Below are 124,393 nucleotides of genomic sequence, written 5' to 3'. Positions count from 1 at the left end.
TATATTACAATATTGTTATATTGTATTGGTGTATTGCTATCGAGAAGTTTTTGATACTTCGAACAGTTTTGTATTCAACGTCAAAAAATCATTTTAACATCGTAATATTAAGTGCATATTTAACGTAAAGGTTAATTTGTTAAATCGTTTGCAATTCAATTTCTCAAACACACGCAATATTATTGTTTGTTTAAATTTCATGTTTAATAGGTATTATAAAAAACATACAAAATAATAATAATAATGGTAATTCTTTAATTGCACTTTATGGCGTGATTAAACTTTGTTTGTAGAAAACGATTTGATAATCAGATAATAACAAGAGCAAAATTAGTAGGTAATGATCATAATAGTGTATGTACTATGTATATAATTGTGGGTTTTCCGAAGTTATTTCGACCCTGCAAAGGTCACTATAATATTATATGTTGCGTATTAAAATATAAATAATAATATTAGGTATAATCTCCGAACACAATAAGGTGCTTATTTGGTCTTTTACACGCCACATAATCACTGTAAATAATATTTTGTCCGTATTATTATTTTTATTAAAACCAAGTAGTAAGGATGTTTAATCTTTTTTTAAAAAGGGTGTTGGGTACCGCTTTGTTATATAGTAGGTATCGAGTGGGTCACTGTGATGAGTGTGTTAAATTTAAATTTAATGATTTATCACTAATCATTATACCTATTATACAAACAATGATTGTAAGCTGACATGATCTATTAGCTATTAGATTACTAATTATTTGTCATAATATAGGTAAGAAAGAATTTCGATATTAAAGTAATTTAATTTACTATTAGGTAGTACCTAATACAGTAGGTTGAATTAATATTTTCTGAAAACATTGCATTTAAAAATATAATTGTGCGTAGGTATAAAATATAATAATATACTTATGTAAAAGATTTTTTTTTTATCTGAACATATCACTGATATCAGTATACCTATCACATCAACTCTCATAGGTTGTTTTATTATAACAAAATATAGTTCATAATATTATATAGTTTCATATCATATGATACATTCATATATATATTTTAATCCACCATATCAGTCAAGACAATATATTATGTTAGGTTAGTTATTTTAGAGTTAAGACAATAATTATTATAAAAAAAATAAAAATTGTATTACTGAAGAATCTCGTAAATTGTTTTTGCAGTTAAGATACTATAATAACTGAGAATTTTTGCAACTTATCAAGTATCTATTAGCAAAAAAAAATCCCAAGTTAACTTAAGTTAAACATATTTTAAGATATAAACTTGAACAATTTTTTGTTTATCTATGATTTAGATAGCACTACATCATTGCTATTATAGCAGCCGTAGTTGTCTTGTAATCATACCAGCACCAAACTACCTATGTATTATTCCCATAATTATAGCTTTAACCTATGGTTTATATTTGTTATTGCTAAATTACAGAATCTCTAAAGCAGTGATTTCCAAACTTTCTATCTTTATTGCCCACTTGTAAAAATAAAAAAAGACAGATGCCCGCTACCATAAAAAAAAATGTATTGGTACATAAGTAAGCAATAACAAATTAATTAAGCTTGTAACTTTCATCACCCCTCTGGATAGCCCTATTGCCCCCAAGGGGGCGATATTGTCCACTTTGGGAAACGTTGCTCTAAAGGTTTTTGAATGTCAGTGAACATATCAATAAAATAAAATAAAAAATATATTTTGCTAAGGAGAATCATAACACTTACACGTGATTAAATTACCGCCGAGTTCAGAGGAGAATAAGGGCATAAGGCCATTTAATGTTATCAAAAATTAAATTTAAGGGACTAAAATTCTTTTGAAAAATAAGTGTTTATTCTTACTCCCATATTATCTTATTTTTATACAAAACTATTTAGTCATAATTAATATATTTTTTGTATTGGGTACCTATACGATGTATACTTTTTTAATGATAATGCGTAAATTTTAATGATTGATACCTATACGATTTATTAATGATAAATTCTACAATATTACGTGTTTAAAAATAATGTATTATATAATATTGTGCACGATGATAACATCGTTTTAAATTGTATATTTTGTTTTTGAAATGAATACTGATATTATCATAATAATGTGTTAGTACATAACTATTGAAATAATTTTATTGATATAATATAATATACGAATACGTATTTACATTATTTATTAAACGGATAAACAAATTTAAGAAATATTGGTGAGTAGGCACATTTATAAGTTATAACATTAAATTACATTTTCATAATTGTACCTATATAGGTTACGCAGTTATAGCGAGTAATATTAAATTATCCACCATATTATTGTCATTCGTGGCTTAATTTTCGAATTTTTACGGCCATGTGCATGTAATTATATTGTATTTATTATATGCATGATATAGTGATCATATTAGATATTCTAAAAGCTATACACAGTAGCTAACAGCTAATAATGACGAAAAATAGTTTTACAGGTAGCAGGGGCGTGCCTAGACATTTTTTTCGGGAAGGGGGGGGTTTAACACCCTAACCCCCCTAGGCACGCCCTTGACAGGTAGGTATACCTACGTTATACACTTATACACAACGAATTTATAATTTGGTCTGCAATATTATATGCGCGACAAATAAAAATAAAATATGTAAAAGTCATAAACATCCTAACCCCATCCATAAAGCTATATTAGGTGAGGTATGAATAAAATAATTAACTTGCTTAACTAATGATATTTCTATGTAGCTATATGTCATATTATATATTATAATAGTCATATCCATAAAGATAGTTCAGATTTGATTATTAATTAATATATATATTTCTATAAGCAATTATAAATATATTACACATGTACTCACTGTACTCCTATATTTATAAAAAGCATACCACAATACCAGTATGTGTTTTGAAGGGGGTGGGGGATTTTATATTTGTTAGCCCTTCTCTCTCTAGCTACAAAACTGTTATTGACGATATAAATATATTTATAGTTTCAATAAATCATAATAATATATGTTGTAAACGTATAGTTTATCTTAAGTAATGTATAACATAATATTACATATTATATTATAAGTAGTTTCATAACGGACATGCAGTACCTGTTGTACTCTAAGTACAATAACAATACATTATTATGTGGTTTATGGTAATAAATAATCACTCACAATTTATAAAATATTAAGCACTATATTACTGTGATATGTATGTACAAGAATGAAATATAACAAACAAATACCAATTACGCGTACAATATTACTGCGAACTGAACAACACGGTAAGTCGCGATACGTAGTCACTGACGGAATGAAAATTGAGCATCTGATCAGCTGGTATTTATAGGCTCCGCTTTGTTCTAGAACATCCCCGAGTATACTCTAGCGAGACCATCGTGGAATATTCTAGAACATGGGTTTTTCCTATTGTACGCTGTCGACATCGTAAATAATTTGGGCGGCTCGTTGTGTATTGTTCACGTCGCCACATCACCCCCCTACCAGTGATGGAGTCAGCAGGAACTTATTTGAAGACGTTCGGGGAAATGGACTCTTCTACCGGAACGCGTTTTCCTGTCTTTTGTTTCTGGTGTCGGTTCTTCTGTTTTTGGTTCCTTATTTGCGATAGATTCGGGTGTGGCATGTTTCATGTTTCTGGAGCTAACCTCCTCGTGTATGTCATCAGCAATTATGTAGGCTGGTTTCAGTCTATCAATAGTCACTGTTATCTTTTTCCCTTTCACGTCAATGCAGAAGGTTTTCCGATTGCGACTTACAACTGGGTATGGGCCGTCGTACGGCATTTGTAGACAGTTTTTCGGTCCATCATGACGAATAAACACTTGTTTGGTGGTGGCGAGGTCCTTAAATATGAAATTTTTCTTTTCTCCGTGGCAGGTTCCATTTACCGGTTGTATCTGGCGAATCTGGTGTCGAAGATCCTTGATGAACTCTGCTGCGTTCTCAAACTTAGCGTCATCTGATCTTGTTGAGAGAAATTCACCAGGTAGACGAAGTGGTTCTCCGAATACAAGTTCTGCGGATGTGGACTTCAGATCCTCGCGCCAAGCTGCTCGTATGCCTAATAAGACTGTTGGGAGTATTTCAGTCCACCGTTTGTTCTGGTGACATTTGATAGCGGCCTTAAGCTGTCGATGGCTTCGTTCTACCATACCGTTTGCTGAAGGGTGGTAGGCCGTAGTCCTAAGGTGATTTGTACCAGTCAAATATCCTAGATACTTGAAAAGGTTTGATTCGAATTGTCTCCCTTGATCAGTCGTTATAATAAGAGGTGTACCAAATCTTGAAATCCAATGTGTATAAAATGCTCGGGCGACAGTCTCTGCTTCTTGGTTCTCCAAAGGTATCACTTCCGGCCATCGAGTAAATCTATCGATACACGTAAGGCAGTAGCGGAATCCTTCTGAATATGGCATAATGATGAGGTCTAAATGTACATGTTCGAATCTTTGTGATGGTTGAGGAAATGAACCAAGTGGTGCTGAAACATGACGTGTTATTTTAGCTCGTTGACACTCGATGCATGCTCGGGCCCATTGTTTACAGTCCTTGTTGATAGAAGGCCATACAAACCGTTGTGTTACCAATTTGGTAGTGGCTTTTATGCCTGGATGTGAAAGACGATGGACAGTATTAAAAGCAGCACGTCGAAAAGTTTTTGTAATGAAAGGTCGGGCGGTTGGTGTCATAGTGTCGCAAAACACAGGAACATCCATGCCGGGCATTTGAATTTGCTTAAGCTGTAGTCCAGTGTCACTCCGTAAATACGTTTTTAATTCGTCGTCTTCTTGTTGAGATTTAGCCAGGGCAGTATAATCCAGTGTATCCGAAAGAACTTCCACTCGAGAGAGAGCGTCGGCCACGATGTTCTGTTTACCTGGCACATATCTTATGTCTGTAGTAAACTGTGAGATATAATCTAGGTGACGAAATTGGCGTGGTGAGCACTTTTCAAGTTTCTGCTGAAAGGCGAAAGTGATGGGTTTGTGGTCAGTGAAAATGGTAAAATTGCGAGTTTCTACCATGTGTCGAAAATGTTTGACAGCAAGATAGATAGCAAGGAGTTCACGATCGTAGGCTCCGTATTTAGATTCAGTTACTGAAAGTTTTTTTGAAAAGAATGCGAGAGGCTGCCATCCCTTGTTGACGAATTGTTGGAGAGTCGCGCCCACTGCGGTGTCAGAAGCATCACTTACAATGGCCAATGGTGCATTGTCGCGAGGATGAGCAAGTAACGTGGCTGAGGCAAGTTTTTCTTTACAATTTTCGAAAGCAGCAGTAGCTTCAGGTGTCCAGTTGATAGGAGTTTTGCCTTTGAGATTGGGAACCAGTAAGACGTTCAATGGTGCTTGTGCTTCTGAAGCTCCGGGTATAAAACGTCGATAGAAGTTTATCATACCCAGGAACTGTCGTAACCCTTTTGCTGATGTCGGTTTCTTGTATTTCAAGATGTCGTCGATTCTGTCAGGTAAAGGACGTGTGCCATCTGTGGAAATAAGGTAACCTAGGAATTTGACTTCTTTTTGTCCGAAAACGCACTTGGAAGGGTTGATTACTAGAGAGTATTCACGTAACCGATTGAAAATGATCTGTAAGTGCTTGATATGTTCTTCTTCAGAAGTAGAAGCTACCAGTATATCATCGATATAACTGAAACAAAACTCAACAAGTCCACGGAGTACTTCGTCAATAAAACGTTGGAACGTCTGAGCTGCGTTTCTGAGTCCGAAAGACATAAAGGAAACTCGAAAAGTCCAAATGGTGTTATTATGGCCGTTTTATTGATATCTTCCTCTGCTACAGGAATTTGATTATAGGCTCTTACCAGATCGATTGTTGAGAAAATGTTTTTTCCGTGAAGGAAGTGTGTGAAATCCTGGATGTGACGAACTGGGTAGCGGTCTGGGATAGTTCGAGTATTAAGTGCACGATAATCTCCACAGAGTCGCCATGCGTCCGTAGTGTTCTTTGAAACCAGGTGGAGTGGTGAAGACCAAGGGCTTTTAGAAGGTCGAGCTATACCCAAATTTAGCATAGTCTCAAACTCCTTTTTGGCTCCCTTGAGTTTGTCAGGGGCTAGACGCCTTGGTTTACACGCGACGGGAGATCCTGGTGTCGTCTGGATGTAATGTTTGGTGTTGTGTTTGATGTCCTTGATTACTCCAACAGGTCGGGTTATCTCAGGATACTCCTGTAATAAGTCATGGTACCTTGTTGTTCCGACAACTGTTTTGATGGATTGTATGTCGCATTTCGCAGCTTGACCCTGTACAGTGAGTTGCGTGAGACCGTCCAAGAGACGTTGATTACGTATATCTACCAAAAGATTATAATGGTTTAAAAAATCCACACCAATGATAGGCTTGGATACATCCGCGACCACAAATCTCCAAGTGAAAACTCGACGAAGTCCGAAATCAAGAGCAAGTGTAATAGTTCCGTACGTAGCAATGGTCGTCCCGTTGGCTGCTGATAGGGAGTAGTCCGATTTATCTCGTTGACCTTGAACCACACTGCGTGGGTATACACATAAATCGGCTCCAGTGTCAATAAGAAATTGTATTCGTGAGACACGATCGGTTAGAAATAGGCGGCGTGGAAATGGCATTGGCTCACTGGCCGCCATCAGTGATTGCCTTTCTAGTTTTCCGACTTATATGTACATGGCTTTACACATTTCTGGGAGTTGGATCCAAAACGCCAGTGATACCAACAGATTCCATTGACACCGTGTGAATTACGACTTCGTGATCGAGATCTTGAACGATGGGCACTAGGATCGGGGCTTCGCCCACGTGCAGGACGGGTGTTGATCTCAGCGATTTCTTTTCTCAGCGCCGTGATTTCCTGATTAATCCCTAGCGCTAGCTGTGAAAGCTTAAGATTTAACGTAGCTTCCAGAGTATTACTCACAGTTGATTCCGCGATCTGAGGTAGCATAGGACCAGACGCGTCTGCAATATTATCTGCGTGTGCTGCGAGGTCCTCGAGTTTGCAGTCCTTGACGATCGCCAGCGCTACCTGAATACTTTTCGGTAGTCGGCCCATCCACAGCGTTTTAACAGTGTTTCAGGAATGGAGGTGTCAGCTAGGCTTTGAAGATGGCGTAAAAATTGCGATGGTTTTCTATCACCCATTTCGACCCGTTCCAATAGTTGGCGAGTTTTTTCTTCTTGGGATGCGCTGAGACGTTTGACCAATTCTTGTTTAATTTTTACGTACCTGTTTTCCGATGGTGGTGCCATTATGATATCTTTCACTTCAACCGCATATTTGGGTGGTAATGCGCCGACAACATACCCAAATTTCGTACTGTCGATCTTGATACCTGCGCTGGCAAAACTTCCCTCGACCATGGCGAACCAAAGTTCGGGATCCGACGAAATGAACTCGGGAATTTTCACCGCGACTCTTGCTACTGACGATTCATTGTTTTCCATCACGTCGAGGTCACCAATTTGTGGTTTATGGTAATAAATAATCACTCACAATTTATAAAATATTAAGCACTATATTACTGTGATATGTATGTACAAGAATGAAATATAACAAACAAATACCAATTACGCGTACAATATTACTGCGAACTGAACAACACGGTAAGTCGCGATACGTAGTCACTGACGGAATGAAAATTGAGCATCTGATCAGCTGGTATTTATAGGCTCCGCTTTGTTCTAGAACATCCCCGAGTATACTCTAGCGAGACCATCGTGGAATATTCTAGAACATGGGTTTTTCCTATTGTACGCTGTCGACATCGTAAATAATTTGGGCGGCTCGTTGTGTATTGTTCACGTCGCCACAATTATATTATATTTAAATATAAAATACTGAAATTTTATGATTTTCATGATTGTCGTAGGTCGAAACCTTAATTTGAATTACCTATATATAGCAATAAAATAGTATGTATTTGGAAAATAGAAAATTCTATGTGTACCTAAATGGTTTTAGAGAATAGTATTATTACATTATAAAACTGTTGAATTGTTTGCCAAAATAGTAGACTAATATAGTTTCACGAATCTGTCACTAGATAATAATTATATTGATTATTATTTTTACATTGTTTTGGAATTATTAAAATGTGAACAAGTTACCTTCGAGTTTAATACATTAAGTTATAATATTTACCGATTTACCTACAATTGTTCATACTTAAAACAGTTAAAACGTAAACTATTATATAATATATGCACAACACAATAATATAATGACGCGTTATTGTTTATGAATGAACGGATATTATCATGTAAAAGCTCGTAGTTAGGTATACGGTATTACCGCGTGATGTCATTCTATACCTATATTGTTATAAACTTTTAAATGATCGTTTTAAACAATAATATTCATACACTTAAACAATGCCAAAATAATCTTTTCAAAGATATAAAAGAAAAAAGCCAAGGTACCTACTTGAAATGTATGATAACATAATATTATTCGCAATGTTTTAAGTTATATCATTTATACCAATGAACTTTAAAAGTAGGTAGTTAATTTCCAATGTCGGTGTTATGACTGTTAGTAAATAACTACTACTGTCTACTGAATATTGCATACATGATTAAATGTACGAATAAAAATACTTATTATAATAATATTTTAAAAGTATTTTCGCTAGAAAAATATAGTACCTACGCGGCGTAGAGTTCAACGCGTTACTGCAGGCAATAACATCGTCGTCTAGATGTCGTCGCGTGTACTATTTTTCTCTTGCTCCTGCAGGAAATCTAAATCAGACAGTTCATCAACCAAATCTATCATCAGTGTTTAGACTTTTCTAGAAAAAAAATGTCTACTCATCGATTTTAGATAAAGACATTTACTGTAGGTAATTTATATTGTTATTTTTTTACGCACACTTTTTAATAGCTTAATTGTAAACTTTGTGTTCTCTAAATTCCCTAGTCGATTATCCAAAATTCGTGATTTTCCGTTTTTTTAGCGCGTGCAATCGTGTTTCTTACACTCAGTGGTGGTAAACGTTTGTTTTGGCCACGTGCCAAAATGTTGTTATCACTCTACAAAAAAATTGATGTACCTACCTACCCACGGATATTATACGATCATAGGACATAAGTAGAACAATACCTATAGATAAACATTTTTTTCTGAATGATCGGGATTTTTATAATACGCATAAAACATTTTTAAAATTCAGGTGTTTAAATACAAACAGTACCTATACCAGCTTCGTCCATTATTGAATTATTCTTCTGTTTTGACACGATTAATATTTAACTATGGAAATTGGAAAACAAACTTTCACAACAGTACGCGTTGCGAATATTGAGTGTGTATGATATGAACCACTTTTTACAAAGTAGATACAAAAGGCATGCCCTGGAAGTGAATTCCAAATTTTCAACGTTTTATACTTATTTAGAAATAACAGAAATTGGTTATTTTTCTTTTTAATTTAATGTAATATTTATCAACGAAATAAAAATTATTTTTGTGTTGAAATTGGACCAACGCGTCAGCTTTAAATATGCGTGTTGTGGTTTGGTCATCTCTGCTAATATAAGTACTTCTGATAATACTATATTCGTTAAAACAAATTATTCCAAACTAATATTGTATAAGCCTATCGCCATTTATTTACTATTGTACCTATATGGCTACATGTATTATGTGCTTACATAAAACTATAGGTATTAAGTTAATATTCTTATTTTAAAAATAATAATAATACGTGGGTAGGTACTAATGTAAATACATTTAAATAATTTAAAAAATGTTTAAAATTGTAGTTATACTTTTGTATATTGCTATTACAAATCTTTTTGAGGTTCAAATTTACGACAAAGATATTTATATTTTATGTTTAATTTTAATGTATAGCTAGGTTATACATCGTAATAGGTACGTATATTATTGTGATGATGTTGTAGGTATGTGGATTATGTTTTGTTATCGTTATACCGTTTGAATAGTAATAAGTACAAGTCGAGGTATACATTATAATATATATAGTTATAGGCGTGCTTTCAAACCGAAAAGCGATGAATTCTCTTAGGTTAATCTTCATAGCTTTCGATGTCATCGTCATCTTCCAATAATGGTTTTTCGGCGGTGATTTTTGAGTCTGTCTTTACGGTCGTCGGTTTAGAAATTTTGCTAATATCATCATCACTGAAGCTCCCGCTGCCATTTTCTTGGGTAACCACTTTCGTCTTGCTATAACTGATTTTACGGTTATTGCGGACCTTTATTCTGTTGTCGCTATTGGCGCTTCTGTTCTCGAACCAATCGTCGGCCTTGGAATTGGGTACTGTTTTTGGTAACAAATTCGACGTAGTTTCACTACTGTCAAACCACGGGTCTGCTTTGGATGTAGTTTTTTTCGGTGACGAATTTAACGAGGGTTTGGTATCACTAAACCAAGTGTCATCGTTATTCATCAGCTTTTTCGTAAGCGGTTTTGATATAGTTCCGCTTACACTGCTGTATTTTTTCTTATTATTAACCATCGGCGGGGGCACAGACTTGTTATTTTCAATATTGTCTTCTTCCTCTCCTTCACCGCCCGTAAAGAAATCAGTCAGTGAACCTACAATAGAAGTAGTTGGTTTATCTGAATCCTTAGTGGCCGCCTCCGGATTGTCACTGGAAAAAAATTTTATAAAAAAAACTATTATAATATTATGAACAACAACTTTTTCTTCGTAATTTTTCCGTGTGTTCATGCTTAAAATTCAAAACATCACATTTAGGCCAAAGAAGTTTATTTAGTGTACAAAACGTATAGTGTTTATCGTCTGAATGTCTATGCATATAGTGTATATTTATGCATATGCATCAGCTGTGTATCAAAATAATTCAATTAAGTGATTTTTACTACAAGTTTAATTTTAAAATTTAAAATTTAAGGTTTTTAATTAAAGTACTTAATTGATTTGGTTATAATTTGTAGGTTAGTAATTTAATTTTATAATAGTAGATAATTCATAGCTCACATAACAAAAATGTTATAAATCAGGTTCGAAATAATATTTTTTCTTTGTCTGTAAATTATAAACAAACATTTCGAAGGAATTATTCTAGACTTTTTTTACCATTATTTTTTATAACATTAGAATTTTTACTTTCAATCTCTCAAAGTGAAAAAAAAAACATTTTACTGCTCCAAAAGGTTTTGATAGATACAAAAAAAATTTTCATATATATAATTCCATAAATAAGTTTGATTCAACCGTCAGATTCTATTTTTGTATTTAAAACATGTATAAGTGTAAAAAGTATTAGGGGACGTATGCAATATCTCGCACACAACGTTTCCAAAAAATTTCAATTTCAATAAATTTTATTTGACCTTATACAAAACTCGATGGAATCAATAAACATACGTATATGAGTATACGAGGTACTCAGTAAGAACTTTTCTGGTGAAGTAAATAGTCGATGAGTAGGTACCTATACAAAATTGGCGGAATCGCTTTGATACATTTCTTTTGAGTGTGATTAGCAAACGTTCGCGTTATGGAGCAATCGACGTAGATTAACCTAACCTAAGCTACATGCTAACACGTACCTCAATATCGTTCCAAACGATTGATGTATAACTTATTTGTATCTCTCATTTTTTGTTTACTTGCAATTTTATTGGTGTATACATTGTTTAGTTTTAAATACTCCCGCTGACATTAAATAAATCGGGCCCACGCCCACGTGCGTATATCACGTTTAAAATAAAATACTTTAATTAGTAGTTTTACAATCAAGTTAGGCAAAACTGGAGAATAAGATGGTGGTTAAAACGATATGTACCTTTTGAACATGGATATCATGCCTAAAGCCGATTCCAAAAACGCTTTCGTGTCTGGCCCTGTGGTCAAATCTGACACAAGTCCTGCAATAGTTTGCAACATCATTTGTCCGTTACTGCCTACGAATATATCGAACACCATCCGCACGTCTTTAGGCGACAACGGCAACTGGTCCAGCAAGCATGACGTGGAAGGACTGGAGTCCAAAAAGGTGAGAACCAGACGCACCATGGCTTTGGTCACTTTAGGGTTGCTCATAAACTTATCCATTAGCATAGATATCGATTTAGTGATTTCGTCGTTTTTGGAAACAAAAGTCGATACTATACCCACGTCTTTGATAAACTGTTGTGCACTGCCTTTGGTTCCTTGTCCAACCTTGGCCCCTTTTTCGAAAAAAAAACAACACGAAATTCTGTTTCATACGCTTATCTGATTTATATAATATGAAAATTAAGATCATTTAAATATTATAATTTTATACATAATATATTAAAATATATAAACAAAACTAACTATTGAAACTAAATGATGTAGATACAAGTTTACTACGTGCATTAAATCAACACATTTACTTTGAAAACACATACCTAGGTACTTTTTTGTTTTGTAGGGTTAGACAATTATAATTAATTACAACTGTATATGTGTTGGTTAGGTATATTATATATTCATAATAATTATTAATATATTATAAGATACATGCGTTAGGACTAGGGTATTATAATGGTCCTGAATTTGCCAAAAATATACATACAATTTTAAATATAAAATAAAAACTAATGAATCAAATTATATTAATTAAGGTAGGTATTGTCTAAGTCAGTGGTTCTCAACCTTTTTTAGTTCACGGCACACTATTACACGCATCACAAGTTTTCACGGCACACTCACGCACTTGACAACCACTGTTTTCAATATTTAATAACATTTCCCGCGGCACACCTAGACAATCTCGCGGCACACCGGTTGAGAACCACTGGTCTAAGTGGTAATTAGCTTTAAATTTAAATACCAAGAGTAGGAGAGGTAATCAAAAATTAAAATGGAACAAAAAAATCTAAATGAATAATGTTCTCATGAGAAAAAATAAGATCGTTAATTTTATCCGCTCATCTATTATGTATTTACATTTAATCATATTTAGAATAGGAATTTTGATTTTTAAATTGTATGCATAGTATTCGTTTCAAACAAAAAAAAGGCGATAAAGTCAACAAAATGTCAACACAAATAAATTAAGCAGTGTAGTCAAAACTAAATATTATAATTACAAAAAAGACAAAAAATATTATATTCATATTTCAAGAAACTTCACTCTTATGATTGATATATTTGAACATCGTTTTTTCAATAATTGTGAGATTTTATATTCGGTTTTTATTATCAATTCTTAATTTTTTTTTAATTTATATAGGTGGTTTCAAGACCAAATTAATAAAAATTATAAAATTGTAAATATGTTATTCAAAATATTTTTAAATTTGAGATTAAGACTGTTATCTTAATAACGATACGCACTTATACCAAGATACCAGAAAACTAAGTAAGAATATTGAAATTTGAGCATATGCACACCATCAAAAGTAGTTATCATTTGTAAATCTAACAATTTACGTTAACAGTGTTTGCACACGTGTAACGCGTGTTATGTGTTAATTTGATAGGTACCAACACTAAAGCGTATAACATAGTGTATAGCTTTTATTATTGCGCATTGTATATTATAACTCACAAGTCTATATACACGATTAAAATATAATTATAGTCCTGTGACAAATTTAAATTTAAAAACATTTGATAAGTAGTAAGTACCTTAAATATATACCTATTTGTGTACTTTGTAGTGAGTATTTGGTGATTTGAAGCTACCGTCTGTTGTCGTAGGCGTTTACAAATAATCCAGAAACATACATTTTAAATCAATGATGATCTACTCATTATCATTGTGAATAAATATAATTAAATATACTGATCATGAAAAATAAACAATTGTGAAGTAGATTGAGCGCCACTCGTCGGGAACAAAAACAAATCAATATTAAAATTACCTTCGCTCCTCCGCTGCAGGTCAAAATAGACATGTTTTGGTAATACAATTTAGAGTATAATCGGGTGGAAAAAATGCATATTGGATCGCTTCACATATAATAGCATGGGGACGGTAAATATAATTAATTTTAATGTATGCATGTTTTCAAATAAAAGATTTATCAAAAAATATAAGTATGACACAATTTTTAATTATTAATCTGTCGTTTTAATTATAGAAAATATTTTAAATTTTGAGTCGCACGATTTTATTCTTATTTGATATTATGTTGATGAGTGTTATTTGTTTTACATTTTTATTTTATGAGAAGGGGGTAAAAAATAAAATTTTTAAGTATTTTGGAGAATAATTGAGAAAATTCAAAAATTAATAACTGTAAGGACTTGAAATGTTCATCGAATATTCATATTGGCATTTACCAGAAAAGAAATAGTTTGGATATGTTTGTGCTATTTATAGGTGTTTTAGGCCATATGGAAATTTTTTTTTTTTTTTTAAAGACTAGGCGCTTTGCAAAGGGTAACCCGTTTGCAAACTACTTATTGTTTTTTCAAACAGCCTACTGTTTTTCAGGTTCATTGCATGCAGATTAATAACAGTTAGGCTTTTTAAGAACTACAATCATTTTATGGTAATCATTGGTAAAGTTGTAGATAAAAAAAAAATGTACCTACCTATAATAATATATTATAATTTATAATAGTTCAGTTTATATGTCACATATTAAAAAAACCTTTGTGCAAAATAAATAGATGCGCTTGCCGGAAAAATAATGTACTGCATTATTATAAATAGCCCTTAAAATAAAATAATTAAAATAGTTATAACCATAAAAATTATTGTAGTTCTTAAAAGGCCTAATGGCTGTTAGTCTGTATGCAATGAGCCTGAAAAATAGCAGGAAAAATAATAAGTAGTTCGCAAATTGGCTATTCCATTAGAAAGAGCCTAGTCTTTCTTAAAAAAAAACTAATTTTCCATAAAATCTACGATGTAAGTATTTTAAATTTTAAACTTTTTTTTTCTTTATATAATATATTATGATAAAAATGTTGTTCTTGGCAAAAACTCCTGAAAATTAAATAAACCGTATAGGTAACTATCATTCATTACATGGATTAAAAATGTTTATCAATACGTATAGGTTAATCAATATTTTTTAAACTAAAGAAGATAAACAGAGATATTTTTAAAATAATTTGAGTAATTTTAAGTTATTTATACCAAGCATATTATATTCTTCTCGTTGGTATGAATATTAAAACTTATCATTGATTATAACACGGCTCCAGCACCTGCGTTCTCTGCTCGTCCTTAAATCTTATAAAACAATATTATAGTCTTATTATATTAATTTATAATAATGTATAAATAAATGTATAATAAATAATAATATTTATTTTTATGTGGTCTTTAGTATTTATATTTGTGTGAATGAATAAATGAACTAAACATAATATAATATTATCTATACTGATAGACTGCCACCGTCTCCGCCTAAAATCGTTTTTCGTATACAATATTATGAATCATAATTATGACGTATCATCGAATTCAAATTTAACACATACATTACAGTGATCCATTCGAACCCACCATACAGCAGAATGGTACTCGCTCTGCTGTTTTTAATCTTATTAATTCTTCACGAAAATATCGTAGCTACACCAATATAGTAGCTTATTACATTTTAACGCGGAAAAGTATTCAAACTACATACTCGTTGTATGCTTTGTGTATACATTTTAGGTTTAAATTAAAATATCGTTTTTCCACGAGGGAAAGCGATGGCAATATTATATAGAATACCGCGGAAACAGTCCGTAAAGATTAAGGACCTCTGCCCCGATACTACGCGGGCTACTCTGAAGTTCAGCCTGTTATACACAACTTTAACCACGACGATATATTATTATAATATGAGCTTCGATGTCATATTATTATCGTTATTGGTGTTCGACATCATATATTATTATTATTATACGTACCGATGAATTTGATGATCAGATTAAACATCTCCTGGTTGCCGTTCTTGCCGTCCAGCGTGGCCATGAGCTTGTGCGTGCCTATGTTGCCCAACAACAAGCTCAGGTCGGTGACGTGGCTGATGCCCGTCAGCCCCGTTTTGAGCATTTTGGACACCGACTTGATGAAGCCGGTCGGTTTTTTCACCTCGGCCTGTCGCTTGACCGGTTTCCGGTCGTCGACGTCACCGCTCTCGTTCGACTTGCTGGACGACTGCTGCGACGAGCTGCCGCCGGAAGCACTCGAATTGCCACCGATCCGTTTCCGGGCCACGTGTAACACCTTAGTTGACACCCCCTGGAACGCGTCCATGCCGCGCTGCACAACCCTGACGCCGGTCCGCATGAGACTCTTAAAGATTTTGTTCGGTTTGCCGAACAAGAAGTCGCGAAGCCGGCCGGTGTTCGCGTCCGGTGTCGCTTTGACGCCGTCGGTGACCGTGTCAACGTCGTCGAGCACGTCTATTTCAGCGTCGGCGTCGGTGTCCGACGATCCATCTTCGCCGACTGCAGTCGCGGCACCAGCAACCACGGTTACCGCGGGCATGCCGGACGTCAGGTTTTTGGTCCTCTGCACTTTCGTCGATCCACTCCTCGTCCGCACATGGTCGTGATGTAGGGTGGCCGCCTGTGTACAAATACGAAAACGATGATGTCGATGACGATCGTCGTTTGCAAATATTTTTTTAGATTTTTTTTATGGGGGAGGGAAAGGGTCGAGTAAAGAAATTTCGATTGTTTGACTCTAACCGATTTCGGGTAACGCGAAATATCACTGCTTACCATGATAATAATATGTCACTTGACCTATTGTTACTTAACATAGTTAATGTATTATTATAATAATAAAACTTCATGACATACAACGATAAATTGTATTTTTGTTTTGAGTTCTAACCTATATATTATGACCATCTACAAAATAATACAAAATAATGGTGAAACCCCAAAAACATACATATGATACTTTTTTTTTCATTTCCATGTGCCATACGGTACACTCAGTAAAACGATGACAAATCCTACTTCATCAACCTACTGTGTTAGTGTCTATTTTATAGTCAAGTAGTGATTAGCTTCGGTAGCTGAAGGTGTGTCCGGAAACTTATCATAGTAGGCAAACATAATTATTAGTCAGCACCGCGAGCACTTACTACTTATATAGAGACTAGACGTAAGCTGAAAAGAACTCATACTCGTTTAGCCGATAATTTACATACTATTGAGACGACACGTAATCTTGTCATGGCCCCCCTCTGAAGTGCATTGCCCGTAAAGTTAATCTGATTCGAAGACAAAAATAATAATTGTCCCGGTGAAGTTATTTTACAGAACTAATTGAGACTAATAAATTTAGACGTTCTATAGATGGACACACGGATCGTATATTCAATCGTTTTACAGACCCCCCTAGTAATACGTTTTCCAAAACTTTTACGTCTATCTCTTCTTCGTCCTATATAATTCTAACCTAAAAATCTATTCACTGAACACGATAAACCTCTCCGAGTATCGGTTGCAGTGTAGAACCAGTGGGCTGTACCATACGGCGACCGGTCAAAACGTCTTTGAACAAAATATCTTTTATACTTTTTTTTTATAAGCTCATTGTTATAGTTATCATTGTATCTGCGATGTATTTTAAATTTTATATTTTCTAATATTTAAAAATAGTTAAGTCGCTAGGCTACTAATTGCTGGGTACTTACTACGTGCACATAATATTGTGCCATTAAGATAAAAGTAATTGTAGAGACCTTATCGGTTTATATTTGGTGGGATTTTCGTGACTTGACTGTACCTATCTGGGCGTTTTAGCAGGTTTATAATATCATTTAGTCACAGCCTTTGGCTTTTGTGGAGATGTTACTTTGTACCTAATTTCAATACATTTAAGCCCTTCCGACGTCTGCGATAACATGTATAACAATTTATTAAATTAATTATAAGAATTAAGATTTAAAGAATTTAAAAGATATTTTTATCAAAGACATTTTCGTCATAAGACATTATTATGACACGGAATCGCATCACACCCCATCGTTCTGTATTCTAACGTACGTATTATACTTTTTACACTCACTTGGTCATAGTAACAGCACACCAACCACAGCGCAACAATCATTGCGCGTTCGGCGGTCGCTAACATAATTATTCCGGCGACCGCAAACGGACGACGATGACAGGCCTATAGAGTCGGTGGCTATATAAATAATATATATATATACAACAATAATAATAATTGTTATCGACTTTTAGTAAGATATAATAATAATAACAATAATAATATGGTATATAATGTATAATATTATAATATTATTGGGACGTATAATATTAAAAATCGTAAGCCCGCGAAATCCGTCGTCGGGCGGCGTGTGCAGTCTTGTCCGACACGGGTCGTCGTATAATAATATAACGTATTTATTAGCACTCGCGATGAAGTAAAAAAAAAAAAAAAAATTATCGCTCGTCGGCTCCGTCTGTCCGCGACTGCAACGGAAAATATGGATGCGTATAATGTGGCGCGCTTTTCGATCGAGGCGACGTCCGACCGGGCGCGTGTCAATATTGGCACGGAAAAGCGCGTGACGAGTGTAAAACATCATGTTTTAAAACACCAATCAAACTATTATAATATTCTGCCACGATCGTCATCATCGTCACCATCATCGCCGCCGCCGTCGTCGTCGTTATCATTTTATTGTATAATTATTATTGTAAACGCTCGGCAATGTATACGCAAGTGTTTTCGCGGTCTAACCTCGGCGTAATATTAATTATTATTATTGCGTACTCAAACATCGCTACGATTGTTTATTTTTTGTTAATTATTTTTTTATATGATGTTTTATGCGCGTCCTATATCATAGGTATGTAGACGTACAGAGTTGTGACAGGATGAGTTGTGTGTGTGTGTGTGTGTGTGGTACCTACGTCCTGTATGATATTACAATGTCGCATAATATATTATTATCCTTATTGATAATTATTATAATATTAAATTGTAATTATATATTTATATGGTATAATAATATGTGGAGACGTATTTAAGGATTTCTCCAGGCGTATTATTTGGGGGGGGGGGGGGGGTAACTCGATCTATAAGAATCGGATTACGGCGGACAAACGGTATACTCATTATTAGCTATAGGTATTTAATTTTTGAGGGGCAGAGAATAATGGGCGAATATATTTGCTGGGGGTACTACCCTTGCAGAAGTACCACTCATCTATTGCTTTAAATAGTTATGAGTTTATGATCGATATATTAAACTACTCTTCCAAAATTAGATTTTTATTAATCGATGTCATACTCCGAGAATATCCTGTTTTAGAATATGGAATTAAAAATACGTCATTACAAAAAGTAAAATTTAAAAATATTAAGTTTTCTTATTGCAACTGAAAATATCAAAATAAATGCTATAATGCAAATATTACGAATATTATTATTGCTTGGCATCATCCTTAGATTTTGCGGAAGCGATCGCTGAATGTTTGTAAATCGTATGTTTTACTTTAATGATTTATACATTATAATATAATGTAATAATTGGTTGAAGAACGTTAATCCTTTCCCCAACACGGCAACACCATCATTCACCGATTTGCACCATCAGTGAGTGACTTTTTCGGGACTTACCCTATGATCTTGCAGGAAGTACAGATTTTGATCAATAAAATAAAATACCGCATCACAGGTAGCTTTTGACTACTGTTTAGACAGAAAAAAACATTGCTGCAGGTAAGTATAATTAAAATTATTGTGTAGTCGTCGTATGGATTGTAATAATATGTGAAGGACAGCGGTGTAATCGCCTCGACTTTGGGATCCCTCGGCGATACAACGGCAGTGTCGCTATTGCTGGTTGTATTATACAAACTACCTACGTATATTAATTGATTGATTCAATAATTATGTAATAATTTTAATGAAACGTAAAATTATCTACTCATTTTTTAATAAATTGTATATAAAAATGTATACTGCAATAGGTAGGCATTGGGAAGTACATAATAATTAACCTTCCACTTATTGGTTCGCAAAACATAAAATTTTCTCATACTGCAGTCTTATACTACTTTAAATCAACCATAAAAGTATTCGAGTACAGCATTTTAATACCTTTGAAAAACAATATTCTAAAAGTATTTCCAGTACAATATTCAGAATACTACTATAAAGTCTGGCCAGCTTATTAGTATTAAACATAGGTAGGTCTAACGAATCGGTATGTGTTATTACAATCGATATTTAAAAAATACATAGGTGGAGAATATTTCGTTGGTACGAGTCGAGTACCATAAAAGTGGAACTCAGCAGATTCTCACTAAATCCTTATAATCGCGAAATAATCTGAAACCGACAGCTGCAGGCTGCACCACTGTACGTTTTGAGACCGTCGTCGGTTCGTCGGTGCGACCGCCTGGCAAGCAGTTACAGTTACTCAAGCGTTATTCGACATTCGAAAATCCACAATAATCGTTATAATAACATCACTATAAATTGAAATTATACCTTTTATATTTCTATACCCATTGATGCATTGTATGGTACCGTTCTACAGTGCACGGCTTACGACGTCCATTCATTCTTTGGTTATACCTACCTGGAATCTACCTTATTTTATATGTCGTGATCATACGATATAAGACCTATAGCTGCTCGCTAGTGTGCAAATGCCATATTTCTTCGCGATTGTATCGAAAACATGCTACAGGTCGATCTCGTATACACGCGGAATCCTTTGTCACGCCTTGAAATTCCAGCGATCCCCGCACATGTGCACGACGTTTTTTTTTCATATAGTCATAACTAAAATAAAAACCAGCCATTTAGTATGCACCGTATACAGGCATCACGCGTGGTCTTTTTCCATGTATACGATTTCTGTATCTAACTAAATACATGTTTTTTGAATAGAAGATTTCCGTCCAAATTATATTTGAGTACCGTGTACAAACGTATAACAATCACGTTCATACATTTTAGAATACAAAAAAATTCTGATCATTAAACGATCGTATAAAATGTTATTGAAAGTAATAATAATTAATAATATACTTAAATAAAATAATAATTATAAAAAAAATACCATAAAATTATAGGTCTTATTCTAAAATAAATCTTTTTTTTTTTTTTAAATACCCATTTTAAAATATCGCACGCAGTTCATTATAATGATATTATTTCGATCTTTACGTAGTTCGCTTGTACCTCAATCGAAAAATATTTAAAAGCCATAATATATCTTTTATAAGAATTTGAAAATTTTTGTACGAAATTATTAAAAATAACTACATTTTTTCAGATTACTTTATAGTTGAACAAGTTTAAAATATTTTTAGTTTTAACACTTATAGTATTTGAACATTTAAAACAAAATTCCCAGTAGGTTTTTAATTTTCAAACTATAAACAGAGTATTAAATACAAATAACCTAATACTATACCTATTAATAGTATTACAGAACACTATTATTTCTGTTATGTTTTTTAATAGTATATAGATAGGAACAAAATACTGTTTGTATGATCCGTATATTAATTAAATATTAAGTAGATGAAGTAACTTCTTTTAAACTCAGCTAAATTATTTTTTTTTCGTATTAACTCTAAATGTAAGTTAAATATATTAGATAAATATTAATTTCTAGATTAACGATATTGTGTTTAACTTAACCTAACACTAGTTAATTATTTTAATTAATTCATCCACTTTTGTTTATGATAATATATATAATATGACAAAATATCTTTAGAAATACAGGCTGACAGATCGACTTTTATCATAACCGTTTTTCGTATGTAACTTTTATGTATTATTAAACTCAAATCTAACACACAATTTACAGCGACTTATACTCAATGACAGTCGACATCTTCTATAGGTACATACGTAGAATTAATTTCCTTGTAGTTTTTTTCTATGATTTGTTCCAAGTGCAAGTAATTATAGATACATCTTAATATTTTATTAATTAATTAATTTATATTATTCGTACGCTTCAAAAACTTGAATTTTTTTTTAAATTATAGCGTATCTGAAATTTTGGCTCACTATGTATACAGTGAAACTTCCACATAACGAAGTCTCGGGGGGAATAAAAAAAAAATCGTTTTATAGAGGAACTCGTTAAATAAAATTATCGTATAATTATCGTATAGTTATATATAATTATCGTATAATTAACAATGAAAGAGTCACGGCTTACAAAAATAATTCGTTAAACGGAAAATTTCATTAAATGGAAGTTCGTTTTATGGAAGTAGTAGAGTAGGTAGTATAATATACATTATATTGATTATTGATGTAAATTGTAAACAAATATGGTATGATAGCTGTGTTTTTAGTATTATACAAAAATAAAAAAATAAGTACTTATAGTATTTTTTTTAAAAATATGCTTAAGTAGAAGTATATTATTAATTATCAAGTAACATTTTTAACATACATTTTACGCCAGACTGCATTTAGCACATACTAGGTGTATTCGAATAATGATTTTTAATATACGCGTGATTAAAGCAATAATGTGTATTTAAGTAGTTGATTTTTTTATAAATGGCACATAACAATGAACGCGTAGAACAATCGACAGTAAAAACAATTATTAAATAAACTTATGAAAAAATCTTAAATGTATTAAGTAGGTGTATTTTTTTTATGATAACCAAAATTTAGGGTTTAAGTATATTCAAGAGAATAAATAAATAAAAAATAAACAAAAAAATCAATTAAATGATGATTCGTAGAATCTGATACAAGACAAATATTATAATATTTCAAATAAAACAATAATAAATTTAAAAAAAAATAATATAATGTCTGTTAACAATCGTAGTTATTGAGATCACAACCTGTCGTTGAAACAATCCAATAAAAATGAACCTATTGTTTGATACACGTGATTGCGAACGCTTGATAAACCGTGCGATTCGTCTGGATAAGTCTGAAAAAAAACATTTGTGCATATTAGTATTTTAAATTCATTTAGATAATAATTTATTTTAAATTGTATATGATTATAATATTATTATACTAAATTAATTTATAATGTATGTGTTTAAAACGTTAATTGCACAAACAAAATGTTGTGTTTGGCTACATATATATTTATATATATTAGTAATTTATAATATTCGTATGGCTAAATTACCTATAATTATACATAGGTATTTCACCAATTTATTTATGTACGAGTATATCCAATTCAAATAATATTCATATACACAACAAAGCAAATTTTAACATTTAAAACAATAAAATTATTTTATGCTAAGAACACTTTTACAGAAGACTGTAAAGTTAAGATAACGAAATCAAAGACACTTTTGAAATAGTTTCCAGACGTCTTGCTTTAAATTTACGGCTAAGTACATTGTTTTGATATTGTTATATTATACAATTTATACTTATTATGTGTATAACTGGGAATGGCATATTTATGTTTGTTGTATTCAAGTATAAAATAGTCTAAGTAAAAATAAGATTTAATAAGCGAACTAAGAATGAAAGTAGGTCAGACCATTGAAGTGAATGTGCTGAGAAAATTCACATTCGTAAGCCACTGCCAAGACAAAATGCTCTAGTCCGGAGAAAATAATTGTATTAATTTATATTTATTTTTAAAATCCAGTACATAGTATTTTTGACCGAATTCTATTTCACTATTTTGGAACGTTACTGTTTTTTCCTCGATAGAGTAAGATTTCTATCATAATATTATTAATCTTTGATCATTATTTAACTAGGAATCCTACGACTTTTTGTTTTTACATTTAACAATAGCAAAAGTTACTTTTGTACATTTTTTTTTTTAAATAGACAAATCATTATAGATTTTGATTGAATGGATGATTGTACTAGTGTTTCTTTTTGTCTGTCATCGCTATTTGAAGCAGTAAATACTCGTATTATGCTACAAACTTCAACATAATAGCATTATTAACATGTAAAAATATATAATATACTTAATAGAATAGGTTGGCGATCTTTGCTTAAAATCGTTTTTCGTGTGCAACTATTTATTACAATTAATTTAAATTAATTATTCATCCATTATAGTGCCTACATATTATATAAATATTCAATGGTGAGGTGCATTCTCACATACTGTACAGCAGAGTACTTATGTACTTACTTGCTGTCTGAAAAGTATTACTCTTCGTTCCAGTTCATAGGAAAGCATCATGGATTGTTGATAATGAACGTTATCGTCGTACGTGCCATGTATGACCATATATTTTTTGTCGCGAAGTTTCTCGGCGTTTTTCAATAGACTGGCGTTTTTGTAACCACTAACGTTTTCTGTAAGCAGTCCCATGTACCGTTCCGTATACATTGAGTCTGAAAACGTATTAATTCGTTTAGGCACACAAATTGGAAAGAAATATTTAGGCAAACGTAGAATGTAAAAACACTGCAAGAACAAATAAAAATTAAATATTCATGTTATTATTATATATACCGTAGTATATCCAGTCGGTAACAGGAGCTACGGATAATCCACATTTGAACACATTTTTGTCGTCTTTAGTTAAGGCCATAGCAGCCGAATAACCACCATAACTCCAACCCCAAATTGCCGTTTTTGATTTGTCAATAAAGGAAAATCGATCCTGGAGATAACTGTAAACAAAAATTGTATAAGTCAACTGTTATAAATATTATAGTTTACAAGAACACAGTTAACGTGGATTATAATAAATTATAATCATAATACTGATCGATCAAATAAAAATTAACATTTATGCAAATCGTGTAGTTATTTAAAAAAACTAAATAACTTTTCTGAAATTGTAGATGCAATAAAAATGTAAAGATTTTATTTTAAGCGCTTTTTGTGATCAAACCTAATTTTGGCTTATAAATAAAACATTTTATTTAATCAATAAAAATATATCTTGAAAAGGTCTTGAGGGTCTAGCCCTCCCCAATCTAACCCCTTACTAAAAATAAACTACCTATTCAATCAAAAAAAAAATATTAATAAACTTAATAAAATTCAACAGTGGTTCACATATATTTTCTTTTTTTTAAAAAAACAATTATTTTATTTTTATTTGTAGTAATAGGTATACATAGGTTTTAAGTACAATTTTATGATATCAAAGAATTAAAGAGACTTAAAAAGAACTTATTTACTTCAGTCATAGTTTTAATTACACCATATCATAATAAAAATCGAGTAAGTGACAACGATTCAAATCAAAACGATTACTGGAAATTAAATTCTTTCTATGCTATCACGCACTAAATTATTTGCAGCATGAGTTTAAGGTTTTTAGAAAAAATAATATTTACTTATTTAAACTTCAGCTGCTAGGTTAATACAATTAAGAACATTATCTTAATGATTTCAATTAAATTCTTATAGAATGGACTTCATAAAATGGTTATATAATAATTCAATTACAATTTATTATTGCAACATGTTTTAAAATAAATGTTACAAATATAAGAGTTAAAATAATAACATTGCTACGTATTTAAACCAGTTGTATAATATTTAATAAACCAAAATGTAGAGTAACAACTATATTTGATACCTAAATATCTACATGAAAATATGCACCTTAATTATTGCTTTTACAAAAAAAGTATGATGTTTAGATTTTATTGTAAAAATATAAGTATAGGCTTTCGAGGAAATTCATGGTTTATTAACCTTTGTTTAAAAGTATTATTTAATGTATTGTTGTAATGTTCGATGGATTTAATAAATATTATAATTTAATTACATTTTACAATATGAAAAACGATTGTTTACCTCGTGACGAATACTTGGTCTTCGATTTCGTAGGTTCCCAATTTCCGGTAGTTAGCGAACAAATTTCTATCACCCCTTCTTCCTGAACCGCGGCCATCGATTTGAGCGATGATCACATTTTTGTTAGAACTAAAATACTTATTCCATTCTATCGAATACGTGTTGAGAGCCAAATTCGATCCGGGACCGGCATAACTATACATATAGGTATACAAGATACAGAATATCGGTTGTAATACATCAGTTTTGCGATAGGTAAACAGATATATTTTGATGTGTAGGGTATTTTTTTTTTAAAATAAAAATCTTATAAGACTTGTCACTTACGTGTTGACCAACAGTGGAAATTTGATGTCCGCACTTTCGTCGACGGCTGGCGGTAGTATAAGTCGAACGCGAGCCTTAAATTCGTTACCGATTGGCACGTCGATGAACGATACTCGAGGCAGAGTAATGGTAGATAATACATCTTTAAGGTGTTCATTCGTTTCCCAATCTAATACCTTTTCACCAGTCTAAAATAAAAATATTCATTGAACCTCATTAATTTGGCAATAACATTATATTAAAATAATACAATTTTTACTGTACGTATTTAATTTAGGAATAATAATATTATTTTTATCAATACGAATCATCTTTAATTTGAATGTATAATGTAGGTAAATTATATTGGTTTTACTTAAGTATATTTTTTTTTTATATTTGAAAAAAAATTTTAAAGTAGGTACGAAAAATGCAATCATTAACATTGCAGAGAGTGATTTCCGGTGGAAAATAGGATCTATACCATATAGCTATACCTACTATAACTAAACATTGGGGGGGTAGATAAATAGTAAAAATTTACACTACTTTTAAAATTAATTGGTATAAAAAAAAAATAAAACTGAGAATTTGTACGCAAAACTAGTTTTTGATAAAATCTATTTTCTTTTTTTGCTTTTATTCAAATATGTGTTAAATATTATAATTTTTTAGATTTTATACAAATTTCAAAAAATGTTTATTCTTTTAATGAAATCTTGGTCAAAATGTACAATGGACAAAATATCCAGGGTTTAAGTGGCCAATGGATAAGCACAATGTATAAATTAAAAAAAAAAATTGAAACTATACATAGATTCCAGAGTAACTAATAACATTAACATAACACGGAACGAGGAAAGGTATGTAAATTATGTAAAATTTTATTTTAATTCATATGTCATAATTGTTTTGATAAATAAATTGATTAAGTAATAAAATTACTACATATCTCTCCTGATTAGTCCAATTTTGTTTAATATGTTCACATCAATAGTCTGTTATTGTCATTATCAGTTTTGATGATAAAATTTTTTCATATATTATATAATTTACAATTATATAATCTTTTATATTAACAGCTTTTGTAATTTATCATAATAGATATTTTTAATGTATGTATTTATATTAATTGTTGATTTATTTTACTAGTACAGCTTATATATTTTATAAAACCCTAAAATGTAAGTCCTAATAATTATGTTGATTATAATGGTATTAGTTATTAATTATTACTATGTGAACACCTAATTGGATTATTCCTATCCATCTTATAAGATATAATATTATACTATATTTAATATACCTAACTATGAAAAAATATTATCTTAGTGCTTATACCGTTTTAAATATTTTGACTTCTGGCACGTTTGGACCCTGGCATGTTAGCGTATAATATTCGTTTTCCACGCTCATCATCGCTAAGTTATATTTACATTCCGTCTTGCACGACATACATTCTGGTGAACTTTGTTCTTTAACTAACACCCGGTAGAGATACTGTTCTTCGGGATTTTCTTCTGTGTTAGCCAAATAGTAACTAAATAAGGATTAAAAAAAACAACACATTATTATAATGTATTATAAAAAAATCATTATTGATATTTGATAAATGCTATAACTAAGGTACCTAGTACATCTATAATAAATCTAAGGTGTTTAAGATTCAAATTTAAGTTGATAATAATCAACACAATCTGCATAAAACAAAATATTAGTATATGTTATTTAAAGTATTAAAATTTAATTGACCCTGTGCGTGCAACATATTTTTATTTTTTATTAGAGATGGTTCAATATAAATTGATTTATAGCCCAGCGTAGATAATAATTTAAAATGTAATATTTATGTTTTCATCACTATGCTTTTAAAAGAAAATTGGTTAAATGAAAAAATTATTTATAAAACCTATAGGTATAAATACATAACCAGTAACATTAACAATGATTTTATGTGTCAATTCGATTATGGAATTTTGAAAATTTAAAATATACGCTAATTACCAAAGCATATAATACTATAGTTGTATTTGAAAAAATCCCTTTACTAAATAATAATATATTCTGGACCTATCTTAAAAATCGCAGTTTATTTACATGTAATTTGACTGGACGTCCCACTTCAAAAGAACGAGTACTTCAAATTTTCCACTCGTTATTGGAGTCAGTTTGCCATTGGCTTCCACCACGACTATATGCTTGAAATTATCTCCGTTCGATTGTTTCACGGGATATAATATTGCCAGGCGTTGCTCGTTGTCCATCAATGGTAATTGTGATAAATCACACCATCCCCCGGATTGACTGAATGTCACTACCTGTAAAAAAAAAACAAGTACGTGTTTAAAAAACAAGTGGTAAAGTAAATATTATTATAATCATTTTTTGAAATACAAAACAATAAATAATAATAGCGACTAATATATACAACGTATTATGTTTATTCAAAACACTTATTTGTTTACTCTGACTACTTCAATTAATAAGTAATTTTATAATTTTTTTAAAATCAATTTTAGATATTTTAAGTTATGGCTTTGGTTTATATGTATTTAATTTTATTAATATCGATTTTTTTTATAAATTATTTTTAATTATTATTTTACAAAATTTTTTTAAAACTATTTGTCTAATCTTAAGCAATAATTTTAACAAAAATCAAAATTATAGCTTATGTTAAAATATATTGTACTTGTATAATTTACTGCATTAATTTATGTTATACAACATAACAAAAAAAAATGAAATTTGTAAATAGGTACTATAAAAGTACTTGAAATACGACATTAAATACTTTTGGAAAACAGTAAGTAGGTACACTAATAAATTATAACAATAATATTATAATTATTATTTATTATTATATACCTAAGGTTATACATATAAAATGTGACTTTTCAAAAATGTGTACAATCAACCATATTTAATAGGAAAAAAATATTATTCATTATCTTTAGAAATAGATTCTAAAACGCCATCTCCGCTCAGAATACTTTTTATTTTGTAATGATTTTAATATCAAAAATTATTGAGTTTGAATTTAAATTTAATACATTCTAATAAATGTGATGAATACCTATGTAAATATGTAATCTGTAACCTACCAATAACGAAGAAACTTAAACTAAACAACATAATGACATTTCCTTTTTTTTTAATGTGATCCTTATATCTATTTTTTATTTCAATAAAATTATACCGTTTAATAATATGTAAAAATTATAATTCCACTACCTATGTTACTACATTTTTAATTAAACTATACTGTTCATTAACATAGATTTATTACTGTTATTAGGTATTATCAGATTCGTCTATATGAATTCTTTATATATATTTGTAAATTGATTATTACGAGTGGTTATAAACTCTTCCGTTGGTGAATTCTACTGAATTGTGTAATATCTGTTTGCCGTTTGTACATTATGATGTAATTTTTATGCGATAATATGGACGTACAAATTTAAAAATAGTAAAATTATATAAATTATCGTAAATAATAAAACAATAATACTAGAAATTAATTTCTCTAAGTGTAAAATATAAACAAGATTTTAAATATATTTGGATATATTAAATGTTTATATATATATTAAAAAATATTATATATATATTTAAATTAAATTTTTATAAAGTATAAACATAAAAATTAAATTTAAAAAAAAAATATAATATTCGTTATTCGTTGGATAATCTCTATTAATTTTGAATAATTGTTTTTCGATTGTTCAGAAAATAAAAAAATAATTTTTCAAACTAATTTTTTTAGGAAGTTTTAAAATTTTGAAAAATCCATATAAAAAAAAATATCAGGGTATTTTAATAAATTATAACCAATAATTTTCATTTTCCGGGCTTTCAATTTTTTAGAGATATCAATTCTTATTAATTAGAAATAATAGATTATTATTAATAATAACGATAATAATAACATTTTATATTTTAACGTAAAAATAACGTTATGTATCTATATGTACCTATATTTAAAAAAAATTTGGACCCCCCCCCCCCTCCTGAAATTTTTTTCCAGTTGTGTCCTTGCTGGTTATATTATACAATTATGTTGTTTTTCAGCATTTCGCATCAAATAATTTTAATTTCTTAGATGGTATAACCACTGAGGCTTAACCGCCATGTGTGATCAATTTAAATATATTAAATATAATTTTCATTTTATTTTATTAAACTTACGTTAATACTCTCTGCAGAATCGACCACCGAATAATGAACTAAATATGTTTTATTTTGTACTCGGTTCATCCAAAATGTAAATAGATTTGTATCGTCTGACCACTGGACCGTATATAGAATAATATCTTTAGTGACTGAACTGAAATTCAAACATAAAAATGAAATAAATTTTGTGATTTATTTTATATTTCATTTATTTACTTCTAAACAAAAACTATACCTAAATTGTAAAAAATCAATAACAACATCATTATATCTAACATCAATTTCTATATTACAGGTAAAACGTTGCACGAGAAAAGAACATTTGCAGAGACACACAATATTTATAAAAATAATATCAATTGGTTTATTTCAGTTGAAATTAATGGTTTTTTTCCCTGATAAATTAATAAAATAATATTTTAAAGTTTGAGATTTTTGTAAATTTAAAAATTAACAATGCATAAAATAAAAGGTGTATAATAATATGACATAGGTAATATTGCACATGAATAATAAAATATGGCATAGTAGTTCTGCAGTATAATAATTGTCAGCTGTTTCCAAGTTGACAATACATTTTATCATATCTACTAATTATGTACCTGCGGTATAACGCGGTTTTTTGGTTATATACAACCACTTAAGACGTTGTCGGAAACCGAATCAAGCAATAACGAACGACGAATTATTCCTCCATAATATTATACCAAAACTAGATATTTCACATTAATGTTTCGCTTAAACCCTATTTCTTATCAATGCTACGTATTTGTTATTATTTCAAATGCGAACATTACAATTAATGTAAATTCACTCGTTCATAAAACCATCGGACGCAATCAAGTTCTGTTTTCATTTAGACTTCTTCTCCGTGCGTGTTCACTCGCTGCTATACTATTATGTACTTTTACATGCACATACCTATGTATAATATTATATACAGCAGGTATACTTAATAGGTGTACGATTGTTTGTCCGATTACAGCCCGTATTCATTTACATACCTATACGCACGCATTTAAATGTCTATTTTGGGTAACTAAATTCGGTCGTTCGTGCACTAATTTACCACTTCGTATACGCAAATAATTATAGCCATATAATCACGAGTACAGAAGATAACTGCTAAGACGCTAAAAAAAATGCGAGTTCCCTAACGATACTATATATTTTAAGTGTCCTCAACTAAAATGTCGTTTTGTCCTAAAAAATACACTCAACAGTAATAATAGTTCTGTCCCGTATAATCAACAATTTATTTATTTAATTAATAGAGGAAAATATTCTATAATCCGCATTTAACTCCGTTTTTTAGTATTTTAGTATTACCTATATCAAACCTTACAATAATGTGTAAAAAAGACAATTTTAAAATTTGCTTACATATTATTTTATACCTACTTGAATTATACAAAAATGTTAATAAAACTCAACACATCTTATCGACTATTTTAATATTTTATAACCCGTTAACTATTATTTTGACATTATTATTTATCATAAATTACTTATGTGAATGTTGTGTATTGATTTTATGCTTGCAGTAATAATAATTTTTCAGTAATTTTAGTATCTTCAACTTTGGATAAAAGAGAAAATATATCACACTAATGTACTACTAATATATAGATAGGAGATACTAATAAATTATAAACTATAATATAACTTGTTTAATTCATACATATGAATTCTTATACACTTCTAATTTATTTTATTCTGATATTGTATTATTGTGCATTATATTATAATATTTCTATTATATAATAACGTATCAACATCATATATTTTGTAATGAAAATTTTTTGTTGAAATTAAAACAACTATATTTTTAGATAATATGTTTATATAATGAATTAATTACCGCTTGTAGCACAAGGTGGTTTTTGCAAAGTTATGTTTAAGAAACTCTTGAAAAAATAGTACACAGAGCAATTAAATACTAGATCACTTGCTATCTATACATAATAATATATCATATTGTGTATCACCCCTAAAGTTGCTTCAATTTATCTACATAATACACGGGTTATAATATTATATTCTTTGACTTAATACTTACGTCAATTCTTTTGGTGGCTCGACGAGTATGGGTTCTGGTTTTTCACCAATCACATCCAGACGTTGTACGAACAATTCTACCGTTGGGTTGTTTACACCAACCTTTTCGAATAAGAAAAAAATAACATACGATGTAATTATAAAAAAAATTACTATTATCATAAATGAAAAACAAACATAATGAATGGTATGACAATAATATGTAAAAAAAAAAATAAAACCACGCTCTCACCTTTGGGTAATGAACACTGACAATATTCGGGTACTGGTAAGCCAAGTTGCCCGGAGTACCATACACGGGCATTTGCATCGTGGGCACCAATGAGTCGTTGTACGACGCGTACGCCAGCCGGGTCCCTTGCTTCGAAAACCACATGGCGCTGTTCGAACTAATTATCTCCTCTGTGAACGAAATAATAAGAAACTCGATTACTCTTACCTTTATATGATTTAGGCTGAAAACTTGACCATAATAATAATAATAATAATAATAATAGTACGTAATAAAATATTTTTGTACTATGGGTTTCAAAAAATGTGTCAAAAATAATCTAGAGACGTTAGGTTATTGTTGTGATCTCATATCAATGGAGGAAAGTTTTCATTCGAAAATGTGTGAAAATAAATACTTGATAACCAACAGTATTGATTGCACCTGCTTCAATTTTATAAGTTTAATAATATTGTATTATTAAAAATATATTTTTATAACCAGGACATTCATTATGGAACACTCTGTATTTTATTTATATGTCGGAGAGCATAGTACGTACCCCATCAATAATAGTAAACACATTTATACCTTTTTATACCTAGTTTATAGTAATACAATTTATTTAGTTATAACTTGGTATAGGTATCTATAAGACCATATTATATTACGCAAATTACAGCACACTATAAACTATGCCCCTAACCGTGTAATATATTATACGTACAAAAAATCTGTAAGATATTATGTTACTGAAATATTATCGCACATCACTATTGTGGTTAACATTAGGGTTGAAATTAGCTGTAGGAAATTGCAGCTGTAGTTGAATAATACGTGCACTGAGTATCTATATTGTCTGCGTGCATGACGAGATTCCGGTTTGAAAATATATAGGTATACGATATATATATATCGTATATTATTTTTTATGTATAACTGCAATATTCCGTGGAAACTTATACTTTAGAATCTACTCAGCTATATTAATTTATTGATTTTGAAAGATATGAGTTTTTGTTTTTATACTTGTGTCTGAAGATACTTTTAGAGTAGATAAAATGCTTTGATCTTCGACTTAAATATTTTTTCTTATAAGTTTGTGATTTTGGCTGATATTTAGGAAGACAAAAGTAAAATTTTCGAATAATTTTATTAAGTGAAAAAATGGAAATTTTTACAACCAACGATTTTGTCAACACTGTTATAATTTGAAAACGAATAACCACAGATAGGTAATACAAGATTTCATACAAGTTGTTCTTATAATAATTCAAAAATTTCTTAAAGACAAAGAAACTTGAAAATAAATGGTTAAGTTAGGATAGTCAAGAAATAGTTTTTACTGAATTCCCTTTAAGCTAAAAATATATAAGTACAATTTTTGTTATAATTTTGACAAAATTAGGTATTTAAACAAAAGCAATGATTTTAATTATTTTATAGTAATTCAAAAATATTTATTAAAATATGGAATGTTTACATACATTATTATAGCTTCTATACACAATGACATTTTCAAAATATTTAAATTAATTTTAAGGTATTATTTATCTATACCGTATAATGTCTTCCCGATGACAAAATAAATTACTGTAATAACAATTATAAATTTGTACTTTGGTAATAAAATATATTTTATACTTATATCTCAACTCAGAATCACTTTTTACATACAATAATTTATCATTAAATTTAAATTTAAAACATATATTACATTGGTCTATACTCTATACTCAGTGTCGTAACCAGTGCAGTGTTTTGGGTATTAAAATTATCACTTCAGTCGTTTTTTTTAAAAAAATATACTTACTACATCATTAGTATTATACTGTGTATTTATACATACAAAGTTTAAAAAATGAATATATAGTCTTAGTTTTTGGAAGAGGGAGCACATTGCTATAAGTTTCCTGTGGAGCTATGTATCATACCTAAATACTGTCTTATTTATGCTTCAGATTTCACAAAATATGTTGTCATATAATTATTATATTTAATATTTGATGACTAAAATAGAAATTATGTAAAATTAAAAAATCACTAAAAATTGTTTGTCTATTATGCACTGATCCTACTCGTTAAGGTATAATTAGTATACAACATGAAGCAGAGTGAATAAAGAGTGATTAAGTAATTGTCCGCTGCTTGCGACTTTTCGAACGTATCTTACGCAGTTACGTATCAATATTTAATAGTATAATCTTAAAAGTAGGTTTATAAAAGGAATAGCTACTGTCTTTATTAAGAACCATAGTTGGTAATGTTACAATATTGTACACATATATATTTTGTATATTTTATATTGTATACCACAATATAATAACACAGATTAATTGTTTTTAAATATGTTAAAGTATAAAACAACCAATTATAAAAAACAGGGAGTTTTGATATTTAAAGAATTTATAAAATATGAGCTTATTATATAATATTGTTTACTAGTTTTATAAAAAAAATTATTTTACTCCTTCATTGCGACAAATTATTTGGAAAATTATTTTATGGAAAATTCTTAATTTATTTTATCTCGATTTTGTTAGTAAGCACATCATACATTAAATAGTAAGTAGTAACTAAGTATTTATTTTTTTTTATTGAAAATATAAATTCACAGATCATTTGATATATTGTGAAAGTACAATTAAATATATTTATATGTAATATGTATTTCAATACACGCTTTAATTATTGATTATTCATCGTTCGTAAACTTCATACTTTGTTGTTTTATGATAACAAAAATAACCATAACCACTAGCTGAATCAATATTTTATAAACGCATTTATTTTTTAAATACTTAAAAAAATTTAGAGGCGATTAACAGATTTAATGATAAAAAAAGAAATTATATTTCTTCACGTTTTCTTGGAATATCATATTATCGCTACCAAACAGATTATAGCTGCATGCCTCAAAAATAATGGATCAATAAAGGTACTATAATAAAAATATATAAACGAAATGTATTAAAAGAGCAAAATTCCACAAAGAATAAGTTGCTTTAGATTGAATGTATGAAATTTAAAAATTGGTATACGTTTCACATTTCAACATGTTATTAAATGAGTTATGATTTATTGTCTATGAATTTAAAAAATCAGCGTGACGTCTAGGACCAATATTACACATCTAACGGCCATCTTACATGATTATTTTTTTTTAAATATTTAAAATCCTTAACGAGTAATTTAACAAGCAACTGTAGCGTCTATAACCGTAAAAGTCCATCATCTTAAATTGTTTGTATAATATATTTTATGATGGACATGGGATTTTAAGTTTAGTTTTTTAGGTGTCCTTATAGCCATTATAGGAAAGACTAGTTACCTTTTAATTTTTCTAAGGTGGTTCTAGCTAAATAATCGGTGTTTCTTAATCGCTGACAAAGTAATATATTATAACATGCGAGTTATTTAGTCGAGAGACATAAAGTTCCAATCATTATTTTTTATATATCGGTTGCGGATATTTGACAATTTGTGAATTGTACTGCCGTGCGAAATTTAAAGCGAGCAAAACAACTGTTAAAAGGAGGCATTTATCGACAGCCAAATGTTGAGTTATACAAATGGTGAAATTAATAAATTTATACAATATTTCGAAAAAAAAATGTTCACAAAATTGTTGATGACAATACATTAAAAAAAAAATAGAAGAGCAATTGCTTTTTAGAAAACATAAATAACCCCCCCTCCCTCGTTCAACTAATTTTTTTCGGTAGTTTTTCCACATTGTTACTCACATGGTAACTTGATGTCGGTAATTAGTATTTTGATAACGAAACCCGTATTCGAAGTATTGTTACATCATATAATATTAGACTGAACAATTCATCCGCAATTTATTAGTGTATAACCTAAGTAATGTGAAATACCTATATGAAATAAAAACTAACAATGTACTTACCCTCATATACCCAATCAGGAATGCCATTATACAATTCTGAGCCACCCGTAAATGACAACTGTATGGTGCTCGTCAGATTAGTAATGTCTGGTATGTAATATACGTTGTTATGATTCACGATCGCTAAACTGTGACCAACGGGCGACCACTTGACCAATTGTAAATCCCAAGGGTTAGCAGAGTCCTGGTTTTGTAACGTGAATTGTTCTCTAGACAAATAAATAATCACAATCATATTATAACATCATAATATGTATGAAGTATATTTGAAAAAAAAATCAATCAATAGATTATAAAATATTTTTTAGACGTGCCCAATGCCCGTTTAATATTATCTTGTTAATAATAAACTTGACAGTTTATTTACTTATGAATCCATTCTTACTGATTTATTCTCTTTGATCTCTACCACATAAACACACACACATATATATATAACTAATTAATTCAATCGAATAATATATTAATATAATATTTAATATAAATATAAGATTAAAATACATGATAATAATATTGTACATGGTCATTAATTTATAGATAAACATTTCAAAAAAAAATGTTAAACAAATGAAAAGAATTTATACTTTTTACTTTTTGTATGGCTATAATTTAACTATACTTATTTTTTCAAACAGTAGCATACAATATGTATAGTTTAATTTTTGTAAGTAAAATATTTTTATGATGATTATAATACTTTTGAAAAAATTAATTAAATAAACAGTTGATTATAATTGTTTTTAACTAAATAATAAATTATAAATAGGTATTCAAAATTTAGATAAACGTAGTAATGGACTAAAATGTCGCGAAGTACCGCTCTACTCCACTCATATAAACTCAAATTACTTATAACTAATTAATTAAGTACTCGTTCGAAATTCAATTTTAGATTCTAAATGGAGAGACGAATGAAGTGGTTTTACAACGAAGTGATTTAATTATTTTTATTTTTTATGTCGAATGAAACTTTCTTTAGCAGAACAATGTTTCAATCTTCAATTTTAAGTATTATCGATTAAAATACCTAATCATATTATACCTACACCAAATTGTTGATTAAATGTGTTATTTTCAAGCAGTATTTGTTGCTTTATCAATAGTTAATACAACGTAAAAAAAACGATTCTATAAATAAGGTATCTGAAAAATATACTTTAAGCTAACCGTGTAACCGGAGTTAATTATAATGATATATAATAATACCATGAACAACTAACAATTATTAATTCTATACGATAGAGTCGTAGACGCCAATAATAATATATTATTATTTTCGACAAAAATTAATTTAAAGATTTTAGCGTCCAAGCAGTCGTTGGTTTATTTGATGAAAAGTTTAAATCATCACCACATTAGTTTACCTAACTTCAATTCATGCTACATGGAATAAAATATAATGTGGAATTTCCATTAGTCTTTGCTCTTTTACTTAATAAATCAAAAGAACGTTAAACTTGAATTGGTTGAAAACTTTTGATTTTGAAAAAAATTTAAGCCTCATTAGTGTAATGACTGATTCTGAATAAGGTCTGTGATGCGTTTACTAATATTTTTACCAAATGCACTACAAATGAGAGACTGTTTTTTTTTTACTTTTTTGTCAATATTTATAGCAAAAAATACAAAACCTTAAAAAGTTTTAATGCTTTAGCTAATTTATTTTATGATACACGTAGTTGACAAATTCGACAAATTAATGTCCCTAAAATAAATAGTTAATTATTAGGTACTCCATAGAATTAATTATTTTAAACATACGTGGATTGGAAGAATAAGAGAAATAATCAGCATCCTCCAATATTCGATTTAAAATTATGGAACCGATAAGTACGTTATTACTTATTATACTTAATATGGCAAACTTGCCAAAAACAAACAATAATCATTTTGAATGAAATTGTCGTCTTTGTTAGCTGTATCTTATTCTAACATATTATGAATTATTGAGGTTCTTAAGAACAACATTAAACTAAAATAAAAATTAATAAGCTTATCGTAGGACAAATACCTCCAGAAAAAAAAATAAAAAATTACAACATTAAAATGTTTTATGATGATTTTAATTTTTTAAATTCATTATATTATACTTATATTAACGTGTTACACGCCTAGATTTTTTTTTTTATTCATACAAGCAAAATAAATCTCAATATAGTGTATTGGATGGGTAATTTCGTACAGGGAAACGTATTGAATGGAGAAATGGTAGGGGAGAGAGTGACTTGATACCGTATTAGACTATTTTTTACTTATTCATAATTATTAATTATTTTATTTAATTATCATATATTTTTATTTTACTCACTAATTGCATAAAATATATTAATGTATTTTACAATCAAAGACGAATTAATATACATACGATTATGTATTTTAAAGTCAATTCAAAACTGATTTTAAATTTTTGTCATAATTTCATTGTGTATTTTAATTGGCCATTGGTAATGAGCCAAATCGAAGAATTTTTTGTATGTATCTTATTTTATTATTTGTTAATTATTATTATATTATATTAATATGTATTATTATTATATTTGTATTTTGTATTTGTTTTATTATTTGTATCTGTTGTGCCTACAATCTACATGTATTCGTATATCGAGACTAGCTTGTTTTATAATCTAATTATAGATTAAGGAGATAATTGACCATAAGTTTAATATGTACGAAAATTGTATATCAGTGCTATAGTCAGAAATTTATTTTTCGGCAACAGTTAGCACTTAATTAATTTTGCATTACTAGAATACCTACGTAACACCTATTACTTCATGACCCCTTTTTTCATTAACTGTTTATTATATACCTGGTTTTTTCTTATGACTGTAAAATTATGTTAATAACTACTGTATACATTTAACATAAGTCATAATAATGTATTAACATTATTGTAAACCATATAGATTAATGTATGACCTAATTAATATTATAAAAGTGTATTAATATGTGTTTTTAACATGAATTTGCATTTTAAATTAAAATATTATTACTAACAAAAATACAATACTATAACTTTTAACTTTTACAAACACAAAATAACAAGCCCATGAAAAAGGGAAAAGAATAAAATTAAAAATAAAATATCAGATAAAAAATAATAAAAATTATTATGAAGCAATTAATCAAATTTCAATGATTGAAAACTTAATAAATCACAGTTTGTACACGATCAACAATTAACTGTGTGATGGCATGGGTATAGTATTCGTACGACATTACAACGTACTTACATATTAAATGTAAGTAAAACAAAAAAAAATAAACAGTATAGTCTCCAACTAATAAATTTTAAATTACAACATTATGTTTTAGGAATTATGGCTATATTCATCATCTATAATCTATAGATATGTATATTTTACATAGTTTTCTGTAATTAGGTACAATGTGTGGCAGGCACTTCGTATTTATATAAATAAATATTTAAGATAACGATGAAATTAAAATGGATCATTTATTTTAACATTATACATAATACTTATCATTCCTATTTGACATTTATAAATACAAATTACGAATAACTTATTTTAGATTTACTTTCGATGATTTAACCTTAATAAGGAATTTCTGTACACTACACTACACTACAGCTAACAAAAAAAAAAGTAAGAAATATTTCGGGGGAGGGGTACGTGCTTCCAGTGTTCTATCTGACACGGCACTGTTGTACATAAATTACATTATATATACAGTATACACGCATAAGTCATAGGCAGTATAAAATAATTATCAATATTAATAAACATAAAGAACGATCAGTATCGAATATTTGAAATTATAGAAAATAGTTTTAGACGTCTAATATTATAACATATTATTACATATAAAATAATTTAATGGAATATTAGGTAGGTAATCAAGTATGAACTAACTCACCCTGTTTTAATGTTGATTATATCATAAAAAGCCGTAAACGAGTGCCTGAAAACCTGTAAAATGATAAGACACATAATAATGTTAAACATTTTGCATTGAATTGGTTAGTTTAGGTTAAATTGCAGTGATAATTTACAGTGTCGTACTTTTTTGTAGCGATAAGCCAAAAGCAGGAATTGTTTGTCGGCAGAAAGATCGTATTGAAAACTGTTTCTAACATTCTAAAAAATAAAGTAAATAAAATAATTTTGAATGATTCATAGTATTAAAGATTATACACGATGTTATATAATAAATTTGTTCTAATTATAATATAAAATAATATTTGAAAATACAAACTTTTGTATCATATTTTGCTATAACTGTCGTGTTTAAATGCTTTACATTAAACAGTACAATATCTCCTTTGTCGTCTTTCATCAATATTTCATCACCTAAATTCAGAAATATCAGTCATATGTAATCAAGAGTTGCATTTTAATTTTAATATTTATTTATTCATTTTTTTATTTTAATAAGCGCATAATGTATTACAAAATTATAAATTACCATTAGCAAAACTGATGAATTAAGGTTAGACTATTAAAGAAGTCAGAAGTTTTGTGAAAAAAAAACCGTATATTTATAAGCGGAACTTCATAGTAACAAATTAAACGAAAAAAAATAAAGGAAGTATAAAATGTTAGTTACAGAAATGTGTTTTAAAGTTTGATATTTTTTTGGGGGAGTTGGTGCGTTTATTGACAAAACATCACACCACTCTATAAAACAATATTTTGTTAAGTAGTATTTATAATATGATGGTTTATAAAATTATAACTATTCACCTTGGACCCATGTCCCGTTGAATAAATTAGGTTCGTAGGTGCCACTAAGAAGTTGATGAAACTCTAAGGGTTCGTATTTTACTGCTTGAGCCTTATGGAATATGTCTGTGGTGAAGTAAATCAATGCTCCTATTACTGAGAGGACCAATAGTAAAATAAACAGAAATATCAAAGGCCTGTTCTTTACGTTCCACACACATTTCTCCTGAAAAAAAAATATAATGTTCATTTATAAAAAGTACAGATATAATATATTATATAACAATATTAATGAAAAACTTTTCATCAAATTTCCAAAATAAAGGTCAATTTGTGGTACTTGTTTTCTCAAACAATGAATGGAGGAAATCAAATCAAAATTTTTAATCAACTGAAATTTATTGGAATCGTAATAAAATAAATATTTATTTCATTATTTAATTATTTGTAAAAAATAAAAATAAATCATTATTAATGGTCAAAATTTTACCGGAACACTTAATATACCTATAATATGTATTATGTATAGTACATTTAATTTTGAAATCTTTAGCTTTTACAATCAAAATTATTAAACATATAAAATCCAGGTAGTTGATAGAACAAGACGTACTCAGAATACATTATTGATACTTGATAGTGACTGTAATCAATAAGGTTTGTTCATTGTTGTGTAGATACTTGCATTTTCGGGAATTTTATTTTCTATAAAAAGAATTATTAATTATAAATAATTTTTATTGACTTATTTGACTTTATAGTGATACTGTGGAAACGTTTTCTTTATTTTTTAAAATATTTATTTAGTATTTTTCCGAACAGGAACCCTTAAATTGTAACTAACTGAAACTGACCACGTTCTGGTGCATATTAATCTATTTTAAGCATTAAGCATTATCATTTTTATTTTGATACTACCTTGATGAATTCTGTTATTAGACGTGAAATGTTATCCCATCATTGGATAACTTTTAAAATTAAAAATAAACATATTTTAAGTATAATTAGTTACATATGACAAAATATGAAAACTTAAATAATTAACAGCATAAAATAATATATACCTACATATAACAGTATATAATCTAACCTAACCTTAAAACTTAAATAATTTTTTAGTTTTACTAATAAGGAATAAATGCACATATGATGGCGAATATAAAAAATTAAAAACATAAATGAAACCATAAATATACACTGTCTGAATGAATTATTGTTCATCCGCTTAAAATTAAATAAACAAATCCCTATTCTAGAGTAAATGGTCACCTACACTATAATATGTCTATAATAGTAAGCAGTTATTTTATAAAATAAAATCCAACAACGTTCGCGTCCGATCGCACATGTTTAATTTTTCGCATACGACCAATTAATTAAAACAAATTAAATTAGACACGTAAATTTGACAGGGTCATGGGTGGAACCTACCAATTATCGTTAAGTCAACAGTTTTAATGTTTACACCAATTCACCGTCACATTTACAGTTTTTGCTTACAGCGCAAAATGTGTTGCAATTTTTTTTATACTATTAAGGTATTTGATAAATGTTTCATACATAGCCATATCCACCAGTTATAATATTCGATTATTTTTATTATTTTGAAAGTAAACTGCCAGCAAAATCAAAGATAACCAAAATTATGAGGTATAATTATGGATAACATAAGCAAAACGATTGCCAAAAGTTTAAGAACACCAAATTTCAATTCTCAGTATGAATTAGGGTTGGGGGAGGGGGTAAAAAGGTTGCTTGCAAATTTTGAAAAATAGGGAACCTTCATACCTGTATTGCATTTATTTATTATGCGATTTAGACGTGATTTAATTGTTATGTCATAATCGATCATGTCCATACGATATTTAATATTTTGTTTTTTATCCTTTTTCTACCCCATTAAAATATATAAAATTAATTAAAATGAGCAATGACTATTTCTGGGCGATGAACAATTTCTCGTAAATCGTTGTTATTTGTTAAAAAAAAATATGTCTTTCCTGCAATTATTCATCAACAAAATGCACGGTGGTCTAATGAACAAATAATACGGAATGTTCCACAAAAAATGTCCAACTCTTAAAACGATATATTTAATGTAATAAAGTGTAGTATGTACAATGTACATAGTTATAATGTATGGTCTTCTCTATTCAATGATATATTGAACAGATGTATTACTTATATTATTTTAAACTGTCTATTGAATATTTATATAATAATAAAAACAAAAAATTAATTTAAATCAAGTTAACTTCTGACAAAGAAGGTCCACCGGGATATCGGTAAGTTCTTGGTGGCCTGATATATTGGAATTTGTCATTAGCTTGACAGGTGTATCACATTAGTTTTTTTTAATAATTAGATGGTTTTTAATTTAAACTAAAATAAATTTGCATTAATATGTCTAATATATATTTCCGGTCTAAATTTTTATCTCAGACCGTCCCTGACTTCTGGTTTCCTATAAACGCTAAATATTTAACTGAGTTAAAAAAAATTAATTAACCGGTAACGATTAACTTTAAACAATTTATATAAATAAAACATTTTTTTTCTATTATTAACTTTTCTTGCCTGGTATGTATGCATGTATGTATTTACAAATTTATCCAATATGCATATATAGATAATGTATATGTATATATTTCCTGTAAAGAATGACGAAATTTGATTTACAAGCATTATATTTTATAAAAGAAGAATTTAATACCTGATGGTAGGGCAGAGAATAAAGTGTTTCCAAGACATTCGAATATGTACATAATATATAATACGTGTGTTTACTAATCTTGCTGCTCCTTCTCGAGTCCTCGCTCGAGTTAAATTGTATTATTTATTTATTTATTTATTATGTAATTTTTTTTTTTTTTTGATCGCAAAATGAGACTCAGCTACCCCGAAACACATCCGTCTCCCCGAATACGTGTATATAACGCTGCCGTTTTTTCTCGGCGAGTACACACCACGTGACGTGTTTAAGAAGAAAAAATTCGCTAATTACCTGCGTCACTTGGGAGTAGTACAGCGCAATGAACGTTCACGCAATTCAATTTTTTTCTTTTTAATTATATGTTATCATCAATGTGCGATCCGACTGAATTCAGTTCTCGTGACGATAGTATTAATTATGCGTTACACTTTTTTTTGCTGTATTGTTTTTTTCTCACTATCATTAATTTGTCAAGTGGATACATATTTCGCGGCTTCATTTGCGAGTTAGATCCTATAATAATTATAATTCTAACTTGAATTGTGTACGGATTGGGTTTACAATTTACGCATTCGAATTTCTAAATAAAAGAATTAATGAAATTAATGCCACGAATACGTTAAATCTGATTGTTATAGGTACATTTCAACTTAATTATTAATATTTTATAAAAAACAAACGTCACTATTCAAACAGACAAAAATCGATTGTAAATCACAAAACTCAAATTAAATTTTAAATAATCAAATTTAAGAAAATATACGCAAAAAAGGAAAAAGCATATTGTTTAATTATACCTATAAACTATCTAAAAATCGACAAAAAATTTTATAATTAATAACTTTTTTATACTTGGTAAAAACCAAAATATATATAAATATTTATTTATTTTTATTTTTAAAACAATTTAATAGATTAAATAATATTTTATCAATACTAATATATATATATTATTTTTTAATAATCGGTTTAAGTGTATTATTTTTACTCAATGCAGTTGTTTCCGATATTTATCTGATTATTTTTATTATATTGATAATTGATATGGCTACTTTAGAATTAAATCTTAGTGATTTTTTTTTACTCCTACAGTACTCAGTATGCCATTGACTACAATAATTGTATGATAAGTTTCAGATAGTTCTAAGTCTGTTAAAATGGGAAGAAAGGGTTTTTTCTTAGACGCAACTATTGTAATATGATACTTAACATGGAACCTAACCCAATTATATAGCTTTTAAACCAGGCCCCTCCAATTAGTATAATACGTACAATTTCATATTATATTAACCACTATTAAATCATCAAATAATAATTTGAGATAATTTTTTTTTATGTTATACGACTACACTAGGCATTTGTAATTCGCGATGAAAAACGTTCTCTGTGATATTTTACAGTATGATGAAATTAAAAATGTATGGCTCACGATTCACGAAGTGTACAATTGTTATGTGTAATATTAATCTTTTTGACAGTGATTTGAAATAAATAATAATTTGTGATTTAAATAAAACTAGGTATATAAGTTTTCGTATTACAAAAAATGAGTTAGGAAAAATTATTCTGAGAGCAAACTAAGATCCAGGTTTCTAAACATATTTTAATAAACTATAATTTTATATATTTTCAATTTAAAAACAATTTGATGCCTATTTTTTAGTATTTGCTATTAATGCCACAATTTAATTTAAAACTTAAAAGTTTTTTTCACTTTTTTGTTAAATTAAAATATTTTCTGATGGTTGTAGAATAAATATGTTTAATTTCTTATTGCCTTTTCAATAATGTTCAAGTGCAAACTTGCAAATATCTCGAACGCTTTAAAATCAAATTTCATAAAAACTCCAACTAAATATTATTATCATTTAAAATTAAACGTGTTAATGAAACAACAAAATGTTTTATGAGATTTGTTTTTTTATAATATTTAAATTAAATTTATATTCAAACCAACTGGGAAAATTTTTTGTAAAAAAAACACGTGAACTAAATCTAATTCATATTCATAATTTCAATGACATAATTGAATTATGATAATACTATAATACTATACTACGATACACTTAAACACTTAATAAACTATAAATACTAATATACCATATACTTATAATATGCATTTAATACACTTTAATAATTAATTAATTTCCTTTATACCTACATTGTATTTTTTTTTGTATTTTAATGTACTTATTCCAAATCGATATCGATATCTAAAAATAACACTCAAATCAATAAATTAAAATATATCGTAGAAGAACACTATTGAATATTATATAAATGCGAATACAGAACCAAATAGCGTAAGATTTTCGTATCTACACAACGTTTCCCTAAACCCGAAAATCAATGAAACGTCAGGTATCCATCGAACATATTAAAATAGCATTTGCCATATGTTACGATTTTCGTTTTTTTTTTGTTATAGTTTAGTTATTTAAATTTTTTTTTTTTTGTTCATTATTATGTATGGCTTGCACCTACTGCTACTACGCAACAATATCTATACAAAAATCTTTATACACGTGCGACCGCTATAATTCCCGAATTTGTAACATAAGGTATCGTTTGGACGAGATCGGCCCACGCGACAGGTTTTTGATATAAATCTAAGTATTACACTACTACTAGCAGCATTCGCGTACAATGATGTTTAAAAAAATAAACACTCAATCACCGAGAACGAACACATCTGAACAATAGCTATATATACGATCACGACCTATGTTCATATACAAGTTATCTATCTATTACACGTGTATTTAGGACAACGGAACGAATGAATGTTGGCTGCATGTATAACGGGATACAATAATGAGTATCTATACCTATACTATGAATACAAACGGTACAATATTATAATAATAGTTATTTCGAATCTTGAATAATGCGATCATATGGATTTCATACCGACGACGAACTACTAAAACAAACGTTTAATCGTACCCAAATAAATAAATAAATAAATAAAAAATACATTTTGACTAGTGGATTCATTTAAATCAAGTCACAAGTAGAATTAAAACTAAGTAGTTCATATTAGTTACAAAATAAACGTAAGCTTGAAATTGAAAGCTAAAAATTTTGTATTGTTCTAATTTTATTGTAATATTGTATAGGTAATAAATAATAAAAAATTCATAATATTATAGTACCTACTAATACTTATTAATGAAATTAACATTTAAACATTTATATTATTAAATTTTAAAGTAATTGTTAAACTTAATTCTATACATTCAATTTGAAAAATACTTTAAACCACAAACTCTGTATTTTTTTGTTTTTCATTTGAAAAAAAAACGATTAATAATTTTTTTTGGATCTTCAAAAATATCCCTATGTATGTGCACTAAATTATGCTAGGCCAGTTAATCGGTCTTCTCCAGTTGCATTCAAATATGCACGAGACTACGGGAGTGTACGAAGTAAAATTATTTGTCCGAGTATCTAGCTATAATGTTTATAATTATTTCAATTACGATATAAAAACATAAGAATATTATATTACTTTATTTAACGCAAACGTACAATATTTATTGATTATTCTGGACTGTAATAGTTATTTTACTACGACATAATATAACACTAACAAATTTGGGGGGGGGGGATTGTGAATTCTAAAGTACGGCTTTGTTTACTATACAATAAGACAGGTATCATTAACTATTTATTATTATTTTCGATATGTTATCTGTTATATTTTACTTAATTTGATGTTAAAAAATAGATTTATTTTGCACTGCACTCCTAGCACTAAGTTTAGATAGTTCAGTCAAATTAAAATTTTGGTAATAATAGTATTATAATTAAATTACTATTATTCATGACATATAGGTAGTTTAAAAGTAATAATATATTATTATCATTGATTATACTATATAGTAATAATGATATTAAAGTATGTATCGCATGAAAAACAACAATAATGAAAAAATAACAGTCATATTATTTGCTAAACGAGAAAAACGGCAACGTGGAATGATTTCAATACAGTCAATAATATTTTACTGTTTTTTATTTTTTTCGTGTACAAAAACACTGTACACCGACATTATTATTAGAGCGCAAAAATACTAAAAAAATATTTATTATGCATGTTAACAAACTCAATTTAAATTCGTATTTTTGATCATTTTGAGTTTAGCACGTCGCACATAGGTATATTACATATCGTACTCTGTGCCTTTTACTTTTTATCTTACAATTGGATTTTCATTAAATATACATCAGAGAACCTCACATATACGCATACACACTTGTAGAATATTTGTAAGAGATTATAATGATTTATTGTTAGCTAAAAACACACTTTGTGAATTCGTTTAGTATATTATGTTAAAACTTGTTCAACTTATATGATCTAGTTCCACTCATTTTCAACAATTGAATATATAAAAAGTATATTATATACTTACTATTATTTATTAATGATATTCATATTATGCGTAAAAAATGACATACACTTAACTTAATTTGTAATGACATAGAAGATTATTTACATAACTGTCCAACATTTTTAAAACAAATAATACACTCAAAATCCAATTTTCATAGGATAAGAAAATACAATTTAATATTTTACTCGTCTATAAATTAAATTTTTGAGAAGAAAGTTGGTAAATTTTTTATTTCAAACTATTAATGTTTTTTTCTGTATATCAAACACTTAAAAAATTAGTTTATATTTGTTAGTTGTATTTTTGAGAAGTTGGAATATTATAGTTATATATGTATTATTGCTAACTTAATTGTTTTTAAAATTATCGTTATTTAATAACAGTGTGTAATTAATTATATTATACTCATGTCAAAAACACTGCTATAGACCACCTTAAATATATGAATAGGACATATTTTAGATTGTCTAACGGTGCAGAACGATAGTTTTATACCACCAGGCACCAGATAGCTAGTAAGATGGTGCATGACGCATGTGCCATACTGAACAGGCTAATTTAAACAACTGTGCATAAAGATAAGTTTTAATTTAAACATAAAATCAGTAACTATATATAAATAAGTTTATGGCTATGGAAATAGAAGGTAAAAATTAGCTGGCTCCTGGTAATTACCGATTGCAAACAGTGTATACATTTTGCTGTTATCTCTTATGATTGTTGAAGATGATTGTTTAAAAAGTAAGACGTATTATAATATATAATAATATAATAAAATGCTTAATTTCTTTTAAATTAAATATTTCTTCAAGTAATATTGGATTAAAATGAGGTTTATGGACCTTATAAGTCATAGGTAATATTGTAATAATGAAATACGTATATTTTTGACGATTTTATATTAATTATAGTCATTTTTTTCAAAAAGCAGCACGCATTTTTTTTTGTACTATTATTAAATAGACTAAACGTTTTAAGTTATTTTGATAATTTAATCATAGTTTCAAAATCAAAAAATATGTTGACTTACAACTAGTTAAATTTCGGTTAGTAAATACTTGAAATTGCATGATGACATTTTGAAAAATCGTGAAATGATGATCGTTAACAAATTTAATAATTTATAGAAATTTAAATTGAAACTTTAATTTGTTATCAATTTTGGTTTCCAAACCATAGTTAAAAGATTAAGATGACTTAAAATTTAGATCTGCTGTTGAATATGTTGAGTGATAAGTTTTATAAGTAAGTCTAAGTGTTGGTATTTAAAAATAAAATGCTAGTTATATTCTACCTACACTCAATAAGAGGTCTAAAAAAAATAAAAATCATCAAAAAATATGTATTTCATTACTTTTTAAATCCAGTTGAAACTCCATTTCAATCTAAAGTTACTGAGTAGTAATTTTTCAACACATTAACATACTGTATAATTACACTCATAGTTATCGCACCTACAATGAATAATTTCTTTTCATTATCTAATTTCTAACAAAAAAATAATACAACTAAAAATGTCCATTCAACATCCTTTCGAACATTAAATTTAAATTTTACCAATTTGGACAAGATTGGGTAAGTTTTTTTTTCTTTTCTTTTACTATTTTAAATTAAGTTAGTTAAAAGTTTTTTCTCAAAATACACCAACTCCGGTAGAAAGTTTATATAAGTATCCTTATTCATTGTACCGAATTTTTGTAACTTGGTAAACAATATTACATACGACCTATTTATTAACATATATTTGTATTAATTATTATTTATATTCAATTAGTGTTGAGTATGGTTACAAATTATAATTAGGTATACGATAATTCGGTAAGGTATTGTTATTAAAATAATCTACACATTATAGTATAATTTAGATGGGTTACAGTGTTACACTCACAGAATAACACTCGTATACGCGTTATACTCCCCATTTCAATTCAATAACTATGGTGAAAAATCATATTATTGACATTTACCAATATGTCGTATTGAAAATAAAATATTACATAGGTAGGTAAGCGGAGTAAAAATTTGACCATCGAATTACTGATAAATTAATGTGAAAAAAACTTTCTATACTCGACTTTTAACTTTTTATGCCCGATATAATAGACAATGCGGTCTGTGTTGCATGACCATAACCATTTTATACTCGAAATTTATGATAGTAACTGTAATCAACTACATTTAATAATTATTATTAATTGTGTGCATGTGATAATATTATTTATTATATTTATAGTATGACCCATATTATAATATAATATGGTATCCTATATAACGTAAGACACTAAATATTTCAATAATTAATAATCTATTAACGTTTTTAAAAATATTTATTTTTAGGTAATCTCTGTTGGTTAAAAAAACAACATTTTTCTAAGGAAATTATGTTTTATTATCATTAAAATTTAAAATATCATTCTTTTGTGCAAGTTATTATTATAAGACCACTGGGTGTGAATATACGTATTATTACAATTTGAGTCGTAATACAAATGAGATATCGTGATTTAATCGATTGAATGAATGTATGTATTATATAGTTAATATTTCATCAGTATATACATGTTATGAATAGTGTAGCCGGTTCTACCCATATTTTTATTAGAATTAAAGGAGAAAAAGTAATAATTTAACAATATTCCTAAGAGGGCTATTTTTCGAGTATAATTTGATAAGCAAAAATCAAAATTTGGATAAGTAATTTATTAGTTATTAGATAAATATTTAAAGTTCAGATGTAGTAAAGTGACTATTGATGGGGTACTCCTACGGTACTGCACTTCATTTTGAATAATATATACTTATAACTCATAATATACTCTTACAAAATTTGATTTTTACATAACAAAGTAAGTATTTTAAAAAATATTCTGCTTTGGAATAAGTAATTAATAGTATGTTGCCGTTATAAAAAAGTAAAAAACTTAATAACAATTTATAGAAAATAGTACCTATATATGTATAAATGTCAATACATTTATTTTTTTTTAATTTTATTATGTAAATTGCTTATTAAAATTATGTAAAAAAAAATAATTAACAAAATCTTTGATCATTTGTTGAACGTCTTCAACAACATAATCACCTGATATATATAAATAAAATATTATATTAAACAAATAATAAGACATATACTTACGCATACCTATATTATAGGTTACACATACTAACCTAGGTACATTTATTAACTTATAACCAAGAGCATTGATGATTCACTATACTGTATATTATATATATATATTTTTTTTTTATAACAATAATTATTATATAAAAAGTATCCTTGAAAAATGTTCTCATGGTGTGAGTCAAAACGTATCAAAAGTTGGTAAAAAAGTAACAATGCATGCTGCAATAATTAATGTACGCATCGTTACAATATTACTGTTAAAATATTTATTATTTTTACAAAATAATTTCCTAAAAGAGTATAATGAAAATAAAAAAGACGTATACAATATACATATTAATTATTATTTATAATAACTGCCAGTGTTAATATTTTATAGGAATAATATTTGTGTACCACGCAATGCCCACGCTGGTAGAATTTCAAATATTGATATCGGTATTTATTCTGTTTACAACTGGTATCAACGGTATTACTTTTAATACGGTATTTTCACTGAATCTAGAAAAATCTTTTCAACCTAGGATTAAATTATCCATTAAATTTATTTTTGTAATTATTGTTTGGCACTAATTTTTAGTATTTTTAGTAAATTTGTAGCATGATATTTTTGATTGTAATGATAATTTAATTACATACCATATTAACTAAAATGGTGATAAGCATTTAGTACAAAATGATGCAGGAGATGATAGAATATTTCGGGTACCTACCCAAAACGTTGGTGACTTGTACATTAGGATTTTAGGAATACTATTTAAGAGCTTCCTATAGGTTCAACTAAAACAATGAGATGTAAAAGTTTATTTAGAATTTTCTTTTATGATTTGGATAGTTAAACTATAACGCTAAATATATAGGAAATTTAGAACAATTTTACTACTATATATTATATAGCTAACTGATATAGGTTAAATCAAATTCCAATTATTTTCTAGTAAATAATGAACTAATTATTATAGTATGAACAGTGTCATGGAAAGTTTTTTGTCCAAAGGTAGCTGTTAAGTTTGATACTGAATTTCTCATTCACAGATAATCTATTAATAATTAATGTATTATCAACATCTTATGGCATGCTTAATCTTAATGCATTCTTTGTTTGATCTATTTAGAAAATTCTTCGATATTATATTATTATAAATAATTAATTAATTATGGATTCTTTTAAATCTATGTTATATTGTATATAACATTATTAAGTGCTACAATTTGTTTTTGTTTTTGACTAACCTCAATTGGTTTTCGATTTTTTTCATCTCTTAATGTAGCAAATGTTATATCATCATCATTGTCGTTCAAATTGAACAGAATTGAAAAACTATTTTTGTTTACATCACTAAGTGGCGAGTATAAAATTCTACTTTTTTGCATATCTTTATTGAAAATCAAGAAAGAAAAATTTCGGATCACAGATGACCATTGATCAATCCCCTTTCTGGGGTTTATCTGGGATTTTTTTATGATGTGTAGGCACAAAACGAGGTATGACGGGTAACGACTGTACGCGATGGTTTTTGTTATCCAACTGTGTTAATTTTAACTGCTTAAATGTGTTTCAAATATTAGTATATTTGCCTGTACGAGGTTATTATATGTTTGTATGTGTGTATAATTTATATAATGCTACGAAGTCACATATTGTTTTAGTATGTCATATATTATAATATTACTATTTATTGTCATTTAGTTGTTTAAACTTTGAGTATTGTATACCTACATAATCTATTATTATGAATAAAGTCTGCACCTATATGACAATATTTGCGTTCGTCGGAACCTAACTAAAACGAAAATGTTTTAAATATTAAATCGTATATTGTATAATGTATAATGTATAATGTATATATACCAAATACCTTCAGTGAAAATGTATTATCTGAACTTTAAAGAATATAATAAGTATAATTCAATATATTGCAGGAATACATAAAATCTGACTAACAATAGAAGTATCTAATTTGATCATGTAGGTAGAGTTATCTTGAAGTTTATTTATTCCGCTATATTTAAATTATTATGTAATTATTCGACTAATTAATTTAAGTTTGATAAATCTGAGTATTATTGCTAGATACTCTCTTCGAGCTTCAATGGTCTGCAATAGCGTAATAGGGGGGGGGGGGAGTTTAGCATTGGGTATTAGCATCATCCAATTTTAAAATTAGCACACTCCAATAATTTTCGTGTTTACTTATCAAAACCTCTGTCCAAAAACCTTTTCCAAAATTTCTTTGAAGAATTTAATCTAAAAAAATATTAATAGTAGCTTAAAACTTGGAATGTAATTATAAGTTGCTGTAATATTGTAACTAATTCATCGAGAATCTTACTCTACTTTGGTCAGTAGTCTTTTAGATATTCTGACGATGTATGAATTAATGGATTTTCATGTACACCTATAAATTCAACATAACTGAAAAGTTTTCACAGTTAAGAACGCTGTTTATAAAAATCATATTTTGATTGCATACATGATAGTCGTAATACAATATGATTTCATAATACTTATCAAACGTTAAAAAAAAAAAATAGAAAGTTTATAAAACTATTATTGTTTATACTTCATATTTATTATTATTATAATTATAGCTAATAATCTATCAATGAGTGCCATTTGGTAAGACGTAGATAAATTAAGATTTTCAAACATAAATAATAATATTCTAATACTAATAACAATAGGTACAATATAGTATAAAGTCACCTCGCGTTATAAACGTTTTTTTTTAATAGGTACATTGAACTAAGGGCCACGTAACATCGTAATAACTAAATAATATAACATGATGTAGGTATGATATATACTGAAGCCATCGATGTACAATAATTCGTAATCGTCTAGTTAGTAATGTAAAAACCAGCACATATATAATAATTACATTATTCTTATGGATTTCATACTTGGTACGGGACCGGTCCGATAGTTTTTGAATATCATTACAATATTAATGAGTTGACAATAAATTGCGTTTATATTATGAATGACCTATCCGGATTAATGCGGATTCTGTTTGCGAAAAAATTACTTTCGTTCACTTCAAACCGGTCGAAAACAGTATTACTCAATACAGTATTATAATATTTCCTATGTACTCTTGTAGTCATAGCGCTTTGGAATAAGAAAAAAATGGATTTTGAATATTTTAATTAAAAAAAAAAAATTGTGCGATAGTGGATTTTAATAGGTGCCTAGTTTTACCTAGCCCGGGTTAATTTATAATGTAGGTAATATCAGTTAGTATTAGTATTTTCTAACAGGAAAAAAACATAAAAATAATAAAGTATATATTTTATAAACAGATATTTTGCAAAACAGTTACATGTCAGTATGTCAACCACATTATTACTTAGGTACACCCAATAAAATAAAGTGATTTTTAACATTGGATACTTTGAAATAAATTGGGATCGTGTAAAACAGGAAAAAATTTTAAAACGCACCTAATTGGTAGAGCAGAGAAGAAGCAGTAATATAATAACGTCCATCCAACAACTATTGTAAATATCACAAAGAACACATTTTCTTCTTTACTCTTTCTCAACTAAGGGGAATGATACCAAGCTTATGCATAAATTGATAATAGTTGTATAAATAATCAATATTTAGGACAATGAACGCGAAATGAAAAAATCCCCATTAGACACGATCATAAATATTTTCATTATTAATAATTTTAAAACTTTTTGTTTATTTTGATGCCATTGTAATCACTTTTCAATTGTACCTAGTATCTGTTTACCGTAAGTAAAAGATAAAAGAAAAATGTATTTATGTACATAAAAATACAGAGTCCAATTTAATCAAAAATTACACTCTGTATAATAATTAATAACTTTCTCGGATTTGTTCAATATGATATTTCTGTGAAAAACGTTTATACAATTTTTATTAATTATTTTACACTATTTATAACAAAAAACAAAGCTAATTGTTACTACTTCAAAAATTGAAAGTAAAACTGCTCGTAATTTTCTTAACAATCAGGATAAACCAATAAAAAATAATAATAGGAAATAACGAAAATAACGAATTTTTTTTTTTTATTTAACGGGGAAAAAATATTAGGATAACCTAACCGTAGACAGTAGATGAAATTCACACCAATTCATCATATTATTATTAAACCTACTAGTTGTGATCGAATTAAATATCAATTAGAAGAATGCATTTTTATAAATTTAAATTTAAAATTATTCTATTGACAATTTATTGGTATAGTAACAGAAGGAATGAGAAGTATATTGAAAATATTATTCGAATAACTATTGTCTGTTCTGTCACAGATTCTTTAAATCCAAGAAAGAAAAAACATTCAAAAACAAAAAAATGTATCAACAAAATATCGCGAAACTAAAGAAATAATACTGTCAATAAAATATGACATTGACAAAAATATATCATCAGTATATGTGAAAAATCAGATTTTATTGCAAAAATATAGTTATAGCATAATGTGTATAACTCAAATTTAAATATAATTAATATTTAATTGCTAACAAACAATACATTATAATAATTTATAGGGAATATTATAAAATAAGTCTTGTATTATATTTAAAATTTAAAAATAATTAAGACACATATCATTGTAAAATCAATATATTTACTCATCTCAAAATCTAAAATAACAATAAAATAATTAATATAAATTTGCTATTAAATATTAATTATACTTGAAATCTAGTTATTTATATCGTTATACTATAACTTTATTACTGCCATTTTTTTTGTTAATTATAAAATACATCGTTTATACTAACTATTAAATATTAATTATACCTACTTAAACTCGATATACATAATATATGTACTTTAATATAGGTAATAATAAAATTAAAATGGCAAATATATACTACACTAAAGACACTTTTTTGTTTATACGATATTTTTCTGACAATATTATTTCTTTGCAATGTACCGATGTACTGATTTCGCGACATTTTAATGGTGATATTCTACCAAAATACTTTGTTGGTCATTCAAAAATAAACATAAAGTTTGTTTTATAAGCGCCTTAATTTTTCAATCAATAGTCAATACTTTGTTTTTATGTTAAATAAATGTTTACCTAACGTATCTGTAAGCAAAATAGAAATGTAAATAAATAACCATTAAATTTATTATATTATTATAATATTAAGCATTATAATATGCTTTAGAACTATACAATAAATTACAATAGAAATAAATAAATTGTTTAGATAGAAATAGAATAATGTTTAAACCTCCAAGGATAATATTTTAACAATAAACATTACTAGTGCTATTGTATATAATATAAACAATTTTCGATACCGAATTTAAATACCTACCTGCCAAGTATTTATATACATTTTATGATATATAGCTTTGAATAATTTAAATTTACCACCATGTAAAATTATCTTAATTGCCCATGAGCAATAATAATAATTACCTACATTTATAGCTGGGCAATTATAAAACATGTAGAAATATTCTTTTAAATAATTTTTAACATTAATTAAGTACTTCACTTGTATATCTGTAGATTAGGTAAGTAAATATCATTATTGTTGATAATTTTAAAATAAATTCCCTACACCACCCGTCAACATTTTTTGAGGAATACTGAATATTGTTTTTTTTTTTATATATAGGGATAATAATATTGAAATACGTAATTAAAAAATAAAGACTAAACATATTCAACTGAGCTAGTTTTTTGATAATATTATTTATTTACTATGATATGTATTTTGTATATTGTAGGTAAATAGGTATTCTCTATATAATCAGTTAATAGTTTAATTTACTATTTTAAATAACTCACTTTTTAAATAAATATTAAATATTTCTCTACATGTATAATATAAACATATAATGTGCAAATCAAACGAACTAGTCGATAATAATTTTGTATTGTACATTTGTACGTAAGATATTTATGAATTAAGAATGTAAGCAAATATTCCATATTTTTTTAATACTATTTATTTAAAAACGTGGTTCAGATCAAAAATAATTATACAATATACAATCTTTATTATTATTGTTATTAAATTATTATAGGTAACATGACAAGTGGCTAAAGACGTTCAAGTCTCGCATTCTTGCTACCATATCATTCGTTCATAAATCATAATTATTATTAACAAAAAAAGAATTTCGATAAGCATTAGTTAAAAAATGTAAGTAAAAAAAATTGAATTTATAATAATTTATATTATTGGCACGCAAAAACATAACAGACATCAAACATCACGATTTCATCTTATAAATCATTGCCAGTAAAATTAATAATAATTACTATTTAAAAAAAAAAAACCAAATTGATCGTTACAAAATACAGTTATACTATAAAATATAAAAATAAACTCTAATAATATAAGAATTGACGGTGTTCAATCAGTTCTACGTTAATTGGAAAGTATCCAAAGTAGACAGTAGTTGTTTGGGGTAGTTAATTTCTGAGGGTGCCAAATAGTATCATTAATGTATTATTTTCTAATATACTTTCCTATTCTTAACTGATTTATTTAATAAAACATTAAAAATAAATATATTTTCAAAATTATTAATTGTTACTTTTAAAGTTATAATTATTATTTTTGTGTAAAGATTTCAGTTTTGAACTACAATAATGGTTTTCTTAATAAATATATTTAAAATGCTGCGATAATCATTGCCTAGGCCTTAACATAGGACTTCTAGGTGAATGATAGATGGATACAAGAGATAAACAATATTATTATATTATTATTACGTACAATAATGCACAACATTGCTGGCGTACACGGATTTCAGATATTGCCGTGGTTGTTCATTCAAAAATATTCAACGTAAAAACTGATTTAATATAGTACGCTTAATGTTCCACTATGGCCTACATGGAATTATCAGAGAAACTAATAATTGTACTAATAATTTTATAGTAATAATAATTAAAAAGCAAAAATGAACTACGAGACAACACGACCGTTAGCCGAATAATTGCCCAAATTACGAAGTAGGTACCCACGCCATATCAAGTCGACTGAAACGATAAATGCAGTGACGGTGATGTGCCATACCTACGTTCTTTGTATTAAATGAGCTGATATATAATATATATATTATTTTGGTTATTATTATTTTTTGTTAAAATAGATTATATAGGATATCGAACATTATAGTGAAACGTGTTTGTCTTACCCAAAAACTTTTTTCGTTTTCGCCCAATTCGTTCGTGTCCATACTGTTCGTGTTGTACTGGCCAGAAGAAGAAAATATCGTTTCCATAGTGATTATAAATATAGTAATAAACAATCTTATAAACGATCGAAAAGTAGAATATTTGGACTAGACAAAATCGTTTGATCGCGATGCCAACAAATAAAGAATATAAATGATTATTTATCACTCGCCACACGTATGCTTTTTTTTATCTCCGGTCAAACATTAATTTTAGTCAGCCCAATAAGATAAAAAACTATAATATAATTTATACATTTAAATGGCGAAACAGAAGTATTAAAAATCACATGCAAAATTAAATTCAAATAAACATTTTTTTTTTTTTTTTAATCATTCACTTTACAATCGCAGGTGCAGATTGTAAGTAGGTATATAATAATATATTTTAGAAATACCAATGATTGGTAATTAAAACAGTTACGCATTACAATTACGTTTCAAATTTACAACTTAACGATGTAATATTATTATTATTTTCGTATGATCACGATTTTATTGATGATACTATCATGAAGTTGTTACGAATTGCAATGTACCTATAACTCGCACGCCACACGCACGTCGAACGCCGGCTGAGACTGAGTATTAACTAAAGCACATTGTCGATTGTGGACGGGATATACTTTAGCTGCCGCGGAATGATACGATGATCGTGATAATGTGCGTGTGTATATTGAAGGACAAAATAAAACATTTTTTATTCTAACCACTAGGGAAACGCGAACGAATCGGAGAAACAGTTCGCGGGTCATCGACTATGGTGCGTGTTCCCGAGGGTTGCGAGAAAGATACATGTGCTTATTAATATCTAATGTTCTGTTTTCACTCATAAAGGAGACCTACACCCTACCACAGAACATCAGCCCTTAATTTTTGTTTTTATATGATATAGAAATGATATAGCGAATAGCTCTCGCTGCTATAATAATTTATAATATACACACAGCGCTCGCGCCGACGATGTTTTCGAAACCGTGTCGGTCATTTTCTTATCATGATGTTTTTATTGAAAAAATTATTTTCGTAATAGGTAGTTAACAATTTGGAGCATGTCATATTATATTCAAGGGAAATATTATTTTATTTTTGCAATTATTTGTCCACGTATAACTGCAATATGTTATGAGAAAACTATATGTGAGACCAAAACCACGCATTAAACAATGTATAATTATTTTATAATTATGAACTAGCTAGACTGAGCAAATTGACGATATTTTTTTTTCTTAGTTGATAGTAAAATGTAAAATAGTTTAATGTTAATAATTATGTATACCTATATAATAAATATAGGTATATATAAGCATATTATACATATATAATATTATAATCCATGAACTATGTTTAAAATAAACACGCCTTCTTAAAGTTAAAAACTACATTCTCATCAAATATTATAACCAATAAAAACACAAAAAACAAAATAACAAAGCCATTGTAAAAATAAAATTAAAAACTAATAACAAAGAAAGCACATCAAATAAGTTATGTAGGCAATTAAATCTACAACGAGTACTGAGTACTATCTCTACACTATAGCTTATAGCTTATAGAACTCACTGTTTATTTAAATCAAATTTTAAATTTCCTTTAATTTAAATTACCACACTTTAACGGTTAAATAACTAAACTTGGATAATAATCAAAATATATAAAAATAAATATGTTCCAAAATATTTTTTTTTAAGTTATTATAGAAAATAAATTAAACGATTCTCTAGAGACTTCAATTATTAATAGATATGGTTGGTTTTCAATAATAATAATATTATTCTATAGTACGTATGTGCTAAATTTTTATTAACTATGTAAGTACACATAGGTATACTGTTTCTAATTGAATTAAATAATTTAAATATTTTTAATATAATCCAATTAATTTGCACCAAAGTAATCAATGATCACACTAAGCGGAACTCACTATATTATATTGTAAATATACCGTAAATATATCTTCAAAACTTTACTTTAGTTATTTGTATAAACTGATAAACTTAAGTATAAAAAATTATACGTAAGCACAATTACTCTCTAATTCATATAATCATATATAAGAATGTATAAATACGCAATTATCTGCAGTGGAGCTCAAAGTAAATATAGATAATTGATTCATAAATATATTATAATTTATAATAATGTTATGTAATACTGATTCGGTCAAATTATTGGCACAATATTATGTCCGAAATCGACTCCTAATATATATGTAGGCCGTAGGGGTTAAAGTGGTGGGACACAATGAGATTTAGTCCCCTTACCATAATTGTGCTTAAAAATCATCCCATTAAACCAATTTTTTATAAGATATATTATTATGCTTGTAAGCTGAGGACTTGACGTTGAAACAAAATAATTTCTATCAAAGTCGGCTATTATTTATAATAGAAATTTAATTATTGCGATCTATCAGTATTTATTACTTTATTTTATTTTTTTTTTAGTTTGATATAAATAAAAGAATTGTGTGCCTAGCCATCCATTCTCAAAACTTAAACTTTAAAATATTCATTGATAAGGATTTAAAAATCTATTGTGTATAATAAAGTCCTAAAAAAAATATGAGAATTTTCCTATTATATTAATATTGGTAATATTAAATGAAATGGTTTTCGAACAAAGCTATAAATATTTTTTGATATAAATTCATGAATAATCTATTAGTTACCTAATGATCTGTTTTACAGGACAACTCTACATAAAACGCTCAAAATAAAATATGAATATCACTAACCTCGGCACACTTTGCATTTTTTTACCACATTATAAGCTCTACGTATAATGTATATATAAGATATTTAGAAAGTTTTTATTATACCTAGCTTCTTATTACTTTTGTTGGATTATTTAATATTTATACATATAAAATACTGTACATCTATACTCACTCACAATATTTATATTATTGTAACGGATTAAAAAAACTATAATTTGTATGGAAAATGTTTATTTAGTTGTGAGTGAATTAATCACAAATTGAAGATAGGTACAAAAAGTATTATGATATGGATAACACATTTCTATTACATTTATTATTACCATATAGGTGTGATATTAATATACAAACTATAGAACCCAAAATATGACATATAAAATTATTATAATTTATTCAACATCTCAATTCCATAATTATCAAAAATTGTAAACTATTGTAGAATACATCATCTTTTTCGATACGATTCCCTATAGTATTTTGTAAAAGAGGTTTATTTGAATTAATTTTAATTACAGCAATAAACCAAGTAACTAAACTGTCCTATATATTATATTACAAAGCACGCAATTAAAATAAGCGTGATTCGTAAATAAAATCCAATTCAATATCGACCACCTTTACAACATTAAATAAATGATGATGACAAAATATTTTACATACCATATATCCGTACAGTCTTTGAGCACAAAACATACCTTAGCGAAAACAAAAACGAGCGTAGTTAAAAGAAAACAGTTTATTTGGTAGACCCGACCGCGACGTATAGCGCCTCCACCCAATATTTTACGATTATGGCATTAAATGGGCCACTAGAGGAGCAATATTTTTACAATATAACACGATTGTGTCAATATACGTATACGAGTATATAATAACTCTAAATGATAAGATACAATCACCAAAGTGTTTCGAATTCTTTTCGATGTTTTTCGTGTTAAAATATTGTTAAGTCTTTTTATTATTACCAAACTATGTCAAGTGTCATGTGTCCTCCGACGCGAGTGTAAAAATAATAAAATGATTATCTATATATTATATTCTCTTGACAATAATAACACGTTTTACTTATATATAATATATATTTAGCCGATATTGGAAATTAGAAATATATTTTTGTTTAAATGTAAACAGAGATAGGCACACCACAATTTTTTTTATAATATTGTACATATTTTCTATTAATTTATATTTTATTATTATATTTTAGTGAAAAAAAAAACATAAAAATAAACTGCTAATAACCTAACTTAAAACTAAAATATTCTTTTTATTTTACAAGTATGATATTGTTAATTTTTGACTTATACCTAATATATTTTTTAGTTGCATTTAGTATGAGTAACAAAAATAAAAATAAAATATAAATACAAATTTAAAATGATTCCATTGAGATTCAATTTTTATCTACTTCCATAACTGTAAAATTTGAAATTTCCCACCTTTGGTAAATATTTAAATTCTCTTTCTCTCTCTCTATATATAAGAATGTACTCACAACTTATTTACACATACAGTTATAATAAATGAGGTACATGAGATAATCATAACTTTTATAAGAGTACTCAGAGTACTAGCTGATAGTACTATAATAAATAATAATATAGGTAGTACCTGTATAACTGTTTACATTTACGATATTATTTAAGTGTAAGATATTATATTTAAGTACTTAGATAATATTATTATAAATAAACAAAATAATATTACGATATTATTAAATGTATATTACACACACAATATTATTACAGTACAATTGATATCTTATTTCTTAATTATATAGCGTATATAGTATATTATACGTATTATACGTATATAATATAAAATGTATTATAAATTGTATTAATAGTAATTTTAATCTAAAAAAATTACTCAAACTTATCGGTGCAGTCTTAAAAAACTATTTTACGATAGTAAATATATAGTTATTAGTTATTACTTTATTATTAGTAATTACTTATTAATCTAAATCAATCATATTAAGATATTTATTATAATATTATTGTTATTGTTATTATTTCAAAACATTTATTCCTAATGGTTGTACCTGTCAAGTACGCTCTGCTCCTCAGGATTTTTACTGTCTATAATAATAACTATGGGTTCTGAGAAGGCCAAAAAACGTATTGATTTTAGAATGATGCGTTTTTTTTAAAGAAAATATAGTTGATAACTTTTTTTCTCTGTCTGAGATCAAATAAGTAAAAAAAATTTTGTATTAGTTTTTTGAATAATGAGAAAAAAATTGTAAAAATTAAATTTTTAAGCAAAACCATTCAACAAAATTTAATTGTTATTTTATTGTAATTTAAGAACATATAACCGTAAATATTCGAAATTAAAACAAATATTTTAAATAAATGAAGATAAAAACAAATTATGCTGAAACTTGAAACAATAAAGTTCAAAGTTCATCATACGTTGGTCAATAAAGTTTTATCTAATTCTACAAATATTTTTTTTGTTATGAGTGTCTGAAATTTAAATTTTAACTACATTGGATATTGAAAAATAAAATATACAAAGATATTATATCAAATAATCTTAGTTTTTGTAGTTGTAATTTAAAAAGTATTGATCGTAAAAACTTGATGTCTTTACTATTACTTAAATTATCATTTTCTATACTGAACGGAATTTCCTAAATTTAAGCTATTTATAGACATTTACATTTTAGATTTTTCGCTGGTAATTATTTATACATAACAAATGTCACTCGTTTGTGTTTGACCTATGTTATAAATAACAATTTACATTCAGAAATTCTAAGAAATAAGAATGTTAAAACACTTAAAACTTTTATGTGTTTAAGTTTTGTAGAAATAAGAATAAACTAATATATGTAATAACAATATAATTTATATTATATACTAACCAAAGCATGTTATCTAATATAATTCATTATATTATTTATAATAATTATAATAATTGTATAATAATATATAAAGTATAAGCAATTGAAAATCAAAACTATTGTGATAAAAAAATTATATTAACTTTACTATATTATAAGATTATATACCTTCAAATTTATCTTTAAAATACAAATGAAGAATAATATAATACACACACTGTTTGGATCTTTCACTATTTGCATGCAAATGTGCAGCCTTTGAAAAAATAAACAAGAAGATTCACCAAGCATGCTCACTCAACCGTATTTCATTTAATGCATTTATTAAAATTATGAATTTTGGAAAAATATGTATACCTAATAAAATAATACAACCAATTTAATACTAATACCTAAGTAAAATACCTATTTAAAATTATGTGAGTCTTAATGCAAGATTTTTTTGGAATGACGATAACTTTTTTAAAACTGAATAATTATGAATTAATAATAATTATTATTATTATAATTATTTTTTAAAATATCGATGGCTCTAAATGGAAATTCAAAGGATGTGTTTTTTAATTATTAATTAATTTTGTTAACAAAGGAAAAATGATCCTTGACTTAACGATTATATTATTAGTCATAATGCATCAATAAAAAAAACTTTAAATATTAATAAAACATTAGTAGAATCTATAATGTAAAAGAAGATAAGTATACATGGCGAATCGTGATGCTTAAATGACGAGTTGTAGATATTCTAATGAATAATGAGGTAATTATCTTTTTTTTTTTCAAAAAAATGAAAAATTAAAATATCTTAAATAAATTAAAAATAATTTGTTATTTTTTAAATTTCATTTAAGGAAATTAGAAACAGATAGTGTTTAAAGAGTTCAATATACACCTACATTTTTTAAATGAGCGCTTTGAGTCCTGTAGTAATATCATACTTAGTAAATTAATCATTAGTGCATTTGTCTGTGTATAAAAGATATAACAGTTCACCAGGGCATAAAAGTAAATACACAACTATATGACATTATATTATATTTTTAACTAGAATACATCTCATGAATAGGTACTTTAACATGAATCAGAACGGTACATGAATAAAAGACTCATGTGAAATATGAATTAAAGACCGAAATTCTGATTACAATCTTTAGGTTTTTTTTATATATTCGAATTTATGTTTCAAATTTAATATCAAATAGATCTATAATAAGAACATAACAACGAAACAGGAATTGATGATGAACTGCAATGCATTTTATATAGTGAAGTTCATATGATTGTTAATTTATATAATTTCTATATTTATATACGTGATACAATTACATAAAAATTGTATTATGTACGATGATAATATATTAAACTTCCAAATAAATATAAAATAATATTAGCCTTAGCTAAGTTAATTTAAAATAACTTAGGTTAACTTAATTCGTAAACAAATTAAGTTGTAAAATTAAAATATTTAATACATAGCTTACAAAAATATAAATAAATGTTATAAGTAGGTACTATTAATCACTAGGTACATTGAATTTGAATATACGCAGTTGAACTTTATTATTATTATTATTATAAAATTAATTACTGTTTGATTATTTTCATTTTATTTCGATTTTACATTTATTCACTTTTGAAAGAGACCCTGACACGATTAGTATTTTATTCAATCTGAATAGAAGTTTCTATTACGAAAAATGAAAAAATTAAGAGATATTGTTGAGAAAGTAGGATTTGGTAAGTTTACAGACCCCCGAATAAATATTTTGTAAAGTAATTTCTTAGTATCTTCGAATGTATGTTATACCTATTTAATTTTGAATTCTGTGACTTAATTTAAAGCATATACGTGAGAATATTTTGTATTTTGTCGATACTCGATAGTAATAAAGTTGAAAATGTTAATGCAAAACTACATGTATTCATATACATAATAGTATCGCAGTATTGCAGATATTTGTATTTCGTTGTTTATATTATATACTCGTGCATATATTATATTATATTATACATACATATTTGTTTTTTATTTATTGTGCAATATAGATAAAACTGGTATGGTTACTATACATTATAATATTTACCTATTTAAATCTATCCAGTTCCAAAACAAATAAAACGTGATATTTGTTTTCGTGTCATTAACGAATACATAAATGGGTTTTTCATTACACTGATTTTTGGGTTGTAAAAATTATAAAAGTATTTTAAATATTTCTATATACACCGAATGCATCAGTCATTATATAAGTATTCAGAAAATTTGTATTAATTCACTGTCCATTAGCAAAAACGCGCGATCAGTTAACGAGTTAACGAGACTGTTTAGTGATTTATGTTTTTCAATAATTAATGAGTGATATTTTAGGGCTGGACGTTTTTTTTTAATTATTTTTCTTAATGGTATTTATTAGAATACAGCTTGGATTATCAGTAAAGAGATTGAAGTATATACTATATTGATCTTATAATGATTTGATTTTTTTTTTTCGGGAACGTTTTTCTGGTACTGAAGAGTCCTCAACGAGTTTCAATAATAATAGTATTAAGTAGTAACTATATATATATATATAATATAAACTAGTAGCACCTTTAAACATCGTAAATCGAATGTGAATAGTACTTTACAAAGGTCATAAAATGCAATAAAAATTCTTCTAAGAAAGAAGAAAAACTAACAATGATGACCCTCTAAAAATGTTCAATCTATTTGTAGATTATTAATTGCTTTAACATTTAATAATAAATACATCATAATAATTCCCAATGTAAAAATATTTTACGCTTAACAGAGCAAAATAATAGGAGTATGATCTCGACGGAGGTTTTTTTCTAAAATATTGATATTATAAACGTTTACTGATTATTACTATTTATTTTCATCTTATATTTTTTACGTATACAGAATAATTTACAGGAGTTGTTCATGACTTGTTCAATGTTCAACCCCATTTTTTCTTTAATAATGTATCTGTAGTCTATATTATATAATATATTTAAGGATCGTATTTAAAATTATTAATATAGATATTTAAATTTTTATGGTTTAACAATAAAAATATATTTTTATGTGAACTGACCTTTTTAATTGCATATTGTCAATCAATTAATTTTTGAGTATTTTGATAATCCTATCTAAATCAAGTCTATAATCACATATTCTTTATCCTTAGAACATAAAATTTGATAACTCAAAAACTATTAATTTGAATTTCAATTTATCCACGTCTATTATCAAAATGCTCTCAAAACTAATTTTTGAGCTGTTCACATTGAAAAAAATAATGAATTTGTGTTGCCACAGGATACCTACTCATTAAATAGTAGATAAAAGTTAACTATTTAAAAATATGGTTTTAAAATTCCTTAAAGGTACTTGACAATTCCAAAATTCAGAATATGAATAAATATATAATTGAAGGATAAAAGAAAGACGAGTTTTATAAACTATAAACACTTATATAATATATTTATAATGTACAAAAATAAAACCTATCAATTACTGTATTAATAGTATATATATTAGTATCAATCAGTAAATTTAAACATTATGAATTATATACTAAAAAAAAAATAGAAAATTTAAAACGACTCAGAAGTAAAATTTGGTATTTTTGAAAGTCTATTTTTGGCATCTTATTAGTCATCGAATTTTAAGTAATGTATACCCATATAAGTAAAAAATCCCCGACACCAGACATGATAAAATAAAAACAATTTTATACAATATGAATAATCGACAATATTGCATTAACACATAATGTTTATTCGGTTTTTAAATATTACTAATTTATGTATTGTACTTATTTAGAATAAAATGTTATTTATATAATGTACTTAATTAGTTTATAAGTACATTAGTAAAAATACTTTTAACTATCAAAATAATTTTCATTTTCTTCTATAATAAACTACCTAATATATTGGTCTTACGATAAATAATGGGTACCTAAAAAATATAGGATTATAATTGTCAAGTATAGCTTTAGTAGGAAGATATAATATCAATATAACAGTGAGAATAAAATAATGTGATGAATAATAATAAGTAATAAAATTATAAATAATTCTATTTGTTTATAAGTAGTAAACTAGTTAACTCGTGATATTGCGTACCCGGGTGATAAAATAATAATTATAAATAATAATAATAATGAACGAAGAAAACTGATAACATATAAATTCTGATTTGTTAAGGTAGGTATTCGAATAGAAGAATACTAAAATAAACGTTACGATCGTCCAAATCATATTTCAAAAATAATAAATTAATAAACTAAACTATAATATACAACCACGTATATTATACAAAATATTTTAATTAATACGAATATCCGTGTTATTTAAAACACAATTTTTATTCGTACATGGAAAAAACACAAAACCTAGTAGTTTATTTTAAATACAGTATGAAAGAAAACAAACTGTGTGTTGTCGAGTAGGTATATGAATAGAAAGTCTAAAATCAAAATCAAATAATATAATATAAACGTAAATAATATATTCTCGAATATAAAAATTCGCGTGTGCGTTTCACTTTAGCGCAGTAGATACTGATTAAAAATTACAATTTTCGACACTATATATTATTATTATTACAATATTATTAAGTATTAAATGCTCAGAATATAGAGTACCCATAGGAGGGTACACCCGTCGGTACGGATAAATTGGCGTGCCTGACTCGACACCGAAATAACGGATAACTATTATTTTTCGTATGATAAATGAGTAAGTCGTGCTGTGGTTGTAATAAATTCGAAAACATAAAAAATCGTCTTACCATCGTCGTGGGTGAATGGAAAACGTCCGTCGATGAGCGCATGTCAAACGCGTTAAGTGCGGCCGACTGACGCGGCATGAGACTTGCTGCTAGTACTGCTCGTGTCGCAGTGTCGCGGCGATGTAATCCACGCGAAATCCGTCGGGAAACCGCTGACCGGCTGTTATTATATTATTATTATTATTATTATGACGACGAGCTATAGCAGCGGCTACGACTGACTACTGTAATGTGGAACGGGCGCGCGATGACGGCGGACGCCGACGCCGACCGAGAGATCGCGACGACGTTACAATAACAATAATATTATTGTTGTCGTTATGGGGTACGGGGGGGTTACCTATACCGGCGAGAGTATACCGAGGTATAATGTTATTAGGGATCGCCGCGAAGGAACGAGAAACCGCGGTCCACGAACGCACACCGTCACCGTCGCACTGCTGCAGCGGCGGCAGATTTCCGTTATTTGTTATTCTTTTTTTGACCGATCGACGGTAGCGTTTTACCTGCGCGGGCCGTGTACACGATACCTAATAATTGTGATCGGCGGAAACAATTTGTCACGGGATGGCGAGACGAACGATAATAATATTATTAAAACGCGTTTTTATCGTATATTATAATACAGTCGACACAGCCTTAGCACGGGACGACGATGAGAAACGGAGCGCCCTCGGAGTTGCTGCGCGGAAACAGTATACACGCGTACTGCAGCAGCTGCGAATGAAAGTAGGTAGAGAGACAACTCGGACTCACTGTGGACTGACCCGCCACGGCTGCCGCCGCCGCCAGGTATCGTGCGTATAATAATAATATTATTATTATTTACGTAGTTGTACCTATTCGCCGCCGCGTTATATCACGGTAAATGTGAAAGTACCCGATGCCCGTCTGCAGTACGCGACATCGCTATACCAATATTGTATTAGGTAGGTACATTAACCGCGTTTACTGTATCCGCAAATTACAAGTTACGAGTGTAAGCCAATAACATATTATTATTACGTCGAGCTGCACGCCTCATCGGATTAAAAATCACACTGTATAAGCGTCAACAGGTTCAATGCGGCTATCATCTCGACGTACCTATACGTAGGACCGTCTGCACTCCAGCACCGAGCCCCGTTTATACGACCTACCTATAAGTAAATAGTTTTAAGCTATATAATAATAAGTAACGACTATTTAGTTAATTCTAGTGTTGTGTAATAACTAAATTTGTCCGAGTATTCTCATTCTAAATAATCTAAGATAACAATTAAATAGCCATCCGGATAAATGTAGGTACATGCGATAATTTAAATTATTTTAAGTTTAGTAAAAATCGTTAGTGATTTAAACTAAATTAATAATAAATGATTGTATTTCTTATGGAGTGAGAAAAGTTAACGTTTTTTTTTTTAAGTACAAGATGTGAAAAATCACATTTTTATCCAAGAAGTTATACTAATGTTCGCATTGTCTATTTATAACTAGATAATTAAAATATACAGTATAATACAATATAATATAATAATACCTACAAATTACAATACTAGCTAGTTTTCGAGCATCTTAGTTTAATATAATTTTTTTTTATCACAGTTTTTAAAATGAAACATGCAGATACTGTAAATACCTTTTACGTTGTTGTTAAATATATTAAGCACAAATTAGAAATGTCTTATTGTGATAAATTAAAAAAAAAGAATATTATATTATGTAATATGGTACTATACAAGTGGATAAATGAACATCGTAAACACTGGCGGAAAAAAGTATACATTGCGCGAGTATAGCCATATGGTTAATTATATACATAAACCAGAAATTATATAATATAAAGACTATAATGTTGCAGAAAGTGCCAAATGAATAAACTGTACAAGTGTTCTGCTATTTTTGGCATAATTTACACAAATGCAGATTGGCTCCGTTGTTAAATTTTTGTATTTATTATTTAACTAGTGTTCAATTTATTTTCTATTTTAAAAATAATATGCAAATACCAAATTGAATGTTTAACACTCGTAAACTGCAAAAATAATATGTTGCCATCAGTAATGTATGTAAGGGAGAAAAGATTCAATACCAACCTCAATAACCCACAAATTACATAACTCTGAATGTTATACTCGAGAAATTTACATTTTTCAAACCATTCTTTTTAAATTGCCTATATTGTTACTCAAATTATATTTTCATATAAGCCAACAAAATATTAAAATAAACAAGAGCATCAATAATAATAGCTCATTAACAATTATTTGTTATATTATATCTATCTTAAGAGTATAACAAATAAAATAATATATTAAATAATACTTATTAAATCAGCCAATTATAAAATTAAAAATACATATTATATATTTATACCTACAATTAATTGAAAATAATTGTACACAAAATCGTATTATTTAAATAAGCTATTGTTTAAAATGACAAATTTTATAAATACCATAATCGTAAACTTTCATTTTAAATATTTCAAACACCTGCTACATATTAAAATGTTTACAAGAATGCAGATTAAAACTTTATACTCTTTTAAAGCTTTTAATAACAAGTATTTGTAAAATTGATTAAAACTGTCATTTGATTCTAAAATATAATAGGTACTATATTATTCTTAAAGCGCGTCGAATGACTAAACATCATAATGTAAGAACCTAATTAACCTATTTTTATTACTTGGTATATTTTATAATATTATATTTTTTTATAAATAATTAATTTTACTATTAGTGATATGGTAAGTTGAGTTAAGTTCAATATTAAATTTTTAGATTCGTACCGAACCACAAGAATTTGAATGTATTCCTAAATATACATTTTATATATTTTATATTTGTATACCTATAATAATTATTATGTGTAATGTGTTACGCTTACGACTCAAGACAAAAAATGATTTATTCAAATACTGGGAGACTAAGTTTATGTAAGATCTCTCAATTTTTCAATTCATGTAGGTAATTTAAATATTACCCGGTAATTATACATATATTAGATGTTATAAAATAATATTGTTATTAAATACAATGTATTTAAAGACAGATACAATAATTTACAATAAGATGTTATTACATTTTGAGTTACATAAATTGATATTATATGGCATAAATTAATTTTATTATAATAATTTAATGTACTAATGTCTAATAGGTAATAAATAATAATACAATACATTAATACAATATTTTCAGAAACAACTGTATCTGACCTACCGTCGGTTAGGTTAAAATTAGTTTAAATATTAAGTATAGAATTGTGCTAAATTTTTTTGTAAAATTCTTTTAAGAGAAAGTTATGTGGAACTTTGTAAATATTAGGTGCCTCTTACTTCTAAAAGTCTTAATTATCTAAGAATAATGGGTAGGTAAATATGTATACTACAGATAATATTAGTTAATTATAAAATGACCATAGAAAAATAGGCTAATTGATCGTTTTCATTTAAAGTAAGTAGTTGTTCCTGTAATAATGTCTTAAAAAATTTTAAATGTTAAAACTGATTAGATTGAAAAACAAAATTTGTATGTTTACATACTAAATTTTTATTACGCTGTGTTAATTTTTGCTGTGTATATGTATATTTATAAATAGATTATTGTTTGTGAAATTCTTCGCCTTTTTTGTCAATGTACCTATTCCATCAATCGTAAATTGTTAGGCTCATATACACCATTAGGTGTTTTAATGTTACGTAAAAATTGTACTACTGAAATAGCTTGCATTTCATCAAAATCGCTGGAATCTGCCTCTGGCTTAGATGCTAAAAGTACTATGAAATTGATCGCTTCTTCAAGATTATCCATGAGATTGGTGTCATTAGCTGATGCAGTTTCATCCAACCATTTTTCATACTCATTTTATGTTTCACCTACTTAAAAATGAAACTATTGATTTTAAAATTGTTGAATAAATAGTTTAAAAGAGTAATAAAATAAAGTAGGCAACTCTGATGTACAGTATGTGTTTGTGTAATATATCACAGGCCACAGCTTGAGTAAATCATTCTTGAGTAGGTAAGTTGTAAGTTACTAAAAATATATATGTAATAAATTTGAATTCAATGATAAATCATTACGAGTACCTATGAAAAATGATTCTCGACGTAGATATCAGCCTGTATAGTGTAGTTATATGTAATATAAGTATAATATTTTATGATTTAAATGCATATTGCTATTAAAGTACCTATCTATTTATTTCACTGTTAGTAATACCTATAATATTGAATTATTTTTTCAAAAATATTCATTTGAAAACGTCATTATGTATATAATGTATAAAATATAATATTATATTATGTAAAAACGTTTAAAGTAGGTATTCACAATATTATTTTCAAATTTAAAAAAGATAACGAAAACATTGTTATTCGTACAAATATTTTTCAACTTCTTATGAAGAACCCTGTATATATAATATATATGTATATACTATATATATTACCAATCGACATTTGCGACATTTAGGTATAATAACAAAATAAAATAAAAATGTCAAATGTCTACAAATAGGTCAAAAAGGCTCAAAATATTTAAAAAATTAAGCCATGTATAGAAATTGATAATACTTAAAGCTTACTCAAGTATTTAAATGTCTATAGATCTAAGGTCATTCGTTTTTGAATTAGGTACTCTAAAAAAAAATAAAAAATTAAAGTGAGTTTTTTTGGTAAAAAATGTTATTTCTTCTTTATAAAATTTCTATTTAACAAATTTTTTTTTTCAAAAATCGATTTAGTTTGTTTTATAGAAGTTAGATTGTGTTTAAAAAAATTTATATAAAAACGTAATTAAAAATATTGTACTGCATATTTACAGCACAGGTTTAACATAGGAAAAATATGTGCCTAGTTTCTAGTCATAAAATTAAAATGAGCTATAGTTATTTATAATATCTAGTAGGTATATGTTTGTCTTTTCAGAGTCAATAGGTACTGCGTTTTCTTCACTCAAATACTCAAAATTTAAAAATTAAAACTTTAAAGATAAATTGCATAGGTAGTCCTAAGCTGTCAAGTGTCAATGAGAATTAAGGAATTCACACTAGTCACAGTGAGTCACACCATGACACAAAGCAATTTACGATGTACAAAATTTAAAGTATGTTAATTATTTTATCTTCAAATGTATATTTAAAAATAAATGTGCAAGTACTTAATTTAGATTTAAAAAACGAGTTATTATATTACCTGCTAAAATGTTATAAAACTATTAGTTTATATTACCGTTGTTACTGTTTATTTATTTACCCAATTTATTTAGCCAATAAGTAAATATTTCTTTTTTATTATTATTTTTATAATAGCTAAAAATTATAATGATAAAAAAATAAAAAATCATAACATTAACGTAGAATTAGTTAATATAAATATATTTATCTTAAAACATTAAAAGATTTCTCGTATAGAAACCATAAAATTTAAATATATATAAAGGCAATTAATTTTTAATTTTCTATAGATATTATTTTAGTTCAAATTTGTACACAATTACTTATTAAAATTGTAAACAATAAATAACTATGCTAATTATTTTGTTATAATTTAAAAAAAATTATTTGTGAGGGTTTCAAATGCTTACGTCATTATAGTTATACGAATTTTATTATACTTACACAATGACGTTTTTGATTTATTTTAACTTTAAAATATTATCTATTTATGCTATGAATTTATTTTTACTGTTTCCCGGTATTTACAAATAGGTAGGTAGTTAAAGTGCAACTACTTATATGAACAAAATATAGATTATTAAGCAATATGAATAATTTATGATTGAAATTTAAATGTTTAACAATATTTATTATAGATTTTGACTAATTAATTGAATAAAAATATTTAAAAATATTGACTTATAATTAACGACTCAACTCTATTTATTTTATATTCTGAGTGATAAAACACAGCAATCTATTTTTTGTTTATCATCGCCCTATAGAGAAAATAAAATATTTGTATCTTAATCATTAATATTTTTTATCTGGTGACAAAGTGGATCAAATTAACATTTTTTAGTGTCAAACTTATTGTAAAAATATGTAGTACTTTACTTAATAATCAGAAAAAATAAAAAATAATTTTGTAATTCTATAGTAATTCAAAAACAATAACTTAAGTTACTAGAATTTTCTAAACAAGGTATATAGTTTTTAAAATATTTTGACACATTTCAAGCTATTAATAGATATATTAAATTTGTTTTTTACGAGTGTCGATAACAATACAATGTCTGCTTACTTAGTAAAATGTTAGAAATTTTAATACAATATTCTTCATAAATTATTAATTCTAGAATTTTAAAAAAAATGTTAATCGTATTTTCAATAATATATTTATGAGCGTTTGAAGTCAGCATTTTCATAAAATTCGTCAATATCGTAAAAATGTAATACAAGATTGTATAAAATTCTGATTACAATAATTATGAAATAAAACTACTTATTCAATCTATTTTCAGAAATACCTTTTATGACTGACTTAAGTTTACATTTAGACAAATGAATATAACGATTACTCACCAAACGATTTCAGTTTTGTTTGTTGTTATTTAAAAAGTATTGATCGTAGAAACTTGAAATATTCCTTTGTTACTAAAATTATTATTTTCTATACATAATACAATTTTAGAAATATTTTGTCTAAATTTTAACGTAAATTTTTAATAATTATTTATAATTATTTGTAGATAAAATTCATTTAAATAGGTACTTGATTTTTATTTTAAACCTTTTAACTGTCAAACAAAAAAATTGTCAAACATAAATCAATTATAAGTTGAAAAATAATTGAGTGTCTATAATAATTATAATAATTTAAAAATATACGAGTATCAAAAATATTTTTAAAATATTGTCCCATCAAATATATCTCAATTAAAGTATTTATTAATTTAAATTCCTTACTACCATTATTACATAGATACAGTATACTGTATGAAAAAAATTTTGATTTAAAACAAATAAAATACAATTGATATTGAAAAAATCTGATTTTGCGCTGAATAATTAGTAGGCACTAGAGTTTTCTTTATAAACTTTAAACGTTTTGTGTTAAAATAAAAATATTGTTATTTCCTTGTTAACTTTAATCTTATAACTTGGAGTTCTTAATGTTGACTTAATTAAACTAACTCAAGTTATTTTTTCATTAAATTGTCTACTTTGAGATATGTGACGTTTACGCTTACACAAGTTTTCCTGTATAGTTTCCGGTCAACATTCGACGCAATAAATGCTATAAACTATAAACAACAAAATTTTTATTATTATTCATGGTGCATTTTTTTATACCTAAAAATTATAAATATTCGCATAGTACTATTACTATATCTACGATGACAAAATGTATTAAAATTCATTACTACATTAATTATATATATTGACATTCTAATTTTTCACATTAATTTTAAAAGACTTAACTTATAATCTAATTTTGATTTATTAGGTACTTAATGACGGCTTTGTGGGAAGGTATGAGGATGATGGTAATTTCCTATTTCTTGTAACTTGATTCATTACTTATAAATTATAATTTTAAATATATAGGTTTTTAGGGGTTTTTCAATTTATATTTATGTTTTTTCAAGACCACTACTGCAGTCTGCACAGTAACTGTTCAGTGTTCTGTAATATATACACCATAATAAATAATGAAATATTTGCAAAAATAAGTATATTTCAGTAGCATTAATATGAAAATATCGCAGCTATAGAAAGCAAGTATAATAATAATATCTATTATAAAAAAAATATTTTCCTAGTCAAATTAACAAAAAAATTGGCTAAAAAAATTTGTAACGTTAAAAAATTTTTCTTATGGTGTTTTTAAATAATAAAATGTGTGTAATCTGTTATGTACTGAAACGGTAAGGTGGAGACCAATTTTTTCCTGCAAAAATGATGAACTTTTCACTATTCTCGAGCTAGTGTGTCTTTGTTAGGTTTTTTTTTCATTTAACTAAGTAATATACTGCTTTGTCACACACATACACACATAGTATTATTAATATTTACTTACAGGCACCTATCATGATATGAATATATATTTATACCCACCAAGTCGATTTATGTGTACAAGAATGAGAAATAAAAAATGTATAAAGATTTTTAACAACAAATATTTCATAAGCACACAAAAGTATAAGAATTAGATGCATTTTTTTCATTTAGTAATATTTTTTTTAAATTAATTTAATATTTATATATACTTTATAATACATAATGTTTATGTAAATAAATAAGTGTTGCTAGTTTAGGGTAAAATGTAAAGTAATTTTGATATTATAAACATTGTAACATCGTACACTTAACGTTACAACACTTGTTATCACGAAAGTATTATCGTTATTGAAACAACCCAATTTTGTTTTTTATATTATTTAAAATCATTCAAAATAAAATTTTTGTGAGATTTTACGCTAATGGGGGTAATGAATCTAAAATAAAATTACGATTTACTTAAACGATTTTTATTGGTTTGTCGTACCTAATTCAATAAATATTTTTCTTTCTTCTTCCTTTAGTTTCCACGAAATAATAACGTTAAGTATAAAAATTGCCAAGTATGTTTGGCTACAATGCTACATACTTAGCTTTGTTGCTTCATATATAGGTATTTGTATATAGTCCCCCACCTTATTCATGGTTTTCGTTTTTCTATAAAAACAACAATTCAGTTACTTTCAGTACCTTTAACAACAGTTTTTTTTAATTGATCGTTCTTGGCTGTCTTAGTACCATCAACCAATCATCAATACTTAATTACCATTTACATTGTTTGACAATTACTAAAATAATATTATATCATACTGCAGTATTACCAGTGTGTGCCTCTGGATTTGTCGATTTAACTTACCGTCTAAATGAGAAATAATCGTAAAATCTTCCTGCACATAAGCCTTATGAATAATATTATATTATACCTACGAGCTGCGTGTTCGCAAAATTAGAGTATCGAGAGTAAAATCGAGTGTCGATAACCAAATGTATTTTAGTAAACGGTGATAGTTGGGTATAGGCGTTTATTTGCCTATTATTTTTTGTGGGAAAATAATATACCGTCGTCGCATTACGAAATTAAAAATAACTTATCGCGTACCACCTATAGTAATACATTTACAAACACAAAAAAAAAAAAAAATTACATATAATATTATGCAAATGCACGTATTATTTACGTTTTCTATTATACTTATTCACTATACATATTCTATGGCTATAGCCTGTATAGTGTATTTGTCCACTAAAAGTTATAATATGGTCTATAAACCGCACGAATATCTATTGGTAGGTAGGTTGTACTGTATAAATACGCTGATTATATATGTTATTAAAGTCTCGTTATTCGTTGCGTATGATATTTTCAATAATTTCGATGATACAAATATTCTCGAAGTGGCTTATTATTATGTATAGGTATATTTATTATAGGATGGTTGCTCGAGTGTTTACGCGTACAAAATAAAAACACGCACGGAACACGATAAACATAATAATAATATACTAACCTAACCTGTACAGTACAAATACCTATACTCGTATTTACACCTTTAATGGTAAATTTAAATAATTATACTACTGAAAAGTTCCTATTTTAAGTGTGAAATAATTTATAAATAATGACGATAAACATAAAAAGAAAAATAATAGGTATATACCTACTGTGTATTGTGTATAGTCACCAATTGACCAATTAGTATCAACAGTATCACTGTTATTATACAGATAATACAATTAGTGATTATCGATTATCGACTTACCGATTTGCCGATAGTGTTTGGAAAGACTTTATAAACACTACAATTATCACACTATGTTATCCGTTTATCGATCATCAAAAAAACGTATCGTCTAATATAAACGATGATCATGGCGACTAGTTACTAGTCGCCACTCACTAGTAAGTTGTAGTTAACTAGTAAATTGCAGTTTTTAAAATTTAGACTCAGTTTAACACTAAAACGGTGTTTCGGACTCAATTCACTTAGCCCCTTATGTTTCATAGGTAGAAATTTTCTAACGCGTTTATCTTTATTATTTATTATTTTTATCTCAAAAACTATTGTCATGTACTATATGTCGTATGTGTAAAATGTACTATACAATACAGTTTTATTTTGAGTATTACTAATTATCTACCTTATTATTACTTAATACTCACAATATTAAATGCTGTAGACCTCCAGTACAGGTATACGTGCCTAATAGGACTACAATAATTATAATATAAAACTATTAACCTATAAAATATAATATACTGTATACAAAGTAATTGGTTTTAACTTAGAATATAATACTGTTGTGTTAACATGTTTATTTTTAATGTTTCGATTGGATATGTTACAATAATACTAGGCGATGTCAGTAATGCCGGTGCACACCAGTCACTGTGGGCAATCAGTGTATAGATCCGCAATTGACTGATAAGTTTAGACAATATTATTTATCGACATTTTTTAAGTTCGTTAACAATCGGTTATCTTTATTTATCTCATTAATATTATCTCTTCTCTCTAACAAAATAATCGTACACGCTTGTCGTGTGGCAGTACCGTTGGGAAGTGTTGATTTTTCATCATGGAAATAGTTCCATGTAACGATAACTTTCCTGATTTAAAGGGTACACAAATTCAGCAAAATAAAAGAAAATTACTCCTCAGAAAGTTGCCGGGCATAGTAGTATAGCCGGTAATCAGGGATATCAAAGGTGCCATTTAAGACAAAATTTCAAAATAATCGATGTGCTTATCAAGCAGCTGAAAAATTATGTATGTAATTCGAAGTGCCATATACTAGTTAATCTAGTGAAAATAAATAAAATAACATATTTTTATAATAATAATAATAAAATTTTAGCCAAAACTTTTGTTTATTCAAATTATTTTTTAATAAATAAATGAAATATTACTCACATTGACTGCTATCAACTGTGGGTATTTTATTTATTGCCTGTCAGCATTCCATAACCTAATTAGCAACTTTTAATATTGAATAGTCATTACTGATAATAACCGATTCCCAACATGACGGTATCATATACCTATTACCTACACTAAGCGTGTACTCGTAAGTCGTAAGTGTAATACCAATAATATACATTTTATGTTGATAACCTATGCATAGCACAAATTGTATGCAAAATGTAAAGGAAGGGATTAAAATGAACTGTTATGACTTTGTTTTTTTTTATTATATAGGTACGTGATGTATAAAATACAGTTTTTAATCGATCGATGTTGTACTCGTTAACTTTTATTCTATAACAGAATAATTTTAAGCTATTAAGTATTTGCAACATGAACTTATATGACTATAATGACTATACTTATCGAGTCAAATACCTACTTTTTATTGTGTGTTGGTAACTATTGATAAAATATTGCTTGTGTTTCCAACAATTGATTTTTTATTTAAAACTAAAAAATATAATAGGTATGTAGTATTTACACAACCTGTGCGCTTGTCAGCAGGAGTCATAATTGCAATTATAAATTTATAAATAGGTATTAGGTACCTATACAATATTTTATGATATCATAATATACTAAATGTGTTTGTTGTTTGTACAACATTACTATTATTAGTATATTACGGGCATATTAAATTATTAATGATGTGTTGAAATAAGCAATAATTGCTTAAAAATTTTAAATAAATATAATATTATAGGTGCCTATCTTATTTAATTACGGATATAAACTAATAATTTTAATTTTCATTGACTGCTTGCACAATAATTCAAATCAATTTTATTCCGTTTCAAGTGCCACAATGTCTTGGCCCCAAATTCATCATACATAGGTATTATCAAAACTATTATTTATATATTATTATGTAAACAAAACCGAAAAAACCTACGAACAATCTACTCGTATTTACGTAGATAACCTAAGTTAGTCTGATTATATATACGTGTTGTACTGCGCACTTATCAGATACTAGTCGTCAGCATCGTCATGCATCGCTTAACTTAGCGCAAGGTTATATTAATATCACTGTAGTGTTATTATAATGTAGGTATAATTTTAATTTCGAAAGCGAATAATGAACGATTTTATGGGGATATTTTGGAATACGGTGTACGACTTTTGAAAATGATTTTTTTCAGATGTTCGCAAACTTAGATACCACAACACAGTAACTTTCAATTATATCGATTTTATTGTGAAAAAAAATTGATTAGGTACTTTAACCATAAAAATAATTCAAATTATTATTACTTATTATGAAGTACAAATCAAGAATTTAAGTTAACGAAAGTAAATAAATATATGAATGACTACAGTTTCACTGTTCAACTTTGAGAATTTCTCCTCTTATTATACTTTAATCATCAACCACACACACTGCAACAAAATACCTGTTACTTATTAGATGTGACACTCAGCCAACGACATCTTGCCAAGCCTCATCAAAAACCCTAAGAGAAAACTACTATAAACGACAGACGAAAGGGCTTACGTTACCTCCTAACATCTACATATGTCAACTTAAATAATAAATTACTTAGTTATATGCAAGCTCTTTCGTATCCCATTATTATGGATCTATACGCTATACAGGTTGGAGTTCGGCGAAACAATCAAATATTATTATATATATTATATACATTATAATAAGCTCCAATCCAAACACTCTAGAAAATCACAAAAGCTTCCTTCTGCGTAACTGTAGTAATTCTAATACTCAAAGACCTCTCATATTTCTTTCGTTTCCGGATGATGTACTATAAACAGTAGTACGAACGTCTGCACTTCAAATTATATGTCCACCCAAATGCACTAGTTACAAACGACGCACGACCTAAATAACATTACTAAGATAATAATATTTAATAGTAGCTATTAAGATAGAAGCGTAATGTGTGGTATTACCGTCTACCGATAGTTTTTAACATTTTTATTGATAATTCGATATCCAGAAATTAATTATAAAAATTAAACATTTAAAAAATATAAACATTATTTTTAAATTTATTTTTGGTATTAAAATATTATTATTTGGAGTATTTAAAATTATTGTAACCAGACAAAAATAAAATATTAGATTATATTCAAGTTTTTCAAAACTTGAATAATAAACACTTATACCATGTACCGTAAATAGTTAATACCTACCAGTGTTTATTTGGTTTTCCATTTAAAAAAGACATATTATACTTTTGGATTTAAATTTTTGTGCATGCATTATACTAGATCTGATAATAAATACTACCAAAAAAAATTATCCTAAAAAGTTTTACGCTGTATAAAAATTCTACTAGATACCAACAATCATTTGTTTGTAAAATTTTTCGTGTGAAAAGTGAGAACTAATTATTAGGATGTAATGTAAATATTTATTGCGATCCTTAAATTAGGTCAATGTCATAGAAGCATACCCACATCAGAGATTTGCGGAAAGTATTTAGATATTCAAACATAATATTATTCAGATAGGTGCAATTATAATGATTAAGGTTGTGTAGCACTATCCACTGTAACGTCATAACAATAATTATTATAAATGGCGTTAAATGAAAACGAGACGCAGGCGAAGGGCGTAACTAGCAATCCTAGCGTGACTAAATATTTATTTTTCTGCGTAAGGACATGGATCTCACGCTGCACGATCATCGGTAAGTGCTAAGCACTTACCGTTACTATATAATGTAAAATAGTATGTTTACCGACCACTATGCCGAATACCGTCACATAAATGGATTTTGAACGGTTTGTGTGTATTATTATTGTATCGAGGACAGTAAACAAAATTTATTATATTTACTGAACAATTTACAGATAAGAGAATTTTCACACTTTATGCATATTTATCCCTAATCCTTTTCAAAAACCAATATAAGTGTATAATATGTTGATTGAAATATATAATAGCAAAAGTACCTACGTCCTACATGGCTACAGTTCTACACCCCATTGTATCTATAACATTATTAAACAAATTAATAGTAATGCAATATTTTTGGATTTTTAGAGAAACGACGATATTAATGTTTTGATACTAAAATAATGAGTTATTACTTATTTGATTAATTTTTTTATGTCTATCATCACTTTTTGGAACGGGTATTTTATGTACCTATAAAAATATTAAAGCACAATTTTTTTTATAGAAATTTAAAGTTTAAACCTATTTTAACGTATAATATTACGGTTTTAGTTATTTTGTTGTTTTAAAAACTATTAACCGTAGAGACTTGAATATTTTACTTATATTATTATAATATTATACATAAAATTCCATTTGTTATTTTATAAACAACCACTTTATTTCAACTTGCGAAAATTATACTAAGTTAGTTATTCAATTGTATACGATATTCATACAATTTCAAATTGTTTTCTATAGACATTTTAAGTATATATTTGTACAGAATTAAAAATGTGTACGAAAAGTAGTAATTTTAGTTGTATTGTTAATATTCAAATTTATATTTATGGAGAATTAAAATTTTTAAGTATAATATATTTATATTTTATATTTTTATACGAGCAATGGCATTTTCAACTGTAAAAATTAAATATTGTTTTTGAAAAAATTAATTCAACTTATTACCGTATTAGGTAGGTATACTCATATTACTTTAAAAGTAATATAAATGCATTATAAAATATACTTAGTAATATATGTATAGACTAATGGACCGTATTTACTCAGAATCGTTTTTCATATTCTATGATTTATCATTGAGTTTAAATTTAACATATTATGTGTTAAGGACTAAGGTGAAGTCACCAGTCAATGTTGACAATTTGACATTTACCAATCATTTTAGCAAATGTTTTCAATTTTTTCTAATACCTCATAATATAAATATTTATCAGTGCTTGTGAACACGCGTGGTATTTATTTAATGAATGTTAATATAGATAGATAATAAATATAATAAAAAATTAATAAATAAATAAAGTAGAACAAATTAATTTTTTTATGTTATATTAATTACACATCTAATAAATACTATCATGGCATTTACTGTTGTAAAGTATTCCTTCATTCTTACAGTTGCATATTATTTTTTTTTACTTTTGCATTTTATAAAACCTTTGCCACCACATTTAGAAGCATCTGTCGATACCTGCAGTCTCTTATCAGAAAAATAGTAATTTTTCTTTCTATACACACTAAAAGTTGATTTCGAGTGTACAAATGATTAAAAATGTCAAAAATCATCGGTATAATATGAACGTGTAAAGACGATTTTAAGAAAATTCACTACGATGTTTGGTGACTGTCAACAGTGTCAACATTCATCACCTGCGACAGTTATACATCTTAACAGGCTTAACAAATACATATAAATTATACATTAACAAAGTGATTTACTCAATAACGAGGTATACTCGGCACATGACATATAGTAGATACATCAGACTAGTGTTAATGTTTTATATTTATTTCATCCCTTCTTTAATATTGTCGTCTAATTAAACATATTATACATAGTATGAATTATCTAGTAAGTATAATGTATAAGTGTATATAGATATACCTATATTTTGATTAAAAATATATAATTTTATATGTTCAATATAATTTAAATCCGTTAGTTAATATTTTAATTTATATTATTTTACTTTATTTTAAAATTATTTTTAGAATATTTTTAAACACATATTTTGATCAACAATCAATGTTCAGTTTTTAACATTTATCAAAAACACAATATCTATGTATGCAATATCTTGTATTATTTTTTCCAAAAAAATTAGTCACTAGCTAATTATTTAGAAGATAATAAGCAAAAATACTTTAACGAATGATAGAGTTTTAAATATTATTAATATTTAGCCTAGCAACGTAAATACAGTCGTAAATTAGCGAACGGTTTTTATTTTTTTCAGATACATATTATATTATTTATTATTTATTTTATCGACTTTTGTCTATCATAGATCACACGGCGCCTTAGATAGGCTATTTGGCTACACTAGTGTCATTTTTAAAAATTTTTTTTTTCTTTTGATTGCATATTGATCGCCCACAATTTATATACAATTTATATTTTACTTGAAGCCCTTGTGTCTAGACACAGGAAAAAGTAAAAAATATAATTAGTTTGTACACACTAAACTTTATGCATTTCATTACTCATTCCCCGAAAATCATTAATAAATAGTATAGAAAAACATGCAGTATAACTTGGGAACTTAAAGTAACATAAATCTGAAACTGAACTATTAAGTATGATTATTATACAAGTACATGCTTTAATTAAATTATGATAATTGTATTATAATTTAAAATCTAGTGATGCTCATTTACTACGAAATTTGATGTAAATATTTATATTTATATAAAAATATAAATACCTATAATGGATAAAAACATTCTCCGAAACCCAAAATATATCAATGCGGTAATTATTCATCTAATGAAAGTACAAAAAAACCTTATTATTTTAAGAAATGAATTTTATTTCTTTAAGTTATGATGAAAATGTGGAAATTAATAATTATTCTAACTTGTACGAAACGTTTAAATATTTTAAGTAGAAAAGAAAATATAGGTCAGAATTACCATAAATACCATATTACCATAAATGATTAATGACCTAACCTAACGAAGTGTCTGATTTTTAGTACAATAATTGTCCACATCTGCCATACAAAGTATGAATTTTAGGATCTGAAAAAATCAGGACCTCACTTTTTACGCTATCTCAAAACTCATAAGTGAGTTATAGATACAATATTTATAGAGTGGCTTTCATAGCGATTACACGTATTGAATGTCTATGGGAAAAAAAAGTTGTTAATTTACCTGTTTATAACTTTCGATATAAAATTTTAACTAATCATTTTTTTTACAATTTTTGATGTTACTGTCTTACTGAACTTAATTATTGTGATGTAAAACATTGAAAATACGACAGTTTTCATTCGGAATATTATTTATTTATTTAATAACAACAACGGGCAGAGCCAAATTTGTACAAAGGCATAATCATAATTTGAATATATACAATATACATAACAATTAATAATTTAGGAGAAAAAAAAATAATAATAATAAAATAAAAATGAATTAGAATGAGAATGACGGATCCTCATTGGCAATTTTTATCATCCTGGAGAGAGGTTCATTTTTAAATAATTGTTAGAGCAATATAGTATAAGGAAAAAAGCATTATTTCGGGTGTTCCTAATAGGTACCTTTATATTAATAAGTGCAAGAAGGGAAAAGGAATCAAAAGAGCCAGAGAGAAGTTCACGGAAAAAAACTAAATTGTATTGGTAATGACGATCAGATAGGGTGGAGAGATATAGAAAACGGATAACAGGAGTGTAATCATGAGGTTTGCAAGTAATTTTAAAATTAAATTTAACGAAACTAAGGAACTTCGCTGGACACGTTAAAAGCTGCTTGCATGCCTCAGCAGTCTGAGGACCCCATACTACAGAGCCATATTCAATAATAGGTCTGATAAGTAGACAAAATAAGGCTTTAAGAGAGTTGGATGTATCTTCTTTAGAAATTTAGGAACCCTAAATATAGCTGTACTTCTTTTTTGTTTTTTGGTTCTCTAAAGTTCTGAATCGTTTCTATTTTTTCCGGATCCATTTTTATTCCCTCTGTAGTGATTATGTATCCTAAAAATTACACTTGTTGTTTAAAAAATTGACATTTCTCCAGGTTGATTGTGACGTTAAACTCACGGAATCTTTCTAATACAATTTGTATGTGTTCATGATGACTCTCTATACTGTCTGACGTTATGATAATGTATCCATATAGATCGTTACAAAGTCTTTAGTAGGTATATAGAATTAGCACCATATCCATGCATTTTTGGAATAATGCTCCACTGAAATTGAGTTTAAACGGTAGCCTTTTGAAGGAATAGTTTTTTCCATTAATTAAGAATGAGCATGGGGCTCTACTTTTTTCATCCAGCTCAACTTGTCAATAACCAGACCTCAGGTCGATTGAAATAATACATTTCACCCATTTGAATTTTGCCAAAATTGTGCCAATAGGTTACCAATGGGTATTAGTGATCTTTCGCAGTCTAGAATTATAATCTCGTTGATCCTACGGGCATCAATGCATAATCTTACGTCTCCATTTTTTTAAAATACCAGGACGATCGGAATTGAATAAGGTGAGTTTGAACGTTCGATTATTCCGAAATCTACCATTCTCTCTATTTCTTTTTTTACTGCTTTGATTTTTGTCACTGGTATTTGATATGGTCTTAAGCAAATTGGTGTGTTATGTTTCAATCGTAGATTACATTTGTAGTTATGTATTTTTTCTGGGTGGTCTGCGAATACTTCAGGGAATTATTCTAAAATGTCTTCTGTGTATTTCTGTTCTTCTGTGGTTCTCATCGTTATTGTTCTCGGTATTATAGGTTCCTTCACTACTTTTGTGTATATCATTCGTAGCTTTGTGGTGGTTTTTCCCTCTTGATTCATGAACGGTGTATCCCAAGAAGTCTTTTCAGATCTCAATGTTAGCATCTGTTTGTTGAAATCTAGCGTGGCCTTGAGTCTATCTAGTAAATCATTGCCAATAATACCGCCTTCATTGAGTTATGGTATGATGATGAGCGGTGCTTGTATTGTATGTTCATTAATTTATTACGATAGAAATACCTGCCTGATTGCTTTCGTCGTTTTATTTCCGAATGCATTGAAATTTTAAGTCCAGTAAGCGGTAGTGTTGGTAAATGGTCATCCCTCTTTCGAATTAACTTTTCGTATTCGGTTAATATAACGCTAATTTCGGCTCTAGAATCAATTAACATCTTGTATTTCTTGTTGTTGATGTGTACTTTGATATATGGACCGCCGTTATTTTGTGGATCTGTCGATAATTTGGTGAAGTCTTCTTCTTGGGTCAGTTCGTTAGCTGTGATTGATGATGTATTTTCTATTTTTATGTTTTGTGATTCGTTTTTATTGTATTTTTTGCTACAAGTTAATCTTGCGATTTTCGTTAGTTTAGACACTAGAGTGTTTGTGGTAGTGGGATGTCCATTTTTCCCATCCCCTATGACCAGTTTTTTGACTCGTCTTTGTGTAGTTCATTTTCTTCTTCCTCTTCCGATGGTTCTATTTCTGTTGAAATTAATTTAATGGTTTTGATTTGGTTTTGGGGGTATTATTTGCGAAATTGTTCCAAACAGATTTATAAGTGGTTTGCTGTTGAACCTGTTTTTCCGAAATGGGGTATTGGTGTTGTTTTGTCTCTGTGGTTGAACGTCATATGGGATTTTGAATTCTGGTTGTCTTGTGTTGTTTATTTATCCCAATTTTTCCCATATTGACAAAAATTTTTTTTCTGTCGTTTGTAAAAATGCTTGTATAGATATAAGGAAATGTTTTATAATCAAGTTGATAGCTTTTTCTTCTGTAATTTCCGGTGAATCTAAGTATTTGAGCTCATTCATCCATTTGTGAAAGCGTTCTTGGTAGTTTTCTTTTGTCGGTGTTTTCCCTGCCTCTGTGAATTTCATGAAAATTTCCCATTGTTTGTTTCCCAGGAAAAAGTATTTTAGAAAGAGTTGTTTAAAGTTATCTACGTTTAAGGTTGCATTCTTTATCATTGTGTACCACTTCGCTGCGTTGCCTTTTAAGCAGTTTTCAATTAAAAGCATTTTTTATGGCTTAAGTATGTGTCAATTACCTTTAAAAATTTTTTTGGGTGGTCATTTTTGTTTTTTCCTTCAAAAGTGGGTAACGGTAGGTCAACTGAGTTTGTTTTATTGGTGGGCTCTCTGTTGGAGCTTAATTTATTCAACGTCTTGATTGATTTTTGTCGCTGTGATGAATGATTTAGTATCATTATCGTTTATGAGTTGATGTAATGACTCGATGCAATTATTTAAATCATCTTAAATTGTTTGTATTTTCTTTGTTAATTTATCAACAGTTACATCAAGTCGTGCAATTCTTTCGGCTGAGGTTTCGATGACTAGACTGTTTTCAACACTGTGCGTTGTGTTTTTGTTGTTTTTTCTGTTGGTCATTTTAGTTTTTTATTTTCTGCCGTACCGACTATTAAACGTTCGAAAGATTGTATAAACTATTGACAGGTATACAGTTTCACCGTACCGACTAGTAAACGTTCAAATAATCGTATTATATTGATTATGTTTCAGTCTTATCCTGGTTGGTCGTGGTTTCGAGCCACGGGTTGAGCGCCAGCTGAAACAGTAGCTTTCTAGCGTGTTTCGTTAAAAGTGAATGACAACACTCGGGATAATGGCATCACTTTTTCTATTTATTTTCACATAAATATTTACAAGTATGTACAGATATATGGGATCAATACGCTAACGCGGCAGCCAGGCTTGAGAGTGGGCTATCGGATATGGCGTATTGTCACGACGAGCTGGAAGCTCCACCCTATCAACACTTTAGGATCATATACATAGGGGATGTACAAATTAGGGTACGGGACCGACCACGAGTAGTGTCTAGCTATGAAGTGACTGCTATCGTAAGTCTGACTCGGGAAGTCAAGCTCTCAAAAGCGGCCTTGGGTGAATTGAGGGGTATTACCCGTATATTATGTTATTCGTGCAAAGAACGCGGACCGTCTGGTATTCTTGTCTGGATCGCTGATTGCGGTGTCGACCCGTACGAAAGAGTGTGGTGATGCCTGTATGGGTTGCTCACGGTCCGTACGAGGAATGTTCGTTTGGTATACTCGTCGACGTTACTTTCGAGCTGCGGCTGATCGTCGTGTCGCTTCGGTGTTTCTCCTTTTCTTCGTACTGATTGAAAATATGTTCTAGAAGAAGAAATTGTGTTGATTGAAGTAGATTTCCTAGTGGTCAAAAAACGACCGGTATATAACCCGTGCGCGTACCAACTAGTGAACTACCATGTGTGCCGCCGTGATGTTTGTGTTTCCCGTCAGTACGGGTCTGCGTGCTGTTTGCTAGGTTTTTTGGTTACAGCCATGGGGAGGGTCTCATAATATTTGTCCTGATCTCCTCTATCCAAGGAAGTATTTGTAAGGTTGCCAGCGTAGTTAGAAAAACTTATATTTTGTAGTCCTGATAAGGACTGTTTTAGTGAGTGATGTACTATTACATGTGTCAAACTGTGAACACATAATTCAGGTTGTTATATTAACTATATAAAAATTACGAAATGGCGCATTATCAGTTTTGGGCAAGATACTAAAAAAAAGTATCATGATATATGATACATGTATTTAGTGTACCTAGATACAAGATACATGCATCTTTGATACATTAGATAGGTACATGATACTTTTATACTTCCAATTGAATTTTATTAATTATTAAACGTAAATTACACAATATACTATACTGTTCATATTTTATATTCTATAGTAGTAGGTATTATTTATTAAATAATACAATAAGTCAATACACGTGTATTTAACCACTATATGTCTATAAATATACCAAAATTAATAAATTACATAAAAATTACATTTTAAACTATATTTATGTATAGTCAGGGTCGGGTAAGATCCTAAAAAAAAAAGTTATAATTTTATAATTAAAGGTATAATTGTAATCTGTAGTTAGGTATAATACGGCCACTTTAATTTAATTTTAGGTTTTTCAATTTATCTTAAAATGTTAATATATCATTGTATAGTAAATTTATATCGTTCGTTTCAGTTTGATTGCATCTGGAGAATTATTATTCGTAAAAATATAATCAGCGGCGCAATTATTTACAAAATAGTATTATTAGTATTAATAATACACACACAGTAAAAATTATCTCTATTGTTTCATTTATTTAAGTTTTGAAGGTTCTGCAAATCGAATTCAAATTTCTTTGTACAGATATTTACAATAATAGTATCTTGTATCTTTTGTCAAAAAAAAATATATGATACTTCTAAAAAATGTATCATGATACATGATACTTGAAGATTATGTATCACGATACAAGATACAATTGTATCTTTGATACTGCCCAACTCTGCACATTATTATATCTTATCCACCTTAGTAACAAAAAAAAATAGATATAACTGAAACTTAATGGTTATAAATTATAAATGTATGTACACATTTCGTGGGGTCCGCAATCCACCAAAGGTGGATTTACTATCTGATAATATACTACTCGCATAATCATAAGAGGGTCTCACAGGCAACGCCAAGCTAAATGGCTACCTATAATATAATCTGTCTGTCTCATTGACTGATAAACATAGAGCTTGAACAATGATAGATCGAGGCTTGCAGTTTACACAGTACCTACCTACATTTATACTACTAATAAGAAAGCATTTTATAAAATTCGTATTTTTAAGTGGTGCTTGCACAAGTATTTTGAGATTCAAAATGATCAATGAAAATGTTTAAATTTTGAACACCATTAAACCGATTATTAAAGAACAAATTAAACAAAGTTTGTATCATATTATAGAATTGGAATTTTTAATGGACAACAAAGTGCACGGGGTTAGCTAATATTAATATAAATAATATACGGCTAATTTTTTAATTTATTTTCTCAAAAACTACACATAATGTTTATTTGCGTTATTTTATCATAACATTGTAATTTATAATTATTTATATAATCCACGTTATTATACTTGTTAAATCATAACCCAGGAAAATACTGAGTACTATCATTCCGTGTACAATAAACTCATTGAATACACACAAATATGAAATGCAATAATACATTATATTTCACAAATTTTCACCTAGCGTACTAAACTATTTTTATTCAAACAAATCAGTCCGCTTCTTTCTGATGGATATAATATCTTATATTATACTCATCAGTTTCAGCACAGAAAGTGGCAAGTTAATATTATTTATGTAACAATAGAGGTATTATGAATCCCAGAAACATAATAAAATATAATTAATTAGTATCAAGGTCAATCAAATTAAAAAAATCATTAGTAAGTAGCCAGAATATAATATTAATGCAGGTAATTCTCAAATAGTGTCCTATGTTTTTTCAAACATAAGTTTTTATTCAATTTATTCATAAAATATATTGTGAGTAAACAAGGCACGTAAATAGGAATTACAGTACGTCAATGACGATAACATTATCACAAATACGCCAAAGACAACAATATAATTATAAGTATATTTTGATGAGTCTGTTCATGCACACAACCAAAATTGTTAAACATAATTAATAATTGACAACACCAGATTGTCATTATTGTTCGACAGCTGCATTGGCTGCAATACTCGGACTGTTGATCACCTCGCCAAGACATTCCAACAGCTCCTTACGGTAGTCATCAAAGTCTCCGTCCACTTCATTGATGGTTTGGTCCTCGATAACCCACAGCGTACAATCAGTGTCACGGATCAGTCTTTCGTCGTGAGATACAATTATGACACCTAGATCACAAATGTTGATAAGATAAATTATCATGAACTGTGCAGGTCGACTCAAGTTATGTATAAAAATATGCCTATCTAATATTAATTACCTCCTTTGTAATCATTTATCGCTTCTGCTAATGCATCAATAGATTCTATGTCCAAGTTGTTTGTAGGTTCATCCTATAAAAATATGAATAGTATTAGCAACACAATACTGCAACAACCATAGAAAAACAATACCTAATTATTTATTAGTAGAATTGGAAGCATATTAATAATTTAGTTTTATAAACTATGCATTGGTATTATTTTTCTATTATTATATTTTTCTTAGAAAAAAAAAATCAAAATTTTATTACCCAATAAATAAAATTATACTATTACTTGGCACTAACATTAATTTTATATAAATACATATCATTGGCTAAACAAACAGTATAACTATACTATATTGTAATTATTAGTACTGCATGGCTAATTTTTTCAAATTAAAAATTAAAAAAGTTCTGTGGCATAATTTTAGGGTAGTGTTAACTCTTTTGTGAGCTATTATTAATTTCATTAAACAAGTTTTTGACTAGAAAAAAATAGGTTTAGATTTAAAATATCTATAATTAAATTTATTACCTATAGCTATACAATTAATATAATATTATTTTAAATACTTACAAATCTTGTTTAATTAAAATGTCTCATAATTCTACATTTTCAGAATTATTTTTTAACGTATATAAATATGTATCCATTAAACTATGGTTAATAATACAAACAATGAAACAAATTTAATTCTCTAAACTTATTTCTCACAATTATTACAATTTATTTATACCTGAATATAAAGAAACAAATAAGTTGAAAAAATTTTAATGTAAAATTATGGTTCAAGTTGATATTTTTTACATTTTCTGCCACACCAATCATAACCAGGAATGATTTGTTGCATAAAAGTAAACGATTTACATCACATAATATGATTTTTAGTAAATTAATATTATATAATAATTTTTTAATATTAATATCATCCAGTTAGTAAATATTAAAAATTTTTAGGTACTAAATACCTTGAAAACTATTTATTGTACACCAATGTTTTTCAATATTGTAACATTATTAATCATTTTTAAAAGACAACAATTAAAATAGAACTACTAGATTTGCCTCCAAGGAATATTGCAGGGCTTACCAATATAATGACATCAGGAGCATTCAGACAGAGTTCAGCCAGGGCAACACGAGCCTTTTGTCCACCAGACAGATCTTTCATGCGGATGGTATGCGCATGGCCAGCCAGCCCAAAAGTACCTAGTTGCTTGCGGGCTTTCTCATACGGCAAGTCGAACAATCGCATCAAATATTCAGCGGGCGTCTCTTCGGCTGTCAAATGTTCACCAGAATGCTGGTCGAACTTTCCTAGTTTCTACAAAAAATATGAGTAAAACAAATGTCCGATTTACACTGACTGTCATCGAGTGCGTGTGAATACATACCATTCGATGGTTCATGCGCATTTCACCGACGGTAGGCTGCAAATCACCGGTTAATAGCTTAAGGAACGTCGACTTACCCACACCGTTGGGCCCCACAATAGCTACCCGGGAGTTGAGATCAACGCCAAAATCAACGTTCTTAAACAATGGCTTTTGAGAAGGATACGCAAAACTCACACCTGTAAAATTAAACGAAGGTCATCAGTCCATGACATTTTCACTTTTAATGATATCGTGTTAAGTGAATTAAGTTACTGAAGACACTCACTATGCAGACCCAGTATAGGCGGCTGTAACGGACTGGGATCGGGGAATGAAAATTTAACGTTATAATCTCGAGGTTTTTGCAATAGCTGTGTAGGTTCAGCGTTATCATCATCATCCATGCCGGCATTTTTACCTGGTTTGCCCTTGTTCTTTTCCTGTTTCCGAGTCAATACTTCTTTTTGTTTTTTCTCCTAAAATCACACAATATTTTCATTAGAGATTAGCTATGAAAATCAGACGGGTTGATAACAAAAATGATCTAACTCACAGCTTGCTTCTTGGATTGACCTTGTTGTTTCATTTCCTTTAGCCGCTTTTCCTGTTTCTCATACTCCTTGATAGTCTCCTTTTTTTTCTGAGAGTACATTTTTTTAAACATACTGTAATTACCTTTGTAGTAGAACAATCGTTTCTGGTCCAAATGTATAATTTCATTACATACGTTATCCAAAAAGCTCTGGTCGTGAGATACAACTAACAGAGTTTTTTTCCACCCCTGCAAATAACTAAAAATCCTCTGTTAGACGATAACTGTTCATTCGTGCGACACACACGTAGCTCGATTAGCCAAACCCTCGTGGTGTATTGACGAAATTTTATGTGCATCAACCAACTCAGAGTAACTAACTTGTCCAGCCAGATAACGGCATTCAGATCCAAATGATTAGTTGGTTCGTCAAGTAACAACAAAGTTGGTTCCAGAAATAGGGCTCGAGCAAGGGACACACGCATCCGCCAGCCTCCGGAGAAATCTTTGGTAGCCCGATCCTGCATAGCTGCAGAGAAACCGAGACCGGCAAGTATACGCCGAGCTCGGGGTTCAGCTGAGTCCGCCCCGAGTACCTTCAGCTCGTCATAAACCTATGTTATGAGAAAAATGGTGTCTTAGAGATAAATCACTGAATTATCTAAAACCTAGATCCCTCCCCCCAATCTTTACTCACTTCGTTTAATCTATCCGTTACGTCTTCACCTGTGCCTTGTTCTTGAGCTTCCTCGAGTCTTTTGCACTCAGCGAGCAGCTCTGTACACCGTGTGTCCGCCCTAAGTACGGCCTTTACCGCCGTTGTTTCATCAGCTACTACCTCCTGTTCACAGTATAGGATATCAATACTCGGTGGTACATCAAATAGCCGCTCCGCAATGTGTCTGAGTAGTGTCGTTTTTCCGTGACTGTAAATAACAATGTTAACAGCATTAAATTGTCATTAGAGAACGAAAAGTTAATTAACAAACTGATAATATCTATATAACAATTGTGAAGATACAACCGATTATACTTTATTATTAGAACATTATTATTAATTCAGTACTCACCCGTTTGGTCCAACCAAACCGTATCGTCGGCCCTGGGCAATTAGCAGGCTAGCGTTGACGAATAAGTCCTGACCTTTGGCTGCAATGCTAAAGCTGTCAATTTTAATGTCAACTGCGTGTTCCATGGCTGCTAATTGACCCGCTGTCTTTTGAATCTGTGACACCGAAAAGTTAGCTCCCAACTCACTGTGACCCTGACCACCTTTCTTGGTCAACAAATCCATTTGTTTCTGATACTCCAACTTGAAACAACAAACAGTAAGGTAATTAAACATCGAAAAATATGTCCATCAGGTATTTATAATTATTCACATTATATCGCGTGTACCTCTTTTTTCATTTTCTTCTTCTCTTTATGGGATAGCTTATCGGATTTGCTTACGTCCTTAGTTTTTGATTTCTGTTTGGGCACTTTAACTACCTCTGGTACAGCTTCATCCCCGAGTTGGTCTACTTTATTGTGCACAAAATATTAAAGCTCTTTATCATGTTTTTATAAATACTATTACACAACAATAAGATACACTGGTAAAAAAAGCTCACCTGTGTTATCGTCATTTTCGCCATCAGCGCTAATTAATGTCGCCATTGCGTTCTTGGCATTAGCTATATCAACGGGCTGTTCAACGGGCATTTTCTCGTCAATATCGCATTTTTCTTCAACATTTATAGCAGATTTTTCGCTTTTATCGCCTTCCACTATTACTATAGAATTACCATAAGCCAGATAAATAAATAATGCCCTAGAGCTATCAATATACAATTATTATACATTAAAAATACAAACCATCTGCTTTCGGCGCCTCCATTAGGATTTCCTCATCATAATTTATCTTCTTTTTATTTTTCTTCGACTTCTTTTTTTTTCCTGCAAGCTTAGCTGCTTCCAGTTCTTCGTCTACATCACCAGTATCTTCAGCAACTACATCTTGTTCTACAACTTTAATACCAACATGAAAGTAGGTTAAAACATTTAAACATTTCAAACATAACGTAGTTATACTATATTACAATTCATATCGGAAGTCTTGTTAAGCAACACTTGCACCAAAAATTACGAGCAAAATTATACAATTTACATATAAATAATACCTGGCATAGCTGTTGAAGTACTGTCATTTTCAACATCGCCGGAAACCTTATTGATTTTTTCGGCAGTTTTTTCTACTGCTGAGAGATCGTCACCAGCATCAATAAATTTATCTTCGATGTCCAATGATTTATTATCATCAATTCTGACAACATTGTCTTGAACTACAGCAAAACATAACGAAGTTCAATAATAGCTATTTATATAGACCTTATTACCATCTAACTTTTAACTCTCCCCCTCCCCTTTGACTTGATTTTGAAGTCTCTAAAATTAATAATATTTACACGCTGATACAAAGTGAAAATATTAAACGTAATAGAATAATTAAGTTATAAAACATTTAGATAGTCCTCGTAAAATTAAATAATTATTGTTTATAAGTTATAACTAACGCAATGTGTCATCGTCGTCTTCTTCTAAATCAAAATCTTTTTTTTTCCTTTTGTTTTTTTTCGAAATTTTTCCCGTCGAAATTTTTGCCGATGTATTGTCTGCAACTTCTTCGGTCGGCGATGTTGAAACCTTAATGTTAATGTCATCGTTATCATCATCATCAACTAAAAAATAAACATAAATATGTATAAAATTGGTGATAAAAGGGCAACTGAAAGAAAATTAATTTAAATTTCAAATCTGCTAATGTTCGTTCTTCATTAAAAAAAAAAAAAAAAATCGGGCAAAAATATTTTATTTTATTTTTTAAAACCAATACAAATATATATTCACAAGTTAGTTCACAATTTTTGATAGAGTTATATTTTTATATTGGGTAAGTACAATTATTTAGTTAACTATACCTAAAAAAATCACTGCTGCTCACATCTTTAATAAGCTTAGATCTATGTGGGTATGTTAAAGATGGATCAACGGCCATTAATTAATTGGGTCTTTCAAAAATCTATTTGGATATTTTTCATCCAGTTATTAATTTAATATCATTATTACAGTTTCCAAAAGCTTTTGGTAAATTTGATTAAAATATAAATATTTCTAAAAATCATGACAATAGTATTCAAGAATTTTACTATCTTGGATTTTGTCATCCATGTCTAATAGAAAATAGTTTTAAATCAATTTCATTCAATGTTGTTTTTGAAGTACAATAAAGTTTTCATTTTGCTTTTTATAAATAATTTATATTTTTTTAAGCTTTGAAATTTGTTATTTACCAACAATATGAAATATTTTTGTCAAATAAAAACTATAATAATACATATCAATGATAAGAAAATTTAAATATTTTACCTAATTAGTATGAAATTATTATTATGGCATTATATAATGAAAAATGCAGTGCTATGAAATTCTCAACGTCTTGATATCTGTTTGGAGCAGATTAATAAAGCTTAATACAAAAAATTATTACTATTAATCACAAATTTGTTAATAAAACAAATATGTTGAAGATAATTTTGAAATTGAATAAAAAATTATTATCTAAGTGTCTTAAATCTTAAATAGCTAAGAATATGAATCAGGAAGGGTATTGGGTATAAAAATACAAGCAAAATTATTAGATATACCTGCTGAGTTTTCGTCCAAATCTTGTTGATTCTTGTTCTTTTTCTTATTCTTTTTAGAGATCTTATTTCCGCGATTTGGCTGGGGGATTTCTTCAACAACCACTTCATCATCATTTAATTTTGTGTCCGCCAATAGATCAACTAAATCTATACATAACAACAAAAATAAATGTATTATTTTCACTACTTGCCCATAAAAACTTTACATTTTTATTAATTAAATCTAAATTATTTATTATTCAAAAAAGAAAACTAATCAGTTAAAAAAAATATTTTATAATATAAATAAATACTTTATATATATCATTTCAGTCTACAACTTTTATTATGATCCAAATTCTCTAGTGAACAGAGTTATGAAATTGGTTAAAATATTTCATATTATATTATTAAATGATTTAATAAATAAATTAAATAAAAATAAATAAATAAATATGAAATATTTTAAAATAATAAAATTAATAAATACAATTTTAAACAATTTTAAATAATTAAAAAAATAATTGAAATTTTTTAAATTTTAGCTTAGAATTATTCAAAGTCTATAGAACACCGGTTAAGAACCACTGAATTAAAGAAATTTTGTAAAAAAGAACGAAAAAAATTACTTATTGAAGCGTATATTGATATTTATCGATTATTAACGCATATTTTTTAAATTTCTAAGAGAATATAATGAAAAAATTAGCATCATATTTTAAATGTTTTAAGAAAATATAAATCTAATACTTAGTTATCATGTATTGATTAACGCCAATTAGTCATCTACTTTTTTATTCAATGCACTACAATTTTGTCAGTGTTTAAATTAACCATTGGTTTTTTTGTATGTCACCCTAAGTATTATTTTATACGTATATGTATGTTGTACATTTATATTTCAATTTTTCAACTTTTAAAATTAATATTTTTTGCATCATAACTAGTATAATTAACGTGTTAAATCATTTACTTTGTATCATTTATAGTCAGACAAAATAATTAATTGTTGTAAAAAAAAAATTATTTGATTGATAAAACCACATTTAGTACTGGCAAGATTTGGATTATTAGTGTAAATACTAATGAAAAATGAGTGTAAATTATAATAAGTTGAATATTTAATAAGTATATAACCAAACTATTTACCTTCTGATTCATCATCCCAATCTTGATTCTTATTTTTCTTTTTGTTTTTTTTAGAAATTTTATTTCCACGGTTAGGTTGTGGCAGTTCATTGGTAGTTGCATCATCATTTACTTCTGAGGCAGCTAAAATATCTACCAAATCTATAAATTCATAATTTAAATAATAATTTTTTTAATATATTTTAACTACAAATATTTGATTACTTATATATTTTAATATATAAACAGCAAACAAGATTTCAGGAAAAGTATCAAGTTACTTAACACCAGGGCTAGGATTTATATGCAACAGCATGTTTTTTTTGAGACTTCTGATTATTGATTTTTTCAGTAATGTCCAAGAATTACCTCATGATGAGATAGATGGTGGTGTTTTTATTTTTCATGTTTTTGGATAAAATGCATATTATTGCATGTATTGAATAAAATGAATATTATAACATATTTTGATTATAATAATATGAAAAATGCATGTTTTATAGTTTATTTTGTGTTTAATTCATTTATATTAGACAATTAAGAAAGATATGTTGTCGTACCATGTAACACTATTGAATGTGAATTATAAATTTTATTTTATTTTATTTCTCAATTATTTTATATAAAGACAGCCAAATGTTTTTTTGTTACTATATTTTTGTGTTTATCTTATAAAAATATTTTATCCGTCTTTAATTTATTCAATCAAGCTGGTTTCATAATTTAAAAAAAATAATAATGTTTTTATAATTTAGTAGCTTATTAATTATTATATATTTATATGTTTGTATTGTCGAAACTAATGGTTTAGATCGAGTTTATAAATAATAAAAAAAAATTTTTTATAAATATTTAATGCATATATTTGCATATTTTGGTACATAAAATACATATTTTACAATTTTTAAATGCATACAAATCCTAGCCCTGCTTATAAGGAACTTAATATTTTCAAGTATTTTGACTTAGCCAAAAAAAAATTTATCGATAGATATTTCGACAAGTTATGCTGTACACAGACACAAAAACAAAAACAAAAAACACACACTTCATTGTAAAATTAATACATTCAACACTTTGTTTAGGATCTAAAATTCAGTAGCTTTATTCAATACATTATTTTTTTATATTCCTTTTACCTATATATACTTGATACCACACCTAAAATATAGTAGAAGTAGCCACTAGAGTTAGTAGGTGGAAACGACTAAAAATGTTTGTTTACGCTAATGGATCCATCCAGCATATGTGGGTATAATTTTTTTTCATATTGTATATTTTTAAATTTTATAGTGCATATTTCACTTGTTTTTAGTGCATAAATGCATGCATTTTTAAGACTTTTTTAGTGCATGAAATTCACAGCCCTGCTTATCACATATACATATACATTACAGTGGAAACTAATTATACATAAATCCAATAGTACCTACATTTACCTATTAGATAGACAATATAAGTCATAAACTGATTACTGATCAGTAATAAAAATTGTTCATCATAAACATGTCTTAAATAATTTATCCAATGTTAAAACATTTGAATGCATTAATTTTTAAACATACAGTATAGTATCATAAAACAATAACAGTAAAATAATCTTAAATACATTTAAGTAGTCAAAAAAAACAAAAATACCCTATTTTGAAGAATAAGATTTTTGACTTTATAAATTAAAAACAAAAATATTATACCTTCAGATTCATCATCCCAATCTTGATTTTTATTCTTTTTCTTGTTTTTTTTAGAAGTTTTATTTCCACGATTAGGTTGCACCGGCACTTCAACTGCTACATCATCATTTACTTTGGCAGCAGCTAATATATCCACTAAGTCCATACATTAATAAAAGATTAATAAATATTGTTGATACATTAAATTTATAAAAAACATGAAGTTTTTTATGAAATTAAATAAAAATCTTTAACTTTATAGAACTATTTATAACTTAAGATTTTATAAGTAGGTACCCAATATTACTTGGACTTGGTAATAGGAGATATCTCATTAAAAAATTTATAATAATAATGTAGTAATAGAAGTCAAGAATATATTTAAAAAAGGGTTTAAAAACATCTATTATTTAAAATGTGGGTACTGGTTTGTTATAGCCCTGCCGTGGCAGGTGAAAACTTTATAGCCCCGCCACTCAGGTTTGTTATCACCCCGCCATTCATATAACAATAAATACATCGTATAAATATATATACTTATATATGTATTAAAATTAAAAATTGAATAATAATAAATATAAAACAGTGGTATAATTAAAAATATTTATTTATTAACTATATATTGATATTGATATAATATTAAAAAAAAATTGAATAATTATAAATATAAAACAATGATATTATAAAAATGTTTATGCGTTATGTTATTCCCAAAATTCTGCTATATCTTTTAAAATGGTTTCAAATGAATCACTATTATTCAGTTTTGATCACCACATAAATACTGCCAAATACGAGTCTAAAAAATTTCTATCTGTCCCTCTACGTTTTTTGTAGCCCCAGCTAAGGTTAAGGAGGGCTGAGTGGGCTGCAGCCCAGGGGCCCAACAATTTTATGATATTTTAATAAAAAAAAAATTTTTTGTTTATGCATAAGGGGCCCCCACAATGCATTCCGCCCACGGGCCACCACATACCTAAATATAACTTAAATTCTGTTGTTATATGAATGGCAGGGCGATAACAAACCTGAATGGCGGGGCTATAACAAACCAGTACCTATTAATATATATTAATAGTAAAAAGAGATTCTATATAATATTAAGACAATGTATGCATGCTAATTTTTTCTCTCGCTGATTCACGTGTATCATAGCAAATTTGTGTTCAGCACAGCTAATCCTATGTTGTTAGCTGTAATATCAAATTAAATTGTTCTTTTTACGAATCTAAATCTAAGAATGAGAATATTTTCTAATAAAGAGGTTAAAGAATTATTTTTAATTTAAAATAAGTTATAATTGTAAAATATTACAACTTTCACATGCATTGAAATCTTCGAACATTCAACCTAACAAATAAACTAAATAGTCATTAATTTCACTGGAAAGGGATACAAAACTAGGTAGGTATTCATATTTTTACAGGATGTAGTTTTGAAAAATTTACTCATATAAATTATACAAAAAGTAAATTCTACAATAGGTAGATACTTTGATTGAAAAAAAATTGTGTTATTGAAACTGTACAACGATAAGAACAAAATTTCCCCAACCTACAGTCTACGCAATATGTAAAAGATTAGAAATCACATCACAGTTTCTAACCGTTTCGGCGATACTGATGAGGTGACATGTATGATCTGTAGAGGAATTCTATTCAGACGGAAATGACGTATGAGTAACTACGGACATAGGATACAATAAGCTACTGACTCACCAGCTGAATCGTCGTCGTCGTCGGCCCAATCTTGATTGTGCTTGTTGGCTTTCTTCGATTTCTTTGGCGGCATGACTTTACACGAATGGACAAAATTGCCAAGAGTGGTCGAAAATTCGGAAACGCGACAGGAATCACCACGGAAACCGGAAGAGTCACGTACAGCGAAGTCGCGAACGCGAGAGCTTTCCAATTTTATCGGCACGTGAAATCGAAAACACGTTACGTCGTCGCCCGAGATAATAGGATACCGCCGACGAGATAACAACGGCGGTGACTGATAAGGTGGCGCCACCACCGGGGCCGTCCGTCGGCGTTATCTGTGCGTCGTCGACGGTGATGGTTGTCACACTGCGATCGCGGCGTACCATAACCGCCATGTTATTGTTATTTGTTATTTCTATTATCAATTTATCACCGAGATGCAGCAGCTCCTCACGCGCACACAAACGCTGTTTATCATCATAACAAACCGAACAGACGCAATTACGACCGGGATTGACGTTTCCGTCGGTAGGACTTGAGAAATATACGCGTTCGATCGACGCGTGCTCGCCAACAGCCCGTAGGACCCACGAACGGTCGTCACTGTCGACGGACCAAACGATGTCGTCGCGTTCAGGCTCGTCCCTGGGAGGCGGCAGTGGTGGCGGTCTATCGGCCGGCCATCACAAGCTGGCCGAGAAGCTGAGCTTGATCAACGACCGGGGCGTGGGCATGCTCACACGGATCTATAACATTAAGAAGGTATGTTGCTGTCGCTTGATTCACCGCTATGCACATGTTCTGTTATTTGGATTTTACAATCACCCCCTCGTTTGAAAAACATGCCCTTCTAATCAAGGCGGTGGCTGCGTTGTTATGATAGCGGTGTTAGTTATTTCCATCAAGTTAAGGTGTTTTATATTTTGATTATGAAAAAAAAAGTATGTACCTGTGTATATGTCTATCAATAGTATACCTGATTAAAATAAACCATAGGTATATCACGGTTCTCAAAAATGTATTAATGCACTCAATACATAACTAGTTATTATAAAAAATTACAAAAATCAAAATAAATGTATACATTTTGGTATTCTTTTGAATACAAGAAATTATAATAATAACATAACGAGTCAAATTTAATAAATATTGTATTGTTACATTATATTATAGATAAATGTTTTTTTTTTTTTTTTTTAATAAAAAAAATTCTAGATATGAAAATAAGTAGATGGTACCTAATATATATAGTTAAAATGTTTAAATTTAGTCACATAAATTTGAGTATTAATATTTTTTATATTATGCATACCTAATGCATATTCATAAACTTTCCAAAGATCTAGAAAATTTTATCTAATTTTCATTAGGTATAATATAAAAATTAACTGCTGATAATTTGAAATAATTTAATTAGGTGTACTTGTAAATGTTTAGTTAACATATTTTTACCATGTGCTTATTTAAAACTTATCGATGTATAATTATTTTTAAATATTTCATTGAGTACACAACTTTAATTTGCTGTTATTATAATATATTTATATACTACACATTATTATTAGTCTTTATAAATGTTGTGAGAAATTAACTATTTTAGAAGATCAAATACAAATATTTGGTACCTATAGATTTTTGTGACTACTGTTGCCTTATCGCAGTAGTCACCTTAGTGTCGAACCCACGCTATAATGCATTTCTCTATAATACATACATTTTATAAAATAAGTAACTATTTTATTAGTGATCATGTCGATTTAATCAGTTTTAACAATCAAAAAAACAATTTGTGATGGCCAATGTTTTGCAATATAATAAAGTAACACATTGACCTGGTCTTCATGATAAGTATTCCAACACATAAATTCTGGCAAATAAGATGTCTTACTGTATCTCTATGAAGTTTGTTTCTCCATTTCACTGATCCCCAAAGTCTTTCTATATTTTTTATATAAGCATGTGTACTTGGACTTACAAAAATTATAAGAATGATTCATTGTGAAATGCTGCTAGCCATTATCTTGTATTGTATTATAGCTCACCAGCAATCAGAGTAAATTGTCATCTCTCCCTCTCTGTTATGATGTATTTCTGACATCAAAGTAGCAGAAGACTATCGCGAACTTCTATTAAAAATGTCTCCTCTGTTTTACCACATATTCAACAGAAAGAATGCTGTTGTACCTATAATCCATATATAGTATGAGGTAGTCACAATAACTCATAAGTAGCAAATATTTTAATTGAATTTGTAGTCTACTCAATGATAATGAAAAAGCAAACTTTTAAAACAGAATTTAAAAGATTAACCCTTGGGCAAAAAAATATGTTTAGTTGTATTACTTAATACAAAGTATCATTTTTAAAATTATTTTAATGACAGGCATGCGGCGATGCCAAATCTAAGCCAGCTTTCCTGTCTGACAAAACACTTGAGTCTGCAATCAAATACATTGTGCGCAGGTTTCCCAATGTAGACATCAAAGGTGTAAGTTTTTTTAATAGATAATAATTATGTACTACTAATTAAAATTTGTATTGCTTTAATATTGAAACTTTATTTTGGAAATTTTTCAAACAAAACTAGCTTCAGGCCATTACACCCATACGTAGTGACATCATAAAATCACTATCTTTATACTATTACACATTTGTCGACCTTCTTGATTTTAAAGATCAAGTATGTGAACTTTTAACTACCATGGATGCGTGCCAAGTGAATCTGGATATTGTAAGTTGCATAATATTTTTTTTAATTTGCAAAATATTGTTACAACCATTGTTTGCATAACTTATGTTTGTTAACTATTATCATTGTTTTAATAGACTGTAAATTATGAATTAACACGAGCCTACCTAGATTTAGTGGCCACATATGTAGCCCTCATGGTCTTACTATCACGTGTAGAAGATCGCAAGGCAGTATTAGGGCTATTTAATGCTGCTCATGAGATGGTACATAATCAGAGGTAATGTATTTATTACTATGTAGAAATACAGAATATATAATTTACTCTAATATACTCACAGATTCTGCCATCCAAAACTTTTTAAACCTCAGATATGCCTGTAACTTTTTAACTATTATACATTTTACATTTGGCAAAATAGACAGGTTTCATCACAAGTAATGGAATTTAACTATAGTATGTAAATTATAGATCTCTCTCTATAAAAGTCCTATACCAAGGATGGCAAACCCATGGCACGCTAAAAGATTTTGTGGGCATGTGAAGATATTTTTACAATATTGAATATAACATTCAATATAATAATATAATATTTTTCACATGGCACGCTCTAAAAAAAAAAAAAGGTAAACTTTTGGCAAATAGTGTTAGGTCTCCAGTTTTGATTTGTTGATTTTTTCTCAATATATTAATAATCTAACTATGATGTTAGCTAATAAAAAGTAGTAAACTACAATATTAAAGAGAATTTTATGTGAAAAATTTTAATTACACTTGCATATCAAAAAATTATGATCATACTTATCTCTTTTGTTCAAATTTCACATAGATAAAACAGGATCTATGATATTTTCACTATTCAACTTTTTATTTCCTACTATGGTATATTAATAATTTGTTTTACAGTGATCTAAGCTTCCCACGTCTTGGCCAAATGATTGTAGACTATGAGCAACCAGTGCGTCGGTTAGCTGATGAATTTGTGCCACATACTAAGCTTTTATCTGGAGCCCTACGTTCTCTTTGGCCAATATATGTGCAGCGCAATCTGACAGCAGATAAATGGAGGTAAAGACTATTATTTCTTTGATAACAATATTTTTTTTATTTTAGCAATGATAACTTGCCTTTATCACCTACACTGATACTGATACTAGAGATTAATTAAACTATAATTTTAGGTCTGACCAGAAACTCAGTCTAGTGGGTAACCCTGCACAACTATTGAAACCTTCATCTACAGATACTGTATCATGCGAGTATTTATCTTTGGAAACAATGGAACGATGGATTATATGTAAGTAAACATTTTTGGCTTTTATTTTTTTGTTTCTCATTTCTACTGCTTATTGTTACTGGATATACCATCATTTTAAATTAACATTGACTTATGTTTTTCTGGACAGTTGGATTTTTGCTATGCCATCAGACGTTGCAACAACAACCCTCAAACCAGCAACACAACCAAGACGGCAATGTGGCTCATAAGCTGTGGTTAGCTGCACTAGAGTCAAATTGGTCAATTGCCTTGTTTAGGGATGAAACTGTTCCCATTCACTCATTTGTTCAGTCGTTTTTTGATACATTAAAAGGCTATGGAAAGAGAGTATCTGAAGTTAAAGAAGCACATACACATGCCACACAAAAAGCGTTAGTATTACTACTTTTAAAATATTATTAGTTATGTAATGACTTATCTAATTAATATGATCATATTGTAGAGTGTATCGACATCGTGAGCGTCGTAAGTACCTGCGCACAGCACTCAAAGAATTGGCACTGATACTAACTGATCAGCCAGGATTGTTGGGACCAAAAGTCCTGCTGGTATTTATTGGACTAAGCTTAGCTCGGGATGAAGTATGCTGGTTGCTACGACATGGTGCCCCCAATTCTGGAGGAGGTAATAGTCAAAAGGGGACAGGAACAGGTACAGGAGGTACTGGCAAATCTAGTTCTAGTGGAAAATCATCATCTGGGGTAGAAGACCTTTTAGTTGACAGGCAACTTCCAGAGTTGTTGTTTCACATGGAAGAGCTTAGAAGTGAGTTACCAATACATTAATTGTAACAATTTAAATAAATGATTTTAACCAACAGTAAGATTTTGATTCATTTGTATTAATTCAACCACTATAAAAATTTGTTCTATGTGATGACTTTTTAGTGCTAGTACGTAAGTACAGTCAAGTTGTACAACGTTACTATGTTCAATACCTAGTTGGATTTGATGCTGTTCAATTAGCGCAATCTATACAATCTGTTTATGGAAATCAGCAAGATCAACAACATTATCAACAGGATCCTTCTTATATAATCCTCCAGTCTATTGTGCATACTGTGTCTGCATTGTCAGTGAAGCAAGGTACTTGCTAATTTATTTTTTTTATATACACGTGTTATTTTTATTTATTTTCTAATTTTAACTACAATGAAATAGTGGAAGACAATGAGTTATTTGACTTGCGTGCTCTACGTCTTGACTGGTTCCGTGTTCAAGCCTATTGTTCGTCTACTGGATCGAGTGGTGGTGGATACAACAGTAACAATTCAAAATTAAACCTTTTTGACCACCGTCAGTTGGCTTCCCAACTAGACACAGCAGCACACCATACACGCATGGTGGACTATCTGGATGAAATGCTTGTTGACACTTCAGATTTATCACTATTTTGGTAAATTTATATTATGTAGTGTTATATGCAATGTTGACACTTGCCTGCTATTATTTAAACTAACCATCAAATGTTTAGTAACTACTGATTTTGACTTCTATTAAAATGTGATTATTAATACATGATGAATCGTAAAATTATTATTAAATTAATATAACTTACAACAGTTATAAATTACTTAAAAGTTATTCTAATTTCATGGATATTATTATTTGGTTATTATTAAACAGTGATTGATTAATGTTAATTTTATCAACTAGTATTAATATTATCTATTTGTATTGATGATTCAAGTCCAAAAGCTGTGGTTAATCTTAACATTAGCTTTTTAGTCTCAATAATAGACTAGTGTCATACATCTTGTAATGTATATAAAATATAAATTAATTAGCTTTATTTTGGTAGGGTCATTTTTTTTCATTTGAATACCAAATTATTAATTACTAAAATTTTATTATTGTATTTGTACCTTGACAGCTTCTACAATAAAACGTTTGAAGATCAATTCCACATGTGTCTCGAGTTCCCAGCTCAGAATCGGTACATTATAGCGTTTCCACTAGTTTGTGGACATTTTCAGTCATGTGCTCATGAACTTTGTCCTGAAGAGGTAACATTTTATTACATTAATCATCCCATTACATAATAATAAAAATTTTTTAACAATATTTATGTGATCCAATTATTATTTTTTAGCGTCACCACATTCGCGAGCGCAGTCTTTCAGTTGTCAATATGTTTCTAGATGATATGGCTAAAGAGGCCAAGAACATTCTGACAACAGTATGTGATGAACAATGTACGATGAGTGATCGACTTCTACCCAAACATTGTGCTTTGCTAATAGCACAAGCGGTAAACCGAAAGAAAAAAGACAAATCTACATCTAATAAAGGGAAAAACGCTGGAGCTTCTATGTTACTTGGGGGAGCTGGTGACGACAATGACAGACCCGGGTCAGAGAGTTATCGTAAGACACGTGAGGAGTTAACCACGTGAGTTATTACTATCATTGATTATAAATACCAGAATTTAGTTTTTATAATCAATTCTACTTTATAAATGGATAAAAATAATCAATAAAAATGTATTTAAAAAATTGATAAATTAGTTCTGTTCTATTTTTTGAAATTCCACAATTTAGAATTGCATTATATTATTATGTTACAAATAATAATAACTTTAAATGCTTTATTTTTTTTAATTTTTACACATAGGATGGACAAGCTACATATGGCCCTTACTGAATTATGCTATGCACTAAATTACTGTTCGACAATAAATGTATGGGAATACACATTTGCACCACGTGAATACTTGCACCAACATCTAGAAACTCGGTTTGGTCGGGCTCTGGTAGGCATGGCTATGTTTAACGCTGATACGGGTGACATTGCTAAACCATCAGAACTTCTAGCCAGTGTCCGGGCCTACATGAGCGTTCTACAAACTGTTGAAAACTATGGTAATATCCATTCACCAATAAATTTCTATTTTGTCGACTAATTTAATTTTTGAAATTTTAATGTAGTCCATATTGATGTGACAAGAGTGTTCAACAATGCGTTACTACAACAAACGCAGCATGCTGATAGCCATGGTGACAAAACTATTGCATCGTCATATACTCAGTGGTAATGGGTTTTTACTTTTTAATAATATTAATAATAATTTACTTTTGAAGACTGTGGGATTTATAGTTTAAAATATTGTACTAATTTTTGAACTATTTACTGTTCACTTGTACAGGTACTCAGAAGTTCTATTACGTCGGGTGAGTGCCGGCAACATTTGTTATTCACCAAATCAACGAGCATTTGTCAGTCTTACAGCAGATGGTGCAGTACCTTTCAATGCAGAGGAATTTAGTGACATTGGCGAGTTGCGAGCACTTGCTGAACTTGTAGGTCCTTACGGGATGAAATTGCTCAATGAGACACTGACATGGCATGTAGCCAGTCAAGTGCAAGAACTAAAAGTAAGTAATAATAACAAGCTATTATTAATGAATAACTGGTCAGAAATGTTAGAATTAATTTCGTTCGTGTTATTAATCAATTTTTTTTTACCTCTAGAAACTAGTTGCCGCTAATCGTGAAGTTCTGCTAGCACTCCGCACTAATTTTGATAAACCAGACGTGATGAAAACCGAATTCAAAAAACTGCAGCGTGAGTATAATTACTCATTGCATACTACACGCATTTATAACATAATTATTTATTAAATTTTGGTTTAATTGTATTAAGATGTGGACAACGTGCTTCAACGCATGACTATTGTGGGTGTAATCTTAAGTTTCCGGCAGTTAGCTCAGTCTGCACTTCGTGATGTTCTTGAAGACCGTGTACCCTTCTTATTGGCTAGTGTCCAAGATTATCACCAGCAACACCAGCTTCGTGTTGGTGGTGTAATGGGTAATGGTGGTATTAATGGAGTTGGAGGAGTAATGGTAGGAGGAAATGGAAGTGTTAATGGAGTGGGTGCAACTGCTGACACAATGGTATGTGTATTATTTATATCTTTAATTTTAAAATTAATGTCCTTACCATTTTGTTACAGCTTGTTAGTGAAATGGCTTCGGCTGCAGGTTTGGAATGTGCAGTAGACCCAGCACTGGCAGCTGCACTGCGCAATCAAAAGACTGGTATGTTATGTCGTATAATCTACTATATATAAGTATTAAATTTAAGAATATTATGTATAAATGTAATTAATTTTTATAGCTGACGAGCATGATGAACATCTAACAGCGTGTTTGCTTATGGTTTTTGTGGCGGTCTCTGTGCCAAAGTTGGCACGATCTGAACATTCATTTTACCGTGCTTCGCTGGAAGGGCATGCCAATAATGTACACTGTGTAGCAGCTGCTGTGAATGCTGTTTTTGGGGCACTGTTTACTGTTTGTTCTGCTGGTGCAGGACCTAGCACTGGTACTGGGGCTGATCCCACTTCAGTTGCTGCAGCAGGAAGTGATATTGAAGACCGTATGAAAGAGTTCTTGGCTGTAAGTTTTGAAAATTCAATAACCTACCTTGGTATCTATTATGATTTTTTTGTTTTCTCTATCACTATCACTATCACCTACATTAAACAACAGTGAAAGTAATAGATACCTTAATACTTTTTATTATTTCATAAAAAATAAAAAATGTATTTAAAATTTGATATGCCTCATGAAATTTAGCTCGCTTCATCCAGTCTACTGCGTCTTGGCCAAGAAGCTGACCGTGATACTGTGCGTAACCGCGAGTCTGTATACCTTTTGCTCGATCAGGTACATATTAGTATACATTTGTAATCAGTAATCACCATCATCAAAATATTTAACGTTTTACTACCAAGACCATTACATATATATTGTTTGTATTAACAGATTGTTCAAGAGTCACCGTTTCTCACCATGGATCTCTTAGAGTCATGTTTCCCATATGCCCTGATAAGAAATGCGTACCATGCTGTCTACAAAATCGAACATCATCAACATGGTGGTCATTCATCATCTTCACATCAAATATAATATAATCGTTTACTTCCATTCAATCATTAATTTCTCATATAGTATGATTATGATTTCTTTGTCGATTATTTTTGTGTTAATTTCGTAAATATTTTTCATTATATTATGTAAAATGTGTCATCTCGCATTTCCAAAAACAGGCATAATAATAATAGTACGGCAAAAACTATTTAATAATTTATATTGTGTTATATTATTAGTTATTACTTTTATTGTTTAATCTCAATATTTGTATCATTATCGTATTATTTAATCCCTTTATTTTATTTTTTTTTATTAATTTATTTATTTTAATTATAAAAATGACTTTTATTTTGTAAAGTTATGCGTGCCAACCATAGAACAATTTACAAAATAAGAATATTCTTATATCACTGCGATTACTAGTGTTAGTTATAAAGTTCCACTACACTTGAGCTATGGCTAATTATAATTTAATATTAACTATTTATCCCCATTGTTTTTTTATATTACTATTTTGTAGAATGTTCTTAGACATAATTATTATTGTTTTTACTAATAGTGAGTATCACAACAAATAAATACAAAAATATATTATTTTTATTATTTATTTATTTATTTTAATGAACATTGCTAACTATACTTCAAAATATAACTAGAATTGTATCTAGGTATAGAAAAAAATTTATAACAGTTTATTTGATTATTTTATAATTTATAATTTATATTTTATGAGAAAATATTAAATCATCTGTACATAATATGCTTCATACCTATTTAAATTATTTGTATAAAATCATAAAGAATACATATCTGAATTATAAAATATGACAATATTTCATTACACTTCATACTGTTCAATATAATACAATTGATATTGGAGTTTCATCAGTTTGTGTAAATTCAAACAAATAATACTTATGAATATTTTCATTTTCATTTTTTTTAAATTCATAATTTGCATTCAGATTTTATACAATGCCCACTAGTTGATGGTGTTTCAGTAAAATCAAACATTGTTTACATTGTATGGAAAAATATGTTATTTTTTTAAATTTTATATTTTATATTTTGGTTGTTGCATTATAATTACTTATCTTTAGATTTTTATATTTATTGTGTAGTGCATATCAATATGAATAATCAGAAGTTCTATAAATATGTTAATGTTGATATTATAGTGAAATAACCTATGTTCACAAAAGCCTAAATCGTAAATACATAACTCATATGAGAGTATTATTTTAAAATTTAATACTATATTAGATTCAGTTTATATATATATCTTAAGTTAAGAAGTACTTTTTGATTTTATTATATGTTTAATTAATTACTTGCAGTCATAAATCATAATCAAAAAAAATAATTTATTGGAGTGATAAAATTTTAGGGGAAAAAATTGTAGAATTTAAATACTTATAAAGTTATATCATCGACAAAAATTATTTATAATAACAACATGCAAAATATTATTAAAAATTTAGTAACTTTTGGTTTTCTGTAAAACTACACTACATTCAGTAATATTCTGTTTTACTAAATATTTTAGTTTTAAATTTAAACCATGTGCATTTAAGAAATATTATTCATGAACACAATACAATAATTGTGTACATAAATCTTCAACCAAAATTATGAATTGTATTATTTTTAATTAAGAATAATAAAATTAATAAATGTGTTTTAACAAATAAATTGCCATGACTTATATTTAACTTCAATAGTTATCTGCTAAATAGACTTAAATGAACGACTTTGATTTTGTAAAAAATAAAAAACCTTATTTTATTAATATATATATTTTTTGTATATAGCTACTAGTAATAACTATTATTTATTTATTACATTTATAAGCGCTGCTAGTTTTAGGAGAACATCATTAGGAAAGAAATCACAATTGTTAGGCAAGTCAAAAAATGGTATTTTTTAGGACTGAAGGTTAGTATCAACTATGTTGGAGGAGTATACAGACGAGAAATGTTCAGCAAACAAATTACTTCATCTTTTTCACATGTGCTAATAACAGAATTAAGACTAACTGATTTAAGGATAGACGATTGGGAGCGATTTTTACGTACAAAGCCCCAGAACTTATTAGATTCATTAGAAAGATTTGTTTCAGTACGCTCAACAAATTCTCTAAAACAAATTTTAGATGAATCTTTGTATTCGGCCCGGAGTAGAGAAAAAACCCTGTAATGACTAGGATCACGTTAAGATTTGAATATAGCATGCAATTTATTTTTCCAATAGATCAAGTCTTTAAGTTTCTTAAGAACCCATGAAAGAAAAGATGATTTATAAAAGCGGAATGTAGAAACAAAACATAGGATAGAATTATGGAGGGCATCATTAAAAAAGCTTTAAATTTTTGGTATTTGTCCGGTTTTATTAAATACTATAAAAATTGTATCGTGATAGGACAAAAATAGATAATTGAAATGGTAAACAATCAAAATAAGGTTTAAGAACGTGGAGCTAAGTAGCCCGCTAAAGATTAACCAAAAGATTTTTCACATACCTAGTTGACGGGAATATTGTAAACCATTTTAAAGTATATTTATTTATCTTGAACGTGCTAAATTATTTAAAGATATTATGGACATTTATTGTATAGTGTAAACTAATAATTTTGGAATACAATAAAATACATGGAAAATGACATTTAATAAATTTTTTTACAGCTTTATTGTTATTTTAAAAACTATAATACCTATTCTAAAATGGATTTAAATTATTTAACACTTATAACGCACATAGCTTATAAAATAATATACAATATATAAGTATACATTTAATTAATGAGTAACTACAAAATAACTAACATTATATATATATATATATGTTAATTGTATAGATTTAGAAAAAACATGCAATAAGTAGGTATGTTTTAAGACAAATATCTTTCGTGTTGTAAAAAGTAAACAAGTATTTACAGTTGCATATCAAAATTCAATTAAAATAATAGAAAAAACGTCAATGACAAGAACAACAATAGTTGGTGGTAGGCGGGGAACGATGAGGTCAATTTATTTAGTTCTTCTAGGTGTTTTTCATAACTGGTATGATGAAAATGCTTTGAAGATTGAATCAGACGCTATTACAGAATTTCATTGATTCATGTTGATCAATGATTTTAGCTGTATAAATACATAATTTAGGATTTTCAAACTGACTATCATTTTGGTTGCCGGGCTCTCGATAACGTTTTTTTTTTGTATAAATAATAAGGCCAATTGATCACTGCAAAACAAACCACAAACACGATTTAATAATTTTTATAAAATCCATCAGATGGATAAATGGAAAAAGAAATACACATACTTATTCGCAGGCACTACTGCAATTTTAAATCGACTGGTTAAGATTCTAGCACACCTTTCAACTGAGCACATAGGAAAATGCACACGGACCAGGTATTCTAAGTTCACCATAAAATTCTTATAAGAATTTGGTTCACGGTTTATGCAGCGGAGCTTTTTCCCGTAAAATATTGTTTCATAGATCTGTATTAAAAATACATAAATAAATACATTAAACAAATGATATAAAAATAATAATAGAACTTGAAAAAAGTCTAATATATAATATATTTTGTGAGTACTCCAAGTTGGTTTTTTTTTTATCATTACGTAGGTGCAATAAATTAATCAGATAATAAATATTGTTACCTACTTATGTAGATTGAAAATAAAACAAAAATTATGACTTAGTTAAGAAAAATACTTAAATTGTCAAAATAACTTAATTACACATGTTGTCCAGTTCACAAAAATACTAAAAAAAATTGAAGTCTTACGTTATTAAAAACTTAGTATCAAATAAAGAATGATAAATTATCTATGTTGTACAAAACTTAATCTATGACGCTATGGTATTGAACAAAAGATCAATACCGTTGGGTTTTGGCAGAAATAAAAGCAATTTTAAAGTATACTTTTATCTTGAACGTGCTAAATAATTTGAAGATATTATGGGGATTTATTGTATAGTGTAAACTTATAATTTTAGAATATAATAAAATACATGGAAAATGACATATAAAACACTATCATTAAGTAATAATATACTGAAGAGTTGTGAACAACCATATTATATTAAGGACTTATACCTTCAGTCAACCTTATAATTATAAGCAATATTAACCTTGTATGCATTATTTCTAGATGTGCCAAATAACCTTTCTTCGAATTCGTTATTAAATTCCAAGGGGTAATATACTATTTTTGATTGAGTGCTAAGAGTAGGGCTAGATTGATTATTTGGAGTTGGGGTAGATGAAGACATCAGCTCAATCATTTCGCTATTGATACTGCTACTTTTTCTAGTTCTTAATCTTGACAATGCTGACGATGTGGATGGTGACGGTGATGACAGTTTTGGAACTTTAGCTATATTATTTATTGTGTTGCTGCCTGGTTGTATTTCGGACAATCCCTAAAAATTTAATGTTTACAAAATGAGAAGATATCAATTTACATGAAAAACATTATATAAACTCACGGTTTTAATAATATGATATTATGATTTTGATTGTTTTATTATTTAACAAAATCTAAATAATATAAGTTTTAATTTATTTTTATTCATTTGAATATCAATAATATTAAAACATTGATGTTTGATAAATGAACTACAAAGATTATTGCGTACGGTTTTTTCCTTTCACTGATATTTTATTTACTAGAACAAATTAAAACAATGTACTAACCAATACAGCAACAGTACGTCTTATTGTTTGAGTGTTAATTATCGGTATTGCTGGTGGAGGAGATGGCAGTCGTCGACGATGAAGTGTAGAATTATTTTTGCTGTTAACGCCTTGATTTTTTTCCAACAACCCCTGAAAATTCAATGTTTACTTATTGTAAAGATATCAATTAACATCAAAAACATTATTTCAAATCAAAAATTCAATTATAATTTATTATATTTTTGAATGTATTGTGATGTATCTACATATCAGGTTCAATAAGGTAGGTATTATATCTTAAAAATGATTAAAACAAGAATATTAACGTTTGATTAAACATCTACAAAGATTATTATTTATATATATTTTATTTTACAGATTATAAACAATATTTACCTTGCTTCCAATTCTTTGTGATGTGTCATGTAATAATTGATCAAATTTTCTCTTCGACTGCATATCAGTATTAATGTGGTATACCGTCACTTGCTTATTGCTAAGAACTGGACTCGAAGGTGGAGACGTTAGGTCAATTATTTCGATATTGGTACTGCTACTTTTGGTAGTTCTTAATCTTGACAATGCTCTCGCTGTGGATGGTAATGGTGATGACCGTTTTGGAACTTTAACAAAATAATTTATTGTGTTGCTGCCTTGTTGTATTTCGGACATTCCCTAAAAATTTAATGTTTACAAAATAAAAAGATATCAATTTAAATGAAAAACATTCTATAAACTCACAATTTCAATAAAATAATATTATAATTATGAATGTTCTGTTATTTAATTAAACTACATAATATCATAAGTTTTACTTTATTATAATACATTTGAACATGAATAATATAAAAACATTGATTTTTGATAAATTGTTTTTTTCTTTAACTGATATTTAATTTACTTGAATTAATTTAAACAATGTACTAACCAAAGCAGCAACAGTACCGCTATTTGTTTGAGTGTTAACTATCGGTATTGCTGGTGGAGGAGAAGGCAGTCGTCGATATTGAAGTGTAGAATCATTCTTGCTGTTAACGCCTTGATTTTTTTCCAACAATCCCTGAAAATTCAAAGATCACATATTTCAAAATAAGTGGAAAAAATGGAATGTACAATTTCAGCAATGAGATATTATAATTTTGATTGTTTTGTTATTTAACAAAATCTAAATATTATATATATTAATTTATTATAATTCATTTGAATATGAATAATAATATTAAATCATTGATGTTTGATAAATGAACTACAAAGAATATTGCATACGGTTTTTTCTTTAACTGATATTCTATTTCCTAGAACAAATTTAAACAATGTACTAACCAATGCAGCAACAGTACCGCTATTTGTTTGAGTGTTAACTATCGGTATTGCTGGTGGAGGAGAAGGCAGTCGTCGATATTGAAGTGTAGAATTATTCTTGCTGTTAACGCCTTGATTTTTTTCCAACAATCCCTGAAAATTCAAAGATCACATATTTAAAATAAGTTGAAAAAATAGAAAAAATGTACAAATTCGATAATGAGATACTATAATTTTTAATGATTGGTTATTTAAAAAATCTACATATTATAAGTATTAATTTATTATAATTCATTTGAATAAAAATAATAATAAAAAATCATTATTGTTTGATAAATGATCTACAAAGATTATTGCATATTGTTTTTTTCTTTAACTGATATTCTATTTCCTAGAACAAATTTAAACAATGTACTAACCGATGCAGCAACAGTACCGCTATTTGTTTGAGTGTTAACTATCGGTATTGCTGGTGGAGGAGAAGGCAGTCGTCGATGATGAAGTGTAGAATCATTCTTGCTGTTAACGCCTTGATTTATTTCCAACAATCCCTGAAAATTCAAAGATCACATATTTCAAAATAAGTTGAAAAAATAGAAAAAATTTACAAATTCGATAATGAGATACTATAATTTTTAATGATTGGTTATTTAAAAAAATCTACATATTATAAGTATTAATTTATTATAATTCATTTGAATAAAAATAATAATATAAAATCATTATTGTTTGATAAATGATCTACAAAGATTATTGCATATTGTTTTTTTCTTTAACTGATATTTTATTTCCTTGAGTTAATTTAAACAATGTACTAACCAAAGCAGCAACAGTACCGCTATTTGTTTGAGTGTTAACTATCGGTATTGCTGGTGGAGGAGAAGGCAGTCGTCGATATTGAAGTGTAGAATTATTGTTGCTGTAAACGCCTTGATTTTTTTTCAAAAATCTCTGAAAATTCAAAAATCAAAGAATTTCAAAATAAGTGGAAAATTTGGAATAAATGTACAATTTCAATAATGAGATATTATAATTTTGATTGTTATGTTATTTAACAAAATCTAAATATTATAAGTATTAATTTATTATAATTCATTTGAATAAAAATAATAATATAAAATCATTATTGTTTGATAAATGATCTACAAAGATTATTGCATATTGTTTTTTTCTTTAACTGATATTTTATTTCCTTGTGTTAATTTAAACAATGTACTAACCAAAGCAGCAACAGTACCGCTATTTGTTTGAGTGTTAACTATCGGTATTGCTGGTGGAGGAGAAGGCAGTCGTCGATGATGAAGTGTAGAATCATTCTTGCTGTTAACGCCTTGATTTATTTCCACCAATCCCTGAAAATTCAAAGATCACATATTTCAAAATAAGTTGAAAAAATAGAAAAAATTTACAAATTCGATAATGAGATACTATAATTTTTAATGATTGGTTATTTAAAAAAATCTACATATTATAAGTATTAATTTATTATAATTCATTTGAATAAAAATAATAATATAAAATCATTATTGTTTGATAAATGATCTACAAAGATTATTGCATATTGTTTTTTTCTTTAACTGATATTTTATTTCCTTGTTTAATTTAAACAATGTACTAACCAAAGCAGCAACAGTACCGCTATTTGTTTGAGTGTTAACTATCGGTATTGCTGGTGGAGGAGAAGGCAGTCGTCGATATTGAAGTGTAGAATTATTCTTGCTGTAAACGCCTTGATTTTTTTCCAAAAATCTCTGAAAATTCAAAAATCAAAGAATTTCAAAATAAGTGGAAAATTTGGAATAAATGTACAATTTCAATAATGAGATATTATAATTTTGATTGTTATGTTATTTAACAAAATCTAAATATTATAAGTATTAATTTATTATAATTCATTTGAATAAGAATAATATAAAAACATTGATTTTTGATAAATTGTTTTTTTCTTTAACTGATATTTAATTTACTTGAATTAATTTAAACAATGTACTAACCAATGTCACATCGTTACGGCTATTTATTTGAGTATTAACTATCGGTATTGCTGGTGGAGGAGAAGGCAGTCGTCGATGTTGAAGTGTAGAACCATTCTTGCTGTTAACACCTTGATTTTTTTCCAACAATCCCTGGAAATTCAAAGATCACATATTTCAAAATAAGTGGAAAAAATGGAATGTACAATTTCGGCAATGAGATATTATACTTTTGATTGTTATGTTATTTAACAAAATCTAAATATTATAAGTATTAATTTATTATAATTCATTTGAATAAGAATAATATTAAAACATTGATGTTTGATAAATGAACTACAAAGAATATTGCATACGGTTTTTTCCTCTCACTGATATTCTATTTCCTAGAACAAATTTAAACAATGTACTAACCGATGCAGCAACAGTACCGCTATTTGTTTGAGTGTTAACTATCGGTATTGCTGGTGGAGGAGAAGGCAGTCGTCGATGATGAAGTGTAGAATCATTCTTGCTGTTAACGCCTTGATTTTTTTCCAACAATCCCTGAAAATTCAAAGATCACATATTTTAAAATAAGTTGAAAAAATAGAAAAAATGTACAAATTCGATAATGAGATACTATAATTTTTAATGATTGGTTATTTAAAAAATCTACATATTATAAGTATTAATTTATTATAATTCATTTGAATAAGAATAATATTAAAATATTGATGTTTGATAAATTAACTACTAAGAAGATTGCATACGGTTTTTTCTTTAACTGATATCCTATTTCCTAGAACAAATTTAAACAATGTACTAACCAATGCAGCAACAGTACCGCTATTTGTTTGAGTGTTAACTATCGGTATTGCTGGTGTAGGAGAAGTCAGTCGTCGATGATGAAGTGTAGAATCATTCTTGCTGTTAACGCCTTGATTTTTTTCCAACAATCCCTGAAAATTCAAAGATCACATATTTCAAAATAAGTGGAAAAAATAGAAAAAATTTACAAATTCGATAATGAGATACTATATTTTTAATGATTGGTTATTTAAAAAATCTACATATTATAAGTATTAATTTATTATAATTCATTTGAATATGAATAATATTAAAACATTGATGTTTGATAAATGAACTACAAAGATTATTGCGTACGGTTTTTTCCTTTCACTGATATTTTATTTACTAGAACAAATTAAAACAATGTACTAACCAATACAGCAACAGTACGTCTTATTGTTTGAGTGTTAATTATCGGTATTGCTGGTGGAGGAGATGGCAGTCGTCGACGATGAAGTGTAGAATTATTTTTGCTGTTAACGTCTTGATTTTTTTCCAACAACCCCTGAAAATTCAATGTTTACTTATTGTAAAGATATCAATTTACATCAAAAACATTATTTCAAATCAAAAATTTAATTATAATTTATTATATTTTTGAATGAGTTGTGATGTATCTACATATCAGGTTCAATAAGGTAGGTATTGTGTTTTAAAAATGATTTAAACAAGAATATTAACGTTTGATTAAGCATCTACAAAGGTTATTATTCATATATATTTTATTTTACAGATTATAAACAATATTTACCTTGCTTCCACATCTTTGTGATGTGTCATGTAATAATTGATCAAATTTTCTCTTCGACTGCATATTAGTATTAATGTGGTATACCGTCACTTGCTTATTGCTAGGACCTGGACTCAATGGTGGAGACGTTACGTCAATTATTTCGATATTGGTACTGCTACTTTTTGTAGTTCTTAATCTTGACAATGCTCTTGATGTGGATGGTAATAGTGATGACAGTTTTGGAACTTTAACTAAATGATTTATTTTATTGCTGCCTCGTTGTATTACGGACTATTCCTAAAAATTTAATCTTTACAAAATAAAAAGATATCAATTTAAATGAAAAACATTCTATAAACTCACAATTTCAATAAAATAATATTATAATTATGAATGTTCTGTTATTTAATTAAACTACATAATATCATAAGTTTTACTTTATTATAATACATTTGAACATGAATAATATAAAAACATTGATTTTTGATAAATTGTTTTTTTTCTTTAACTGATATTTAATTTACTTGAATTAATTTAAACAATGTACTAACCAATGTCACATCGTTACGGCTATTTATTTGAGTATTAATTATCGGTATTGCTGGTGGAGGGGATGGCAGTCGTCGATGATGATGTGTAGATTTATTTTTGCTGTTAACGCCTTGATTTTTTTCCGAAAATCTCTGAAAATTCAAAGATCACAAAATTTCAAAATAAGTGGAAAAATTGGAATAAATGTACAATTTCGATAATGAGATATTATAATTTTTAAAGATTGGTTATTTAAAAAAATCTACATATTATAAGTATTAACTTATTATAATTCATTTGAATATGAATAATAATATTAAATCATTATTGATTCATAATTGATCTACAAAGATTTTTGCATACGTGTTTTTCCTTTCACTGATATTTTATTTACTTGAATAAATTTAAACAATGTACTTACCAATGTAACAACGTTATTGCTATTTATTTGAGTGTTAACTATCGGTATTGCTGGTGGAGGGGATGGCAGTCGTCGATGATGAAGTGTAGAATTATTTTTGCTGTTAACGCCTTGATTTTTTTCCAACAACCCCTGAAAATTCAATGTTTACTAATTGTAAAAATATCATTATACATAAAAAAACATTATTTCAATTCAAAAATTCAATAATAATTTATTATCTTTTTGAATGTATTGTGATGTATCTACATATCAGGTTCAATAAGGTAGGTATTGTGTTTTAAAAATGATTTAAACAAGAATATTAACGTTTGATTAAGCATCTACAAAGGTTATTATTTATATATATTTTATTTTACAGATTATAAACAATATTTACCTTGCTTCCACTTCTTTTTGATGTGTCATGTAATAATTGATCAAATTTTCTCTTCGACTGCATATCAGTATTAATGTGGTACATCGTCACTTGCTGATTGCTAGGATCTGGACTCGAAGGTGGAGACGTTAGGACAATTATTTCGATATTGGTACTGCTACTTTTTGTAGTTCTTAATCTTGACAATGCTCTAGATGTGGATGGTAATGTTGATGACAGTTTTGGACTTTAACTAAATGATTTATTTTATTGCTGCCTCGTTGTATTACAGACTATCCCTAAAAATTTAATGTTTACAAAATTAGAAGATATCAATTTAAATGAAAAACATTATGTTAACTCACAGTTTCAATTATATAATATTATAATTTTGAATGTTTTGTTATTTAACAAAATCTACATATTATAAGTTTAAATTTATTTAAATGCATTTGAATAAGAATAATGTTTGATTAAAGATTCATTTAGTGCAGGTGTAATATCCATAGCGTTTATTTTTGGATTAGCCTGTGAAGATATAATTAGGTTAGAGAAATTATAATTTTATTAAAACAATTTTTTTTTAATACGATATTTATCAAGTCCATTATAACTGAACTGTGATGAGACCTGCCTAAGACGGCACACGCAGTATTATAAATAAAGGATCACAGTCCAGTACGTGCGTCCACCAAGTCACAATCACCAACGAAGACAAATAACACCTTGTTTTGTTCTGCAGCCCAAAACGATGACACAATTGACAAAACAACGTTATTCACAGGCGACCGCTGGCAAACTAAAAAACAATTGGCAATTAAACGTTGGACAATATCAAATTGCCTCGAACGGTACTTTACCAGACGTCGATTCACAAAACGAAGAAGTGACGAAAACGTGTTTTTCAATAAGAAAATGGCTGCAGACACAAGAACATGAACAATTGATTGATGTGGACACCACGAGAAGGAAGCGATAAGAGAACGACGGTGCCGATGACATTCACCACGAAGGCTATGCCGCCGGACACTACAAAATTAAGATAAGTGCCTCAGTGCCACCACACAAAACTGGACAAACACACGAACTTAATGAAACTTGTGGCACTGAGAGCATGACTTTAACTTTTACTGACAACATAACCGAAAAATTCAAAACGTTAAAACAAAAACGAACATTTCCGTGCGATGATATCAGCGCGATTACGTAACCGGTCTGTCGCACACGGAGCCTTATCGCCGCCTCCGACAATGACTGATGCTACGCAACGCACCGATACGCAACGCAAGAAAATGATAGAACGAAACCAAAACGAATACAACACCATGACATATAAACATATAAAGGCGAACAATGCTAGTAAATTCTTATTCATTTTACATATTTGCAGAAGCTAATTTAAAACGAAATTGCATTCAATCTATAAATTTCTATCTGAATTAAGTACAAAATATAATAAAGAAAGGTATAAACTATACAGTATACATACACCAATTCAAGAAGTGTTATATTTTATAGTAAATTTTAAATAATATTAATACAAATTTGTTATAAATTCATAAAAGATATATGTAAAAAAAAATTTGACATCGAATTTAATTGTATAATTGAAGTGGTACGCGTATTGATTGTAAAAGTGTCTGTGGTACTCGATGATAAAAAGGTTGGGAATCCCTACACTAGTCTGTGTTACTAATTGTCCATATAATTGAATAGGTAACTTTTATTTAATCAATTATAACCACATACACACTGTATATTATTACTCTTGATTTGCCGTATTAAGGTTTAATTGTTATGAAATAATACAATAGTACTTACCTTTAGGTTTTAACTAATATCTTATTCCGCGTTAACGTGTAGCGAAAACCACGTTTGACGCTTACGACTTCTACAATCACTTGGTGGTTGAGGAAAAACAAAACACACTTTTCGACAATAAAATGCCGTAACACTGATAAATTAAATAAACGAAACGCGAAAAAATAATAGTAGTGTCAGTCTTCTTATAAATTACGAATCGTTTATTTGGCGCAAAATGTGCGGAAAGGAATAACTCGTAAGACGTACTAACTAAACAGTTTTCGTATCGACGAACTATGAACAAATAAAATCAAACTACTTCCACTACGATTGTTTATAAACTCCTTGAAAAATATCTAAAATCTTTGCATACGAAACCACGAGGTAACCAGTGTTGCCATATTTATTGTAATTGATAAAGCGCTACCTGCAACACACATCTGCATCAAATCGTAGTGGAGGTAGTTTGATTATATTTGTTCATAGTTCGTCGATACGAAAACTGTTTAGTTAGTACGTCTTACGAGTTATTCCTTTCCGCCATTGATCGCTAACCACATTTTGCGCCAAATAAACGATTCGTAATTATAAGAAGACTGACACTACTATTATTTTTTTACGTTTCGTTTATTTAATTTATCAGTGTTACGGCATTTTATTGTCGAAAAGTGTGTTT

General features: G+C 28.1%; 4 protein-coding genes across 7 annotated transcripts; 1 reads left to right on the top strand and 3 right to left on the bottom strand.

The window, feature by feature from the left end:
* Window positions 1-9,760: 9,760 nt before the first annotated feature.
* Window positions 9,761-18,457, bottom strand: LOC114129750 (uncharacterized). Its single transcript, XM_027994578.2, has 4 exons — window positions 17,943-18,457; window positions 15,824-16,487; window positions 11,784-12,168; window positions 9,761-10,622 (listed from the first exon to the last, which is right to left on the bottom strand). The coding sequence occupies exons 1-4, from the start codon at window positions 18,006-18,008 to the stop codon at window positions 10,034-10,036; spliced, it is 1,704 nt and encodes a 567-aa protein (XP_027850379.1). The 5' UTR covers window positions 18,009-18,457; the 3' UTR covers window positions 9,761-10,033.
* A 4,039-nt stretch (window positions 18,458-22,496) lies between these two features.
* Window positions 22,497-69,505, bottom strand: LOC114129713 (venom dipeptidyl peptidase 4). 3 transcript variants are annotated; one of them, XM_027994528.2, is made up of 16 exons: window positions 68,764-69,505; window positions 41,000-41,204; window positions 40,512-40,606; window positions 40,319-40,393; window positions 40,173-40,225; window positions 36,294-36,502; window positions 32,405-32,574; window positions 32,174-32,274; window positions 30,130-30,268; window positions 28,036-28,256; window positions 27,280-27,478; window positions 25,960-26,147; window positions 25,633-25,827; window positions 24,331-24,491; window positions 24,004-24,209; window positions 22,497-22,812 (listed from the first exon to the last, which is right to left on the bottom strand). In XM_027994528.2, exons 1-16 carry the CDS (start codon window positions 68,839-68,841, stop codon window positions 22,714-22,716), a joined length of 2,394 nt encoding a protein of 797 aa, XP_027850329.1. In that variant the 5' UTR covers window positions 68,842-69,505; the 3' UTR covers window positions 22,497-22,713. The 3 variants fall into 3 exon arrangements, with proteins under 3 accessions (XP_027850329.1, XP_027850330.1, XP_027850328.1); XM_027994529.2 differs by lacking the exon at window positions 68,764-69,505 and adding an exon at window positions 61,790-61,941; XM_027994527.2 differs by lacking the exon at window positions 68,764-69,505 and adding an exon at window positions 58,372-58,647.
* A 22,146-nt stretch (window positions 69,506-91,651) lies between these two features.
* LOC114129763 (ATP-binding cassette sub-family F member 1) lies at window positions 91,652-102,500 on the bottom strand. Of its 2 annotated transcripts, none has more exons than XM_027994590.2 (18): window positions 102,245-102,500; window positions 100,548-100,682; window positions 98,875-99,015; window positions 97,747-97,893; window positions 96,616-96,780; window positions 96,223-96,384; window positions 95,918-96,070; window positions 95,674-95,835; window positions 95,459-95,583; window positions 95,131-95,372; window positions 94,758-94,986; window positions 94,442-94,674; window positions 94,082-94,319; window positions 93,815-94,004; window positions 93,547-93,725; window positions 93,243-93,476; window positions 92,167-92,239; window positions 91,652-92,074 (listed from the first exon to the last, which is right to left on the bottom strand). In XM_027994590.2, the coding sequence occupies exons 1-18, from the start codon at window positions 102,315-102,317 to the stop codon at window positions 91,887-91,889; spliced, it is 3,069 nt and encodes a 1,022-aa protein (XP_027850391.1). In that variant the 5' UTR covers window positions 102,318-102,500; the 3' UTR covers window positions 91,652-91,886. The 2 variants fall into 2 exon arrangements, with proteins under 2 accessions (XP_027850391.1, XP_027850392.1); XM_027994591.2 differs by having other exon boundaries at window positions 95,459-95,580; window positions 102,245-102,499.
* Window positions 102,501-102,655: 155 nt separating this feature from the next.
* LOC114129710 (membrane-associated protein Hem) lies at window positions 102,656-111,678 on the top strand. The gene is made up of 21 exons (XM_050205219.1): window positions 102,656-102,991; window positions 104,613-104,717; window positions 104,817-104,960; window positions 105,056-105,198; window positions 105,826-105,987; window positions 106,101-106,216; window positions 106,326-106,569; window positions 106,641-106,963; window positions 107,086-107,283; window positions 107,359-107,593; window positions 108,071-108,203; window positions 108,290-108,588; window positions 108,811-109,058; window positions 109,125-109,227; window positions 109,343-109,571; window positions 109,669-109,762; window positions 109,841-110,094; window positions 110,154-110,238; window positions 110,318-110,598; window positions 110,779-110,868; window positions 110,968-111,678. The coding sequence occupies exons 1-21, from the start codon at window positions 102,851-102,853 to the stop codon at window positions 111,109-111,111; spliced, it is 3,771 nt and encodes a 1,256-aa protein (XP_050061176.1). The 5' UTR covers window positions 102,656-102,850; the 3' UTR covers window positions 111,112-111,678.
* The last annotated feature ends 12,715 nt before the right edge of the window (window positions 111,679-124,393 follow it).

Source organism: Aphis gossypii, chromosome X (assembly GCF_020184175.1).
Source record: "Aphis gossypii isolate Hap1 chromosome X, ASM2018417v2, whole genome shotgun sequence".
Taxonomy (NCBI): domain Eukaryota; kingdom Metazoa; phylum Arthropoda; class Insecta; order Hemiptera; family Aphididae; genus Aphis; species Aphis gossypii.
Note: the sequence above shows the minus strand (reverse complement) of the source record. Positions and strands in the feature narration are given on the sequence as shown.

What these genes read in the sequence shown, in the direction of transcription:
- LOC114129750 (XM_027994578.2), bottom strand. Translation starts at nt 18,008, where the DNA reads ATGTTAGCGACCGCCGAACGCGCAATGATTGTTGCGCTGTGGTTGGTG. An exon ending in TCTGATCATCAAATTCATCG is followed by an intron (nt 12,169 to 15,823) that starts GTACGTATAATA and finishes TTTTCGAAAAAG; the next exon opens with GGGCCAAGGTTGGACAAGGA. An exon ending in ATGATATCCATGTTCAAAAG is followed by an intron (nt 10,623 to 11,783) that starts GTACATATCGTT and finishes ATTTTTTTCCAG; the next exon opens with TGACAATCCGGAGGCGGCCA.
- LOC114129713 (XM_027994527.2), bottom strand. Translation starts at nt 58,458, where the DNA reads ATGGAAACGATATTTTCTTCTTCTGGCCAGTACAACACGAACAGTATG. An exon ending in GAGCCACCAAAAGAATTGAC is followed by an intron (nt 30,269 to 32,173) that starts GTAAGTATTAAG and finishes TTTGAATTTCAG; the next exon opens with TTCAGTCACTAAAGATATTA. An exon ending in TAATACTTTTCAGACAGCAA is followed by an intron (nt 22,813 to 24,003) that starts GTAAGTACATAA and finishes GTTTTTTTTCAG; the next exon opens with ACTTATCCAGACGAATCGCA.
- LOC114129763 (XM_027994590.2), bottom strand. Translation starts at nt 102,317, where the DNA reads ATGCCGCCAAAGAAATCGAAGAAAGCCAACAAGCACAATCAAGATTGG. An exon ending in TACTTCAACAGCTATGCCAG is followed by an intron (nt 96,071 to 96,222) that starts GTATTATTTATA and finishes TTGGTATTAAAG; the next exon opens with TTGTAGAACAAGATGTAGTT. An exon ending in GTCAATCCAAGAAGCAAGCT is followed by an intron (nt 94,005 to 94,081) that starts GTGAGTTAGATC and finishes GTGTGATTTTAG; the next exon opens with GAGAAAAAACAAAAAGAAGT.
- LOC114129710 (XM_050205219.1), top strand. Translation starts at nt 102,851, where the DNA reads ATGTCGTCGCGTTCAGGCTCGTCCCTGGGAGGCGGCAGTGGTGGCGGT. An exon ending in AATGGAACGATGGATTATAT is followed by an intron (nt 106,217 to 106,325) that starts GTAAGTAAACAT and finishes TTTTCTGGACAG; the next exon opens with TTGGATTTTTGCTATGCCAT. An exon ending in GCATCGTCATATACTCAGTG is followed by an intron (nt 109,228 to 109,342) that starts GTAATGGGTTTT and finishes TCACTTGTACAG; the next exon opens with GTACTCAGAAGTTCTATTAC.